Source organism: Argopecten irradians, chromosome 6 (assembly GCF_041381155.1).
Source record: "Argopecten irradians isolate NY chromosome 6, Ai_NY, whole genome shotgun sequence".
Taxonomy (NCBI): domain Eukaryota; kingdom Metazoa; phylum Mollusca; class Bivalvia; order Pectinida; family Pectinidae; genus Argopecten; species Argopecten irradians.
In genome coordinates this window covers 30,009,811-30,145,868 of record NC_091139.1, presented here as the reverse complement: position 1 = coordinate 30,145,868, position 136,058 = coordinate 30,009,811, and the positions used below count along the sequence as shown (strand labels likewise).

The window sequence follows — 136,058 nt, the reverse complement described above, 5'->3', positions numbered from 1 at the left end:
TCAGAATCGATTTTAAGTTGTCCAGCAGAAATCAATTTAGTGAAAATCTTACTTATCTTTTGAGAAACGACTTTTTGTCCCTATTTTCCATGTGTGCAGATATTCACTTTTTGGCGATACTTGGAAGGTCTTTTAATCGCACTTCGCGGTGTTTTATTCCTCGTTTGAATATCAAGCATTCTGGACGCCCTTCGCGGGGTTATGTTTCATGTTAAGGAATTAAAAGACAACATAAAGAGAAGCGCAAATCCAATATCAAAGTAACAAAGAAATTTCTGCACTGTAATATCGATATCATTAGTCCGGGCATAAGAATCTCGAATGATCGGATAATAAAGCAATGTTCCTGGTAATAGTTGCATTAGTGAAAATAGTTACTGATGTCCAGTGAAATGTATATTGTTTAATTTCTCTTTCGTTTGATTCAGTTCTAGAATACTAAGTGTATTTGATACTGTTCCTGTAACTTTCTAGAGGGTCATTCCCACCGTGTAGTAGGAGTGAATGATGAATAACTGCAGTCAACGTCCCTCCATTATATCTGTGAAGTCTCTCAAATCACTGAAATGACGACGGCTTAACATAGTCTTCCCACAGGTAGTCAAGAAAAGGAGATTCACAGCTCATTTCGGTTTAGTTCGACATGCTTCTTTTCTTGATCATCAAAGAAGCGTTTTTCGCTTTGAGTGAAAACTCGTGTAAATATACAGGCAATTTGCATTTCGTCTTATAAATTCCATCTTCCTGTAATGTATAATGAAAAAAGTTGGTCAGGATAAAACTAACATACACGGTCACTTATCATACTAATACCAAGTTTAGTTTTTGGTTGTCCGACAGGGAATAACCGAGATGACTGCGGACACATCCTCCTCATCTCAGCTCCTACGCGAATAAAGCGATATCAGCATCGATATTAATTATAGCAAAAATAGAAAATGTTCCAACGTTGGAAATATTGCGAAGTAAATATATCACCATTAATTACATAAAAACCGAGTAGTTTAGAAATAAACATTTATTTCATAATTAAACCTAACTATAATTTGCAATATCCGATACACCGACCTGCAAGGAAATGTCCTTGGCCTACCTCGCATACACACGAATACTATTCGATCGTGTGGTCTTATATTATCTAGAACTTTTAATGGGGATATTAAAACTAGAATAATATCTAGTTTTCAACGGGTATAACCTTTCGATGAAACCCGTGTAGATACAAGTAGTCATGATACTGCTATGCCGAGACCGTGAAAATGCAATCTTGGGTCCACTCAGCCAAAACACAGGGGCGACTTACAAGCGACAATATATTGTCGGTTAGCTCTTTTAATATGTCCATAATTGGTTATAAATACACATGTATGTGATCATTTTAAACAGAAAACACATATATTTACCTAAGATGCCAATGGATATAATAACAATGTTAGTAACGGTTAGCTTCGTTAACCATAACTATAATTTACTCAGCTAATAGTACCTAAAATAACAGCTTAATAGGTATCTTCATCAAATTCGCAATTGTTTTTCCAGACAGAACAGTAATGATATATATTTTATTAGGGTGTCCAGCAAATTAATTGTATGTATTTTTAATATTTCGTACTTCTTTGGAGAGACCAATCAGTACTTTATATATTGCCCGTTAGCACGCTACCTTACCGACCGATGCAAAAATTCACTATGGAAGGTCTTAATCCCTACGGGTGTTGAATAGTCGGTTTGTTTGAAACAAGTGTGTTCAGGACACCACTTTCGCATTTGCGGAAATCTAATCCAACAAAAGTAGCGAGAAACAGATATCAATAAACCATATATTGTTCAGCACGAATATAGATTAATATCAGGACAATAGATACTCGAACCCCAGAGGGTTACCATACAACGAATATACAAATCACTGAATTTCCATAGACAGTTGCAATAGGAAAAATAATATGCGATTGATAGTAATAAATATATAACGATTCATTAAATATCTAATATACGCACAATTCAAAATTCGACGATTATTATCCAAAAACGCCAAACCTTCCAATGGAACGTCACTCTTTCTTTTTAGTCCTCTATGAGTTCCCGGGTTGACTCGACCTTAGCATATCTGGCGTTTTGAAGGAATATACATTCAATTGTCGGTTTTATGGTTGTCATTTTTTGCACTCATATACAGCATTAACATAGTTTACAAATATAATATTGTATAGATTTCTCTTGAAACATGTCATTATTTGAAAACGTCACTTTGACAAAAAGAAAAAGAAACAGTAGGGCCTTCTATCATAGGCTTACAATGTTACGTAAATCTTACAAGGCATTTTGTGGATACAATACTTCGTTTAGTAGATGAAATTTCATGGAAATATTGCACAAAAAACTTCATTAACATGCCTTCTGAAATCATTATAAGTAATGAATTCTAGAATTGAATATTTTTGAAATTAGTGTGTAAAAAATCCTATTTTTGGCGTGCTTTCATAGCCGTCGAATAATCCGAATTGAAACTGCTTGCGGTACTGATGGTTGCAAGGCACGCTTATCTGGTGCTTTTCGTGTTCACTTTTTTTTCGTTATTCCCAAAAAATTAAAAAATGCGATCTCTTGGATAGGACTTAAAACATTCACAATGAACTGTTCTCATTCCAAAAAGTTTCGGCATAATAGCTTCCATCTTTTGGTTATCGTTTGTGGTTCAAATTCATCAGAATCGGATCGTGTTTTTCGGACACTCGACGTGTTATATAGCCCTTACCAGCAGTTCTGCGTAAATTTTTATCATGCCAAATGAGTTGGAATTTTTATCGATGCATATGTTAGTATGCCTCTCGACTCGAAATATTTCATCTATAAAAGAACTTTATTGTACAATTTCTCAATGCATACAACTCCTGATTTTACATGGATAACGTTATACAATAAAAACGCTATCGTTGTTCACGACTCGTTAATCCACAGCGTAATACTAGCTGGGGACCTGTGATCTAGTCGTCCTCCGCGCGCAATCGAATCTCGTCCTCACTCAGTAGAGTGTCTTCATTCGACTACACATCGGTTTGTTTTTTTTTAATGTTATAGCCGGAAGCGAAGTTGAGTAGGTGGCTTGCTCGTTTCTCTCTGTAATCATGTGTAAACGGATCGGCGGGCCAGTACACATGTGGTGCAAATAGAAGGTTCTACGTAAGTATTTCATTGGGCAGAGTTGTATTTATTTCCATAAATGGATGATAACATGCAAGATCCCCATATAATAGTGTATGTGTTTGTTTTTCGTCCGGCACTTGGCATGGACGATATAATTAGAAATATGTACCTGCTGACGTAGAGTAGGCCAAATCTGGCCTAATCGATGTTCATGTCATATTTTAAGGTAGGTTATCAGCGGGAGCAGAACTTGTGTAATTCCAAGCCAAAAATTTTTTTTAAAAAAAAAAACCATAATACATATAGGCATGTTCTAGCGGACTCAGGCTACACTGGTACAAGTAACACTATTACTACAAAATAATAATTTTGTTATCCGTCTGAGGTTCTACATCGGGATACACGTTCTGTATCTCTACAGTAGGCCAAGGAGACTTAGTATCAATGTATATGCATGTTTGTTATATATTTGGTGTCGGACACGGAAAGAACGAGAATAACACTTGTCTCACTCCGACATTAAAACCATGAAATTTTGAAAATTCCATATAACCTCCTGCAGGGAGAACGCCCCTATGCCTATCGCAGACCCACCATTGTCATTCAATCGTGGTTCTATATACATTACGTATTATTTACACCTTTTTCATCGATAATTTGTTACCAAGATTAAATCAGTATTTTCGGACAGTTATATTTAGATATAAGAATATTTGGAGAAGGAGGCGTGTGTACAAAGAGTAAAAAACTACCAACGAACCCCGTAAATTTAGGTCACTCATCAGCCCAAGCATAGTGCAAACTGCCCCAACTCTCTCAATTTTCATCATGTTAAAATAATTGCAAGGCAGGTACGTCATGTCCAAATAATATAATATGTAAACTATCCGAAGTTAGCTTGGTTAACTTAGACATATAGATTGATACTTATTAACTTAGCATAATATATGAATTGATTATAACAAAAATACTGTAAGAGATATCTTTCATAAATCGAATTGATCTGAAATGCGAACGATTTTTTTAAGAGTTTCCAGCGAAATTAAATGTTGTATAACTAACTGACTTTTGGAGGAAAACGACATTTTGTGTTCCTATTTCCTTGATGCAAATATTCCCATTTGCAGCTTACTAAGAAGATCTTTATCACTTCGGTGTTTATCCCGTTTTGAACAAAAGAGCTTCTGACGCCATTTTTCGCGGGCTAAGTTCATTTTAACGAAATTTTTAAAGTCAACAAATGAAGCGGAACAATATCAAGAAGAACAATTGCAATTTCCGCATTAATATCGACCATTAGTCGGACACAGAACTCAGATGCCGGATTCTATGAATTTTTTCTGTAATAGTTGCAATAAGAAAATATTACCTTGCCTGTGAATTAAATGTCTAATGTCCTTTCGTTTGATTCAATTTCTAAATTTGAAGACTTGATCCGAACATTCCCAGTGACGTCACTTTTAGTTATGCGGAGAATGAAACGGCCAGTCAGTCAAGCCAAAACAGTGACGTCACAATCACCGTTAATGACGTCGAATTACATATTTCCCAACGGGGAGACAAATGTAGTTACACACTCATTCGGTTTAGTGAATGGCATATTTTCTTGTAACATCAAAGAAGCTGTTTAGCTTTGAGTGTAAATCGTGTAATTAAACAGGCAAATTGCTTTCGTTGTGAATACCATTCTTCTGTATATATAAATGAAAAAGTTGTAGGATTTAAACAAAATACACCAGTGCGTAGGTAAGATGAAACGTTTATGGGTGCAAAGGTCTTCAATATTTTTGTAACCAAAATTATTGTAGTTTAGAATGGGCTGAGTATGAGTTTGTTCAATGAACTTTTTGACTGATTTGGCCGAGGGCCCTAAAGCGCGAGATTTTTGGTGTGTTTGGGAGGGCCGGGGCCTCCCCCTGGGAAAATATTACCATTTAGAATAGGCTTATATGATGTTTATGATGAGTTTTGCGCACGCCCAAAGGCGCGTTAATTTGGTGTTACGGGTCACGAGGGGTCTCTCACCGGGCGAAAAAAATACGATTTTAGAATGGCTGAGATAGTTTTTACGATGTATTTTACATGATTATAAAGCGTTCTTGAACATGGTAAATTTTTCGATTTAAAGCTACCTGCATTTAGAAATGATAATTGTGTTCTCGTAATCAAATTTTTTAAAAAAAAATGCCCCCAAAAAAAACCCTACCTCGGATCTGAAGTACAACCGGCTCGCCACACCATCGGCACATTTGTTGTAAAACATAAAAATGAAGTAAATTGTCTCGCTAAGACATAAACAGCATTTGAATCTTTTAAGAGAGATACATTTTTTTTTAAATAGTACATAAATCATCTTGATGGACATTTTGTCTATTTCGTATGTATATGAATTTTCTACGCTATTTTAAGGTTTTGACACATTATGTGCGTGAAACGTTTTAGAAATGCGCCGCGGCGCAGCTCGGAATAAATTTTCTAGAATGAAATACGAAAAAATGTGCACGAGATGGGACCCTTTTTTCTTTTCAAAGAAGCATTTTTTAGGTAAATTTCAGTTGGCCAAAAAATGGTGGGGGGGGGGGGGGGGGGGGGGGGGGGGGGGGGGGGGGGGGGGTGGGGGGGGCGGGGGGGGGGGGGGGGGTGGGGGTGAGGGGGGACTGGGGGCTCTAAGAAGACATGTTTGCCCCCCCCGTCACTGGGAAACGGAGAGGGGGAGCAATTGCCCCTCGCTGTCCCTCGGCTTCCTACGCACCTGTACACAGTCACATATTATACAATACAAGTTTTATTTTGGTCGCTTCGGCTTTTTAAGTGTCGTACAAGGGAAAACCGAGCTGATGTGGGTCTCGGCATAAACTCTTCATCTCATTCTCGCGATAAACGACTGCACGCATCGATATTAATTTTAGCAAAATTAAAATGTCCAACGTTGGAATAATATTGCTGCAAGACATCATTTATTTACCATAAACCAGTAATAAGAATAAACATTTATTTCATCTACACTAAATAATGCAAATCCCATACGCTACGCCTGCATAGCAACCTCGGTGCTTCGATCGGGTTTATATTATTGTAACTTTTATTGGGTATTTAATCTAGATATATCTGTTTTCAACCGTTTAAAATTTCTCATGAACATGTGTAAAACAAGCAGTGTGAAAGTTATTCCGAGACCGTAAAATGCCTTCCTGGTCACCTCAGCCAATACACCTAGGGGCACGAAATTGTAAAATTCGGGTTTGCTTTTTTTTTGTCATTATTGTTATCTTAACACTGTATGTGATATTTAATCGAAAACATATTTTACCTACGATAGCAATTATATTATAATGTAAGTATCGGTTAGCTTGTAATAATTTATAATATTATAAAAAAACAGAACAATAACAATAGGTCGTTTCACCAGAATGGTGCTCATAGCCCTAAAATTATAAGAAAAAAACAGACAAAAAACAATTGGTCTTTTCACACATTGGTGAAAAGGCCCTATTATGGAACAGACCGAAAACTCTCAGTTAAGATGAAAATGATTCATTTCAATTTGATTATGCACAAACAATCAAAAGGATACACTGTAAGACCAAATGATTTATCCTTGATCTATATAACATATTCAACATTTTAGAATGTAGTTAATTGTAACAGTCTATAAAAGTGTGACACAGTTAAGCTTTCAACTATCTAGGCCTTTTGTCTTATTATTTCAACACTAGATTCACTACTGGATATCAAAGTCCATTTTCTGTCTCCCAGTTGATATAAATGTTCAGTCTTTTGTTGTAGGATTAAAAATTTTAAAAACACTTTTTTCTACAAGTTGCTTGCCTCTTTTCATGTTTTTCTTTCACTGTAAAAAATCAAAATGGGAAAATATAACAAAGGGTAATATACAATAATCAATTAAATTTCACAGATGAACAATAATTACCGGTTTACACAAAGGCATGATAAACACATGTACGTACATGCATGCACAACTACAAAAACTGGAAAGTCAGGAAGGGCCCTGATAAATGACTGACTCACAATATTATAAAGATATATCAGACTCTAAACTTAAAGGGACAATTCAGTCTAAGAGAACATTACAATTTGTACATATATCGGAAAAAACCAGTTCTAATGGAAATTAGATCAGTCGGTTTTACTGTGATATGCCAGAAAAGCCCATAGTGGTGAAATGAGTGTGAAAGGTTCTAACTCGCTCGCTGTAGGCCATTACACATTGTGGTTGAAACATCTTGTTAGTGCCGAAACCCTGGTCCCTTGCTCGTTAGTGTAATGCTACTTTGGTCTAGACTGCTCAAATCGCTCTGACAATAGTGTGTTTACCTTATTAGGTGAAATTGTCTTGCCTAAAAAAATCATGTTATCACCTTCTCAGTGGTTATGTAGTTCATTTGTTTGACGTGCGGGCATGATACCGTCTTTTTAACTCTGGAGATTATTAATTCTGCAATATTTATTTTGTCCAGCAACTTTCAATACAAAATGCACGCTTGATTGGTCATGATCAGATTGATGATGGGTTTCTGTTCTCTGTCAGATGAAAACTTGTTAAACAGGTTTTTAAGTAAATTTAAGTATATTACCAGCTCTAGTATAGCCTAGGATACCTCCAGCAGCTCTACTGTAACTGCATACGCAACGCTGACATAATCAACTGGCATCTTTATCAGTGGTTTGGTGGCTCTTGTGGGAAGAAGTGCTGCGGCGTGTCAACTCTCCAAACAGGAACTAATGCAAGGGCGACAACTCTGTCATTTCCAAGATGGACACCCCCAGTGAAGGCATGACTACTGCTAGTGGGTTTCCAGTAAAAACAACACAAGTAAGTATTGCAATAGATAGAATGTTTTATATGTGATATTCATATATTATGGAATAACAAATGTGTAGTGTACAACAGAACTTTTTATATGATATTATAAAAATATATTATTATTACTGTCTTAACATAAGATAAACGTAAGATACATCTGCACAAATTGTAATACATATGGAATAACTTGAATATATTTTTTATGTTATGGAGTAGTATACACACAGAACTTTTTACAAATGTAATATATAAAAAAAAGTATCATATTACTGTATATAAAATGTTAAGTAATGTGATAATTTCTATAACATTATACATTGATATGTTTTATTAAGAGTCAGAGCTTCAAGCACCTTTGAACTTTCAGTTACAATTGTTATTATAATCATAGGCCTACATGTAGCCATTCTAGTGATGATCGATGGTGTCATCTATATTAGATGGTGAAAAGTAGCCCGAGATACTCTGGCCCTCACACCAGACTTAGACATTTGATTTGGATGATGAACTATAGAAATATGCCGCTGAAGTAGCTTAGGCTAAATCAGCTGTCCTAAGTTTTCATGTCTTTAAGAGGTATCATGAGCTTTAAAGGCCCATTACCTTTCCGGAGCAAAATATAAAGGTTTCTTAAAAAAACATTAATAACATAAGAAAATGCATGCCGATGACCTAAAATAAGGTTACGACACCAAACATATGCAAGATTTCCTGTAATATATGAAAACAGTGGAGGGTCAATTCACTGTTTTGCTGTCTGGCGCAGTGATAATCAACTACCGCGCGATATTTAGGACGACGGCGGGAAACATAATACGACCCGCGTTATGAAAATAAACATTTTATTTATTTTAATCAAATCGTTCAGAAGGTGATGATAAATGTAGTATTAACGGTAAGTTAATAATTTTTAAGACTCTACAAAATTATCGATCTTGTTTTACATTCCCATTTTAAAAATTAAAAGCCGTTTCGGAAAGGTAGTAGGCCTTTAAAGGGATATGAACCTTAAATAATTTGTTCTGTATGCTTAGATATGGTTTTCAGATGTTTATTGAATATTTTATTACAATGATTGGTTATCTAAAACGACAGGAAAACGTGGGGAATACCTACCTCAAAAATGATAAAAATATACTGTCATATTCTATTTTTGGAACACAAAAAGAAAGCTGGCCAAAAGCGAGGTTATAACGAACAACAAACTTGCTGACATGACAAGGAATATTAGTTTTCCACATTTTAAGATATTTTCTAATTTACGATGGTTGACAAGTGAAGTTTAAGCCATATTTGTTATAAAACAATTTGTATTTAGCGTAAGAATGATAAGTCAAAAGTCAAACAAGACTTCATTCGACAGGGCACCGCGAACAGAGGTTGCTCCCGTCTCTTGCATTTCAGTGATCCATTGATATTTACCTACTTTCCTAATCGCGCATGTTACTGACTCTTGACGTACACTGTCTATCAGAATTCTTTTGTGTTCGCTTCACCCACGTTTTTGACCCACCATTTTGTTTACATATGCAGTGCATTGTGGCCATGGAGGTCACTAAAGTTCAACACTACTATACTATCATTACAAAATTCGATCGAGCCGGTTCAAAATACAAAAAGATGGAATTTCCATTATAATTATTTTATTTGACACATTTGCACAATAACTGATATAATATATTGCTTATGTATTTTACTCAAATTAACATGGTTTATTTAGGTTCATGTCCCTTTAAAAAAAAATTAATTAAAAAGCCTAATAATATAGGCAGTTTTAGCAGACTAACATTGAATATGGAAGATAGATGTCTGGTTTAGGGCTAGAGCGCACTGCTATATCATCACTACTTACCTTGGTCTTTTCAATAAACGCATGCACATTCTATTGTGTCATTAAAGTATCTTGGGCTTGGTGAAAAGTTATACTGAAAGAATGTGTAAAATCACCAGGTTATTCCAAATATCTTTATTGTATGCGTACATGTAATCCTCCGTCATTACAATCTTGTGAATTACAATCTTGTGAATGTACACATATTTCTATTTTATTGACAGAAAGCTGTGACGGTGAACAACCAGAAGACAGAAATCTTATGTAGCCACTTTGCAGACAAACTTTTTGTGATTGTCACACAATTCAACAAAATGGGAAATTTGGTATGATTTATTATCTTATAATTGTAATGTGTGTGTATATATATATATCAGGCTTGGCCTACTGACTATTCATATGTAACAGGAGAGGAGAAAATGTAGCTGTCAGACCTGGATTTGAACCCGCGACCCTCTGAACACTAGCCGAGTGCTCTACCGACTGAGCTACCTGGTCACTGATGATCGACCCAGTCCAATCCCGCTACACTCCTTCCTCCTTTCTCAAAGTCTTCGCTCTCGAAGACATACGAGACCCTTCCAAACACCACCACTTTGGGTTATTTAGTTGGCCGCCAATTCTGTAACAGGAGAGGAGAAAATGTAGCGGGCCTAGTGGCCAGGCTGGGATTCGAACCTGGGACTCTCCGAACACTAGCCGAGTGCTCTACCGACTGAGCTACCTGATCAACGATGATCGACCCAGTCCAATCCCGCTACATGTATACCCAGCCAGTTGTATTACAGAAATTAATATACACAATATGCATGTATCATTGTAACTTTGTAAAATGCAAAAACCACTTAGTGATGTATGAATTGTAGTCCAAATTAAAAAGGTTTATGACATTGGTTCCTTTTACTCATGTTAAATCTACCTGCCCCCATGACCATTCAACAATACATAACATTTATATATAGTTGGTCATGCAGATAGATAGTCAAAAGATTGCAGACTTATTATAAAAGAATGGGATTCAGGGCTTGTTTTCAACATGATTTGGCACCGAAAATCGGCCCCATTCCCCATGGCAAAACCTCTAAATTTTTTCCAATTAAAGCCTTAAATTTCCCAAAATCAAAATTTCTTGAAAACTATCCAAAAATATTGCATGAGCTTAGTTGGTTAAGACTTTAAATATTTGTGATTTGGCTTCAGAAAAGTACATAAAATACATTGGAAATAAAAAATCTTCTTTGTTATGCTTTATTTCATATTTCATATTTTTTCCCAAATCCTGGTTTTGTCGCACATTTTCCCAAATTCAAAGCCACAGGCCCCATTCCCAAAGCTGTGAGAAAAAGCCCTGCGGATTATGTACATGCATTGTTCATGTACAGAATGTATGAAACTTGTATGTAACAACAGAGACAACCACTCACCATGAATTAATGAAGACCAGGTTTCCAACCGAGAACTGAGAGAGCCTTAAACCGCTAGTCAGACGCTTGATCTACCTAAAGGTCACAAAATTAGTTCAGTTAGAGCCTTGAATGTCGAAACTTGGATATTTATAAAGACATCTGACCACGATAAAATCTTTTCCAGGCTCCATCTATTAGATATTACACAATTATCGACATATTTTCAGGTGGTTACGATGAGTTCTCAACCCGAGTAAGTGATATATCCCGAAGCCGGAGGCCGAGGGTTATATCATTTTCAGTGGTTGATAACTCACCTTATCCACCTTAAAATAGGTAGATAACTGTTTTATTATATGACATTTACAGGATATTAATTCGGTTCTCCAAAAAGACTACAATAAACAGGATGATATTTTTAAATGTTCTTTTTATAAAAGTAGTTTATCCATTACATGTAATATATGGTAAATAACCAAATGTTTCTTGCTAATGTTTTAGACTGGTAGAATTGGAATATTTTATTGCTTCATCAACTGCCCGTCTGGCATTCTTGAACGTTTTACTTAAATTGAAGTTTGCAGTTGATCACCGTTGATCGCAATAAACGTGCTGCCTTCCGCCATATATGTTGCTGACTATAATAATGATGTCACAATAGATTATCCCGTCGTCATTGAATTAGAAAACTTTCATTATGCTATATTTGGGTACGACTCGACATCAAAAGTGATTATCACATCACATCTAAAGGGAGTTTCTCTCAATCTATTTTTGACACAGGTCACTGGACTCGGGAGAGAAATCTGGACTGAGTCAAGTAACCTCACATGCTTTTCGTCGCCTATTTCGGGGATCAAGATTCGCAGTTGATGAATACTTCTGAGAAACGTATCGGTCAATCAAAATACAGCAAAAACACCTGTCATATAATACATATAATGTTTTTTTGTTTTTATCAGATTGAACTGACACGAGATGCTGCTGTAAATGATGCTATCACCCCTTCCAGACCTTCTTATTCCACAAAGGTGCTCATGGGACGAGATGAGGTCGGTTTTTTAAATACACCATCTTTACATATAGATGCTATTTCCACAGCATATTATAAGTATGGATACCACATACTACCAATCTACTGATACTCATTATTGCTAAAATAAACATTATATTTATTTCTACCAAAGTAAATACATACAGGTATGTACTTGCCTTTCAATAGTGAAGGCTCTATCCTTGCAAAATCGCTCTTTCAATGAAACTGCTTTAAGTGGAAAGGCTCGGAGTAATAAAAGAATTGAATTGCTTTAGTACAGTGCTGCTTATCTGTGAAAGCTGGAATAATGACAAAATAACTTAGGCCAAGGGGAGACAACTAGTACAATCCCTAGTCCTAAGAAAATAGATTTTTTTTTCTTTGTTCTAGCCTTTGATGCATGTGCTTGCTAAGAATGTACTTGGTAAGTTGGACATTAAGAAGCCTGTGATGTTGGCCTTGGCTCTGAAGGATGAATCTCCTAAAACTGTGGCCCTTCTTAGTGAGGAAATCAAGGGAATAGTGTAGACACAGAAAATAGACATGTCCTCTACTTACATGTAGGTAAGCTGGTCGACAGTGAAGGCAGACAGAGCTATGTACATCCACCTGTGTCCTGCTGGGAAAACAGGTCAATTTAAAGATTTCTCAACCATCCTGAAACCATCATGTAGTCAAATAGAAGAGATCTGTAGGCTGAAGGATTTGACTCATAAGAATAATGATATGCATGATAGTGACGGTCAAAGTAGAGGTTATCAGATTGAGTGATGAAAGAAATAGTTAAATAAGGGCTGACTAGTCATCATCTGCATGTGCTCAGGCTATGTTTATTGGTGTCTTCTTTCTGCTGGAGACGATTATCCAAGGTTGAATGGAACATTGGATGTTACGTTTCATTCTGTGTACTAGCATCCTTTCTCTGTCTGACACCAGAGCTATGTACTTCCCAATGTCTGGAGGCAGGATAACCTCGGGAAACCAAACTCCCCAAGATGTCCAGCTTCCTGATATGTGACCATGCAGGGATCTAGGACTTTGCTGGACATCATTGGATCGTGATGTCAGGATAACTACACTTCATATTAAACAGCATTGTGATATCTGGATAGCTGATGTAGTATTTTCTACTATTGTTTCATACACTTGAAAGTAATAAAATGCTCATGAAATTTTTTCATATTTGTTTTTTTCTTTTAAAAAAGGCACGAAAAAAAGAAATGCATAATTGTCCATCTTACATGTAGCTTATATGGCTTCCCTTGAGGGAGAATACGTACCTCCTAATCCAAGCACGACAACAAGTGTCACTAGATACTGGCTCTTACATAACAATTTCTTATCCAAGCTATTACCTGTTACGGTATATTGACATTGTACTTGTATCACTTGGAGACTATTAAGTTACTGTGGCCTGAAAGGTTCAGTCACATCTTTTGTTGACTTTAATTTTGAGCTTGACCCTTCTAAAAGAATGTGCAGTTTATTTTAATTGGATCATTGTATTATTTACTCAATGTGAAATGTCACCTTTTCTGTAAGGTTTAGCTCGGACTTTTGAAACATGCATGTATGTATTTTCAGAAACTTGACATAACCCCAAAACCAACTCACTTGACATGAAGAAAGCTTGATCTTGTCGACTTAACCTGAGGTTGACTTGATAAAATAATACATGGAAAATTAAAGTTTAATTTTGGGTAAAATTCAAACCAAACTGCTGATGATCATGTTTTGGATCATAACCTACATTTATCTCATAACTATGCATGTTTCACAAATGAAAAACCATGTGATAAATTCAATAGCAGTTGGTTATCATTTATGTTTACACACTCCAGTGTGTAAACACCTACAGCGCCTCTGATTGGTCAATTCCAAGATCTCTTGATTCCGATTGGCTCTCAACTTCGGGCTACTTTTCATAGCGCATGTTCTTTTAAATAACAATGTATTTACTGTATAACAGGTAGTTGCTTATTCAAAGTATTAAACAATTGCATATTGGCTGTCTGTTTAGGCACTATATTTCATGGCCGGAAAGATATCATACACAATGTATGGTGGTAAGTTTCCCTGAATGAAGACAAGAAAATGGTCACCACAGTATAAATATAGAGTTAAGTTATGGGATAAATAAGTTCCCCAACGCGTGACTGTTGTTTATGATGTTTATCTAAACTCTCGTTAGTTAATTTTTCAATTTTTTAAAAGACACTCGCTAAAGCTCGTGTCTTTTCAAAATTTGAAAATTAACTAACGAGAGTTTGATAAACATGATAAACAACAGTCATGCGTTGGAGAACCTCTATTTATCTATCTAGATCTAATGATATACAAGCGAGAGAAGAAAAAATTACCTTTGCTTTGAATGATACTTGAAATTTACATTTTGACCTGCTGTTATTAAGGTCAAGGTCAAAATATTGACTACATATAGGCACTGAACTCCTGTCTATGACATTGTTGGTATCCTGATACTCCAGCAATCACTGTTGGTATATCAACCCCTAAGATAGCAAAACATAACAAAACGGAAGACTTTGTGTACGACAACAGATGAGAAGGACGTTTGGTTCTTAAATGTACATCTAGTAAAGCATTATTTTCAATATCTTTTGGGGTTATGAAGTCATAGACAAAAAACGGAAGGACATTCTCATAGACACAAAGCGTCCAATTTAATTCAAATAACTCACTCAGGTACTAATAAGGCGTAAATTTCCGTGATTTTACTTACCTTTCCAATATAACAAATTGAGTTGTGGCACAGTGATATCTTATCCAATAATTCAGTTTGGCCATTGACTGCCGCTTTTTTAAATTCCCCGCGAAAACTGTTTTGTATATATGACGCCATAATACTTGACGTACAATTCTATCAGTCTATGGAAAAATAACCTTAAAGATCTAACCAAAAGAAATGAGTGTAACATATGAATTTAATTATTCAAACATCTAGAGTAATGGTAAAATGTGGTTGACTATGTGGCTTTGAATTTTTACGTCAATATCTCTGTCATCTTCAAAGGAAATCTCTGCAGGCCTGTGATTGGTTGGTTTTTTCTCCTTAACTGCCTTCAGTTTTGCTATGAAGGATTCTAGAGTTGTATATTACGACAGTGATAGTAACCTCTGGTATATTGAGGATGTATGGTGGGTGTCACTTATCAGCTTAGGTACATGTAAATCTCAAATGGTTCAAAAGTTGAGTTAGATGTTATTTTTATTTTTTTACCAAGCTTAACCAAAAGGCCTTGATTTTGGTATTTATTGAGGAGGACAAGATCTTTAATTTCATTAAAGGGGTGACATTTCATTTACTTACATTCAAACTTTTTAATGCAGAAAGAACCACAACTCTTTTTACCTTAGTAGATTTCAATAATCAGGAGTTGTCTTTCTTGTATTATTTTTATTGGCTATTTAATTAAAACATTTCGTTGGTGATGTGTTTATAAAATTTTTGCGCGATACTTGATTCTGAATTACAGATATTTCGAGAAAGCAAATTACCGAAAAACACATTTGTTTTGACTTTCATTTTGCTTTCGCCCTATCAATAAACTTTAATATACTTCAGTACCTTTATATTTAGATTGTGTTATTACTACAATGCGTTACGAAATTCATTGTGTGTTTGTATAATGATGTAAAGTTATTCCCTTCAATGATTCAACACTACAAAGAACTGAGCTCGTTTATCTTAGTATAGACCTAAAATAGAAAGTATGGGTATATACAAAAATAATTGTTGTTTACGACGCGCTGGCATGTTTTATGTTCATTCTATTATGTGTGTTACGCTCACGTGCCACTGCAGCTTCTGGTTGCTGTCATTGACTTTCGGGTAAAAATGATTTTGTCATCTGTAACGCTCTGGACGTTTTCTATGGAAAATGCATAACCCAACAACAATTCCTGTTTACAAATTATACACACTATTATAAAAATCAACTTCTAAGGTGATTGTAATGTGCATAAAGTTTAAAAACCACACAAGGCCGATTTCTCAGTCTGTTTGACTATTGAATGTGACACTTACCTATCACGAGTTTTAATCAAGCCCAGGGTATGTCATGTTTTGTACGATCAAATACTTGCACTGAATAATTGAAGAGTTTGCCTCCGTAAATGTATTTCTTCTAATTTCCTTAACAATTCATGCGAAAGATTTTTTTTTTAATTTTCACATTTAACGCGTGGTCTGTCAGCGATATCTTGCGGTTTTATTAATGCACATTCCATTGTTAATGTCTATTGAAGAATTTTATGTGTCCCCTATGGTTTGGCCTGCTACCCCTCCCCCAGTTTCCCCGGGTCCCTAGGGGTTACCTCCAGGGGCGGGGTAGACTGCAGACTAAGCATTATCGCTGGAAACTTGATCCCTCTGTGTCTGTCCGAGCGAACAAATGGTAATAACTTTAATGGGCCCGAAGTAGACTTGTGTTTTAAAGAAACTTTAGAAGGCTACAAAGAATATGGATAGCATTAATATGTAATGACATTATCCTTAGAATTTTCTGCATAGAAATTATTGTTTTATTACATAATTACAGGGATTTTCGCTGTATTTGACTGAAATTCCCGGTGGTAAAACTCATGCACTACTCAGCCGAAATGTGAAGAACTTTCGTGTGATGAATTAACGGTTAATATCATAACAATAGGGTATTGTTATCCGTAACAGTTGACGTGATCTCATTAAGCAATGATTGCTAATTACAGACCCAGTAAACTTGCCGTGATTAATGACAAGATGACATGCTTTCTTACATTAATTATTCCTTACAAACCCACAGTGTCAAATTTTCATTATGAAAAGCTGTAAATAAATTTAGCCTTGGTATACGTGCAGTATTTAGCTCTGATGTGTTGAACATCACCTATCAAATTAACATCGCCTATATCGGTGTCTGGTTGTCCTATCACTCTGACCCACGGCGGTATAGCTATTTAGATATAGCCAACTTTTAATTAACAGAATAAGTACATACGAATGTACATCAAAGGGGCCGAACCCGTTACATTATGCCTGTAGACATACTCATTAAATATTAGAGAATATATCTGCTCAAATAAAGTATAATCGAGAGACATCAGTCGATTTTGGTTTCTTACCAGTGGAACGTGTTAGAACATCGGAATACCAGGTGTGGTAATACTGTACTATACACGATTTCTTGAACACATACAAGTTCTCTCTGTATGAAAGCCGAAGATATCGAGTGTGGCTTACTCTAAGTATATATGGGACTAATGTGTTTGTGATGATCAATACAGTATTGGCTTGTCAGGAAAGTCTTCTTCTTATCGTGAACTTACGTCTGTAATACATGTAATATCAAATCGCCATAGCTCTCTTTGACAGTACTTATAGTTATTTCAAACAATAGTAATGTGGACCTTTTTTGTTGACTTATCATGTCAAGTTTTGAGTGGAAAATCACGAAATATAAACGTGCTTAATTCATGCCGCTTTGAAAAAAATACACAATTTAAAAATCTTATGGCTTATAAATAATTAGTTTGACTAGGTACTGAAATAATTCAATTTGTTTTTAACTTTTCAAGCTCCAACCTTTATAATTCTTCACGTTATTAGTAAAGTTATCATAGCGTAAAGAATCATGACAGTTTCTAATGAAAAATGTCAAAACACTGGCTATAATTCATAAAAGTGTAATGCCAAAGATGAATTTATCTGAATAGGATTCTGATGATTTGACCTTGACCCAAACGTCTTAATTAAAGACCACAAGTATCATAATGCTTGATTGAAGCACAGACACACAAAAGTGTACGTAATGTACTAGCTTTCGAAACGTTACATACACATATAGCAAGTGTAAAAACGAGTCTTGACAAAACCCTTCCAAAACGTAGAACACTTACAGAAGCAGCATAAAGAAGCGACCTTTTGCATGTACATTAACTACTCTCCAATTGGAATTCATGTTTTTAGTTTTACCCATTCTCAAGTGTATAATTCTAACAAATCAATAAGTAGCACGAAATTCTGGTTCCACTAAATTGAATGTGTTTCCATAACCCAGACCTTCACGAAATGTTGTTAAAATCGTTATAGATAATACGTACATCGCATGCCACTGTGTCGGTAACAAGATTTCATTTGCATGGGAAAACAGATTTTGTAGATACAAATGGGAAAATGTGTAAACATTGGTCTAAATTGGACTGATATGATGTTCATTGCAACAGAGAAATTGTGGATTTTCTGGTGAATTGTAAAGTCTGGTGCGTTTGATTGCCGATATACCTACTGGTACTGTCGTTATGGCGACAACCAACTTTCATTTTGAGCTTGAAGCTCTGACCAAATTCAACCAAATGATTGCCTGACGTGTACCGTAATAAATGTGACAAATGTAAATGTATCGTAATCGAAAATCGAAAATCTTTCCACTATACTATTTTCATTATTCTTAAATGATTTAGAAACTTTTTTTAAGTCTATGAAAAGCTTTCCTCTCGCAAAGATAACTGAAGATATACCATCTGAGTTACAGCTTTTTATTGAAATCTTCGTCTTGTTATATGCCGACGATACACTTCTGTTTGCAGAAACTCCCGAAAGACTTCAAAAAGCGTTAGATATTTTCCAACATTATTGTGATATTTGGAAACTGAAGGTAAATGTCGACAAAACTAAAGTTATGGTTTTCTGTAAGCGGAGGTCAACACAAAATCTTGGGTTTTATTTGCGAGAAGCAACACTAAAAATTGTGGATATTTTTTTTTTATATCTTGGTGTAATATTTAATTAAAATGGAAACTTTTTAAAACCATAAGTTCGACTTATGGATCAAGCGCAAAAATCCCTTTTTGCATTATATAACAAAATTCTTAACCAGGCTATTCCAATTGACTTACAATTAAAGATTTTTGATTCGGTAGTTGAGCCAATTCTCTTGTACGGCTCGGAAGTCTGGGGGTTTGAAATCTTAAAGAAACTAGAACAAGTGCATTTGAAATTTTGTAAAAGGATATTGAGAGTGAGATCTAGCATCCCTGATTTCATGGTATATGGAGAACTTGGTCGGTTTCCATTGGAATCAAATAGCAAATTTCGAATGGCTCGTTTTTTGAATAAATTGTTAAGTAATGATGAAAAATTAAGTAGTATTTTAATGAAATTAGCTTTTTGTCTACAAGAAAATGGAAGTCATTCCTTCAAGTGGATTAGCAAAATTAAGAGAATATTTGATGAAACTGGTTTTTCATATATATTTGATAATAAAATTATCATGCCTAAGATGTTTTTCAAACACTATTTAAAACAAAGGCTCCAAGACCAGTTCATCCAAAACTGGTTTTCTGATGCCCACAACTCATCGAGAGGACAATTCTATTTAATATTTAAAACTGAATTTAAATTTGAGAAGTATTTGACAATATTGTCCGAAAATAACAATTTGCAAATAACCAAAATACGTACCTGTAACTTAAAGTTCCCCATTGAAACAGGCAGATGGCGAAATATTCCTTAAGAAGATAGACTTTGTAATATGTGCTTGGAACATGTTGGAAATGAGTTTCATTATTTGTTTTTTTGTAATAATGCTGTTGTCCAAAATTTGCAAAGAAAGTATATTCCAAACTACTTCCGAATTAACCCAAATGATAATAAGATGAAAGGTTTGATATCAGTTTGTAATAAGAGTGTCCTAAATGGACTCTCCCTTTTTCTTAAAAAACTTAAGCCTCTACTAATATCGTAATAATGATGCTACCATAAAATCTAAATATTCTACATTTCTCTTTTTTTTTCTTATTGAACCATGAGTGAAATATTTATACTTTGTGTTTCGTACATGTGAAATATAAAAATGTTGAGATTAAATGCTATATAATAATGTCTTAATGTTATGTACATATACTTGTCCATCCTGTCATGCCTATACATTTGTATTTGTTTTATCCCTCATGTTACACATTATAATGTGTCTGGGTGTAAATAAAATAGTTGAAATCGTTGAAAATCGTTAATGTGAGATGTCTCTCTACACTACATACGTGTACGCTGCGGGTGTACATATTGTGTTGTTTTTCCTGTCTGCACTGTACATGTATATATATGCACTCTACTGATAAACCAATTGGTTTAAAGTGAATAGTCGGGCAAAGAAAACCAGTCTAAATGCGTTCATTGGCCTTCCAAAAGTTCTCACATATTAATACGACGGCCAAGTTCTGCTTACGTTTCCCAGTTCTGACCATTAAAGTAAAGGAAAGTTGAAAGCATTGAAAGCGAGGCTGCGTGTAACTGTAACCACGGACATAGTCAGCCGGGAGGACTTTTTAGGATTCCTATACTTTAAATTAATTTCTTCATACGCAGACAGATTTTGGCGAGAGATTTTATTTTTTGCATTTCATAAGAAATTATACTGGATACATTCACACCATTTTTACCGACTTTAGCCATCCTTGCCCGACTGTTCACTTTAAAGTAATAAAGACCTGAACTGAACTGAACCGTAGGAGACAACGCATACAATATTAATTTGTTTGTTTAGTTGTTTTAATAGATTAGCATTAGTAACTATTGTCCATTTAGTACATCCTCCAATGCATACCATTTTTGTGTATAGTATTTGCCGGCGTGCGCTAGCAATAGTGGAAGCTCTTGCCCATTTCATTGTAATGAGACTGCCGCCAAAGATATCGAACAACACACCCCACTGTGGCACCGTTCACAATGGCTCGTAAATCACTTTGCAAACGATTGACCATTTAAAGATGCTCCACCGCTGACAAATGGTATTTTTTCACTATGAAGAACAGGAGGAGACGATTTAGTATTTTTCCTCAGTTACAAAAGTTACTTACTTTACATCATAACCACCATTGAAAAGTTTCAGCTTCTGATTTTATTTAAAGTTTAAAATATGAAAAATAATTAATTGCATTCCGAAAAAATTCCGTGGCACTTTATCCTATATGGAATGAAGTACTGATCGCGCATGCACCAAAAGCGAAATAAAATATTACATATTACTTTTGTGTTAATTAGTCATATATTTACATGATTAAACACCAATTATTGTTCAAATGATGAATATCATTTATGCTCTGGCGGCGGTGGAGCATCTTTAAAGTTGGTTTTGTCAGAGAGGCCCATGGTAATATATATGTAAGTTTAAATCCTTGCACTTCGGATTTTCAGAGTTTTTTGATCACATTTCATGTTATTTAATTAGCTTGATCATCTCGTGAAATGGATTTATTGAAGTAACCTTCAAGTCACCTACATGGCACTGTGTTAACTGTTGTTATGTATTCTTAATACACAATACCAGCATATAAAGTTAACATGAATATGTTAGATTAACTACATTTCTTTTGTTCTTGCGTTCAGGACAATATAAGCCCTATGAAAGTTTTATTTATTGTTTGGATTCTGTACTGACCTGATCATATCAGAGAAAAAACTGTATTTCAATCAGCAAAACCAACCCTTATTTACAGCACCATAAAGAAGTTAATGTATAAAATATATCCTCTTGCAATAAACCCTTTTTGACTGGGCAGCCATGATGTGTATTTTACGACCAGTAATATATATATAATGTTGGTAGTTTGACCTACAGTTCGATTGGTCTGTCGATAACAATGAGAAGCCGACATTGATATGGAATTGAGGCGTTTATGTCCTGGCCTCAGTGCCAGGGGGATGTTTGGTCTGTCAGACCTGGGGGGTACATAAATCACTTACACAGACTCGGCGTACATATAAAGTACTTGTTTTATATACCCAATTGACTGTTTTGTTATTTGCACAAGCTTGTTTTTATACGGGTTTGCAGTTGACTCTGTTGGCGGCGGACGTCTGTTCACTCTGTTTGTACAATTTGTCATCGTGTTTTGGTTTATGTTGGTACAGACGTTATAAGATGTTGATTTTATTTTGGATTTTATTTCTGACTGGCTTGACTTATTAATCATCTTCCTTTTACTCGCCTCTTTCATCTACTCTTATAGCATTGTTCGTATCTCCTCGGCAGCCAGAGAAAAAATCCTGATGGTTTTAATTTGTTGTTGTAAGCGACGATCTTCGATGCCACCAGCAATGACTTCAGATTTGTTAGCAGCTTTGATGTTATGTCTGTCCATATTAATTTGTGACAATTTGTACCTAATTATGTATCCGAAAGTTGATGTAGGGAAATTGTTCCTAACTTTGTGGGATTGTTTGTTTATTTTTCTTGGCCAGCTCCAGAACGCAAAATCTTAAATGTTTAGATTTCATCATGTGAGTCAAAGGAAATGTTATTTCTATGGTTGTCGAGGCCATTTGATAATTTGTAGCTGATTCTATCTCCAGCTGTTGCTAATAACCAAAGTCTCTGATTGGTTCACTTATATTTGTCAGCATTTGTATAAAGCAAATGCATGACGGTTGGTGATGATGTCATCCAGTTGAGGTTTATTCCAAGTTTCTAATTTCTGATCTACAGGGAGGACGACCTCGCCTGTGTGCAATATGTCGCGTATTGTGGACATGAGTATTTGTGAAGACAAATACACATCTTGTCTATTTATCTTGCAATCTCACTGAAGTTACTGGCAAAGACACAGAACAGCAAACCCCGCTGGTCTTACTATAATAAAGAACAAGGTTGTCTCACTCTCCCAAGCTACAACGTGAACAAAGATTTCGAAAAGCGTCGATGTCTAAACAATCCACCAGCAGATTCTACTCCCTTATATCTATTTATTGTACAAAAGATGCACAAGACACGGACACTTTCATAATTCACCTAAAGGTTTTACCGTCCGTATGTATCTAACTCTCATCCACTTTCTGACAGGTGTTACGACTTTATATACATTGTACATCTATTTCAGTGTTTCAGTGAGATTTTAGAAGGTAAACATTGCTTGATGTATTAACAAAGTCACCGAACTACTTTTCAATATCTTCAACAAGGTAGCAACAATGTCTTTAATCTATCATCTTCAACGCTGTAGTTTCTTGGCTTCAATCGGTCTCAATTGGTTGTATGACCACTGAATATGTCCCAAGTTCAATCCTATGAGATTAAAGAAGGTAAGTAATGCTGAGTGTGATACCAAGAGGGTACTACAGAGTCATTGAAGGATGGTGGGTTGGGTCGTTTGTCATTAGACATTTCAGTAATTATATAGCCAGTAATAGAAACTATTAAACCTAACTTTTTAGAACATCTATCAAGGACCATGTTTTGAGGAACAAACACCAACCAAGTGTTTCGAGAATCAACATCGACTAATTGCAAGAACCAGTAGACAAGCCTTCTACTTCAAACCAGCGATGGAGAGTCACCTTTACCATTTGGGTATTATGGTCACTCTGGAAGGACGAGACAACTGTGTGATACATGTTACAGTTGTTGTGTGTTCAGTTGACATGCACTTTAGATACGGGTATCTATTACTCAATGTCCTCTATAAAGTTGTCACTTACTTTGTGTTTTATACTATACAGGGAACGTTACGTACCCGGGGTCATCAGGGAGCAGGTGATTCATACACCTACACAACAACAACATTGTTGACTCTCTTGGGAGGATTATATAATCACACTACCTTGTGAGATATGCAAATTAGCTATAAATTACAATTTCGAATGCAAAATAAACTAATTTAATACTCTCAAGGTCGCTCTATTGTTCGTGATTCATACATGTAGTTGGAGTTTTGCTCGTTTCCAGACAGTCACCATATCAATGGTTCAAGGCTGGTCATTAGCGTCCACTTATATAAAAAATCTCAAAGATGAGGATTTGATAAGATGAAGATCTTCATCAACGTGCAATGTATTGTCTACGGGAAATAAAATAAGTAATAACCAGACACAGACCTTGAAGTTTTTATCAGTTTCTCAAGAAAAAATGTTTACGCTAGAGCCCTAGTTTGACCAATTTATAGAATCGAACTTATCTTGGAGACAAAATGATACGGCTAGTTTACTTTCGTACATATTTTATATCACGGAGACTGACATCCTTTATAATCCAGGGTTTATTATCACCGTAGTTCATATCCAGGAACAGAGTACGTGATGCTATAACCCCAGGAGTATCGAGGATGAGAGACTGTAGTCCAGACAATGATGCTATATCAGTACCTAAATGTCATCTGACCTTTGTAAATATTGACATGACAGTCTGTGTCAAAACCAGTCGTTACAAGTGTGGCATATTTTGTAAAATAACATCAAATGATATTTATTTACATGGTAAATAATGTTTATATAACTAGTGTCGACCAATTGTTTTACAGAATCAAGTAAATCGTAAGTACATACCTTGTTAATGCCAGGTGTTAACCGACAGTACTAAACACAAGACCGTCAATACGACAAGGTCATACCGTACAGTCAGCCATTTTGCGAGATGTTGTAGACCTCAGATATTTAGATTGAAAGAAGTCTACGTCTAAAATCATTTTACTTAAGATGTGTAATTAAATAATTAAGATGAGCCTGTTGATATAATATATGCTTCAATTTAAGTTTTGTTACCAGTTTTGAAAACCATATGGCATATTATATATAAATGTTCATTTAGTCACAATCTGATTAAAATACAGATCCTTATCACTACGTTTGATAATAGGATCTGAGAAAATCCCATTAGGGGTCATGTCCAGGTGACCTTTGGAAATGGCCAATCAAATTGCTACTTGCAAAATTTTGACAATGAATTTCAGGGACGAAATAGTTTGAAAAAACTGTCAGAATTATTTTGGTTTACGTAGTCATCTCGCCCAAAGACCACAATAAAGCTAATTGTATACATGTATGTATACTGGGACGAAATATCGTTTTAATGGATGTTACAAGGTGTAGAAAATGTATCTGATATGAAGACCACGTGGTATAAAGGTCATCTGGACGTGAACCCCTACTGGATATTGTCAGATCCTTGATCAGATTGATTTAGTCATAGATTCCATCATTGTACTTTTTGTTCACGATATACTCGTGTGTACGTATCTTACGAAATTTACACTTAACTTTATCTAAAATAAACCTATACTTTTTAGTACATATTTTCGTATTGTATATTTCTGTCGTAAGCTGCTGGTTATAGAAGCTTTTCGTGCGTAATGTATGTTTATTGGTAACAGAATTCAGCTTTAAATTCCGTTAGAGGTTACGAATCCATATTAAAAAATGGACTGCTCTTGGATACTTATCCTCAATACTAACGACTTCTCGTTATTGTCTATCTTGCCCGAGGTATTAAGTTGTTTGCTGTTTGATATTAATGTCATACTTTGTTTTAATCGTTGAAATATTAATTACATTATCATATGATAGTATAGAATTCCTTACTTTTCTTGATATCATATCCATCATCAATTTCGAAACCAATATGCGATACCTTCTGAAATGAAAGTTATACAAGTCAATGCGTATTTCTAGCCATTCTGACAACTAGAAATTACATTTAAATGCAACTTTATGAGAATGAAATGTATATTTGTAATTGCGAAATTGAAAGATCTGTCGATTTTAATTACTCTTGAGACCCAAAATGTCTTCTAGACACTGTTTAATACATCGAAGATTTGATACTTGGTTTGGGCGAGCGGTGAAAATAACGCGCAACCCGAAATGTATTTTACCAATGAACAGATCACCTGAACACAGGACCATGTCTTCTTTTGTGTGGTATAAGTAGTCAAACTACGTAATATACAAGTATCTTAGGAAGCTTACATTATACATTATATAAGACTAGACATGCCCCTGTGATTTGATGAAACAAGAAGGGAAAGCGTTTTTAGAAAGTGTTACAAGCATAAGAGCCATCCTTTGGTGTATATTTAAGAAAACACTTAAACAATAATGAGGTTGCATGCTAATGTTTAAGTGGAGCTTGTTTTTTTACAACAACAAAAAACAAGTTTGAATGTTTTCATTCATAAAATCTCAATCCTAATTTCTGTAACATCTTCTAGCAGAGACCTTGGCGGTGAGATTCTAACTAGACTGACTATCATTGCTCAGGAAATCAAGGCCAAGAGCTTACACAGACTTTAATTACCAAAACCCATAATTTTGTGCATTGGTACAATGTACGTGTTGATGCGAGCTCCATGGAGGCTCCGATCCCAACTCCACACCTTTTACGTAGACAGATCTGGCAAATTTCCCGCCTCGTCTGACAGACACTCGCCGCCATAACAAGCATTCATAACACCATTCTCATCGCAAGCAAGATACCACAAAAGAATGTCTGCTGAGAAACACCTCTATCCTGAAGTTTTCATTTGAAGTAGAATAAAGGAATTTTGGGATGGTCACTTTGAAGGTCGTTCACGGTCACCAAAGGCATCCTGACATGTCGCGGTATCAACATTGGGTGAAAGGGCGAGATACCAGTATCAGGAAGGAGCCATTCCTGGGAGGTCTGTGATAGAGAAATACAAGGAGAGAAATGAATAAATAAAACAACGTGATAAAATTACATTACAATATCACATAGTTAACGACCTTCTCACTTACACTAATAAACAACAAAACATATTGTTACGCATAGATCGGACCACACAAACTTATCTAATGGTATTGATAGGGAGTAAGTCGTTATGAGAAGTCTAACATCAAGATTATCTGCGACTAATGAAGACTAAGTCTGTTTGCACTGCCATGTTTTCCTGGCACTGCCGGAGAACATTTGACCCATGATCTCACCTTTGGTGGGAACTCGTTTTAAACAATTAAAATGTACAATGTGGACAAGACCTCGGAAACGGAGTGTCGATAACGTGTAAAAGATCATATTTTCCTGAAGTGAAATTGAATACTACCTCAGGAGATTCTCTCCAGCCTTCCACCAGCGTGTTTGACCTTTTCTTTATCCTCCGTGATTCTGACATTTCAACACAATGACTGCCAACATCTCTGATAATTCGTATATAGTGACCCATCTCTTGTCTATTTGGGATAGTAATGCTTTCTCTTACAGTACTATTGGGAGTTTATCGGGAAATGTTTGTAAGAATTCCTACAATAATGATAGTAATGTTCCACCGTCAGCGCCAGTAGTATATCATTGGTGGCATCAGGTATCATAATGTAACATAGAATATTGAGTTCTGAAGTCGTAACAATTATGGTACAATCAAATCGATTTTGAACAATTCATGCTGTTATGTTAACGTAAAACTATACAGAATGCGACCAGCGCATAATTTTTCAGTACTAGATAGTACACATATGCATTACTAGTATAAATAAGACACAATCTAAACTGAAAGAAAACTAATTTTTGAACAATTTGGTGAAATAATAACGCTTTTATATTTTGTAGTATATTGATCACATACGAATAACAAATTAGTGTGGTCATATTACCAATAGTTTTCTGAGATAGTCACTGTATATGAAGAATTACGGTATTGTTGCTCATTTCTTTCTGTAATCTGGCATTTTGTTTACATCTGATGCCTCCATTACAGTATGCTTTGTTTTTTTAGAAACTTTAAAAATGACAAAAAGAGCTCCATGATTACAAGAAAACACAATACAAACGTACCGCAGCATCCCAAAACATGTTACACGCTCACACACGGAACACCCAGAAGGCTGTCCTTAAGTGACCTTGTCTGTTAATGGGACGTTGAGTCTAATCAACCAAGCAATCTATTTTTGTAAAAAAAATATATCTTGAAAAGCAATTGATGGTGCTATTTCTAAAACTGTGTACTGGTAGCCAGTCAATATGTTAGAGCGAGTGTGCTGGTCTTTGGGTGTCAGGCAATACTGATTGTTATGTGTGTTGCAGCAATTCAGCCGCTGTAACTACATTAAACCTTAGAATCGTAGAAAAATAATTCAATCACGACGTCCACGTATTCACATTGTCGAATTCTCTAAATAACAAAAAATAGTTGAAACTTTGATTATATCCACCTCTATTACACTTAAAGCTAGAGCATTTGTTTTGATTTGGAATTGTTAGTAAAAGTATTCTCGCAGACGACTAGCACAGACGCCTTTTCTGTAGTCAGTTCGCTCCTTTTTACGAGCTTATCGATAATTTAGTACAAACAGGATTAAGGATAAATTGATTGTTGACAGTCTGGAAAAGACTATAAATTTGTACTTAGACATGTATTTCATATGACAATTTTATAACTATATGTTAACTTGCATGGATAATCTTGATGAAGATTATCAAGATCAATCCATTTCGGGTATGAACAGGAGATATGTCCTGAAAATGACGTTCGCTTTTAAATACTTCGCTTTGCATGCGTTTCCTTGCGTTTTAAATTAATAAAAATATAGAATGAATTAAACCATGTCATCCAGAGAAAAACGCTTTGTCCTTTTCATCGACAAAGCTCTCGTGTAAAAACTAGGTCAATTCGAGCTACTAGTATCTTGGAGAAACTAGGTCAATTCGAGCTACTAGTACCTTGGGGAAACTAGGTCAATTCGAGCTACTAGTATCTTGGGGAAACTATGTCAATTCGAGCTACTAGTATCTTGGAAAAAACTAGGTCAATTCGATTTACTAGTATCTTGGAAAAAGTAGGTCAATTCGAGCTTCAAGTATCTTGGAAAAAACTAGGTCAATTCGAGCTTGGGGAAACTAAGTCAATTCGAGCTACTTGTATCTCGCGGAAACTAGGTCAATTCGAGCTACTAGAATACTGCAAAAACTAGGTCAGTTCGAGCTACTAGTATCTTGTCAATTCGAGCTTCTAGTATCATGCAAAAACTAGGTCAATTCGAGCTACTAGTGTCTTTGAAAAAAATACTCATTCGAGTTACAAATGTACTAGTATCTTGGGAAAACTCAGTTAAATCGAGCTACTAGTAATTCGACAATTTTGAGGTCTTTATAACTTTTGCTATAATTATATTCATCTGAAATTTATCGTGCCTCATATTTATTACGAGAAGATGGGGAATAAAAAACAAGCTTTGTCCATTGTAGTTGGAATACCAGGATTTTTTTTTCATGCTTTGTTTCATTATTAGTTCTTATGGTACCTTTAGTACCCTTTACATCTGGAACATTTGGTTTTGTCATTTTTACTATATAATATACCACCTTATAACATGTTATTCGATAAAACAAATGGAGGATTCCCTGGCGGTTTTTTCCTTCAGACCCCCACCGTCCGGTGTGTGATCCTCTTGAAAGAGAAAACACATATGGGTCATCATTTCGTCAAATTATACTCCTTAAGAAACTTCAAAGGAATGAAACCATCGACACTAGTTTCTATTTAACAGCATTAAAATCACTATTAGAAAAAATATATAAGTATATGTACCGGCATGTTTGTCAAGATGTACCCCGTGATATTTGGAGTAAGAGATACTCTGTTTTCTATGTTTGTGAATCACATTAGTAATGTTGTTAACTGTTTAGGCCGGTCTGATGTAACAAGGATACGGCTGTAAAACGGATATGCTTGATACAGGAGTATATTATGGTGATCCTTGCTCGGCAGGCCGCGAAACTGTTAAATCTTCTTACCAGATTTTGCCCTGAGAAAAAAATAATTGAAGACCTCAAACCTAAAACGCGATTTTTACATGTGAAATAAATCCATAAAATAAAAAGTCTACACTTATGAAAAAATAAGTCAACTGCATACCAGTGCTGCCACATGCATTTCGTTTGTCTTGCCCGCACCCCCCCCCCTTTTTTCGCGATTTACAGTCATACTATCTAGGGCTATGATTGAAACTGTATCATGGCGGTTTAATTTTTCACAAAATTCAATAGCTGTTGCAACTCGCACACATGACTTGGTTTTAGCTGACACTAGTTGTGGAGTGTAACCTGTAAAATAAAAATAATGATTCATCATCAGTTCGTCTGCCTCGTCATTGGTTAAAGAGGTGTTTATATAATGTTCAATTCGAAAAATGTGCTATAGCATATGGTGCCTCAAACTAAATGAGAAACTGGAATAGCAATACACATATGACAATTAGGAAAACATATTTAACCATAAGAAATGAAGGACGCCGACAGTTTATCTATGAAGGAAAATTATTTTCTGCGTGAAATATTTGCTTTTTACGTATTTGTTACAGGAACTTGAAATGAAGTCTTACCGGAGTCTGTTTATAAACGGAAATGTACCGGACACAAAACAGACACCTCACAGTTTACATTGCATGTCAAAACATTTCATATCATTTAGATTTCTCGTCAATCTTTACAGGAATTCTGGACTTTGATATTAAAATCTTATTTGTTTTGCGTTGGAATTTACTCTGTTGAATTTACGAAGGTAAAAAATGCATTTTCCCTAATAATTCCGGTAACGACTGATAATGCTTTGCACAATGTCTTCGCGGTTTGATTTGACTATGTTATCTGGAGAATATGACTGTTGAATTAAGATTATGTAACTGCGTCGTGTGAATTGCTGCACTTTCTGGTGACGTGTTTGAATGTTGTTATGCCTTTTCGTGTGCTGTTTCTGGTGCGTCATTTGATGTGTTTGAATGTTGTTATGCCTTTTCGTGTGCTGTTTCTGGTGCTTTATTTGACATGTTTGAATGTTGTTATGCCTTTTGGTGTGCTGTTTCTGGTGCGTCATTTGACATGTTTGAATGTTGTTATGCCTTTTGGTGTGCTGTTTCTGTTGCTTTATTTGACATGTTTGAATGTTGTTATGCCTTTTGGTGTGCTGTTTCTGGTGCTTTATTTGACATGTTTGAATGTTGTTATGCCTTTTGGTGTGCTGTTTCTGGTGCGTTATTTGACATGTTTGAATGTTGTTATGCCTTTTGGTGTGCTGTTTCTGGTGCGTCATTTGACATGTTTGAATGTTGTTATGCCTTTTTGTGAGCTGTTTCTGGTGCGTTATTTGGCATGTTTGAATGTTGTTATGCCTTTTTGTGAGCTGTTTCTGGTGCGTTATTTGGCATGTTTGAATGTTGTTATGCCTTTTTGTGAGCTGTTTCTGGTGCGTTATTTGCCATGTTTGAATGTTGATATGCCTTTTTGTGAGCTGTTTCTGGTGCGTTATTTGCCATGTTTGAATGTTGTTATGCCTTTTTGTGTGCTGTTTCTGGTTTATCATTTGACATGTTTGACTGTTGTTATGCCTTTTAATGTGCTGTTTCTGGTGCGTTATTTGACATGTTTGAATGTTGTTATGCCTTTTGGTGTGCTGTTACTGGTGCGTTATTTGACATGATTGAATGTTGTTATGCCTTTTGGTGTGCTGTTACTGGTGCGTTATTTGACATGATTGAATGTTGTTATGCCTTTTGGTGTGCTGTTTCAAAGTGTTATATATTGTAATATGTCACGTGAAGTTATACCTTGTGATGTGAACGTTGCATAACTATTACGCCTTGCATGGTTCCTTGTCAATATTGATACACTTGTCTAAATCGGATGTCACATGGACCAACATATTTGACCGACATATCCTGATTACTTGATTATACAGGTTTTAATTACTATAAATTTAGAAGTAAAATGTTACAAATTTACGTCGGAATAGTCAGAGATACGGATTACACAAATCCGGCTTTGAGAAGTCATACTATACGCATATTGTATGCAAACTGTTGTAAAAATCGGTCAATGCTTGTTCTACATTATTTTCTCTAAGCCTGTCACTAATCAGTTTTATTCCTATTTTTACCAGTTTTCAGATTACGGATTCAGCTCCCTGTCTCATTAAGCGTCGACATCTTATGTAAGTTATCGCAATATATCTGCACGTGCATCTGCACGTCCACTTGACGAGCGTTGTCACAATAAAGAGAATTCGGCAAAGATTTTTCGGTTTAAAATTGTTTTTTGGCAGACAACATCTTCAGACCTGCTCATTAAGCATTACTTACAGACAGAAAATCATCCGTCTTGAAATCTCTAAATCAAAGTACGATACACCAGAATCTGTATCCTAAACAGTCTGTATCTATACTGTATCTTTACTGTACCGGGCGTGCGCATGCTTTATGTCCCCGACTTTACATCCTATACAGGAAGTTTGTATTTAGTTTCATTCCCTCTTATCTTGGATAGACTTGAGTAATGTATGCACAATTTTCTATCGCTCAGCTTTGTTGTTAGCTGTGTTGATATTAATATATCAAAACATTAGAAACAAATGTCGTGCTCTTTAAACAGCTATACCAAAGAATGGAGAAAATATCTTATCGGAAATCTAATCTTATGCTTAAATATAAATGTGGATCCTTCGTTGGGAGTGGTTTATAATAAAGTACAACCTTTATTCTTAATGTTAATGCCTCAGTTAGAATGAGCGGGGTTCCTAAAAGTACTGATAAAAAAAACAAATTATTTTTCGCGGAAACTTCATTTCGCGTTTTTCTGTTAATCGGTACCTAAAAATTACAATTTAAAGCTTAATGTTTTACTGTATTATGATTAAACCTAATTTACACAACCAATATATCTTAAAAATTATCGTTCGCGACACCATATGAAATAAATTTAAAGTTACACACAAAAAAGCATTGAGGTCATAGATAATGCTTGACAGGGGTATTGTTTTCATTGCTATAGCCTTGGAGATACTTTCGTATCTAAATTCACGTAAATACAAAGTAACATATTCAAAGAAAATCGATTACGTTAAAAGTTTTTTTTTTGTCCCTAAAACACGTTCAAAACTTCAAACCGTATATTTTTGAGCAGCTGTAACAGCTTTAAAACACAAGAGCGATTTAATTAAATTTTGAAAAAGTTATAAGCAATTTTTTTGTCTTCCCTTTCCTTAAATTAGTTTTGATAACTAATCTCTAACATGTTATCCTAATCTGAAGTTGAAACTAATCCAATTTTACACTAACAGCTGTCCGCCTTCATTGTACATAACTATATCAACAGAGATTGCAATTTGTTAGGTCATTATAGTTTACAAAGTGAGATGAAAGAAAAGTCGAATATCTGCATTTATCATTCTCCCAGCATTATACTAGCAAATATGTGCAACTGTCCAATGGTCTGTTTGTATAGTGTATTCAACATAGTTAACTGTGAATCATATCTTTGTAAATTTAAAAAAAAACGGTCTGATTTTGGGATCCTGAATTTTTAAATCATTTGAGATTAAAAAGATTAAAAGATTAATGATTGTTAAGCCATCTTATATTCCAAACGCCATCCTTGATATTTACATATGATAAAATCATCAGACTTCATGTTGAACTTATTCAAGTCATCTACGACAATTGAAATGATCCATGCACATCTAATCTTAATCACTTTTTGTAACTGTATTACACATTATGTAAATAAATTAATAAATAAAAAAACAATGGTGTAAACATGTACTAAAATAAACCTATCGCTAAAATATGCGGTTCACGTTCATTCAGAACTACTGCTCAAACCTTCAGCATATGTTATGAGAAAAAAACACCATGCAATACGATTTCAGTCACGTGACCGATGTTTAGAACCTGCCATTGTTCCCGGAGGTCTATAAACAACATTTTTATCCTGTGTATCTGCTAGGTTTAACACTGTCAGTGTGTATTATAATTCACCTCTTCATCGTATCCTAATCAGCTGACTGGTGGCATTTAAACAATTCCTCAGCACAGGACAGACATTCAACTGCAATAAAAAATTATTTCGGGAAACAACAGACGAACATTTTAACTGTCAGAACTTTTTACATGAACTATATAATACTGGTCTTCCAAGTCAACAAAGACGAGGTAGTTGACAAGGAGAAACATCTTTATCAGTACCCCCAGATGTCCTAACGTCGCCACGTGCCAGTCGACTCCCAGGTCGCGTTCTTTAGGCCTATAGCAGTAATGTTTGGCCTCTTTTTCTAATTCCTCAGGATAATAAATTCATGAATGTGCACGACACTCTTTCTCTAACAGTTATTTATTGTTATGAAAGATTCAGCTGTTTTTCCTTTTGACCATATGTATTCGTACAATGTACATAGCAAATTCGGATTTGCTTTTGCCGCAACTGAAATATGGCCATTCACTTCTGCGAATCAGGGAAGTCCGGACCCATTTCTTCATGTCAAGTTTGTTTAGTGATTATGATTTAGACAAGCGCTGGTTGAAGTATGGCTCCGTCATCATAGGGATGTGTCAAAGGCTTCCTGTCTTTGTTGTTGCCCCCATTCTGTGCTTTCCATACAGTTGTGGTATTGGACTTTGTCGTTGACTGTTTGTACCTAAATCACCAACAACCACAGTTGATTTCGTAAAACAGACAACATTTTTACTGTCAGAAAAGTCTGTAATACTGGTCATATAAGTTAACAAGTACGATGTAGTTGATAAGGAGGAACATCTTTATCAGTAACCCCAGATGTCCTAACGTCGCCACGCGCCAGTCGACTCCTCGATATGCATGCAGCTTTTTCTAATTCCTTAGGACATGAAACACGTTCCCAAAATATATTGTGGAGGGTACGACTGCAATTGTTCTTTATGGTCATATGTTTATATATATGACAAATATATAATTGACCAGGCATCCCACGATTTTTTCTGCAGCTGATATATAGCCATTCACAAGAGAATATCAAGGAAATATACCAAATTCTCCTTGTAAACTATACGTAAAGATTTACTATTGCCGTCGTGTCCTTTTTTATACACTGTATTTCGCTATTGTTGAGGATTTCGCTTGTTCACTAAGCGGTAAGACCTTCAATATTTCTAAATATTTCCACATGCAACTTTGATGCAACTCATTCTATATCCCAGTTACAGTAACTCCCCAAACAAATCTTTTTGTTGACATTTGCCGTTTTCCTTTTGTTGTGATTTTGTCAATTGTTCAGCGTTTGCTATATTTAAATGCATTAGCTACAACTTTGTAGAGAACTAATTTAGCCTTCTTAATTGTGTTTGATTACCGGTACTCTCCCAAATTTTTGTGTAAAGCAATTAGTTCACGGAAGTAAAGGTAGACGACTGGCATATATAGATAAAGCGTTGGAAGACCTTGAACTTATACAACATGTCGGAAACAAGCAACGTCTGCAAGCTTGTAAAATGTCACGAGAGCTTTCAAATGCTGATTTAGAGTTACTGTTACATTTGTATTTTATTGAAAAGATCCATTTTAGGAAAGACAATAATTAAATCTTGTCTTGAGCGACGCACTAGAATCGGTACTCTTTCTGTTTATATACGTGTATTTGGGATATCATCAGCAGAATTTTGGGTTTTTAGAGGTGAACACTTATATTGTCAACAATAGATAATTTGACATTTGACGGACAACGTTTGATAATGATCGATTTCGGCCGGTTTGACCTTCCCTATGAACCTAATATTAAACTAATCACATTTTTAGTAATTGTCAATGAATTTTACATTTTCATTGTATGTACATCTAATTTTAGTTCATACACAATTTCAAATACACTAGTTTGATTTTTATTTGGTTTATAATCAAAGGTCAAGGGGATTTGGTAGCAGTGGAAAATCAACTACTTACAGCCAGTCCCTGGTGGACCGCAATAGCCAAACACCTTTCAAGCGTTTCCAGTGCAGCCTCAATATCGTGAGCAGATGAACAGACATCACCATTCTTTAGTGGTTTGACAACTTTAAACTTTGAGTTGATGTTTTAACAACAATCTGAATGTTAGGAAATTACAGATGAATTTTGTTCATTCTATGCTGTTTGTTACCATTGCGCTGAATGTGGTGATTGCTCCAACTAATCTTTCTATCTGCAGTTACTATTTCTATCAACTGATTTTGCTAGTTAAATTGTCAATGTTTGAAAATTTGTATGTGTCTTGACATGAGAGTTTAAAAGTAGACTATAGACAGGCCAACAGGCAAAAGGTTTTATAAGGATTCTAATTTTAGATTATCTCCCCCTTATTTGACATTTTGACTAGAATCAGGCATGTCTTGTTGAAAAAATGATGAAACCAAATCTTACTGATATTTCAAATATTGTAAAACAATGAGGTAAGTTGAAGTATCCAATCAATGTCCATGGGTCCATTTCTTTGTTAGACTCTTGAATATCAAAATAAACAATGAAATATATTTCCATACTTTATTCTCCAACCAGTTCTCTAGTACAAAGTTGTACATCAACACATTAATGATAAGTAATCAAAACATGCAAAAATCTTAACTTATAGTATAACAGCACCAAGCTAATGATAATAACACAAAAACACAAGAGACGGTAGACTTGCACGTGTTCCTACATTCTGTAAGATAAAATAGTGTCCTGAAATTCTTCTTTCAGCACAAATCATGAAAATTATAAGAGAATTTGGCCAATGGTTTTTGCTGAAATGTACAGTATGAGTTTGCATAAATATCAACATAAATTAAAATGAAACAAACAATTTGAACATTAAAACAGGGTCAAATATTTTGGACTTGTGCAAGTCTATTAATGGAGACAGTGAAAGTAGCACTATATATAGCCGTAGTGTAGAGATCACTGGTGACAACATGATACACTCATATTTGGTCACACTGCACATGTACCACACACATGCATGCACACTCTCCACACACATCATCCACATATTATTAAGATATAATCATATTTTCAAATCAAATTTGGACATTTTATTTTGAAACCTACCTCATCCATGAGAATTACCAGATGACTATTTTTAAAATTTATAATTTAAGAGTTTTAGAGGATAGCCATACATTTACCAGCATGACATTAAGAACCTCAGTTTGCATTCTATGCAGCTTTCAAACACACAAACACTTTCATTCATAAAAAACTAGTGTATCTCTCAAAAACACAAACACTATATCTATAGCTTCCATTCATAAAAAGTAGTGCAACTCTCAAACACACAAACACTTTCATTCATAAAAAGTAGTGCAACTCCCAAACACACAAACACTTTCATACAAATTAGTGCTAACTTGTAGAACACACTAAAATCTAAGTAGCACTTCAATATATGTCATGGTAGGTATTTCTTCACATCAGATTTCTTTGTTTCTACTCTACTCAAATAAACTCTTTTAAGAGAGACAAACAATATCTTATCTAAAACATGTCAATATTTGAATGTTACAAATAGCAGGAACAAAAAAATGAGGTGATTGAATAGCTTTAGTCAATGGCGTGAAACAGACATCAAGTTTTAACTGTAAAAAAAGTTTTAAATAGGGGATGGATCACCAGGCCTAGGCAGTTAGACTATCTGCCCCAGCAATCTGTGTGCAATAAAAATATCAACTTGGCTAAACGTATAGCACATTTTTATCAGCGGCCTTGCTGCAAAAAACTAGATAAAATGTTTGTTTATCTGAAGTCTATATACATCTCCGGAGATAACCCACGAATACCCGATTTAATCTCGGTTCCTCGGGACATGCCAGGGGGCCTCCGTACTCTCTAATTAAAAGCAAATTGAATTTTATGTGTTGATTTTAAAGCCTGATCTAGTGACTTGAACAGATTAATGTTTCTGCTTTTAAACATATCTTTTAGTGATATAATGAAGATAATATCTGTATCCCAAACTCTGAATCTGATCATATTTCTGAGCCGCCTCCTGCCGGGTTTTTCCTCTAATATTCCCAGGCACTGGAGGTTCCTACCAAACATCAGCAGGCCAAGTGTCTTTTAGTGCTACATCCCCCGCCCCCACCACAAACTGGGCTCCTAAAGTGGAAATGGCTGACTGAAAAGTACATTCAGATCCGAAAAAGGCTTCATGACTTGAAATAAATCCACTTCTTAGAAAACATTACATAGGGAATTCATGATTCCTATTCTTAATTTGTGTAGTTCTAAAAATTTTGCTTATTATTTAAAACATCCAATTGTACAAAATGATAAAGAGTTACAATTAAGGATTCTCTATGGCATTGTTGAGGTAAGAAACACAGGGGCATGGATATGTATTTTTCAGTAGGATGGGTAAGTGGAGTGTCCTAGACCACAGGGCCTTGTAGCAATGTTTTATTTTTTGTATTTTACTAAAGCTAGCTCTTTCATCCTATACTATCATTATACATGTATTAACCAGTGGAAGATAATGACCATGTTGAATAGAGACGTCAATTAGCAAACAAGCCATTACAGAAAACAACAAAACTAAGGAAATTGTACATCTGGTAAAGTCGTTGTAACAGACACTGTGAGAGTGAAAAGTTTATCTGAATGTACCTAACAGCTGTCAAATAACCTGGACAAGCATGTGAAATGTTAGAAGTGGAAACTTACCCCGGCTGGGTTAACATTTGCCAGCATCCTATTGACAAATACCCGCTAATTACCATTAAGTCGGGACTGCCCTGGATATTGCTGAATAATTACATCAGCAGTGGTTAGACGTATGGGGGACTTAGTTTTTTATACAGTCTGCAGATGTTCCCTATCGGCTGCCAATTTATGTTAATTACCTTGATCAAATTTACATGCTTTCAAGACATCTTTAGTCAGCACTTTTATCTAATTAGTCGCTCTTTGAAGTTACATACTGTATAAAGCATTTGTCCCTGGAGCTTAGACCTCCCTTACAGTCCAACTTTTGTTTTATCTAGTCACAATGTACTGCTAGAATGGGCGTATCGCAATATTACGTCAAATAGATTAATTGCTATTAACAAATTCATTGCATACTATTTTCATCCGAGATTTTGCCAAATAATATTGTGATGTAATGGTTTGCTCTCCCAAATATATATACATGTTTGTCAATGTAATGTTCAAATGATACATGTACATTGTATTGGTTTGGAAGCCAAAGGTTGCTCATTTTCCATGAAAATATTGTTTTAGATGGGTGATATTTTTAAGACCACAACGCTCAAATGAACCCCAACTTTGTGAAGCTGGGTGGGCCAAGGTTGCTAGCAAATACAAATCACAACCAATCAGACGTTGGCTTTTCTAATTATAGCATTAAATGACAGGAAATCCCTACTCTACCACTGGTCCTGGGACACAAGTACCCCAAAGGGTAAAAAATAATCCCTAGTACTGAATTAGGAAATCCTATACCAGATTTTGGTGTCTATTGAGAAATCAGTGACTCAACAACATATATATATATAGTAAAGGCACATTTGTATATAGATAATATGGTTTAGCTGTTTTTTAGATAGAAAACTGAGAGAATCATGTCTTATCTTGATCAACTTTTTTCTGTACAGAAAGAATGCATATAACCGTAATGTGATGTCAAGGTCATTTGAGCTGTCATTTATAGATACACTTGTCAAGTTTGGTACTGTTACCCTAGCGATATATGTAGATTTTATTCTGATTCAATGTGATGTTTATGTTTAACCTTATAATAGAATTGTCAAGGGGTTACCCCCTCTCCCCCCACCCCCACCCCCTAAAAAGGTTGACCTCCAGAGGTGTTTTCTACTATATCATCCCCTGTGTATGTTGGTAAGAGGAGACACATAGGACCTGATAGATGGGGAACCCGACAGTAGCATACAGCCACGATCATCAAAATGTTCAAAATGGTGACAGGCTTGCTGATTTACATAGAAATCTGCAAAAACTGTAACAAAAACTTATCTCACAATAAAGCTATGCTAAAGTGAGCGATAAGGATCCTGAACAACTCACGTGTCAGAAAAAAGGACTTCATCTCAGAAAAAATGAAGTTATCTCCTAATGAAAAACACATTTCCAGAATGTGAGGCCCTATATGGTCCCTGAATCAATTTTAAGTATGGATGATTGCTGTTTTGGTTTAAACTTCTAGCATGCAAGCTCAGTATCAAAATTTTACAAGTGCTTTCAACGAATCTGTCACAATAGAATTTGAAGAAAATAGATATCTCTTATTTATCATATAGAGAACAAAGTTTTTTATTTTACATTCAGAACCGCTTTGTTATTATTCACTATCCGTATAAATTGGCGCAACAAACTTAATATTTCTTAGATAGGATGAATTACTCTGTAGCCAAGACAACTTTATTCACCCTTGAAATTCTAAATAAACTGTTCAGGTCATAGAATTAGAACAGTTGAATCTGTAAATTCACATAATATGAATGATATGACATATACAATTTTTTAGAAATTAAGGAAGAATTAAAAAAGAATCATTTATGTTTGGATGGGGGAGATGGAATACAAGACAATATATAGAACTAATATCTACTTTTGGGTTTTACACATCAATAACAACTATATGGGGGTAGACATACTGTTACCATGGTTACATAATAACTTATGCTGCCTTTTGTTTAAATAATCAAACCTAGTAATTATATGATCAAAGAATTACAAACATTGCTCAATATATAAGATGTTATCATCGTTAGAGTGAATTTGAGAAGAATGCGATTCACATTTTGTTTTGTATCGAAGGTGAAAGCTTGAATAAAATAATAGTGAAACTATTGCTAGGGTACATTGTATATCCCTTTCTGTATCACAGATATTTACAATATCACCACTGATGTCTTTTGCAGCACTTTAAACTTAACCTTGATCAATTGCCAAGCTAATCATTTGAACACACTTTAAAATCAACAATAGGGCAATTTCTCAATAATAAAATATTTTTTAGCAAATATCATTTTAAACAACTATATAATTCCAGTTTGCCTTTTTACTAATAGCAGATATTTGAGACATGTTTTGTACTCCGACCTCTATTGAACAAAATTATCCATTATCCACAAAATCATTTTTTTCCACTTAAAACTTTTGTGTAACACAATTTTTGCTGTTGTTTTTTTAGATTAAGAGGATTTCAAATGTTTATATTGAGGTTGCGGCTTGTCTGTGATCTTGATAAGAATATTTGAAGATAGAAAGAAAACAAAAACGTTTTGACCCAATATGCTATTAAATCCTCAAGATTTCTTTAAAAGTGTTAAGTATTTACCTGGTAAATTAACCAAATTAACTGCTCTCTTTGTGTTTACACACAAACTGAAAATACAACTTTCGGACAAATTGACCTTCAATCTTTGTCAATGTATCACATAATTAATATCAGTACTAAAGGCCAACACATAGCATGATTGTTGATTAAATTAAGAATGTACTGGCAGTCCTTTTTTGGGTTAGTAAAACCTGAGGTTAACCCATGGAAGTCAATGACTGTATGAACACCATCAAATTCCTCAATGAAGTGTTTCACACTCTCTTCCAATCCAAAGTTAACAGATCATACTTAAATAAATAACATTTTCTCTTCATTTTTGCAAAGTTGTTTGAATGAATCACAAAGTAAATTGGCCTCCCTCACAATGTATTGTTTGAGAAAAAGATCACACTTTTTCCCGAATTTTTTTCTTTTGCAATTCATCATGCATGACTTTGATTGAGCTGTACAGAGTGGGGAATGGAGGCCGATGCATCGGTTTACGACTCCAACACAGGCGCATTAAGTCATACACCTGCTTCGGCGTGTTTTCAGGACACGCCAACATTTTACCGTCCTTTATAAATTTGATGACCTCCTCGTGTGTCATGCCGTAGTATGGCTGGAGGGCAAATGAGAAGATCTCCCAGATGAGAACACCGAATGACCAGACATCAGACTCCGCTGTAAACTTGTTGTAGAGGATAGACTCTAAAGGCATCCACCGAATAGGTATCGCATCATGTTCACTACCCTTATAGTAGTCAATTGTGTGCACACTTCGCGCTAAACCAAAATCAGCGATTTTCACTGTCAAATTTTCCCCTACAAGACAGTTTCTTGTTGCCAAGTCGCGATGAACATATCCCCTCTCAGAGAGGTACACCATGCCAGCTGCGATCTGCATCGATATATACAACTGGTCGACATTGTCAAGAAGAGGCAACTCCTCATAAACGTTCACAGAGGGACGCATCACAATATAGTGCTCCGGGCTGGAACGTCTTAAATACTCATTCAAGTCCCATTTTGTCATGTACTCAAACAAGAGACACATGGGCTTTCCAATTGCACATACTCCCAAAAGTTTCACAATGTTTGGATGTTTAAACTCAGCCATTAAAGAAGCCTCTCGACTAAAATCTTGCAGCAAGTCATCCGAAGCATCATCCTTCAGCATCTTTACAGCAATAATGGTGTCCTCACCATCTTTGGACAGATTTGGGGCTTTCGCTTTAAAAACACGCCCAAAAGCTCCCTGCCCAATGTCTTTGATATATACAATATCATTCCTGGGATATTCCAGTCCCTCGAGCTTTGGACTAAGTTTGAGTGTCTCCGACACTTTATGATAAGAGACATTTGTCGTCAGCTTGTCAATGTCAATGTCAAGGTCGTCCGTAGGGGTGCTGTTGTATTTGACCTGTTGTTTACGCTGACTAACGATCTGGTAACAAAGCACGATGATGAGTCCAATCACAAAAACTCCAACTGATGTTACTATGGTAACTATCAATATGGCCACTAAGGTGAAGCGTGGCTGTTCCTCGGGCTCCCTTTCATCCTGCGGCACAGGGTCAGCTATAAAAGAAAACCAAGATAAATAATCGGTAAAAGGAAATAATTCACTCAAATAAAATTCATTGAGATGAATAATTGATCAAGGTTAAGAAAAATGTTCAAATAATGCACATGATATTGCAAATACCTTATAAATGAATCTCAAAATCATTATTATTATGGTGGTTCTACTGTCATATTTACCACATTTTGGAATATCACACCGTTCCCAGCGCGAGTGTTTCTCCATTGTGTAACACCAAGGGGAGCTCTCCTCTGCCCCTGGGTTACGACAGTAGTTCTCCGAGTTCTGTAGAGTTGGGAATACTGACGGGGGTCGTTGATGGGTATGGGGGAAGTTCGCTGCCCACGCCTGACACGCTTTGCCCGACTTTGTTACATTCAGAGTGCCATTGTACCACTGGCCTCGACCTCTGTAGCATGTGCCTAAAAGAAGAGCAATATGATTTTAAAAAATTGTCTTAAAAATGGAGTTTCTATCATTTCTTTAGGTGTAAAGTTAAACAAGTTGTAGCATTCATAGACTAAGAACTGTAATTTTAAGAACATACATTGACCTGAGGCTAGTGAGGTTAGTTAGAATGGAAAACTAGAAATGGCAAGAGCGTAAAATGGTAACTGAAATGGCACCACTAAACCTCCACCTTTAGGCTGTAGAGACCAACATTTCAGACATTTTGCCAGTCTAAACCTCCACCTTTAGGCTGTAGTGACCAACATTTAAGACATATTGCAGTCTAAACCTCCACCTTTAGACTGTAGTGACCAACATTTAAGACATTTTGCCAGTCTTAAACCTCCACCTTTAGGCTGTAGTGACCAACATTTAAGGCATTTTGCCAGTTTAAACCTCCACCTTTAGGCTGTAGTGACCAACATTTAAGACATTTTGCCAGTCTAAACCTCCACTTTCAGGCTGTAGCAACCAACATTTAAGACATTTTGCCAGTCTTAAACCTCCACTTTTAGGCTGTAGTGACCAACATTGAAGACATTTTGCCAGTTTAAACCTCCACCTTTAGGCTGTAGTGACCAACATTTAAGACATTTTGCCAGTCTAAACCTCCACCTTTAGGCTGTAGCAACCAACATTTAAGACATTTTGCCAGTCTTAAACCACCACCTTTAGGCTGTAGTGACCAACATTTAAGACATTTTGCCAGTCTTAAACCTCCACCTTTAGGCTGTAGTGACCAACATTTAAGACATTTTGCCAGTCTAAACCTCCACCTTTAGGCTGTAGCAACCAACATTTAAGACATTTTGCCAGTCTTAAACCTCCACCTTTAGGCTGTAGTGACCAACATTTAAGACATTTTGCCAGTCTTAAACCTCCACCTTTAGGCTGTAGTGACCAACATTTAAGACATTTTGCCAGTCTAAACCTCCACCTTTAGGCTGTAGTGACCAACATTTAAGACATTTTGCCAGTCTTAAACCTCCACCTTTAGGCTGTAGTGACCAACATTTCAGACATTTTGCCAGTCTAAACCTCCACCTTTAGGCTGTAGTGACCAACATTTAAGACATTTTGCCAGTTTGCCAGTCTTAAATCTCCACCTTTAGGCTGTAGTGACCAACATTTAAGACATTTTGCCAGTCTAAACCTCCACCTTTAGGCTTTAGTGACCAACATTTAGACATTTTGCCATTCTAAACCTCCACCTTTAGACTGTAGCGACCAACATTCAAGACATTTTGCAAGTCCAAACATCCTTCACTGGATTTTAAGTTACATGCTTACAAGGGTTAGGGTTACAAGAAGTAGTTAAAGGTATTGGCTCTAGGTAGGTGGTGATCGTGATTTATTTTTTGGAACTCTGAACTGGTTATAACTGATTTCGAAGATAATTAAAACAAACTTCTATGAATCTATCATCACTATTAGGCCAAAAGGTACAAAATATGTTAGTTTATCCGACTCATATATTCCTATCATTGATAGTGTTTGACTACACACCCCAGCATGAATTTTAAATGGCTTATTATATAACCCAAAACAAAGTCACTGGAACGTTCACCTTCAAACCAAAATGATTTCTATATTCCTTTTAATGTTCTAGTCGAGAATACATTATACTATTACGTACATTTGATAAGATCCAACATGTATTAAAATGCTATTAGTATAGGGAATAGATAACTTTGATGATGGTTTCATTGTTAGGTTCAAACAGCTATAGACCTAATGATCATAACTGTGATTGACATTTTATAATTGCAGTCTATGTCTGTTTTTACCAGTTATTGAGATCAGAAATAAGAAGATGATAATAATGGAGTGTGTTCCCTGCTTCCACTCATAAATCACACAGCCATTCAGTATTTCATAAAACTTAAAAACATGTATTATGCCTAGTAAATGTAGATTTGATTACGGCATGTATGCAACCCGAAGCCTTTGTCAGGAATACAAATGTTGATATATATGCTGCAAGATCTCAAGTGAAATGCATTTCAAATTAATAGAATTTACAACCTGAGAGCCACAGGGTGCCACCCACCCTGAAATATATACCCTCGTCAATTGCAACTATGGCCTCACATGATTTAGATCACATGTAATTGATAAAGGCAACAAAGAGTTCTTTTCAGGTCAAAGTCCTCTTGTTTGCATGAGTTCATATTCTATTATATAAAATCAAATTTAACGTAAGTGTTATCAAACAAATCCAACACACAGTTTTATGATAGCTTTCATTTCTACTTAATTAGCTCAGATCCAACTAATTACATATCCATGGACTCTGAATCCCAAAATTTGTCTTTCTGCAAAAATGGCCAAGCATTTAATGAAATGTATTTCCATTTCATCACTCCAAAGAAAGAATTACATCTAAGGAACTTTCCTTTTTAAGGAATAAATGTATTCTTTGCATTCTGTAATCATCTGTAGCTTATTCTTATGGATCAAACCTTTTAAATATTCTTAGGGTGTGGCCCAATTATGTCACAGAGGAGAAAACTGTACAACTTCTTACTTATCAGAAGACTTAAGATAGGATTGAGCATTCTAAAGGACAAAAATAACATCATGTGAGATACAATTGAAACCTGATACAGTCATAGATGAGTCATTTGTCTATGTCTAATTCACTTCAACATGCAACTGTAACATATATTTCTGACCTACAATTACACAATACTACTGCTGTCTTAATGGGATATACTGTGGCTAAATTGTTAAGTTGCCTGACATTAAGCTTCAAGTCTTCTTGCAAATCTAGGGTTGCGAAATTGCCGTTCTATGTGGTGCAGTGACCAAGTACTTGACCATAGGTCAGAGGTTTTTCTCTGGAAACTTTGACTTTGAAACAATAAAATAATTGACTGGCCCTTAATTGACCGAAACTATTAATAATTACAACTCAATCCACACTTTTTCTCTCTCTCACTATTCTACATCTATTCATCACTATAAATCTGGGTTTTTTTCTCTCCTCTCGGTTGCTGGCTATTCATTCACCCTTGAAGACACATTTAGACTCTTCTAAATCAAATACTAGAACAGTACATTATGAAATATCAGGTGTGAATGAATTAAATGAGCCTGACTGTTAATAAGACATTATTTAACCAAACCAAATGATCTGGGACTAGTAACAATACTTACTTGTAACTTCCTCATCTTTCCTCACAAAAAGTTGTGAGTCGACACATGAAGCGTTGACTCCGATTTTACTCGGAAGATCCTCACATATCGGTAGGGAGTACTGCAGGTTATCTTTGTTCATCACCAGTAACCATTGGTCAAAACACAGCAACTCCTTTACTCCCAAACAGCTCTCCCTGGAAAACAAAATCATAGCATTGGTCACAATATTACAAAGGCAGAATGGAGTCATATTAGAAACATTTGTATGATATAGGTGTCATTTTTAATTTCCTCAATATACATAAAGTTGCATTGGAACAAATCATATAACGATGGAACACTGGTCAACTTGCCTTTTTAACCCAATTTTATAATGTACAGTATTTAACTTAAAGATGCTCCACCGCCGACAGAGCATAAATGATATTCTTCATTTGAACAATAATTGGTGTTTAATCGTGTATGTATATGCCTAATTAAAACAAAAAATAATATAAAATAATTTAATCCATCTTTGGTGCATGCGCAATCAGTACTTCATTCCATATAGGATATAATGCCACGGAATTTTTTCGGGATGCAATTAATTATTTTTCATATTTTTAACTTGAATCAAAATTAGAAGCTCAAACTTTTTAACGGTGGTAATGGTGTAAAGTAAGCAACTTTTATAACTGAAGAAAAATACTAAATCGTCTCCTCCTGTTTTTGATAGTGAAAAAATACCATTTGTCAGCGGTGGAGCATCTTTAAATAGCACTCCACAATCTATATTTCAAAATTATAAAGGTCAAATTTGAAGGTAGCAGTTTGAAATAACATTATATCACAGTAATATGAATTTCATAACAGAGACACTTATTAGCCTCAACAGTGATTTATTTCTTTAATCATTACACCGTGGTAAGTGCTGCAAATGTTTTAATAACATTAACATTCAAATAAGAGTCATAGTACTCTTGTGCTTTAGTATGCAATTTTTTTTTTAATTTAGTAATTGATAAACATTAATCTTGAGTTTCATGATTACTTGATGATTGTAACTGGTTGTTGTGAAGGTAAACATTTAAATGTGAGTTACTTCCCCTTGGCCGACAGGTAAATATCCTTTGTGTGGTCCTAAATGATAAACTATCTAGTCCGATTAAGGCTGTCGGACCAGACATGTTAACAAACACACTGTCACCCTATACCACCGCGACTCAATAGAAATACACATTTCACTATAACCTCAAATGTAATAAGGTTATTTATAGACACAAAGCGAAATAATGCAGTATCTATGACATCACTGGTCATCCGGTATATTCTAGCTAATATTTGTCATCGCCGACATTGTCCCCACATCAAACTTAATCTACCTGTCCAAGTGGAACTGACAGGTAATTGCAGATACACGAACATCTACGGTAAGTGTATATTTCGAAAACAAAACCTGTTAGGTGTAAATAAAGAGCTTTACTTGATACACTGAAGGCATATGTCACATTGTATAACATTCAATCATCTCTATATAAACTGCACTTAAACATCCCAAACAGCACCTTGAAAATGTCCTTGAACTTGAAACTCTAAAAAGTAAACAGTACTCACACTTACTTTTCCCAAATAAATAATGATTTCAAATTTTCGATTAAGAAAATTTCAGTTTCATAACATTAGAATATCCCGCTTCAGCAATGTAAGGAAGGGCAGATAGCCCAATCCAGATTATGGAACAACATGATGAAAATTCAAGGAAATTATAGGTAAGTCAAGGTCAGAGTTTCAAGGTCAATCTTATTCAGAATGTGAACTTATATCAAAGTAACAGCTAAAGGTCAATCTAGGTTAAAGAGCAAAGTTCAGTCTAATTCAGCATGTCAAAGTTCAATCAAGGTTATAGTGTAAAGGTCATTATGATATACTTGAAACAATGCTAGAGTTTAAAGGTCATTCTCGGCAGATAGCTTTCATAGTCTGTCAAGGTCACTTTACAGAATCAAGGTCAGTAAATGTCACTCACAGCTTGATCAGTAAAGGTCAATCGATGTAAGTAAAACAACATGTATGGGAAGAGTGATGGACTTTTGTGTAGCAAGGTCATAGTGTCAAGGTCACTGTGGGTGTAGTTGTTAAACTCGGTGCCAGATTACCAGTGATATATGACACCAAGAGATTACAAGGATTAAACAAACATGGGGTAACAGCAGCACCTGTATGTCAGTGGGCCTATAAAACCTGTTGCCTTATCTATAAACTACTGTACATAATTACAGCTGTCAATGCTTTCAATCAAATCAGGACCCCCACTTTAAACACGTTTAAACAACTCGAAAGGAATTATGATCTTTTTTAATGCAGCTCATTCAAAAATATCTTCTCTTTAACAATCCATAATATCCGTCCGCAGAGAAAATGGTATTATTATGTAATTAATATCCATGATTTAGAAAGAGATCTTAGCCCTACCTAGGTTACCGTGGCACAAATCAAAGAGCTGTCAAAGCCAGTCTGGCTTCTAAACCACTTGTCTGGTGAGCTTGATTTAATCTTTTTAAAACATTTTAAAATAATTAATTACAGTAAAAAAAAAAGGTTTTTTAATCTACTGTACGACCGAAACGGTTATCATACTTCCACCTTTTATTTGCAATACAAATTAAATTTTGAGCAAAAAAGTTTGATGTCTTTAGAAAAGGAAGCAGAAACTTAAGATAATGATATTTAATGTACATGTAAGTATATATATCAGGGTTAAACAGTACTAGATACACTCAATCACCACCTTAGAAGCAGGGTGACGATATTCTACTCAGTAAACATGGACATTCCCTCAATCTTATACAGTGTTGAAAGGTCAATGTCACTGGAAGCATGGAAATATAATTTTAACTAGGCCTAGATATAACTGTAAAACACAAAAGTCCCCCTCCCCCTCTCTAAAATCTGAAGGGAAAGATATGAGTAAGATTTTATATTCAGCTCCCACCCCCCTCAAAAATCATGCTGGGGCATAAATGTTTGCCTTTACTCATATTTTGTTATTTAATATTTCTACATGTGTTTCTTGAAGTATTTGAAACACCACAAAAGAAAGAAGAGAAGGGGAGTGAAAATAAGATGTGAAATAGACACCTCTATACACATTAAATGATCGTAGTAAAGGTATACTGTCAAATATAGAATTTATGATCATGAATCATACACCAATCTAAAATGTAAACTAACTCGGACAAAATGTTGATGATAATTAACATCCATCCTTACAGTCCTAAATCTAGTTCTAACGCAAGTTTGAAAACCTCTGGGACCTCTAACTGTGAATCTACACAAACCAGTCATACCTAAAATCAACATCTGCAATGAAAACCAAAATAATTCTGACATCTTCTAAACAAATATGTGAAACAAGTTTTGCCCTCTTTCAGATAACAGAGTGATTAGGGTAACTTAGCGGTCTTGGTCCAGATGTGGAGGAAGCCAACTCCCAGGCTACTTTACACTCCACTACCAAAGTTTTGCTATTCTATATCAGATATCATGGGAGACTATCACCAGTTTCCGATGTTTATCTAAGGCTATCATCACACAACTATGATTCCTGATAGTAATCTAGGAACCTGGTCATTCCCTCAGGGAGTAAAATACACTTGTATTCCTTCCCCACTTTCTGTCAGACTGGGTGAGAGGTGAGGTCACTCCTTACCTAACAGTCTGGGGAGGAGGTGGTAGGGGGTAGGGAGGTTGAGGGGTAGGGATGCTAAGAGAGTAGAGATGTTGAAGGGGCAGAGATGTTAAAAGGGTGGGATGTTGAGGGGGTAGGGATGCTAAGAGGGTAGGAGTGTTAGGGTGAGGGTAGGTCGAGGATGTGGGGTCTACCCCTAATGAACACGGCTCACCATTAACACCCCTCCCCCTTCCATTTGCCCTAAGTGAATTTGTCAGCCCCTGAGTGATGGAGTTTAATTCACCTCCTTAACAGACCCTGGATGTGACAGTGAAGTCCCCCTCCCACTCTCAGGGGGAGAGGGAGGAGATCTATCCCCCTATCATCCCCTGGGTGTTAAAACCTTACACCTTCCAGCCCTCTCTATCTTATCCTCACACATGGCTGGGCTGGTGCCGACCTGATTTCTCCATATCAACCTATATGTACCAAGATGTGTTTTACAGTTCTGGCTACTGTATCAGGCTACTGTTTTATTACAAAACCAGATAACTCATATCATTTGTATATTTATTCAAATACCTCTGAACATACAAAAGTAATTTCTTGTGAATGAAATCTTTTAAAACAAAATTAAAACATTTCTTATTTAATTACTGGTTTATCGCCTACATTACCTATTTATAAGCTTTGTCTCACCGAATTTAAAAAATTAGTGCTTTGTCTGTGTGCATCTAAAATATTCAGAATGCATCTGTATATTAATATTGATATTGTAGGTATATCATTTTGTTCAAAATTATTCAAAATTATATTCCTCTACGAAAAGATCAAAGAATAAAAAAAAATTGATTAACTGTTTAATGAAACCTATTGGTTTCAAAAACTAATTCCTTTGTTATGTGCACTTAGCTGGGAAACTATCATCAATCTTTGAGAACCTGGTGACATGAGTGACAAGTGAGGTGTATTGACGAGATCGATTCCAGCATGCACCTGTGCAGGTGTGTATTGATGTAAGACACCTGGATTGTTGAAAAACTTAACAGGTCAATCATTTTCAAGTCAACATAATATAAGGAGTCAAACATGCACACACTTTTGGCCAAACATCTGAAGTCCTTATCAGAACAAACATGGAGGATTGGTCAAGTGTTTGCCAGGCACACCTCCTTAGGGGCAGAGTTTTCAGAATCAACCTCTCACCAAAAGTCAATATTTTGCACCCGATAAGGATTACCTGAACTGACATGTCCCTTGTGCTATTATAAAATACCCATAAGAAGTTGTCCCTTGTGTTCTTATAAATAGTCTAAATGGGTCTATTCTTGTTTTGTACAAATAGGTATACTTGTGGTTATAAATTGGCATTTGGCATTTTTTTGATAAGGAAATGACAAAATTTGTCAGGAAATGGGATATTTATTTCAAGTTTATGACTCCACCTTTAGGCCTTAATCTGATATGACTTCAAACTTGCATAAATAGTGATCCCATTGTTGTCGACTTGACAGGCAAATCAATATGATTTATAATCTTGGGAATTATCTTGAAACTCCCAAGATTTAAGCTACTGTCAATGCATATATCTTACTTAGAATAAAGATAAATTATGTGAAGTTTCCGTTTTGTACCAAAAATAACTTTCACATATGTTTTCAAAAGCAAATTAATGACCTTCATATAGGAAGAATTAAGAAAAATGTTTGTCAGTTAATTCAATTAGTTCACAAATACATAAAGAAACGTACCATAAAAAAATCATATAACTGGACCAACATCTACATAGCCTTAATGAAATTAGCCTGCCTCGTCTAGAACCTTCAAAGGGATGGAAAACACTTTTGACTGTGGTCTCACTCTACCAACCCAGGAAATATAAATGTTTTAACATATTAACACTTGTCAACAACTTCAGATATCATTTCAAGAGAAATTCACACCCTAATTAGTTAGCAGAAATATAATTCCATTTGCAAGCTGTCCATCTGCCAACTCGGCTCCCATGTCAACAGAAGCCAATTTCCCGCCATTTCTGTCAACACTGACTGAAGAGAAGCAATCTTATTTACCAGTTCCAAGAAAATGAAGTATGGTGTTGTTTTTTAATTAACTAAAGATTCAACTGGAACAAAAATTTTCTTCATATATATGTATGTCATTCTTCTATGATTCAAATTCTACTTCGAAGTTGTTTTTCCAAATATTGTGTGCCAGTCATTATCAGATGCTAAACTATCCCCCATGCCCCTCTCACTGTTACCCATATCATAACACTACTAGTGAGAGATGCAGACCCAATCTATCTATCACAGACACATGGTTGATTTGTTTTATGTCCTATTAACAGCTTAAGGTCATTTACAGTAGGAAGGTGCCAGGTTTAGGAGGTAAAGCCTGAGTACACACAGAAGAACCATCAACCTAAGGTCTGTAATGCCTCATACCTGACTCATAGAGATTTGAACTCTAGCCACCCAGAGATTGAGGACTTGTGGTAATATAAAATCAAATCAAACTTTATTGACATCTCCATTACAAAACATGTATACGGTATATACCATTTCTGAGAAGCTAACTAAGTCTAACAAAGAATTCTTCAGTTTGATGGAAAAATAAGATTTATTTTACAGCTTTAGAGTGACGATGTGATTACAGACTTAAACCTGCCTGAATTTGTACCAACTATTTCCCCCTATCCTTGACAATGGAATGGCTTTCAATACAGCTGATACAGGTGGTCTCAACACTGCCTCCAGACGAGGTCACATCAGGTCGCAAGAACTTTCCTTTTCAAAGCTGTTCCTCGTTAGTCTGGAGATCTGTATCAACCCCTATCTAAACTTTCATCAATACTTAGTTTAAATCACAACACAGCTCCGCTCAAAATTTCACAAAAATAATGTAATTTTGTGAAGTTTCAAAACTTATCAAATTTCAAACTTCTTCGTCTTAATGTATTTGAAGCTATAAGGAAGGATGCTGCAATAAAAATATATTTATCGAGAGGCCCCTGTCATCAAATTCCATGGTAACACATTTTAAAATTCATGGTTGCTTTTAAGTTTCATTTTCATTGATTCCGAGTCAAAGAGATGTTTTGCAGATAAAACGGGCTATCTGATAGAGACTGTCTAAAACAGCTTGATCACCCTGAATTTCTTTTCCTCTTTTTGTTACGTTCGCCATAAATCACATCAGCGTTCACAGTGAGGCTATCGTGTTGATCTGTGTAGTATCAAGGTTACAATGACCTAATGTATTCAACTCACTACCCTAGTGCGAAACCATGCCACACAAATCTCACAAAAAACATTATTTACATAAAACGCTGACAATAGCCGAGATAAAACGGCAACATCACAAAATTGTAGTATTTCGATATTACACCTTTATTCCGCCTACTGAAGCAGGATAATGATTGCACAATGATGCCATTGTACATAGAGAAACATAACATGTTTTCCGATTTAACATTTTTTAAATGGGACATAAAAACTCGCAAATCGACGGTCCTAAAGGATCAAAATAGGTATAAAATCATATAACATGACAAATGTGAAGAAAATAGCTTTCCTATCCTGTTACAGATATATATACACAAGGACATGTGTAACACCCATAGATGTTTTTATGACCCGATTTTGTAAATAAAAGGAATTGTACGAATAAAGTCGGAAAACACAAAACATTACATTACGATCGTTTGTCGGGACATGTAGGTTCAAGGATGTAAGACAGGGTCAGAGTGAAATGATAAGTTTTCATGTCTAATGTCGCAGAATGTCTGCTTATAGAAAATTAAAGTGTATTGGAGTTTCTTTTGAAATCATAGTCTCCAAACGTTGACAGACAAGCTGTCGAACATTACAATATTTGATTTGTGAGGTTGTTAAGTGATCTTATCTCTGACCTACCAAATCATCCGCTAATTTTTATGAGAACGTCAAATCGCTTAGGGAAAGTTTTCATTCTTGAGAACCTTGTTGTAATTTAGCCTTGAAAGATAAACTTGGTGAGAAAATCACAGGAAACGCCCATTCTTTCTTTGCCGATATTTTCTAAAGCAATTAAACTGTATATCACATTGCATAATACAGCTTGTGTTATCTTGTTTTCTCATGTGTTGTAATCATAATGACATGTGTAACCAAATTAAAACTTCACAGATTTTTTCAGAAAGCAAAAGGAATTCCTTTAAGCAAAGACAGATTTAGTTCAAGTCCTTTGTTTCCTAGGAAAAGTTATCTCCGACTACAAGAAATATCTAAGATAAAATGCCTCCTCCACTAAATGGAATCAGGGTGGAATGGAAGGCCACTCAGGACTCAATGGGATACAGCTGGGTAACGCTTAAATCAACACCAATCCCATTTTGTGGTTGGACCATAAACAAGAGGCCCAAGGGCCTTAACGATCATCTGACTACCTTGGCAAAAATCATATAGGAAATTAATTAGATATAGTGTCATGATAGCCATCTTCTAATTGGGGTCAACCAGAGATGTAACAACACTTTTTCGGGACCATGTCAGGATCATTTCATGCAAGTTTCAGCAAAATCGCACCGGTAGAACTTGAAAAGAAGTTCAAAATATATTTTCAAGATGGTGGCTGTGGCGGCCATCTTAAATTTTAGATTGACCCGAAAAATATCAACACTTTGTCGGGACCATGTCAGGATCATTTCATGTAAGTTTCAGCTGAATCGCACTGGTAGAACTTGAGAAGAAGTTCTAAATGTGAAAAGTGAACACTTGGCAGACGGCAGACGACGACGGACAAAACATGACGACTATAGGCCTTCTGACCCTTCTGGTCAGAAGACCTAAAAATGAACAATTTTTTTTAAAAATATGACAATAAACAACCCTTTACAGCTGAGGTTACTAAAAACAGCTCATTTCAAGCCAGTTTTGGAAAAGAGTAATACAGTTTGGAGGGGTATATTGATAAAACATCCTCTATTGGCAGAACCAGAAAAATACACAGTCATAAGTCATCAGGACAGAAAATACATATCTAAAGATAGTGTCAAACATCCTCAATAGGTAAAGTTTATTGGCAGAACCAGAAAAATACACAGTCATAAGTCATCAGGACAGAAAATACATATCTAAAGATAGTGTCAAACATCCTCAATAGGTAAAGTTTAAACTTAGAAAGCTCTCTCAAAGTCACTATGGGTAAGACTTAGAAAACTCTCTCAGTGTCACTATGGGAAAGACTTAGAAAGCTCTCTCAAAGTCACTATGGGTAAGACTTAGAAAGCTCTCTCACAGTCACTATGGGTAAGACTTAGAAAGCTCTCTCACAGTCACTATGGGTAAGACTTAGAAAGCTATCTCACTATGCCTCTATGTGTAAGCTCTCTCACAGTCACTATGGGTAAGACTTAGAAAGCTCTCTCAAAGTCTCTATGGGTAAGACTTAGAAAGCTCTCTCACAGTCACTATGGGAAAGACTTAGAAAGCTCTCTCAAAGTCACTATGGGTAAGACTTAGAAAGCTCTCTCACAGTCAAAGTCACTATGGGTAAGACTTAGAAAGCTCTCTCACAGTCACTATGGGTAAGACTTAGAAAGCTCTCTCACAGTCACTATGGGAAAGACTTATAAAGCTCTCTCACAGTCACTATGGGTAAGACTTAGAAAGCTCTCTCACAGTCACTATGGGAAAGACTTAGAAAGCTCTCTCAAAGTCACTATGGGTAAGACTTAGAAAGCTCTCTCACAGTCACTATGGGTAAGACTTAGAAAGCTCTCTCACAGTCACTATGGGTAAGACTTAGAAAGATTTTCTCAAAGTCACTATGGGTAAGACTTAGAAAGCTATCTCACTATGCCTCTATGTGTAAGCTCTCTCAAGGTCTCTATGGCTAAGACTTTGAAAGCTTTCTCAAAGTCTCTATAGCTAAGACTTTGAAAGCTCTCTCAACGTCTCTATGAGTAAGATTTAGAAAAGTTCACTAACAGCCTCTATGGGTAAGCTAGGAAAGTTCTCACAGCTTCTGTGGGTATATATGAAAAGAGAAAAAGCTGGTTATTTTCTATGGAAATGAAGTGAGCAATATATAGCTGGGAGATCTAGGGAGTTGTTTCAATGTTTCTAAGAAGTAGAGGTCCAGCATCTTCAGGAAAGTCAGTCGTAGATGTTTCTTTTTGTTCAGAGATAACAAGGAAGTACTTATTTGTGTAAGTCATATCAATATAATGGTTGGAGACATCAGTATCTGGCCATACATCAGTCTATATCGTCTGATGTGTCGAGTAGGCCGACATCTCATCCCTCATCCCACCGTGACATTTATTGTTGTTTAGTTGTAACCAGGCATACATCTCGGTGCATGCCGAAAATGACAAGTTTTGACGTCCAACCAATCACATTGTTTCTTTTACTGTAATCACTTATTATTCATGCGGCATTGTGTCATCACTACTTCTGCTATCAATCTTCATCATACTTCAGTAAAATTCCTAACATGTTTGAAGCATGACTATTAGGTCGGTTATCATTGGAGACTAAAAGAGGTTTTTTTTTTTTTGGTAAACACACAAACAAGAACAATGGTCAAAGCAATGGTAACTGATCAACCATGCCATGTTGTCTTACATGTCCAGGAACCAAATTGTGGAATTTTTACTTACTGCACTTAATTCTGTCTGCATATTACAGAGTTATCTGCCCTTGTGATAATTGGTATCCATAGAGACACCAGCATTTTCTAAGCAAATATAACGTTGTTTTCTCTAGAAAATGTGATATTGTACACTCACAAAAAAGCCAATACCCATTTGCAAGGGGAGATAACTCTGTAATATGAGGAGACATACAGACTTAGACTCTAAATAAAATTTATGAAAATGTCAGCCTTACCTGCAAAGCTGTTTGGGTGTTGGTTCCTTTTCCGTTTCTTCTGCTTCAATACACTCAGGGAAGTGGAACTGACATAGAATTTTCTGTGCCGCTTCGTGACAGCGATTCTCTGTCGAAGGAGCATGGGACGTCGTCAAATCGTGGAGAAGTGCACGAACTCGGTCCTCCATTTCATGGATTGACCTCTTGATATAGACATGGCGAGACCCAAGGACAGACGCACATGTACTGCCATTGTAGGGCAGACATTGGGGAGTTTGTCTGAAACATAGCAGACACAAATTTCTTATGAGTCAAAGTGCATCAATAATTTTTCTTCCAAAAATGTAGAGATTTAAGCAGATCTAAAATGTGTTAATTTTATATACATATATGTATTGAACATATTTGTTAAGGTTTTTACTATCATTGGCTATCAAAGTACTGCTAAATATGTAAATTTTTGAGGACACGTAATATACTTTTCATATTGGATTTTGTTTGGTATAAACTGAAAGTGTTATATTAGTTAGAGGCAATAAATTAAATAATGATATGTGATCGTCTATCGTCTATCCTATTTTCCCCTTTTTTCTATTTTTTAAATGTTTTAATAGATATTGTTGTTGTGAAATATGTACTGTGATGCAGATAAATATACACCTTGATATCAGATGTTGTACCCCATAGGACCAATAGTACTATAAAAGTGCAAACCAGTTAACATAGGAAATTTCCACTTTGAACAATCACTATCATCTTCATAGGAAAAATCTACATAATTGCAGTTTTCAATAAATCTTAAATTGTCATATGTGATATTTACTTAAAATTTTCTGCCGACTTGGTGCAATGCATAAGTAATCGTGGCCACCAAATGTGATAATAATCGCTCATCCTTGATCTTCACTCAATGATAAATGTGAAACATTACAAACAGAGAGGTAATTAATGTTTTTATGTAAGCCACAACAAATGTAGACCTTTAGCGACACGCGAAACCTGTTCTTATATATAATGACGTTTGGCTTGGCTAAATTAACCTATATATTATATTCTACATGAGAAAATGAAATTTACATATGTTGTAACAAGGTCCTATATTTCACTCTTTGTGATAAAAACATTGATCCAGTGAGATAACCTTTGACCTCGGAGTGGTTTAACAGACTCCCTAATGTTATACATCTGTTTTAACACACGTTTACGGTTACCATGGCGATGAACACAAATGGTCTCTATTTCCATTGAAGGATTAAAATTTGACAAAGTTTCATATCTACAGTGATAAATTTAAATCTTTGTGATATGTTATTACATTCTGGTTAGGAACTTTGTCTGGAAAAATGTCGGGGGAACACATGTGTCCTGACGCAATACCATCAAAGTGTAAAGCATACCTCTGTATGGATTTCTTAGCTTTTTTTATTAAACACATCAATATTCTCTCTGACAACCATTTAAACCAAAGAAATTTCACACCAGCTTACCCGGTAGATAGCTGTTTGACTGACTGAAAAACTTAGACCTATATCTAGTAAAAATCTATATCTGATATGCAAAAGTATATGTTTATTCAAACTTGAAACATCTGAGATTACTTCTAGTCTTACTGTACCAACTGTTTCTTTCATCTGGAATTTGACTGTTGTTTAAACTCAGCCATTTATTTTGATAATATTTATTTTCATCTCACTATAAAGATTTTTTAGCATTAAGGAGTTATCTACACAAGGTTTAAGAAAGACTTGTTTATATACAGTGATAGGCACAGTATGACTACCTGGTGCTTTCTGATCCTAACACAAGTCCTCAAACAGTTAGAACCAGGCCAAACCAAACATCAAAGAAAGCCAGATATATTTCTGATAAGTCTGTAGGATATTTCTTGTCAGAAATCAAATAAGTAACCACTTGAAAGCAAATACAAAGCTAGTACAATCGATAATCCTAGAGTACAATTCCTTGTAATGTGATTTTGTTACTTTTGATATCTACAAAAAATAAAGGGTCACCCTCCTTAACCCAGTTGTGAGGTGTCTACATAGCTATCAAAGGGATTACAATGACAAATATCAGTTTTGACCTAAATATTTCACGGGCAAATAAGGGGATGGTCATATCAAGAGTTCTCTCCCCTTTGTTGGAACTTTCCGTATGTGAAGGTTCGATCAATAGCCATAGTAGCAATGAGATACAATTGTGAAAAATTTCCATTTCCTAAAACTTGTCTATCTTTGTAAAAGATAAATGTTTCAAATAAATTTCGGTCTCAAATTGAAAATCTTTAACAAAAAATAATTAATATCTAGAAATTTTGTTGTCAGATTCAAAACTGAGTTGTGCTTTATATTTTAATGAAGTGTATACATGTAGGTAGTGCATAGTTTTCAGTTATGATAGAGAGCAGCCAATTATCTAACCAAACGTATACATTTGGTATTCATGTACACACTCAAATCTTAACACATTTGTAATCACCAGTACATATTATTAAATGCAAATTTCCACAGTTTGTCTTTGAAGTTAAATTCTGGATTGACAAGTCAATAATTTTTTTTTCTTCTGTATCCCAGAGGAGGTTCATAAAATTTAGTATGGACCACATTGTTGATCTAATGGAAATTCATTGTGAATCGCTAAATTGAAGACCGAATGACCACCGTTACAATGTTAACGATTATGTTTAGTGGTTTAGCATTACAAAGTTAAAAGTTAATGGACAAATTTATGCATTGAATGATATTGGCTAACAGCAGTTTCATTGACATATAATTATGTAAATGCAAAAGCATTGTTAAAATCTAATGAATTAGAAGTATAATAGGTCCTAAAAGTTGATTGTTCATGATAACCCCCAGGGTCTACGAAAACTACCCACTCAAAGGTGACACAGCAACTCGACCTTACAGAAAGTCAATATTTACACATGCATTAAAATGTATCTTGAATGTCAGCCATAAGAGAATGGCAATGATTTCAGTAAAGCATACTTAAATAACGGTATAATTACTACATTGAGACCCGGCCAATTACAAAGTGTGTCTCCGAAAGTACCGGGTGACTCAGCACTTTACCGTGGCTAACCCAACTTCCTTAAGTCAAAACATTACCTCCCACAAACTTTGTAAGAAAACATCAACTTATAATCACATCCATTGTACCAGACAGAGAATATACATATGTGATGGCATATGTATACAGTTATTCAAACCCTCAGGGATGGTTGGAAGTTTGAAAACGACCAGTACAGGGTATTTATACTGATATGTCATCCTTAATGGGTCAGCAAGGATATTTATGAGACTTGAAGTACCATTGGTCACTGGATATGGTCAATGGTTCTTTGTTCTGTATTGAAAGGTCAGTTTTGTGATATAAACAGGAAGTCCGAAAATATGACTGGTCATTTACATAGAATGCAATAATTTGCAGAGCACAACTACTTATCAACAGGTTCTAAAATTAGATGGACCACCCCTCCCTTGATACATGAGTACATGATAGAAAATGGATACAAATGTAATATTATACAGTTGTTGACTGGGGTTGAGGGCAACAGATGATTTGTAGGACCCACAGACATACTATTGCCCAAGGCCTCGGGCAACAGTTTGTTTGAGGGTCCAACAAATCATCTGTTGACCGAAAACCCAGTCGATAACTGTTTTGTTATACCCCATTAACTCAAAACAATGCATTGATGTCACGAATTGTAGGTGTGATGTCACTCCGGTCCAACAGCACTTTTTAACAGTTACCGCTCGACAGAACAGTTCATTTATTGGCATTTTTGTCAATAGATTTTATATAGAAACGATTGTATAGGGGTACATTTATAACAATAACTGTTGTCCTATTTACCAACAGAAACTAGCTTTACAGTTTTGACTACTATATTTGATATCCAAATTGTAAAAGGATCCAAACTAGGAGGAGATAATCTGGTATTTAGTTTAGCTAACAAAAATCTCAGCACAAGAAATCTGAACGAAAACCAAAGTTGGTGATTATCTAGAAATGAATGTATATGATACTATAATACTTCATCAAAAATAACATGTCAAGAGAATATATAGGTACACAGTCATCTGACCTAAACTTCGATTAACTGAGCTACAAAAACAATTTTAAGTCCCCTGCGGCAGTTAACGTTCAATAACCATACCAAACTTAAGCCATGTCAACTAATGGGATTACAAAAGACGAAAAAAAAATCAGACAGTTTGGGTAAATGCATGTTACCTGCGTCATTAGATAATGATCCTTCTCTTACAAAACAACATAAAAACAATAGGCTTTTACGTAAGTGTCTGTCATTTTGGTTTTTAGCTTTGTACGTATAAACCTATTGGTACATTTAAACCTATATTACTACACATTGACCCATTTGTTTTGCCTTTAGCATTCTAGGCAGTATTTCTTATTGTGATTGCTGTTTAGTCAACAAACCTGTAATTACATTACATGTTACTTCTGTCTAATAAAACAATTGTCTTGGAAAAACCACAAACAAAAAGTAAATAGTTGGAAAAATGATAAAGATAGATGTATATGCATTAGTTTAATGGCGCTGTGGTAGAATGGTCAAACAAAAAGGAGTCTGTTGCTTATTGGGCATGTCTGGTGTGTATATTGATGAAACTTTAACACAGGGAGCAACACGCAGTTCCAAGACACGACAGAATGGCACAAAACATATGTCTGTCCTCTAATTCTACACAATTTGTACAATGGTGCGATAAAATGTCTGTTTTCTTTTAATGTGTGTATGCAGCAAATTCAAATGGATGCATGTAGATGTTTGTGATGTTCAAGGTCAAGGTTATCCACATGCATGTAGAGTTTTGGGATGCTCAAGGTCATTGCAAGGTCATTTGTAGTCAGTATCATACGCATAGTAGAGCATGCTATTTATCAATAAATTGTCAGGAAAATGATAACTCATTGCCAAAGAAATTCCCAAATGACTTTAATTTTTTTTTATTATAAAAAAAACCCCATGTTTGTATGAAATGAAATGCAGTGTAACCACATCAAAGAAATTGAACAATTTTTTTCATTTCGTCAAAGAAAACAAGTCTTAAGAAAACATAACCAATTCATTTCAGCACTGGTGTACAATTAATGTTAACTGATACCGAATACCAGACAAACAACACTTCAAACTTTTACACCAAGGACTTAGCCTAAGTAACCATTATACTGTGGTCCACTTGGAGTGGAAGCAGACGACAGAGGAGACTTTTTATCTCACCAAGCATTACTAGTGTTACCATGCCTATCACAAGTGCAACCAGCACAACATCACATCACAAGATAAATATAGTGTTTTGTAACTCTGGAAATCAAGCCATGTTTCTGCTGCAATCCTTATTTATTGTTCAAACCCCCTCTTCTTTTATTGTTCAAACCCCCTCTTCTTCCCCATTTTCCTCCTTCACCTCCTTCCTCCTCTCTTTCCACCTGCCCTTCATTCTGCTCCTCCCCTCTCCCTCCCTATTTTCCTGCTTCCCTTCCCATTCACTCTCCTCCCCTTTTCTCCATCCCTCTCCCCCATAACCCCTCTCCTACCCTTCTCTTCATCCCTCTCCCCCATAACCCCTCTCATCCCCTTCTCTCCATCCCTCTTCCCCATAATCCCTCCCCATCGCCCCTCTCTTCCCATCCCCTCTGCCCCCATAACCCTCCCCTCCCCACTGCACCATACAAAAACTATGACAATCCGACAGTAAACAAAATGACATGCTTTGAGGTATAATATGCATATACCTCCATCTGCCAATATTTTACAACTTGAGATGTGCCAAGGCATGATTTCCCAGCTCACATCCTGTTCTGTGTCCTAAAACATGCTTGGATGCATTCCGGAACACATATAATTCCTAAATCTCTTTACACTAGTGACGCCATCAAGTGACATTTAATTTTTACACAGTTATCAAACGAATGTTGTGACATGCAGCGTGATAGGCATTCTTATCACATCAGTTCACTAATAGTTTAATATTTTGATTGAAGCAGATCCGGAACTTTCTAGTCTGTTGCTGTTGTTTTGATAAAACGTTCTGACATTATCTGTAATTACAGGATATATTAGTCATAACTTTAGTGATGTGTCATATTTTTTGTCAATAAATATGTAAAACCAATATTTTATTTTAAATGATATTATTTAAGATTATTGGCAGATACTTGATGTAAATCAGTTATTTATATTTAAATGCCTGATTTAATGTGGTTAAATATATTCATAAATTTGCATCAAATTAAAAAATATAGAAATATATCTTTTGAAAAAAAATTTAATTCAAAACAAATCTAGAACTTAAACAGTTATGCTAATATTGGAAAAGGAAATGGAAGAGTAAACAAGTTCACTAAAACAGATAATTTGAATGATAGCCACCTAATGCTATTATCATTAACATCTATCAACTTCTGGTATAAAATAAACATTCAGACTGTCTAAATGTTTTTAAGTATATTTTGGAGTTTGCTCTGATCCTAAAACATCAGCCTTGTCTTTTTGTATAAATAACCATCCCTGACGGAGACTAGGGCTCCTATATCCCTATACCTCACACCTGTTAACAACCATTCTTAGTCTGGGGTTGTGATCTGTTTTATTTTAGTTTGTTGTAACTGGTAGCCAAATGTTTCCAATCAGTCTGTAACTGTTTCCCCCTTGTCTGCAATAAGTGTACATGCCGTGCACCTCTGCAGGCATGTCAGATAATCATCCCCCACCCCCACCCTCATCCCCCACCCCCTTCCTTCCCTAATACCTCCTCCCCCATATTACCTACAGGTGTTATCTACAAAGCAGACATGTACATTTGAAGTGAGATGATGTATATACTTAATTTTAATTAAGTGACCCTTGTCTTCAAGAAAATGATATGTTTTGGAGAGATGGTACAAATGTTGTTTGTGTAAGGTATATATTCCAGATAAGTGCTGCAGTTTTTAACATTCCTTTTGCATACCATTCTAATTTTGGGAACAGAAGTCTGAGGATGGCAGACACAATATGTCAACTAGGTCATCAAGGAAGTGATCATGTGATGCAGAAGGTGATCATGTGATAGAGAAGGTGATCATGTGACAGGAAAAGTTAATCATGTGATGGCGATAGTGATCATGTGACAGGAAAAGTTGATAATTTGATAGAGAGAGTGATCATGTGATAGGAAAAATTTATCATGTGGTAGAAAAGGTGATCATGTGACAGAAAAGTTTGATCATGTGACAAATAAGGTGATTAAATGACGGATGGAGACAATCATGAGATGGAGGAGGTGTAATCATGTGATAAGACACTAGCCATGTGATGAAGAAAAGAGTAAATCATGAGATCAATAAGGAAATTTATGTATTCAATCTATTCTGTCTGCATTTGATATACCAACCATCTTCAAAGGAAAGTGGTAAACACTTTAGATATAAAAATGTGTCCATTACAGTTTAAAGATGATTATTAAGATAAAAATGAAAATCCAAAAGAAAGCTAGAACTGTGATCATTCACATTACAGGGTGCTGTTACAACAACACTAAATCAAATACCCAGAGAAAGTGCAGGGCATACACAATGTTCTTCAATGGCCTACAACTAATCATCGTGTAATCTGTTCATCTTTTAGTGTCATGCTGTGGAATCATTACCAGTTACATCATACTTAATTGTGTATGCTATAAGAATGGATGCTCTGGTGATGACGCTCTGTCACATATCAATGATATTCAGGCCTACGTAATACCTCAGGTATCCCTGGTTCTACTGAAGGTCCTCCAGTACAATCTTATACACTACATTACATGACTTATCAATGGGCTCTCTAACTATCTGCCAAATTGAGATGCATTGCTTCGTAAGAACATTGTCAATCTGCCACATTACGATGCATCATGTACACACATATGTTTTCATAGTCAGCTCATTTGATTTTAAAATATCTATTTTGCATATCTTATAGCCACAACCGGAACTAAGTAAATAGAGTAGCCAATGCAAGCTGCCATCTTTTCTAAAACCAGATAAATGAAATGATTCATCAAATTAAATCAGTCATTAGAAAAAATAATATTCAATGAATTTTTATAATATTGCCAAGACAAAACAAAAAAATAGTTTATTCATTAAGGTTATTCCCAAAAACTATTGCAAAAAAATTCTTCACTCAATTTACTACTTGATTATTTCCCCTTTCCCACTCTCTAGAACCCAAACCCCCTTAATGAGAGAACCAGCACCCTGACTACTTGAGCCCATTTCCATTAGGGGCTAGCCATGTTTTTTTTAGATGTCAAACATGACAAAAAACAAGAATCATAGACACCTTTAGTTTCCCAAGGAGACTGAACCAAAGGGCCAAACAGCCATGACTTTTCCCACGAATGTTCTCGCATGGTGGCTGGGATGTACAGTATGTATGTAAGGCGGGGAGATACATATCTTAGGTCTCGGTACACAGCCCCCCGCCTGATGGCCATCAAATAAAAAAAAAACACATTAAATGTAATTATGAAATTCCAGTTTTTTTTAATCCTGAATTCCACTTCAATTTCTACGTATTGTGTAGCAGCTGAATACCAAGTTAACAAGTTAATAATTGGTTTAAACTACGCAGTTCATCATTTAACAAGAAATAAATGTTATTGAGACATTAACAATGCTATCTGTATGTCGCTGTACTGGTCTGAGTGTTGGTTGTTAATTTGCGTTTAAAACCAAGTCAATACACCGGAGCTGGTTTTATCGATCTGTACCAAGATTTCTCCAAGATTTAATGCATTAGAGTACATATCTAGGTATAATTTTCATCTGATAAATCTAACATCCCTGCTAGTTTTGCTTCTGATACTGTCGTAACGTCACCTCATTACAACACGAAACACTTTCCATAACATTTTAAGATGACATCATAAAAATTTCAAAGAAATTATGAGATGAAATCTAATTTTCCAAAGTTACAATTATTATCAATCGTGAAGTATTCACAGTGGTTTGTCGCTGAAGACAAATTACCCATAAATCATGTAGATTTGAATACCAAAAGTACAGATCTATAAATTTAACTAATGTGATGTGTAAAGAAAAATGTACAGATGGTGGGGTTATGTAGTAAACTAGGAAAGTGGTTTTAGTGTTCACAGGGTTATGAACGCAAAGTGAATAGAACATGATGTTTACAGACCCATGAACATAAAATTGTCCTGAAAATGATGGTTACAAGTCTATGAAAGTGCTAAGTTTGTGTTGGGTTAGATCCCATAAATAAAATATGTTCAAAAACTAGATAGTGTTAAAAGACAATGAATGTGAATAAAAAGTACTGAAAAAGGAAAAGCAAAAGTTCAAGGCTTGTGAATGTGTCATATTTTCAAAGGGTATATTTAAGTTTCATATCTGGCTTATATTGGCATAATTAAGGTATAAAGCATCTGTGAGTATTTCATATAAGTATGAGGCATAATATTCCATATTAGCATGAAGGTACCAGTTTTGGATCAGAGTTAGGTCAAATTGATATCCGCTAGAGAACAAGTTCAACACATGTATAAGTATCATAATTGAACCACCGCACAAAATTATCAATCCTATCCTATTTGACGCTTATATCTATCAGAGATGTATCAATATTTAAACTGATACAGATGTAGCATCTCCACAAACTATTACTCAATTTCAGTTCAACATCAGGGAAATCATTATGTAGTTTCTCAGTTTAAAAAAAAATGGAGAGCCATACCCTTAATCAAAGGGCAAAAAACTCTTCAATCAAACACTTTAATCTGCTAAAACAGATGTATAAGGAATTAATTTTCGGATATTATTCAATAATTTTTATATGAACTGTTTTATCTGCTCTGCATTATTGGACAGTCTGGCTTATTATCTAAGAAGATAAAAAGATTATCCTGTTTCTAGACAAGTGTAATTTCAAAAGCAACAGTATTTAACAGTATCTACCGACAAAATTATAATTAATAGATTTTCTATTGCTACAAGACAAAGATGTTTTTAAATCATAATTAATGTTTCAAATATCTTCTCAATATGTTGATTGAAGCCATTTGCCTACCATCAGGATTTGAATTTTTAGAGAAATACAGATAGCAAATTTATGTTTCTAAATTCAACTATCAATTTCAAATCAGTGCTGGTATTATCATTTTTATACCAAAACCATCTTGACAGCTTTATGTTGGGACTGTTATAAAGCAGAGATAGAAAGCATTGATTCCAAACATCAAATGTCACAGCTGTCAGTTCATTAAATGATGGTGTCCTATACTTACCTTATTTATGATATGGAATAGTCTAGATCAAAGTATAGGAAGATCCTATGTAAAATATTAGGGTATAAAATTAAATAAAATGTAACTCACCCTTGTGGTGGCTTGGCTGTTCCTGCTTGGACGTCTACTGAAGAAAAAGATAATAATTCCAGAATTAGCACCATCCAAACCACAAAATTTGTCTTTAAAAGTCTAAATAAAATGTTCATTGTCAGGAGATGATGACCATGTTTCACCTCCATGACGAATCACAAAATACAACAACACTTTCAATCAATTTTTCTCTTGTAATGATTAACACACAGGGTAATGATGTCTCTATGGGGCTGTATCTGTCCCTCCTGGGCTGTAACGTCCCTCTGACACCCCTTACATCAGCTGCAAGAGATTAGTCCGTGTGTGTGTCTGCAAGGAAACGCTTTTATAACCTTAGGAACAAGTGTTTTAGAAGTTAAGTGGTGCCAGCCCTTCCTAGTTAGCACACAGGTTGTCCATTGATGCTGTCTGCTTTTATTTTACTCCCAGATTCACATGGATGCCATCACAATTGGCTCTTAAAATTCAAATCCCCGATTTTCTGCAAGACTTATGATGTAAGTCCTCTAACCAGAGACATATTCCTTTGAAAATTTCTGTGAAAACACTTTCACCCAGCTGAGCTCTTTGTACAACCCGAAAATAAATCGTACAATAAAGACAAGTTATATCATCACCAATCCTGTAGCCTCACTTTGGTAAATTGTCCTTAGAAATTTAGGAACAAATTGAAGTGAGAATTTGAAGCTTGGTTCAATATTTATACAGAATTAGGAAAAATTTGATTTTCATGGAGAAACTCCTTACAGGTTGTTGACAGAGTAAATCCTGTGTGTACATACAAGAGTTAGAGATATACAGCTGTCTGCTGCCTCTATCTACTACAGTACCAGCAGGATGGCTGTCTCAGAGCAAATGAGAACCTCTGTCGTGAAAAAATACTCTCCGCAGCTGTCACGCTATACACACTGAACTCACTATTTGTTTTATCTTAATTGAGAAGTGGTATTTAAATCCAAAACTTTTTTACTACAAGTCTCAGAGAAGTGTCTCTCCAGTACGGCCTGCCCTCGGATGTTGCTAGGAGATGTTATATATTTGTGGTGGTGTTGCCTATACACTTTATCTGCTGTTCTCAGCCAGTCATTAGTATCCTGCTAATCTCCCAAAAGTTTCATCAAAAATTTGATATCTGACCCATATCTCTATATCCTAGGCTGAGTAAACGATGGGGGCTACACTTAGCCTCAAAGACTCTGAAGCAAAATAAACATCGCACATGTCATCAGTATCTATGTGGGCTGCTGAGGCAATACTGATAATATCAGCTTCATCTATCCCGGAGATTTCAGAGTAACTTCCACTACAAAATATCTCCTATGGATTCAAGCACTCGCACAGCAGGGCATCAAAAAACTATATCCTACACAAATATCTATGTATTTCTATTCAAACCCACCTCAATGTGATTCATGCTAAAATACATGTGGGAAATACCAAACAGGTTATCACTGTAATCAGTAAATATCCATCCCAATATTCGGAGAGGAAATAACGGCTGATAAAACAGTAAATAACTGTATCCAGTGCCTGTCTTCTCAATGGAGTTCCTTATGGTACTGGTTCTGTGTTTATCAATACCTCGAGAATTGTGTCTTATCTGATATACTTGAGGCAAATGTAACCGTTTTTAACTCCACAACAAGATTGATACAAGGAATACTTTGTTCAAGTGTATAATTTAAAACCTTTATATGATAAAACTCCAATCGGTCACTTTTATCTATATAGTATAAGTCTTTTTAGGAAGGTTTCTTGGCACATTGACCCTTGTCAGAAATATTAGTCCCAATGTATAAAACAATCTAAACAAACTCAGTAACAAAATTCTGTGTTTCCATAGTAACCAATTCTGTATCTCACTAGTAAATCAATTACATCTCCTATAAGGCAATTACATCTCCTATAAGGCGATGTTTTATATATCTTCTTTGTGACAAAGTTCTGAATCTCCTTACAAAAATTCTGAATCTCCCTAGTAACCAATTCAATCTTCTCAGTGACAGTTCTGTATCTCTAAGAAAGAATCTCCAAAGTTAAAGAGTTCAACATAATGATAAAATTAGACTAATACAAAATAATTCCTATATAAGTTTAAGGTTCTCTGCTTTCATATATCCAGTCTAATAAAGTCCATGAGTAAGTTCCATCAAGAGAGAATCAAACGCGAAGCAGGTGTCAAATTGTATTCCGCATGTACAACTCTTCAAAAATCATCCACGTCTTATGCAGTTATGCAGCTGTCCACAACATTCAACATAAATCCACTAATTTAGGTACACCTAATTACGTTATCACATGGTAGAAACTAAAGCCTTTTATCCCAGGCAGGATTACATTTCACAAGATCACGACCTATCCGGGTAATTATCCAAGGAAAAAACTCAATTTATCTCTTCTTATTTCACGCAATCCACACAACACCCAAAATGGCTTCACTTTTGGCAGCATGAACATACATGTAGCTGTTCAGTTGAAATAAATCCTCGTTTGAGTCATATGTTATTTATTTATACACAACAATGTCCTAGGGATATGTTTTTATATATAGTTAAAATGAAATGTTTAAATGTCCACATGTACTTGACCGTTGGTCAAACTGGCGGAAAAGCAGGGGCCAGAGGGGACCTTATGGCACAGTGGTCTAATAATACACAGAGTCAAGGATCATAGAGTATTTATATTATTAAGATATTGTAGGATCAGTATTGATATTGAATGATCTTATCAGTATGACTTATTCAGTATAATCATTCTCTATGCACAGTTGGGTGAGGATTGGGCTGAGTTTTATGGGTCCCGTACCAGAGCCTCCAGCTGTTTTCTGCAGTGTTGTGTCGTATGTTTGTCAAAGTTCTATATTGACTGTAGGGATAGCAATTTAAACTGTTATCTCAACATAGGAACTAGTTTTTAATCAAATATTGGAACCATTTGCTATATTACACCAAGTTTAATGTATTTGTGCTAAAGGAAGGATTACTGTATAAAATTCTGATATGGATTTCAATCAAAATGTCAAAAGAACTTCAGTAGGACACACAATGACAGATAACAAACCATATGTATTAACATGGTTACAGGTACAATTGCATTAGCTATAACTATCAATCCCCACAATGACCTTCTTTCTTTGAATTATCTTAATTGTATACCGGTACAATAATCTCCTATGAATTCCTATTATCTCCCCTTAATTATACTTATCTCCCCTTGAATTTATATTTATGATTATATATGTAAATCAGGAATTGTGATTATCTCCCCTGAATTCTGACACCTTTGTTTGCTGATGATTTCTCTGCATAATAATCCTGCCTACCTCCAATACTGTCTACACTTTTTTTGCTCAAATGTTTTGTTAAATTAGAATAAGGTCTGAATGTTTGAATCCCAATTTGGCCTGGAAGGTTTTTTGTTTCATAAGTCATGGCTTGATCATATCATTTTTATTTGTATCTATAATGTAGCTACAAAAATTGATGATCAATATTTGCAATTTGAATATCTTCAGGTCAGGATCATACTGCGTTAGGACAGAGTTAGGAAATCATGTACAAGAACTGGATAAAAATGAATGGTAATGACTAAAGAATAAATATTTTGGAGTTTTGATATTAAAAATGTCAGGCAGATTTCTATGATTTACTGTAAAAAAAAGTCATTCAACTGCATCTGAATTTGTAGAGCATCTATCAAGGGCATCTGTCTAAAATTTGGGGGATCAGGGAAGCCTAGTCTGGCAGCAGGCTCTATATTGCAAATAGATATTAGTTACTGATTTATCGCCTACATAACTCCATCTATTACTAGGCCATATTAATGTCTTTACTATTGTAGAACTGTTACTGACTATTGCCCCAGTACATCGTATCATGACCGAGTGATGTTGACAATACAAACAGGTATCGGAGCATTCCTTGGCCAGTTAGGTGTGACTACATTATACAGAAATTAAACAGTCAGCCTCGAGGCTCCCTTATCCACTGTTTAATGGCCAGTCAAATGGCATTCAATCATCAACATATGCTATTTTAAATACCTCAAATTCTTGTGATATTTGCATTATTTACTTTTTATACAATCCTTTTTACACATCAATTTTTTACTGGTGATAATAGTCTGGAGGAGTATACATAAAAATAAATTCTTGTTATCTTTTAAAATTCCTTGCCATAAGAATTTGTGAGTTTATATGTTCCACAATGACAGTGATAACAATATAATTTACATGTATGCTATATATAAATACTGATGATTGACATGCCTTATATGCTGGGAAAGCGACCCAGTCGTGACCTTTCTTAACAACATACCTGTCCCCCACGTAAATCCAGGTAACACGAGCAGACGACACTTATACATGTCACACATGTAATGTATTACCTAAACAACAAAGCCGTTTTATCAGAAATATTTGGATAACAATACAAACAATTTTTTTTTATTAAAATTATTTCCTGTTTCTCTATATATTAATATGGTATTACCTAGTTTTCTGAAATGCTGACTTTCAGCATGTAACGTAAATTATATATCAATCATCCTGGAGAAACTCTGACAAGTCTCCAAGAATGTCATTTATATTGTAGATTCTCTGAAGTAAGACAGGGAGTCAAAACTGTCACTCTCATACGAGACAAAAGATCAGAGGCGACCATGTTTTTATTACAAATGTCCCCCTAAACAACCTATCCATCTCTTTCGTCCACAGAAACACATTGTATGTCTCCAGACTTCACTAATTAACAGGATGTTATTAGCATCCTATTTAGAGGTAAGGTCATTTAAGGACGGTCACCCAGGTATGCAATGTTTTGGGAGGCTGCGGTATGCTGCTGTTTTGGGAGGCTGCGGTATGCTGCTGCGATATTCTGATGATTTGGGAGGCTGTGGTATCCTAATGTTTTGGGAGGTTGCGGTATCCTCATTTTTTTGGAGGCTGCAGTATGCTGCTGTTTTGGGGGCTGCAGTATGCTGCTGTTTTGGGGGCTGCGGTATGCTGCTGTTTTGTCTCCTTGTAAAACCTATTTCACACTGCTATCTGACTGCAGCACACTGGCAAAAACACCAAACAGCACACCTTATCTGGTCACATTACCTGATATACTAACGACAGGTAAACAAATCGTCCCACTTCGTTTAAGTTGAGCGCTAAGCAGGATCTAGGTATAGACAACAGCTGGTCTGACCAGGGGGGAGAACCCATGACTAGAGAAGAAAGAATGCATGGAATGCCACATACTCCCCCCACCCCAAATATCATGGTGAAGTTATTTGATCATATGTATTAAAAACATTCAATATCTATGTCATTAATTTTACTATTTCTTTAATCAATACCAAACTCACCTGTATTGACAGGAATTGGAACAACTCTCGCCTCACGATGGATTGGGAACGGTCGTCCCTTCGGAGTGTTCACTGCTGTACAGTTGTAGATGGCCTCCTCTGTGACGTTCCCGATCCAGAGTCGAGACAACTCAGTCTCGGTCCCGGTAAATTCCACCGAAGCCCTTGCCTTGTAGGTGATTTCCATCCCGATTGGATATGGCTTATGTAACTGAAATAACCAAAAGTTTGTTCATATTTAAATAAAATAGATGCAGTCCAGCATCATTAACACTCTGGTTGGACCAACAAAATACTTCAAATTAATTGGGCCTTTGGGTAAAAGGAGGTTGATTAAGAGGTTCTATTGTAAAGTAATGAGATAACAAGAGGTTTATTGACATCTTTGATAATTAAAATAAAACAATACAAAAGGAAAATAAAAGTGTACTAAAATTTTCAAGAATATCCTGCTTCATTTTAAAATTACATGGGATGCTATGGGACAGGAAGGGAGAGACATAGGCGTACTATGCATATATGATGCCCTCTCCTCAATGCCTGTGGTATAATAGGTATCATCTCATAAATCATTGAGAAAATTCATGATCAATGTCAAATTAATCAATCATCACAAATTACAGTGGAAAAATACTGAAATAAAATCTAATTAAAGAAGTCTGACATTCCAATGGTGTGATTAAGTCGTCTTAAGTACATGTGCACCTGATGCACAGCTCCAGATAAAAGGATAATGTTTACAACACACACATCAGATAGCACCTATTTATTAACACTTCAAAGGCCAGTGGGCTTTTTATAACAAGGGGGATAACTCTTACTCAATGTGGGTGGCTTAGAAGTCTCTATCAAGATTTAAAATTCAGCCAGGAATTTCAAGACAAAAAGTGCAGACACTTATTTTTTTCTTATTCATGATCGTTGCAAGGAACTTGTGGATTAGATAAAATAATATGGAGTGATTTAGTACCCAGATGCCATTCTTGAACCACTTGATGGTAGGTTTAGGTACTCCGGTTACAATGCAGGTCAGTTCTACAGCTACACCAAACTTCACATGACGATCATGTGGTCCCTTCTCAATGAACCGGGCAGGAACTGTAAATAGAACATCAGATTTACAGGTTACAATAGACATGATAACAATTAATTAAAAGGTACAGTCAGATTATGGTCATATCAAAAGGTAAATCATAATCACATGAAAAGGTAAAATTACAGGTACAGTCGGTTCAAAAAAGCAAATCAAAGGTATGGTCACACCAAAAGGTAAAATTTTAGGTATGGTCATATCAACAGCTAAAATGACAGGTATGGTCACATCAAAAGGTAAAATCTCAGGTATGGTCACATCAAAAGGTAAAATCTCAGGTATAATAAGTTACAAGATAAAAATATCATAGGTGTGGTCATCATATGAAAATAAAAGGAAAAAAGTAAAGCATAAAGCGTGTTATAAAGCTTATTAATATTGACTTTTGTAGCTTCAGGTGTAAAATTTGTCACATCACAGTCTCATTTTCTACAGGTAGGTATTGTTTCCTGGACAGCTGCTGTAGATGGATGGCTGAAACATCTGTACAGGACTATAGTACCACACCCACTTCTGGGGGGACATGTCTGTTACCTGTCATAGTCTAATCATACCTGACAAATATCCAGGAAATACAGGTAAGGATCACTGTATGATAACAGTATAGTTATATAGGTATAGCTCAATAATGCAGGATCTTAATATTTCTGGTAACTTCAGTTGTCTGATTTGTCGACGCACTTTCACCTATTTCAAACTTTAAATTAATCTATTTGTCTGTTATATTCCGATGTAGCTAGGGTTTTATTATAAGTTGATTAGTTTAATGTCCTACAACAGCCAGGCTCATTTAAGGATGTGCTAGGATTGGTGGAGGAAAGCTGGAGTAACTGGAGAAAACTCGGAGAAAGGTGTTGCAGGTTCTACTATTGAATGGAAACCAAAGTGCCTTGAGAAAAATCACCAACCTGCAATAAGTAACTAAGACTGCAATGGTACAAGCTAGACCCCTTCACCACTGAGACCTGATTATGTTTTTTGATATTTCAGAGGAAATTTCAAGTGGTAAATAAAGATCACAGAAAAAAATTGATATGAACTGAAAGCTACAGTTGTGTATGTATCCCTATCACATCTATATACAGGTGTCCATTTTACAGGTAGAACTAGATAAGTATGATAGCCTACACGATTACCTGTCATTTTACAGATAGAGAACATGACCCTATCAGCAGTATCCCTTGGTGGTATCAAAGGAGAAACAATTTACTTGTGTACAATTTTAGGCTTTGATCCAGAGATACACTGCATAAATAAACATGAATCTTCCTTATTGACAGACTTATTTCTATGATCATATGAAGACAACTGCTACTTCTAGGGTTGCTAACTACTAATGAATTCCCCCTCTTCATATGTGTATCTTGTCTAGTACATAACTCCTATAAAATCATCTTCATTTGTATGTTATCTCCCTTTATAAATTAATTATATCCCCTTGTATACTACATTTATATATCATTTCCACCTGTCCATTACATTCCTTTGTATATTACTCCTCTTTGAACTATTATATTTAATTAGATTATCTCCCCTTGTATAATTGATCTGTATAGAATTCCTTTATTATCAATACTCTTATTGCTTCATCTATGAATCTATCTATGATCTTTTCATCTAAATATCTTTAAAAGTATTTATCATATATTTGAATCCAACTTTTTCCACAAGGAAATAAAACGTATATTATATACTACTTGAGATTATTTTAAAACAATAATTTTTGCAACAATATGCCAGACTTGTTTTGATGAATCAGTAAAGCCTCTGGGATAAAACACTCCTTTTATCTACATAATATGTGAGATAGGAGTACCTGTGTTTACCTGGGTATCAGACACATAAACAACGACAACACAAACATCACCCACTAAGGTTGCACTCTTTTAATATATCATTCATTTACATATTTTTAATGTATCTTTAATTTGCATGCTTTTAACTAATGAATAAATTTAAACATGGAATGTTATTTTAACTTTGACAAAATTTTGTTTTCTGTGTTAGTCAATTTGTAAATATGTAACATGATTAGCAGTCACATTTTATTATTATTTTTTGTGTGTAGTTTTTTTCTTTAATTTATAACAACCAGGAAACAAACAACGATTTTTGGTCAATATTTTTGTCCTTAAATAGATAATTCTGCATCATCTTGGTACATGTACATCTAAATACCATCGCATACAAACCATATCTCTAGCTAACAAATATCAAACAGTAAAATCAAATAATTTCTGCCCCTGGTATCTCATATTGATAGATATAGGACATCAGTTGTATCTTGATAAGTTCTCGACCTGCTCAAACTGTCTGCTGGATTCTGTTTACTTACACATGTATACGGTCATTACGTCGGTCAATAATCATATCTGTTCCCTGATATTTCCATTTAAATTGAAATTTTTTCCAGACTATCAGCATGCAGAATATCGTGGCTACATTCATAATATAAGAAATTCAAGAGTTAGAAATATCTGTAAGACATAAAGCCTCAATAGGAAATGTAATGAGACTGTGATCCGTCGAGATTTCAGGGCATAAAATGAGCAGAAGACCATGAGTAGAAAACAAAGACTGATCAGATCAAGTCTAAAGGTAAGACGTCCACCATAATCCTATAATTGCCACTTGACTGTCTTCCAACAATTTTATCTAGACCCATGCATGGTATTGATAAATTCCTTAGTATTATCACTTTTATTATACAACAAATAATCAACTCCTTGAAAATAAATGAATGACGTCATTTGTCAATTAGGATTCAGAATTCTATTAAGAAGAGAATCGGATATTAGATAGCGTTAGAATAGAACATGTGTAAACACAGGAGTTTGTTTGGTATTTAATACCAAGGCTATTGTCTGATCGGTGGCATTTTGTTGCCTATAACATAATCAGCATGACTTTTGTCAGCTTTTCTATGATGCATTTTGTACACGATAATCATAAAGATCCCAATGAATGATGAATGGCAATAACAGTTGATATTGTCTCTCCAAAATCGTTATTTAACGTCATATTAAGGGTAGTATTGTTCATCAATTTTAAACTAATTAAATCTTAATCCAAATCTCTACAAGTAAATTGTCTAATTTGAATTAGAATTAACAAAATCATACCCCATGTCGTGTATAATACTTCAATATATTATCAATATTCATTTGATGTAATATTTGATTTGATTTTTATAGATGATTTATTTCACTTTTTTAGAATGTATCTATATGGTACATAAACATTAAAATGATATATAAGTTTGAATCCAGAGACAAAAGGCCAAAAGGTCCTGTAGGATACAAGTGTTTAAGTTTCTCGTGTTTTCTGTCACTCATCGTGAATATATTAATATCTACTTAACAATATCTTAATGAACACGATCCTAATGCTATGACACAAATATATCATTTTGGCCTACTTTTGAGCGTAAATCATAATTTTATAAGTCTATACCTCATTGTTTTCTTTAAATTATTTATCAATTAGACATACATGGCCATGAAAACAGATAAAGCTAAATTTCGTTCCTACCTGTCATTAATCAAGTGCTTGATTATGAAATGAAGTAAATCAGAAGATGTTACTAATCCCTCTTCATGATATAATTTTATCATGAGGTTTACAAAATATTACTTGTGGGGGAAAATTTTAGCAAGAGCGAACTTCATGTAATTAGCGTAAATTTCCCCTGTTCACAGTATACTATCGAAGAGCTTGACGAAGAATTGAACCTTGGTCTACAGCATAACCAACAGTTCTACAAATTGAACGAAGAAGCGTAGATTTTGTATGCTACATGTATAAACCACACCAACTCGCTCCTTTTACTCAACAACTTACCGTCCACCTGGAGAAAGGCCTTCCGAGAGATCCTGTATTGGCCCGTCTCATCGCTAACATTACAGTAATAGGACCCAGTATCCTCCACATGGGTATCAATGAAGATCAAACGACCGTTCTTCTTAATCTTGTAATTAATGTTGATGTTGTTGCTGTTGTTTTTGGGGTGAGGACGCATACGTTTCCCATTGTGGTACCATACCGTCTTGATATCCCCAACACCCTGTGCATCGCAGTGTAGCGTGGCACGATGGCGTTCCTCAACTGTGATGTTACTAGGATGACGGGAGATTTCTAAAGCTGGAAAACACACAAAAAATAGAACCTTTTATAAATGATATCCAACATCAAAATGATTCAAGTGTATAAACATAACGTATTTATTTCGTAAGAAAAAATTTGGTTAGTACTGCCAAACTCAAATAAATAGCTTTCAATGACAACCAAAGTTAGTATTTTTGGTGATTGAATGTGTTTGGATGTATATTGCTGCTAGAACAACCGATTCCTACTTTATAGTGCATACTACTAGATGACACAACCAAATATAATCTAAGTTACAAGGAAGTCACAGCCTGAAGTATTCACATGCACGTGAATTAATTGATCTACATAAACAGGAAAAGGAATATATAATGGGATGTTGCATGATTCCTTTTAGGGGTATTGTTTTCTCTCAAGATAATACATTATAGGAAGTGGGTAGATATCACAGGACAGACTGGCAGAAGTCAGTAGTTAGCCTCTGTAGGATTGTGTCAACATAGCCCAATGTTTTAGCTCTAGGTGACAACACTATTACTCCATTTCGTACTTCTCTGTTGTCATCGGGGGTCGTTTTACATCAATACTGTCCTCATTTTGTCAATCTCAGATACCAAATAAACACATTACAATGTAGGTATCTAACAACTACAACACTACAATGCAGAGTCTCTCTCTAACAACTACAACACTACAATGTAGGTATCTAACAACATACAACACTACAATGTAGGTATCTAACAACTACAACACTACAATGTAGGTATCTAACAACTACAACACTACAATGTAGGTATCTAACAACTACAACACTACAATGTAGGTATCTAACAACTACAACACTACAATGTAGGTATCTAACAACTACAACACTACAATGTAGGTATCTAACACTACACATTAGGTATTAACAACTACAACACTACAATGTAGGTATCTAACAACTACAACACTACAATGTAGTATCTAACAACTACAACAACAATTAGGTATCTAACAACTACAACATACAATGTAGGTATCTAACAACTACAACACTACAATGTAGGTATCTAACAACTACAACATACAATGTAGGTATCTAACAACTACAACACAAGTAGGTATCTAACAACATACAATGTAGGTATCTAACAACTACAACACTACAATGTAGGTATCTAACAACTACAACACTACAATGTAGGTATCTAACAACTACAACACTACAATGTGGTATCTAACAACTACAACACTACAATGTAGGTATCAAAACTACAACACTACAATGTAGGTATCTAACAACTACAACATACAATGTAGGTATCTAACAACTACAACACTACAATGTAGGTATCTAACAACTACAACACTACAATGTAGGTATCTAACAACTACAACACTACAATGTAGGTATCTAACAACTACAACACTACAATGTAGGTATCTAACAACTACAACACTACAATGTAGGTATCTAACAACTACAACACTACAATGTAGGTATCTAACAACTACAACACTACAATGTAGGTATCTAAAACTACAACATACAATGTAGGTATCTAACAACTACAACACTACAATGTAGGTATTTTTGCACAAATTGGCCGGTGTCATGCATAAAATGTACCCCCTATAAAAAGTTATCTTGATACTTTTTATACATGGTTAAACATTTTAAGCATGACACATTTTCCAGTCATTTGTGCAACGGCATAAAACTTATCTTATAACAGGACCACCTCAATTTACCTCAATATATATTTTTCATTTAAGCATTTTCCTCATTGAACGCATTTATCTTATCAATTTACTCAATATTATTGATTCGAAATTTTTCACGCTCTGCTTTCATTACATCAAAATAGATTTATTTTAAGTAAAAGCCCATCATGCAGTTTCCTTTGTTTTAAACCCTTCTCTACAATAGTAGACTTAGTGCTCTGATCAGTTTGTTTCATTTTCTGTCTCAGCTTAAATTTCCTAATATCCTATTAACAAAGAGGGTCATTTAAGGATATTTGCAGGTTTTGAAAGCCATGGAAACCAGAGTCCACAGAGGAAATCCACCAATCTACAGTCAGGGTGTCACAACATGGTTTTTGAAATGGTCATTCTGATGTGAAGGCTTAAGCCTTTTTTGTTTATTTACTTGTTTTTTCATTTATTTTGATAAATTATTATTTTTTATGCATCAAATATTAGGAACGATCAAAATGATTGTACAACATGTTTTTACACCTTACCATTGTAATTTGAAATGTATGAAATTCTTGCATATTTCACTATCAAGACTACCATATGTGTGTAACCTGCTTGCTGGACGATTCAAATATAAAAATTTTAAGAATGTGTGTGTGCAGACTGCATGAAAGTACAATCATCAAAATCTTAATCTAACTTTTGCCATAAATTTCCCCGTCATAAATAGAAGTTATCATAACTAAGTCATAGTTGGTAATCAAAGGAATCTATGAAAGCATTAAAATCATCATTACCTCGAGTTTCTCTGATGTCACGGTCAATAAACTGTAAAATGTTCCGACTACATTAATCACCAACTGATTCAAAGTAACTTTCTAGTTAATACATTCAGTTATATCTTGAATGAAATGTTTACTTTCATCATCTATCATACTGAAAATATACCCACGCAAATATGCATCACTTTTTTTTGTGTATTTTGCACAATTTTTAAACTTTTCAATGTACTGTCTTGCATATATATGTGTATTTAAGAAACACTATCAAAATAGTAATCATCTCATATCAGATTCAAAGAGAGCATTTTCCTAATTTTCTTTTACATTATAATATTCTAGTGCAATTTTCATATGTTATTATCTCTGAATACAATACTTCTTTGAGTAAAGTAATCAAGCATTTATAGGAATGTTTGCCATTTGAAATTGTCACCTCCGTCATTTTGGGACTCCCCTTAGTATTGTGTTTTTCCACAAAATGATTATGTCCCTTGCATGTCCTCTCTTATGACCTCAGGTGGTAGAGGAAATCCTGAGTACTTTGAGAAAAACTACAAGACCTCCTGGCAAACTGCCCAGCTGGATTTTAGTTCAGTCTCATGATCCAGTATTTGGTCTAGTGAGCATTGTCAAGACACTTTAACCCCTCGGTCAAAACACTCTCACAAGTATATAAATAAACATCAGACGAGATCACAAACTTTACACAACAACATCGTAACCTTCCATAAAAGTAAAGCTTCGTCAGTTACTCTGGCTTTTTGTTTACATACTTGACTTTTGAAGTTCGCTTTTCTTTTAAATGGGAGCTAATGTGAAAAGATATTTAAACAGGTCAGGGCAAATTATATAGTGCTTACAGGGTCAGACAAGGAGAAAGACCTGCAAGTGTTTTTTTGTAGTTTGTGCAATTAATTTCCCAATGTCACAGGTAGAATATAATACGTACAGATATCAATCCTGTAATTGTCTAAAAGAAGAAATCACAAAGAAATCTAAATCACCTATAAAACTTGTAAATATGTTTAACTTACAATAAAAAGAACCTGTGACAACCTACTAACGTATGTATATATTTATAAATACAGCTAAAAGGAAGATAGATCACAGTTCAGATGTCACTGACCGGTATATGTGTAAACTAACCTGTCCAAATATCATGGGATACCTACTTTAGATTGTTTGACAGAACATACAGAAATTCTATCCTCTGTTACTCCTGTCACCAACCTGCTGACAAGGACCAAGATTTATACCCAAAACACAACCATATACGGGTTTACAGATCCGGTCTAAACGACGTAGGTAAAGTACAATTTACTGTCGATTAGTCCCACCTTCTGTTGATTATGACGTCACAAAAATCAAATCAAAATATGAAGTCACAATCAACGGAAAGTGGAACTAATCTGCGGTAAATCGGTAAATTGTACTTTACTCAAATTATTTTGGGAATTCAAAACCTCCATATTATAATGGTGTAGACTTAAGGAGGTGTCAGGCTTAGAAGGTAGAGAAAAGCTGGAGTACCTGGAGAAAACTCAGCAACTTACAGTCAGTACCTGACAACTGTCCCAGTACATTGAATTCAAATTTGAAACCAAGAGGTAGAGGGCTTAATGGTAATTAATATGTGAGAACACCTTTGAAACACGACCATGGTATGGTGATATAAAACTTTTAACTTCTTAATCAATAACATGTAAACAAGAACATGAAATGTTTACACACCCTTTAACTTTAAAATTCTAATATATAACTGTTAAAACAAGATACCATCTTCAGTGTCAAGTAATGAAACAGCTCAATTTTTCCTATATATGGAACCGTCCCTATTCAATTGATCCTACCGTTCTAACTTATTGCATCAAGAACAAAAACTTGTTTCATTCTGCTAAAGATTGATTACAGTTTTGAACCAGAGCATGTAAAACAATTCCGAGATAGACTGCAGATTTGCATGTTGAACAATAGTGTTATTGTAGGTAATGTATAGTATAAACTTGGTTTACTGCACACATAGCATTACATAATTATTCGTAATGTTACTGTGTGCTGCATTTGAATTAAAGGAATTATATACAAAGGAAATTATTATGAGAAAAAGTGCTTGCCAAGCAAAATTAAGTCATTAACATGCTTATTTTATTAGGGCCATGTGGCTAAGTGATCAAGGTGTCCCACATTCTACTATTTATCCTAAAATTTGACCAGTAGTTCATTTCAAACAATTGTAGACAGACTGATCTCAGGTGAATGTTTTATTCCAGGTACTCAGGCTTCTTTCCACCTCCTAAAACTGCCTTTTTCTTATGATCTCGCTGGCCATACTATTTCACGCCAACAAGGTTAAATCACTTTGTTCTGGTTTTCCCTTGGGAACTCAGGACTTTCCTCCATTATCAAAACTAAAGGCATGTCTTTAATGACTCTACCATATTTGACCCAGTTGATGTACCTGTTCCTAATCTATATATAATTGCACCCTTTCCCACGTTTCGAGGCCCAATGTCTGTCACTCACCTAAAATACAGATCTTTATAAAAGATGCTCCACCGCTGACAGAGTATAAACGATGCTCATCATTTGAACAATAATTGGTGTTTAACTATATATGTCTAAGATAAATAATTTATTTTTATTTTGGTGCATGCACAATCAGTACTTCATTCCATACAGGACATATATAGCACCACAGAATTTTTTCGGGATGCAATTAGTTATTTTCAATAGTTTATCTTGAAGTAAAACAAGACACTCAAACTTTTCCATGGTGGTAATGGTGTAAAGTAAGCAACTTTTGTAACTGGAGAAAAATACTGAATCGTTTGCTCTTGTTTTTGATAGAGAAAAAATATCATTTGTCAGCGGTAGAGCATCTTTAAAGTTAATTGAAAATACGAATACTTTATCATTTCATTATATTTTTTATTTCGGATATTAATTTTCGGTTTTTGAAAGGTCTGAATTCGGTTTTATAAAGTGGCCCCTATAACTTTCTCGATTCCTATAAGTACCCTACAAACTAAACTAAGCAAATGATGAACTTTATTGCAGAGAAGGTCAATAACGAAAAATTATTTTTTTGATATCTGATACGATCAGATGAGTGCATACATATAACATAGCTTCATACGATTTACTCTGTGACAAAATTGATTGATTGGCCTTTATAACGTGATGGGAGACAGGATGCGCGATCCGTCATATTATACATGGTAAATACAACAACTAGGTCAGGCCCAGGTATAAACACAGGTAGATGATCCGATGATTGAATTATCTTTTACCTGCGTAATATCTCAGGTGTTTTACAAGATGTTCTCGGAAGATCAGAGAGAAAATTTATAACGACGTAATATGGAGCTGTCATAACCACTCAACGTTTACACCTGCACAGACATATAAGGAAGTGTCTCAACACTCCGGCAGGATGTGGTAACACTTGGTATATAAACAACATATAACTTATTGTCCCCCTATAAACTCTTCATCAAACACATACCACATTCTTTTCCCTCAAAATCTGCCATCTTGAAAATTTAACTCATCATAAAACATATTTATCAACATTTTATTTCATCTTTTACATTTTGATTGCTGAATGCCCCTCACTGACTGTTTTAATGACGTTTTTATTACACCTTAGCTTTTAATAAAACATTTTTAAAGTGATGATGATAACTCATCACTAAGCAAGAGTAGTAGATTGTTCAAGCCATGTTGAAGGGTCACTAAACATCACTACCAGGACAAACCTAGGTCAGGTGTCTTTGGTGTACAACATGTCGTGTAGGTCAGGTGTCTTTGGTGTATTAGTGTTTTTATTTGTTGATTTATTTGTGGTCTCTACATCTAATGTTACAGTGATAGATATCTAATATTAGTCTCACTAAAAACACATACTACAAGTATCAAAATTTCATTTGGTGACCTGTATATATAGCTAGCTAATAGTAATGTGAGTATGCGACATCATACAGTCAAACCTGTCTATAAAGACCACCCAAGGGACAGTTAAACCTGTTTATAAAGACCACCCAAGGGACAGTCAAACCTGTCTATAAAGACCACCCAAGGGATAGTTAAACCTGTCTATAAAGACCACCTAAGGAACAATCAAGCCTGTCTTTGTAGACCACCCAAGGGACAGTTAAACCTGTCTGGAAAGACCACCCCGGGGACCCAAGGGACAGTTAAACCTGTTTATAAAGACCACCCAAAGGATAGTTAAACCTGTCTATAAAGACCACCCAAGGGACAATCAAACCTGTCTTTGAAGACCACCAGGGGACAGTTAAACCTGTCTATGAAAACCACCCAGAGGAGAGAAAAACCTGTTTATATAGACCACCAGGGGATAGTCAAACCTGTCTATGAAGACCACCCAATGGATAGTTAAACCTGTTTATAAAGACCACCCAATGGATAGTTAAACCTGTTTATAAAGACCACCCAAAGGATAGTTAAACCTTTTTATAAAGACCACCCAATGGACAGTTAAAACCTGTCTATAAAGACCACCCAGAGGAGAGTTAAACCTGTTTATATAGACCACCCAATGGTAGTTAAACCTGTTTATATAGACCACCCAATGGACAGTCAAACCTGTCTATAAAGACCACCCTTGGCATAGTTAAACCTGTTTATATAGACCACCCAATGGACAGTTAAACCTGTCTATAAAGACCACCCAGAGGAGAGTTAAACCTGTTTATAAAGACCACCCAAAGGATAGTTAAACCTTTTTATAAAGACCACCCAAGGGACAATCAAACCTGTCTTTGAAGACCACCAGAGGAGAGTTAAACCTGTTTATATAGACCACCCAATGGATAGTTAAACCTGTTTATATAGACCACCCAAGGGACAGTTAAACCTGTTTATAAAGACCACCCATGGCATAGTTAAAGATATAATGATCTTTATAACCATATGGTCTTTATACATAGGTTAAACTGTACTGAAATGGAATATTTGGGACCCAAAAGTGACCTTTTAAGCATACAGAGGTGGTCACTATATAGGTGTTGGGTTTTTTTTACTCCACAAGATGTGTCAAAGGATTTTCAACAATTCAGGAACAAGTGTCCAAATCAGAGGAGGAGCTATGGGAAGAACCAGAACTATCGTGGTGATATTTCTCCCAGTGAAGGGGGATATTTTACCCCATGTCAAATACATACTGCTGTAACTTTTTCTTCTTTTACTTTTATAATGATCAGAGGAAAGCATTGATATTGTGAATTCAACAGATTTATGGTTCATGTAATGTGGATAAACAGATATATATATAAGCTTGAAGACATTTAAAAGTGAACGTAATTCAGTCCATAATAAACTCTTTCTACAAAGAAATGTTTATGAAATATTGACATACGTCCGACCATGAGAACATTTCTGAAACCTTTGATATATTCAGCTTGTTAATGCACTTCATTTTTGGTCGAAGGGTTTATTATAGTTGAATGGTCCTCACTTGATTACAGAATTAAGCAAGCCATTAATAAATGCGGTCAGTTTTTTTCCTAGATCTGTTAACCTAGGACAGAATGAAGTGAATAGTGAAAGGCTATATCAGACAGGAGAAAGTGTATTGATGAGTTCAATGGACGTCTGCCCTCATGGTGACATTTTAAGACCACCCCTGAGTCCCAACTTGTATTCTACCAACTTGTGTTTGGATTTATATTACAAGTATAAATTTTACAGGTTTTGAGAAACAACAATATTTTATACAGGTATAGCACTATAAAAAGGGCAACAGTTCCACTATACAAGAAGACACAACATATACTGCAGTCTCCCAAAACACGCACCTCGCACAACATACACGCAAGCACTGCATACATGGGAGGCCGTCCTTACATGATCATAGCTGTTAATAGGACGTTAATTAATCAAACAAACAAACAAACAAAGTTATAAGGTATCCTACAACCTTCTACCCTTAATTTTTCACCTCAAAAGTTTTAATTTGATATCTAAGTGTTTTTTCTCTTTTTTAAACATAGTAATGCATCTTTTAACTTAACAAATACATTTTGTTTATCTACTTATTCAGTAAAGGAGACAAATCATGCAAAAATATATATAACACCATCACGGCTGAGTATGAAACCAAGAAATATACACCCGTGGTAAAATATTCAAGGTTATGAAATTTTTACTAGGTGCGAAATCAACAACAATCAAATGATATCAACAAATGAAATAAACTACATGAATTCGTTCCTGTAATATCTTTCTGTAACAATTGAACACCGTTGTCTATTGAGGTAATATAAAGTAAGTAAGTACCCCCCTAATATGTGTGTGTGGGCTAGTGTGTGGGCCATTGACCACGAGTTGTGGTATAGTCCCCTCACTCCTGAATAACATACCCGCCATACTTTCACTCACACCGACCCATTATTCTCCGGTATTGTGTATTTCTGTAACAATCACCGGCCCCCACCAGATACTGGAATCTTCATAGTGTCACTTTGTGCAGTGACAAAAAGTTCAAAAGACAACAACAATGATGAAAATATTTGTCGCAGCTGGTTAACCTTGGCGGTACAGGAACAGGTTATTGGGTATAAATTTGGGCCAGAACGCAAACATCGGGAGCTTTTAATTATCAATCAGATAATAAATAAAAGATTTCTTTCATCGGCAATTCAACCCAGTAATTTCAGCTAATGAATATGTAAGAAAATTCAATCTTAGAAGAAGGTTTGAACTGGATATTTGATAATTGTTTCTTATAGTTCTGGGGATAAAATCAGACAAAAGTTGACTAAGTTGTAACATTTATCTGTCGACTTTATGGCCCTTAGGACAAACTATTGTTTGTAAGGAGACTCCGATCAGCTATTAGATCAGTATATCGAACACTGTTCAAGTACTGTTAAAGCACCAAATAGCATACCAAAAATTCCTCGCCCATTGTTTCTTAGGCTATCTGCTTTACATACACGATCACCCGTACTGAAAGGCTTTGTTTCAGTGGCACCCAATTACAACTACGAGTGTGTAATTACGCCGAAACATACACAGCCGCAATTATATTTCTAAATCTGGATAAGAACCGTTGGTATTTTATTATGTCAACTGCTGGAAGGAATCCAAGCTTTTTGACAGATGTATTTTTTACTACAGTTCCTTCTGTATGTACACTAAGAGATTTGTACTGAAATAAAAAAGGACATTGTGTATATTTCTTTATACATTACCCAATAACTAACAAAAGACCTAGTACTCTAATCTGACGCGACGCTCTGTATAAGAAAGTGTATCGATTGGCCGTCACAATCAACAATCTATATTTACGGGCTTGTCGCCACAAGTAGGTACAATGATAAAATTGAACAACTTTAAAGCAAATTCAATTGTGTAAGATTCTATGTAATCACATCGACTGCCAAGTGAAGGTTTTAAATCAGTGTCCCGGGAAGAGCGATGGTACCATTATTTTATTTTTGAGTAGGTTACAGAGTTTGGGTGAGATAAAACGCTGATGAAGTTTTCCACTTTCTCACTGCGCTGATTATGCTGTGTACCTCGAACACTTGAACTTTTTCGATTTATAAATCACTTTAAAAAGACTTTGTTCCCACAACTGGCCGTGGTCTGAAGCAGTTCCGTTTTATATCTACTGTATATTAAATTTGTTTGTCTATTTCCTTGACAACCCATTTCGGCTGACAGTAGTTGCTGGGTTACATGTCTAGAAACGATACTTTACGAAGTGACGGTCCCTTTTATGTCGGTGAGAAATTGCTACATATATCAGAACTTTCCTACCTGTATTAACATGTACATAGAGGACTCCTTTGGCCCGTCTTTGTACTCACATCAAACAATACTGCACTGCACTGGTGCATAGTGTAAAGCCAATCTCTGGCCTACTGTGCAAGTGTTTCTCCTTCAGTACAGCGAGTTTGTGGTCCAGGCCTAGTGGTTAAAGTGTCTTATACAACCAACTCTTAACCCCAGCATCACAATTTCAGAGCAATTCTTGGCAGAGTGTTTAAGGTGTCTGACATACTGTCATTTGCCCTCCAACTCTGCAATAGCTAAATGGTTTAAAAAGTGTCTTACATTCCATCCCTTGCTTTCTAAATGCTTCCATTGGCTTTAAGACTTATTTGTTGAGCCTATAGAGATATTGACTTGATTATTTTTCCCCCTATGAACTCTTTTAACTCCAGATCACCCCAAGTCAACCTAGCTTACTTTCCTTTAAATAGCCATGCCTTTTTGATGAAGGTAGAAACAAACAAGTTAAAACCATTCAACTTTGCAGCACTTAATTGTAAAATTATCTGGGATTAAATAATTTCAATACATTAAAATTCCAATTACTAGACTTAAATAAGTTATAAGACATTGATATAACTAGACTTTAATCATTTATAAGACAATGATATCACTAGACTATAAACATTTCTGATTATGTACTGCTTATCACAAGGTGATCGACACTGGTCAATCACTGCAGATGATATCTAGTCAGCTGTTTAGAGATGGTCAGTCTGGTCAGCTGTGCAGAGATGGTCAGTCTGGTCAGCTGTGTAGAGATGCCCAGTCTGTCCTCTGATGGACATCAGTCTGATCTTGTACAAACATTTATATTATGAGCTAGAGAAGTGATAGACATTCTACAACAGTGATGATATACCCATTGCTCACTTAAACTAACATTTAGGTTTTTTAAGTTAAGGTTAAGGATACGGTCTGGTATGCTAATCCAACATTTATAGACTGGACATGTTGATAAAGTGATGACCAGTACATATATATATAGCTGTGATAACTCATGTTTGGGATATCAAAGGTTTGACTGCCAGAAGGAGCTGTCAGTCTATCACTGACCACCAGGGGGTGCTGTCAGTAGTCTGTCAGGGGCTGACCAGTTGCAGCTGCTGAGAAAGAAGAAGATGATGCTGAAATCAGGTTTTTGATTGGCTGCAGGTGATGAGGATCAGAGATAGGGCATGAGATCTTAAGTCGGATTGGCTGCAGATGCTGGAAGTGAAATAGAGGCTGAATCCTGTCAGAATCTGACATAGAGAGACTGAAGAATCATGTCATGGTGATCTACTGGTGATGAGCTGTACTCATAAACATGACAGATCTGTGTTTATGTACACACAAACACTTATCATTTTGTAACATTTTCTGACTGGTTTTGTTTGTATATTTAGTATGACCCTAGCTAATTGTTAATTTGAAACAGCTTCAAATCCAAGCAAAACATCACCACAAAAAAATTCACATTGATTTTATTAAAGGCCTTGTTTTGTCTTACTGAACGTCAGTCAGGCACAAAATCACCCTCATCAGGCGTCATAATTCGGATCATTAAATCATGTATGGTATCTGGAGCTCATAACACGGCCACACAGCGTGATAGCCTCAACACTTAATAATCTGAGTTATTAGAAGTCTCTAATAGAATCAGGCTGTGAAATTACAATGGCCTTACACCACCATCATTGACCATGCTCTCTAGAAAATGCAATGATTCTATATGTACCTCCCTTTATCTCAATCAGAGCCGATTTTCATTAGATTTCTTATGAACTATACAGTTGCATTCTATAACAATATGTTAGAGAAAAAGAGGTTAAATTTTGTTATTTGATTAACCTAACCTAAACAAAAACTAAAACATATGTACTATATTATCTCTCCCTTACTTTAAAACTCAGACATTTACTAGATTATCTCCCCCTATTTTGAAACTAAAAATCATACTAGATTATCTCCCCCTACTTTGAAACTCAAAGAACTGCCATAGAGAACAAAACCATGAAGCCCAATATTAATGAGTATATTCCATTGATATCACATTAATACGTCTCTGGGATCTCCCAATTAAGTCTGATCTTCAGGTTCAGACTATGGGGGAAAACAATTTAGGATAATCTAATAAATAGAAGAAATTTTGCTTTTATATGTGAGGGGATGGTAATGATTTCAAATACTTTAATAATTTTTACTACAGCCATGTTTGTGTTGATATTATTGTCAACCACTGGTAGATTTCTACAAAATTATAAACATATTTACAAGTACGTATAAAAACAAATTTCCCTAAATAATTTTTGTGTGTGAAATGATTAAGTAATTAAAATTAATCGAAAAGAACAAATTAATTGGATCTTATTCCATTTTTTAGAAATTTCAGAAAGAAAAAAACGTATACGGGTACATAGCCTTTGTTTTATTTTGGTAATGGCAAAATAATTCAGACTTAAAACGTCCCGATTGAGTATATTTGAGTAACAATAAAAACATATACAGCCACAACTAATATCCTTTATATATGTATTCACACATCTGTCAAATATGTACTTCAGTGGTCAGATCAAATATACTTTTGAATATATTATTCAACATATTTAAAGAAAAAGAAATCTAATTGGCCTATAAACCTACATACATGGTTTTTCAATATGTTTTTCAACACTGAGTTTAATGATCTTTTATTGAGAACACGATCAAATGAAAAGATTTTCTCAATTCTGTCATTCATTGACAAATGAAGTTTTGGAGAGCGGACAGACCCACAATGCCCTCCTCACAATACGAGACAATACTCCCTTTGTATACTCTTTAATTCCGTCATGATATCAAACACTGACGAGGTGTTAAGGGGTTATTTCCATCAAAAACTCACTAATCACGAGGACATGTGAAGGATCTACTTCTGTCAGTTTTAGAGAGAATGACAAACTCCGAAATAAAACAACTTCTTTAATTTACATTTCACATCTACAAATTTGAAGAACACTTCATTCGCCGATAAGTACTCTGTACCTAGCTTTTAAGTTTACTTTTTTTTCTACCTGTACAAAAACTCCGTTTTACCTAGGTAGGGAAACACCCATATTGCCTACTGCTTTCGTTTATGGGGTGTAGACAAAATATAGGTAGGAATAAAACTTATGTGTGCCAGTCTGCATGTCAAGTAGACCCGATTGAATCGTGGACAATGGTCGATATTGGTGAGGGTACAACCTGACGAAACCCATCATACAATAACAAACACATACCGGGGATATAAAACATGGACCACCCACTTTATATTTACCTATATGTTTTGATCAAAGCTAAAAGCAGATTAAACAGTGCCTTGCTCCACTGTTGTTGATGCTTCTGTTACCACTATACAAGTGTGTAGAATTATATATATCTTGTACAATACAGGAAGTGAAACAAGGAAAACACTCACAATTTATATTAAGCCTCACATACATATGTCTAAGGTTTAATTGTGGGCACAAATTCAATATGATTCCAACAGAAGAATAAAATATTTCAACGACAAAATTGATAACGCTTTCTGAACTTCTGAAATCCAAGAACTTTATTGAGGGTATGCTATAATTATTGACACATTTAAAATGGCTGTCAGAATACCGATAAACTACATTCCAGTTTAATCACTATTATATAAAGTAATTAGATTTATAAAAATTTATGCATATGGCTTGAATAAATAGGAAGGAAAGAAGATGAACCTAAGCTATATGGGGAACTTACGTATTGTTTTATCTAAATTACCCTGTATTACCCAAATAGAGAATTACTCGATCGGTCTGCTAAACTCCTTTACCATCAAAACAATACAGTCAAACCTGTCTATAAAGACCACCAAAGGGACAGAGAGAAAATGTTCTTTATAGACAGGTGGTCTTTATACACAGGTTGCATTGTGTACAAAATGCTCATTTGAGGCTCTCGAAAAGTGGCCTTATGAAACAGATGGTCTTTATACAGAGATGGTCACTAAGGCAGGTCTTAGGGTATATAATTTTAAAGTTTTCTCTGTATAAAAAAATACATTAATGTAGCTCAGAAAAATAAAAAAAATTAAAATGGTACATGATCAGGAAATAAAGAGAAAAAGGTAAGAGCTATTTTCTATATAAATACCTACAGGTATGAAAGTTATCTGGGACAAGTGTAATTAGCTGAAAATGTCCGTAAACATGTACACCCGACACTCTGGGAGACCCTGACATAACACCAGGATTAAAACATAAAAACCCATCGGGTTATTGGGTGTAAAGGTAGATCTACAAAAAACATATGACCTCATCTTGTTTGTCATCGACCATGAGGTTATAATGATCCCGTAATGCCTACCGAGTTAGAATCATAGAATGCTTTGCTCACTGCTGTGACATAGACTCACTATTCAATATGTAGATAATCATCACATCACAGCTAAGCTTTTTCCAACCTCAAAAAAAAGTTCCGCTCCCCATTTCATACATGTCATCCCGAGCGTGGCAAATCAGTCGTTGGTCAATACACCTACGAATATTTCCAACTGCGTCATATAAAATATCAACACAAATTCATGAACAATGAGAAATTGATGTTGGTATATAAATTTAGGCCTATCAGAGCTATTTTATAGCCTTCTTCCTCTTTGTTGGATTTTTCCTCTGTACAAAACTAAGCTATGGTACATCTAATGATTTAAACTCCAAAAGAATTTGCATAAATCTTAAGATGGTAGATATCTATCAGATGGGTCAACTACTGGTCGGAGATCCTTTCAACATTAATCCGTTTCTGCTGTTACGAAAACAAAAGACCCTCTCAGTGACCATGAGAAGGGATTTAAAGAGATGTTTTTGATGAGAGCCATAGCTGTTGCGCCTCCTTGACAAAAAATTTATCTGTAATCTGAATATAAACCTCCTTTGGGTATACAATCGTCTCAAACATAGCAGGATTGTTTAGAAGATTTGATACAAAGCTAACCAATCGTGTCTGTAACCTCCCCTCAACTTAACAACAATAAAATTAAAATCCTCTAATTTTCACATACATGTACAGTTGTATATGAATTCTATATTCTACATGTTTGTTTTGTCTTTATATGGCAATGACTGTAAAATTTACTTAATCATGAATTAAATGATACAAAATGAGGTCCTTGACCAGGCCCTGTCTAACATGAACCGTGAGAAAAAAAACATCCACCATTTTATGGAGTACGGTGTATGCAGGTTAACTGTCAATGTTAAACATGTACAATCACATTTTCACACCAATTGTAAAAACATTGATAACATATCTCTGAGAAAATCCATATAAGATTTGTTTCCCAAACATAAACTTCATAAAAACATCGACTGACAATAGCTAGTACACATGGCATTGGTGTGAAAAGATTGGAAAATTTTATAGATTTGTAGTAAAACTTCAGATGTTATTGTCAAGGAATTTGTCAACTGTTAAATGATGCAAAGCAACCTAATCGGCCTTCCACTTAAACTGGTGTCCTGTTTGTTTTTGTATAGAAATACAAACACAAACTGAAGTGTATAGATGTATGTCTCGTGAGCGGTATGTATAATGTCCATTTGATAATGACCATTGCACACCCTGTTAAATTGACACTGTCATTTTCTAATAACATACCAGGAACATGATGGATAAGATAACCTTTGGAGAATTCTCAGGCACTTTCTTCCCCATTACCTTACCGATTCATGCTAAATATTCAAATGAATGGTGCACCGATAGCAATTTGTGCAGACTTCGTTGTGAATTCTACAGCTACAAATCAATTTTAATACAACTTCCACAAGTAATAACTTAAAATTTGTTTGTGAAAAATATTGCTTTTTAATCAATTTAAAAAATAAAGGTCTGATGACATCACCTTGAATGACACATTTGAACATTTTTTTTATTTCAAACTTTTATAACTTATATACCAATCAGATATTGTTTATTACTTATACATGTATATGATACAATTCTCTTCAACTTGCAAGGGAGATAAGCTCAATTTAACAACTATTTTTTTTATTTTTGTAATATGAGAACTTAATTGGAACCTTGTTAACATACAGGAAACTTTTGAAAAAAAGTTGTTTTGCATTATGGCATCTTTATCGAACAATCTTTAATTAAATTAACTAATTAATTAGTAAAATGTAAATTCATATTATGTCATCCAAACAAAATTTGAATACATGTATATTAAAAAGAAATTTTAATTAAATCTTAATTGAGAAAATTAATGATTTTGTTGTATTAATTCGAGTGATTAAACCATCAACACTTCCAATTAAAATATCAACAGTTTTGTAACCAAGAGAAAAAAAGTAAAATTTCTAATAACAGAAATGGAAGATCCAAACTCTTACCAATCAAGGCAAATCAAGGATGAGTATGTCAAACAACTAACTTTTGAGAGAAAATTTCCAGCTTGTGTCATAACATCTTTTTAACATTTTCTTTTTAATTTTAGTTTTCATCTCCAACAGATCAGCTTTTATGACTAAATGGAGAGTTTTACAGATTGAAATCTTCAGTCTGAACAATAGCACATACATTATGACCATAGAGCAGATACTTTTCTCCATTGTTTTGGAATCCTATCGATGGCTTTGTTCTACTGATGATGGAACATTGCCAACATATACACAAGGTCTAGTAATTAGTGTAATTAATCTATTATTAAACCCCATCATCACCTAGGTCTCCTAATTAGCCCTGTAACCTCATCAACCTAACCCTAACACTGATAATTGATGAGCTCATTAAGACAGTGATGAGAGCCTAAATATCTGTAGAGTGTGTATGATATGGTACTGTCCAATGCTCTTCACAACAATGAAAAGATGTGATAGAGCTCATATCATAGTCAAACAAAATTTTCTTTTCAAAGTTTCATAGTTTTATATTATTTTTAATAAACCACCAAAAAGTCCTGCAACTTTTAAATACTGGACTTATTGACTATGAAAAAATGACTAAGTAGCATGGTAAATGAAAACCAACTTTCCAGTAGAAAACCCATCAACCAACAGCTACCATACAAGTACCTATAAGATAAAGGGCTATTTTGAAAATGTCAGACAACTTAACAACATTCACATTACGGTCTATATAAAGGCAGATGCGACAATTTTTTAATTTTGTTTGCAACTATTGTCCTGACCTTTGTTAAGAAAAAATAACATTTATTTTTGACCACGACGCTATAATGTAATCAGGTGACATGTTTGACAATATTTATTGTCGTTAAAGTTTGCGGTGCATCGTAACAAACATAGCTGATTATGCTGCAACATGGATCGCTAATTAGCATTCATAGTGATACAGGAGATGTACTTTGTACTTAATGTCACAACATGGATTAAAGGTCCTAAAATCATGTTACAAGTACAATACCTTGTATTTCAGTACCAAGTGGTTTTCACAGCACTTTTTTTTCACCACAAGGTACTGGCACAATCTGGCCCCAATTTCTACGGTCGATTTCTTTTTAAAGGATAAAACTGAAATTTTGACTGAACTTATATCATTTTTTGTTTCAAGAAATTAAGACTTGATCTGCTAAATACCTTGTATTGTATTGTTAGCAGATCAATATGTCACCAACAATATTCAGCAGGAAGCTCTTTGATGTAATTTTTTATAGTATATTACAGATTATATAGAATTTTCCTTTGATTTTTTTTAGTATTCCTTTGTACAAGGCTTTAGAGCATTAGACTGAAAGTGATACCAACTTGAAATTGCCTATCCATGCCCTTGATGAGAGAGCACACTACCACTTTTGTGTTGTAAATGCAGCTCATACAACCACAAATATTTCTGTCCAAACTAATGCATTGATTTGAAAAACTCTTGCCGCACCTCAAAAATATTTTTACATATTAAATACCAGGTCAGTTGTAACATTTGATATTCTTCATGGACTATATTACTTTTTAATTTCATTGAAAACTCGACAGATACATGAAATCGGAGATGCTACAACAATGAGAACGACTGACCCGTCCTTGTGTTGGAGGGGGCCTATTATCTCAAGAAATCGTATATAAATATACACTGGTAAGTCATCTATCATAGCGCCAGGCATCCACCATTGGCATGACAGAATTCAAACTTAAAACAGTTTGATGTGGTCTTCAATGTCAAACGAAAGCTTGTAAATCTACAGATCTGTCATCTTGTATCAAACATCTTAAGGAATTGACACCCAAAATGTATGAATCATAGCCGGGTTGTCAGTAACATCCAGGTAACTTTTATTGTTCATTCCTTTCCTTACCTGCCTATATCATTCTTTATGTGTACTAATGTACCAGAAAGCTGTGGTAGCAGGTTAAAGGTCATCACCAGAAATATCTTCTCAACTTTCAAAGTCACATTTTACAGAAATCAAGGAAAATATGGAAAGTGAAATAATTACCCAAGTCGACGATAAAACATTGAAACATGAACATTTTCATTTTCCAGTGTCTGGCTTTAATGGAAGAAAAACTGGAGTACCAGTAATAAAATAACAGACCTACCATGCAACCAGTACCCATGGAGGTAAAGCTTTTATGATCCAGAGATGAATTGCAGATCAGTATATATGGTAACCATTTAGCCATTGAAAATCTCCAATAATTTACAAATAGCATTGATATTTTATTGATGTGCCTCAACATTTAATCGGACCTAGGAGTTAATCGGACCTAGGAGTTATAATTTTGTTTATTTAACTTTCTTTAAATTAAATCTCCTGAAATGGATGAGGCCTGAGTTCTGAGTAAAAATTAACCTTACTAATGGCAATTTCAGCTCTTTTTAACAATGACATATTCACAACATGTTCCAAGTTAATTTTGTACCACAACATGTATCCACTTGACGAAACATAAAATCTCCTCACATGTCTGACCTCCCAGCTAAGACAATAAATAGGACTTTATGTAAATGACTATAAATTTCTGTCACATCATTGTGTGATGTCGATTTGTGACGGTGAATACCAAACAGTGGCTATGATACGGTAGGCAACAAAAAGTGTCGGATAGTTAAACAGGCTCGGAATATTCAGATGTACCACAACAGACATGAAAAAAACACAAAAGGTCACCATTCACTTGCATCCCCGTTTTTTGTGTGCTCCAGATACATACCTGCAGACTAGCTAAGGAATGCATAGGGATGTCCCCCTCCCTGTTGAGGGGATCGTCTGTAGCACAATCCTCTGAATTCTCTTTGATAACACTTTAAAACCTTAAATTATTTGTGTAATTCATTTGAATATAAATGCTGGCCAGGCCACTGTAGGCAGGGGATCATTATAGGTTGTGTTTGGGAGAGACAAGGACTTGTTTTCATCTGTAAAGTTATCCCTGCATCAGAAGAAAGCCTGTGATGAATTTACTCGATTTCCTTTAGAAGTGTTTTTTCTACCTGTGGTGTAACACAAGAGTGATCTAACTCTCCTAATGCCTGTCTTTGTATGTGGATGTCCCTTCCTCTATAACTCTCCTAATGTCTGTCTTTGTATGTGGATGTCCCTTCCTCTATAACTCTCCTTATGTCTGTCTTTGTATGTGGATGTCCCTTCCTCTATAACTCTCCTAATATACTCCCTAATGTCTGTCTTGTATGTGGGTGCCCCTTCCTCTATAACTCTCCTAATGTCTGTCTTTGTATGTGGATGTCCCTTCCTCTATAACTCTCCTAATGTCTGTCTTTGTATGTGGATGTCCCTTCCTCTATAACTCTCCTAATGTCTGTCTTTGTATGTGGATGTCCCTTCCTCTATAACTCTCCTAATGTCTGTCTTTGTATGTGGATGTCCCTTCCTCTATAACTCTCCTAATGTCTGTCTTTGTATGTGGATGTCCCTTCCTCTATAACTCTCCTAATGTCTGTCTTTGTATGTGGATGTCCCTTCCTCTATAACTCTCCTAATGTCTGTCTTTGTATGTGGATGTCCCTTCCTCTATAACTCTCCTAATGTCTGTCTTTGTATGTGGATGTCCCTTCCTCTATAACTCTCCTAATGTCTGTCTTTGTATGTGGATGTCCCTTCCTCTATAACTCTCCTAATGTCTGTCTTTGTATGTGGATGTCCCTTCCTCTATAACTCTCCTAATGTCTGTCTTTGTATGTGGATGTCCCTTCCTCTATAACTCTCCTAATGTCTGTCTTTGTATGTGGATGTCCCTTCCTCTATAACTCTCCTAATGTCTGTCTTTGTATGTGGATGTCCCTTCCTCTATAACTCTCCTAATGTCTGTCTTTGTATGTGAGCGTCCCTTCCTCTATAACTCTCCTAATGTCTTTGTATGTGAGCGTCCCTTCCTCTATAACTCTCCTAATGTCTGTCTTTGTATGTGAGTGTCCCTTCCTCTATAACTCTCCTAATGTCTGTCTTTGTATGAGGTAGTCCGTTCCCTTTCTTCCAAAATGCATATATACTGTATGTTCCAATCTGTACTCTTAGCTGTATGTCCCAACCCATAGAAGTACAATATGTATGTCCCTACTTTTTGTTATAACATATGTCCCACAAGTATGTCCATAGCTCATATGTCCCTACTGGTATGTCCCTTCAGCATATCCTTGCGACCTGTATGTTCCACCAGTATGTCCCAACCTATCTTATATGTCCCATCTGTATGTCCCTACCTGTATGTCCCACATGCCCATCCCTACCTGTATGTCCCACAAGTTTGTACCTACCTGTATGTCCTTCCTGTATGTCTCTACTTTATATGTCCCACAACTATATCCCTACTTAACCTACCTGTATGTCCCTTATAAAACATCCTACATTATCCAATCCCTACCTGTATTTCCCACAAGTTTGTCCCAACCTGTATGTCCCACAAGTCCGTCCCTACCTGTTTGTCACATGAGCCCGTCCTTACTTGAATGTCCCTTATATAACACCCTACATTATCATGTCCCTACCTGTTTGTCCCAAAAACCCGTCCCTACCTGTATGTCCCTTATATAACACTTTACATTATCCTGATAATTCCTGTAAATGAAGTACTACGTCCACAGTGTACTGATCTGGTGATTTGTACTACCTCCACAGTATACTGATCTGGTGATTTGTACTACATCCACAGTATACTGATCTGGTGATTTGTACTTCGTCCACAGTATACTGATCTGGTGATTTGTACTACGTCCACAGTATACTGATCTGGTGATTTGTACTACGTCCACAGTATACTGATCTGGTGATTTGTACTATGTCCACAGTATACTGATCTGGTGATTTGTACTATGTCCACAGTATACTGATCTGGTTATTTGTACTACGTCCACAGTATACTGATCTGGTGATTTGTACTATGTCCACAGTATACTGATCTGGTGATTTGTACTATGTCCACAGTATACTGATCTGGTGATTTGTACTATGTCCACAGTATACTGATCTGGTGATTTGTACTATGTCCACAGTATACTGATCTGGTGATTTGTACTATGTCCACAGTATACTGATCTGGTGATTTGTACTATGTCCACAGTATACTGATCTGGTGATTTGTACTATGTCCACAGTATACTGATCTGGTGATATGTACTATGTCCACAGTATACTGATCTGGTTATTTGTACTATGTCCACAGTATACTGATCTGGTGATTTGTACTATGTCCACAGTATACTGATCTGGTGATTTGTACTATGTCCACAGTATACTGATCTGGTGATTTGTACTATGTCCACAGTATACTGATCTGGTGATATGTACTATGTCCACAGTATACTGATCTGGTGATTTGTACTATGTCCACAGTATACTGATCTGGTGATATGTACTATGTCCACAGTATACTGATCTGGTGATTTGTACTATGTCCACAGTATACTGATCTGGTTATTTGTACTATGTCCACAGTGTACTGATCTGATGATTTGTACTTAGTCCACAGTATACTGATCTGGTAATTTAAAGGAATTTCAGGACGATGTAATGATCTTCAGCAGTAGATGATATAGGCCCATTCTTGCCGGGATATCCCTGAACACTAATAAGGTAAAGTATTACCTGTGTTATACCAACCCTTTATTTAGGATCAGACAGAAAAGCCCCACTCAAAGGAACCCCATGAAGACATGTTTAATGAGTTCTGAACCTGATCTCTACAACTTGAGTGCTGGATCGCTCCTCTAATGGTTTACATAAACACAACACAGACCCAAAAATCTATCACCAACTATCACCCTTTTCAGCACAAAAATGCAACAAAAAAATTCAGACAATTTCATAAATTTGGAAACAAATGTTAAGATTCTTCATCTAACATGAATTAAAGTTTACAAATGAAGAATGTCAGGGTAACATGTAAATTGACTTTCAAAAGGAGACATATAACTTAAAGGCACAGGTAAACAAGGTTAAATTACAGGTAAAAAAAATAGTAGTTTTAATTAATCACCATGATATAAAGATAAATCGAACTAGATTTAGATAATAGCACAATAAAATGAAACTAATACGAGAAAAAAATGAATATTGATAAATTACATGTGATTTTTAATGAACATTCTTTACATTTCAGTACCAGGTTGAGATGCCATCCCATTTTTAATAGCTCGTCCACACATCAGTGAGTAATTGGCTTGATAGACATATATATACAGGTAACTAAAATACTTATGTATACCATGTATGTAACATAAGCTATTTTTAGGTCATAGGGGTTATTTAGACTTGCTCAAGGTCATAAGATTCTGATATATTGTAAGATCAAATGGCATGCAATTCATCTTCTTTACTTGAACATTTATAGTTTAATTGTATTTCATGAAATATATTCTATAGCTTTAATTTCCTTTTTTCGCCAACGCTAATTGCTTTTTAAGTAAACAAACTTGTTATATGATACATACGTAGTACTGCATTTATTTGTACACAATATTTTAAATCATTACCTCATCTGTACTTTTAATGCAAGTACATGGAAACTGAGATCATGGGAGCATACACATTATATCTTTATGATGAGTATAACTAGCAAAATGGCAAAGGTATGAAACTGATAAAAAATCAATATCTTGATAGTATTGTCAGCAGATCCTAATAAATTATATCTTTTTATCCACAACATACCATTTGAAAATTATCAATATATTTTATTAATTATTAACTAATTAAGGAACATAGTAAAGAGAATAGAAATAGCTGCAATACATAAATGCCAACTGTCTCGGTCCGAATCAGATGTGATGGATACCAATTGACATAGATTACACTTAAACTCATTCACCCCTGTAGACAAATTTGAACGCTTCTAAAACTTAACCTGGAACAGTTCATTATAGAATTAGAGGGGTGAATGAATTAAAAGAATATAAATTTTCCAAAAATAATTGTAGCTCTCTAACTTTGGAGGTACAAAATATCACAAAGTGCTGGGGGTCTCCATTTTTGAGTCTGTATGTGATCAAATCTTTAGAGCACTCAATGGGTATCATGATAGCAGGGTTATTTATTTCTTGTTGATAGATAAAGGTACAGTATAATATAAATGACCAGGCCTGATACCCCCTGTCCTGTCAAGATAGGTACAGTTGTATAACATTTGGCACTTTGCCTTGTCTATCTGCTTGGTATAGATAGATTATCAATTCCATCATTAATTAATTAGATCTGCCAACCTCAAAGGTGCATAATTCCAATCTATCTAATTCCTTGTGGCTATTTTTTTTTTTATCGAAATTACAGGTTTAGAATTATAATGATCTAAATTACTGTACATATATATATCATTTAATTAAGTGGCATGCAAGGTGGTCTAATAGACGTTTATAATTAGGTTTGTGTGTCAAATACTTAGCTGGAAATATGTACCTCCTTTATATAGATATTATTGAAATAATTAAATAGTTAATCTAAGTCGGTTACATTAATGCAATGTGACCTAATATCAAGTGATCTTAAGGGCAAATGGAAGAGGATTGTAATTAAAATAGATAATTACAAGTAAGGCAGAAGATTATTAATTTCTATGTGTAATATTATATCCTTGCATGAAAATCTTACTAATAACATCTATGTAGGTTAAAACACATTGCCAGGTATAAATCACCAGATGTTTCAAATGAAATAATACATGAATATCAATAAAACATATACCGCCATCTTACAATAGAAATTTGAAGTCATTTTATATTTATCAAAATACGGCTCATATTATATAAGTTAACATCATTTGATACTAGTAATGAACTGATCATCTGAACATCATATGCTATATCTTATATGTGTGCAATTTGTACCACATATAAGTGTAGTATGCAAACATTTAAATCTAATATGCATTTTAATTAATTAGATATTCATAAAGTCTTGTCTGAGACAATGTTATATTCAGGATCATTACAACAACCATATATAAATTTCAAACCACAAATCTTTAAAACATTACTATATGAACTTACTCCATGTTTTTTGCATGCCGACAGAAATAAATGACAATATATGTATTGTTACAGACTGTATGTATGTATGTATGTATGTATGTATGTATGTATGTATGTATGTTAAATATATGATTTGGAGATTATGTAGAATAGTTTGACTCCTGCGAGTTAAGGTAAAAAGGAGGCACATACCATCATATACAGGTGTGAAAATGAAGGATCGTATTTCATTTTACCTGTAGAAAGGTCTAAATCATGTTAATTCTTTATTACTCTTTATAGTCTGCACTATGGCATTGTCATTTTCAATGGAATGAGAGTGTGGTATGATCGTATTTTTAAGTCCATCTAATTACCATATATTACATTGTGCAGATGTAGGTGCACTTTAACTTATAATGCAGACCTTATGTAATGGGAGATACTACCAAAATCAGATATACGGCCCAAAATATGACTTTACTTTCTTTTTTTCTGACTAGTACGTGTAAACAATATCATATTCAACTTTAAATATTTCATTTTTTCCGTTTTCATAAATTCCAAAATTCTTTAACAACGTTTCAACAAAAGCATTGTAAGCTTATTGTCAGTAACAAAATCTACAGAAATAAGGCCCAGTGTCGAGAGAGCCTAAATCACTCCTACATCTATGGGGAATTTATGTGATTAAGAATTTGAAGGTTTTTTTTATTAGTGTGAGTAAGGGTCACAGTCATTTATAGCATTTTACTTTTGCCCATCTTCAAAACAAGCTACAAACTCAATTATAACAGTTATTCAGAAGAAACATTTCCTATATCGATATTTCCCCCTGTGACCCTAAGTATAGATCAATGCCGTTTATTTGCACTAACTGAATTGGTAGCATTAAACATGTTAAACTATCAGAGGGGGAAAGAAATGACCTCTACATTGGTATCAGGCAATTATAGTAAATTGTGTGCATGAAATGATGATAAACTTTCATGATGCTGCACCATTAAATAACAGTTATGCAGTTGCCCTTTGGGCAGATGAGTTAAAAATCAAAATATATTACTATAACATGGTCCACAGTTAAAAATATGGTATTGTTGAATTTGCATTTATAAACACCGAGTTGGACCCAATAAGCTCCCATGTCCCTTCTCCTAAACCCTTAATTTTTCTCCACATTTCTAAGATATTGAACAACAAACCCATGATTCTACTTTCTTATAATACAAAAAAGGTGCCATAAATACAGGTCATTCATTCACTATTGATTCTTAAAACCTGGGTACATTCAAATGGTTCAAATTATGTTTGTAACACAGTTGCTTCCAGTTTTTAATGGCAGCTTTAAATTTGAATCAATATTCTTAGGGAGTAATATCCTAATAAACGCTCCCCTAATTTGCTTTACTTGAATTTTCAGCATGATGGGTGTTTATTGATTCAAATATGGTATCTCTAACATTACCAAAGTTCCCCAACCCCCTCCCTCCCTTTTTCACTACATTGTCAACTGCAGACCCCTTCTTCTCACCTCAACTGTTTACCTTCCCCAACACCAACCACATGACCAGTATGACAGTAGTACATATACCTCTCCACATCCAAGTGTAACAGTGTGTGTGTGAACGGGAAATATATAAACACATAGGTCATGATTCCAAAGGAATTCCAGTGAACAGACAAGAAAAGAAATCTAGTTTGATGGATGACACGTGATTTTGTTTTTTTATCTCCCATCCCTCGGTCTTCCCTGTGAGTAACAGTAGAGCTAATACAGGTTATAGACTATTATATATACCACAGTCAAATAACTTGATTGTTATCGTCGGGAATACAATTTAATGTTGGTGTCTTGTTAAATATTGAAGGAAATAACAATTAGATGTTTGTTTATAATTAATTTATTAACTTAGATTAATCATTTATTAGTAATTAATTACCCTGTGTATTACTTTTATTTTTAATATGAAATGTAAAATCTATAAATAATGATTACTATTCCTTCAGATGTTCAAAAATTATTTATTTGTAAGAAAAAATATCAACATTTCTTCCAATTGCTTATTTTCACTACAAGTATGAAGGAGGTCTTTAGGTACAGTTTTGAAATATACCTAGGGAGTTACAAAATAAATAAAAAGCTAATAACTATGATGTAAATGCTATAGGAGCTGCAAATAGATACAAAACAGACTATGACCAAGAAGTAACATAGATCAACAGGAACAATTTTATAATTCAAATTACATGTATTTCAATTAGCACAATGGGATATAGAATAATGGAATGTGTCATTCACAGGGCAAAACTTGACATTTTTTCTCATGTTTTTAAATATTTTAATTCTTAAACATGTTTGACATTTTAAGAATTACTCACAAAGCTTTGAATTCCACCCTATACTCTATTTCCTGGTTTTGACCCCTTTATTTCCCATACATCCCTTCCCATGGCCCCTATATCTACCCCTAATCTCAACATCTACTCCTGAACCACTGCAGTCCAAGGTTCTTGCCCATACAGATTGAGGGACCTTGTTGAGGCAGTTTGGTTTATCTTCTCATCACCTCTTTAAACCAACACAAAAATAGCTTGAGATTTGATCTCTTAGAACCAATGGTGACCTTAATAATTACTAAAATCAATCAATCTATATGCCGTTATAAGGATCTGGCTATTAAACTGTGGCCATTATCACAAGATATGCCAATTAAGAACTGGGTCCCTTTAAAGCAAAATAGTTTTTATTTATATACCAGTTTAGTCCATAGTACTCGATCAGTCTATAAGATCATAGTATTATCTCACTTCTACAAAACACACCAAATGTTTGGGGATTTCTTCTTTGCACAAAATAGTCCAAAATGCAGAAAATCTCAGTCCTTGCTGCAACATTATCTTCAAAGCTGTTTTGCATTATCTACAGGGTATATTAAAAACACTTCCTATATTTATACATGCATGTTCTCTTTTACATTCTCCTACTAATTCTGTTAAAGAAATTTTGAGTTCTTCTTCATAATTTACTTGTTATGATAAATCCTTTGACATGATTAACCAAAAATCTTGCAAAAAAAAAAAGAAAGAAAAAGCAAAAAAACGGCACACAAGTTGACAAATGAGGAAAATCAATTTCATAAAATGAGAAATACTGAAATTGTGTATAAATAAAGTTATTAATTTTAAATAACAAGTTTCTTGAAGGTTTTTTTCATTGACTTTCTGATGGCCCGTCATGAGTGGTCTAGTGCTCGTTGGAGGAGCGACGCAACACTAATTGATTGATTGATGAAGTTAGATAAAAAATTATCATAAAATGTTCTTTAAGAGTAAAAAAGATAAAAGTCTGTTTTCTATAAAAACTGAAATTTATTTTTATATTGATTCCTGTGGCCTCGCATTTGGCCCTACGCTGAGCATCTATAGAACAGAGGTGATGAGAAATGTGTTATCGGCAATTGTTAACATGGTGTAGGTATTGTAAACGTAGAGTTTATATCATGGGTCTATCACGACACCTGATCTCCCACATGGTTATTGTGTATTCCCACTATGATGTAATCAAACTGCTAGATTAATCGGCCAATTTGTCCTTGGATCAAAGCAGAATATCACACCTTTTCACCAAATTTTTGTGTGAAAAACCTGGTCTAGTTACAATGAATGTATAACATGGTATTGTTAAGATGTGTTGATATGTTGTTCCTAATCACGCTTTATATAAGGTGTTCTAAAACCTACAAGTCTTATAACACTTATGATTTATATCTCAACATTCTTTGGCAGTTCAATGTAAATACAAGGCCAAATCTAGCTCATTCTCACACTGAAATAACTACAGGTAACAATTGGTTATAATTCAATCCAGCACAAATATAGATTCTTATTCTGTATTTTTTTTTATTTTATTCTATAAATATGAATTAATTTCATATTCATTTCTCTTCATAGATACATATATCTTGGATTCATTTTGGGTTTTTTCACACCAAATTCCAAATAGTCTGATTTTTACCATGTTTGAGATGAAAACATATAATTGCATAATATAAACTTGAAATGATTTTTCAAGTGTATTTATAAACAGCATCTATTCCTTTCTTTTTATTTCTCTAATTTGAAATTGATTTGTTTGATAATAGAGCCAATTAAAAGCATTTACTGTAATTCATATATGCAAAGTAATAATTTACAATGCAAGAAACACCAATTTTCAACATGAAGGTATATATATAGTAACTGTCAGTCGTCATTGAATAATTGAATTTGAAATATTTCGAAAAATAAATAGGATTTTGATCAGAGTTATTGGATAATCCTTAAGTTATTTCTATATTATAAAAGCCATCTATTGTGTAGATATAGGGAACCTTATCGCAAGTTCAACCCCCGAACAGGTAAATTATGAGATTAATACACTAATATTGACTTTTCCAACTTTGAGTGTTGAATGGAGGGAGTAAATCTCCACAAAGAAATTCGCTGGGAAATCGTCATTTAGATCAACTCTAGTGTAAATACCTTTATCTTAAGTAAGGACTTGAGTCATCATTTTGGTGAAATTTTCTTACAACACTTCTCAATGTTTCACCTGTATGCTATAGGTTAGATACGATGGACTTACAAGTCTTGTTTTGATAAAATCACCGGTTCGTAAATCTGTACAATTATTATTTTAAGAAATGTGAACTATTGACTTTGGGTTAGCAGATAAGCTCGGTGTATAACTACTACGATAAACATTTTAAATGTATCTTGTGTACATACTAAACACAGATTACAATATAACAATTATACAATTTAATCGGCCGGCGTTGAAACCATAAGTAAACTTATGACAACTTACCTTGGCTCGGGGCAAGGCTCCACACCAAGAATACCAATAGATATTTAATCCAGTTCATATTGCAATAGATGTCTATTTCACATTGTTCTCTTATACCTAGATATATAATACAACATTTTGTAGTAAAAGTATCCTCTGAAATTTGGACAGCCGAACTGTCACTGTCGACCAGTCACATGTTATAGACTACTGTACGTGTTAAGATCAGCTTTAACCTTATACAGGTACACACATATATATATATTACCTGTAATCAATTTACAGGTAAAAACTCCATCGGATACAAAATCCACAAACACACGTCTTTGCCGAGTACCTTACAATCACTTAATATACGTCGGTGGTGTGTTGTTATTTGGCCTACACCCCGCCAAATACACGGGAACATACACACATAACCTATAGGCGCTCTCTCATACAGAAATCACGTCCTGCGCACTGTCACCGCAAGCTCAGACTTGTCTGCGCATAACAAAAGCACATGGCTACATGCTTCGGCTGATTCGACTGTCAAACAGCACACGGGAGTACCATATCCAACCAGAAGGCTTTGTGATACTCATATATCAAACGCGTTGACAATTTCCTATTTCCATCAATTCTTCTTTTCCCTATATATGTATATATATATTTGATTGACAGATGGGCTTCCGAATATGCAAATACGTGTATTCGGTAGTGAACAAGAGCCCTTTTATCTGGTATTGACTTAGATTAAGGTAGGAAAAGAGGCGTGGCTTCAAACTTCTCTGATACGCTACCTGAAGGACTATGTGACTCTTACCTTTGATGTTTGAAAGGTTGATGATAAGTGAGCTCATCTTAATATTTAATACCAAGATGTGTCCTTAGAAGTGCCGAGGCCGAAGGTCATGATACGGTACGCCGACAAATTAAACTTTGTCTTATGAAGTGAAACTAAAGGTACGCGTACATCTCGTTATAATTTATCGACACAAATTGTTAACCTACATGGTCCGTCGGTTCTGACTATCTTACAAAATACTACTGTGTTCTTTAACATCATTTATCTTTTAAAACGTGGAACCATGTTTAACCATTAATGGACAGTTAGCGTTGTATACCCCGTGACAGTGTCATTCCCTATCAATGTTTTGCTGAAAAATGGTTTCAACAGTTGAGGCCATTAAAAGACAATTCCCCATACATGCTTCTACATCCACGAAATTGGATAGGACATGATAAAAGTGTTGCACGGTTCTGCTTTAATACATCCTTTTACCATTTTTACTACAGTAGAAATATCAGCGATAATTGAATTTGCTACACTAAGAGATTTGGAGCGAAATAGGAAGATTTAAGGTGTGAATGCTGCAGAATTTGGTGCGAGGATATGTATAGATCTGTATGTTGAAGTTATTTTTTTGTATTTCACTCTTACTACGTACTTCAATAACAAATTCTGCGCGATATCTTTTACTAATCTTAATACATGTTTCATTGCCCTCATTCCCCGCTCTGCTTGCATTTATTTGTATGATCATGATATATCTTTTGGAGTCACGAAGGCGTTAACAACATAAGTACATATATATATCTATGACAATTTGGCCATATCTACAATACTCTAAAATATTCATTTGCGAATTATATCTAAATTCCTTCGTAATGATACACGATAATGCGTCTCAGCGATGGAGTTTGGCCGCCGTCTGTCTCTGACACTGATTTCCCACAGGACAACACCCGCGTTGCAATACGATTTGTCAGCTAGTCGACACTTTGGGATGTGATTGTCAAGTAATGGCGAGTGGTCACATAAAGTTGCCGAGTACAGAACGTGTCATCAAACGAACACATCGTAAGCACATCCTAACCAAGACCATTTGCTGAAATGTTCACGACCTCTAACCACAAGTCTGCTCCTCATCTCTCACGGACGTTCTTAGCTATATGTTCCCTAGACGTCTGGTCCCATCAGATGAAGAGCAGACGTTACACAAGACCGTCGGGTTCTGACCATAGTGAATGATGGCTATTGCAAAGAGTCTTAAGAGAAAAGACAACAATCGTTAATCAGCTCTGTCTGCGTTCAGTTTTAAACAATTAAAGAACTCGATGGGATTTTATTCGTAATCATTTGTTAAAACAATCTTTCATGTCTGCAGTTAGCAACATTGGGCCAGATCAACCCTTTGTCACCAGGCTTTGTCTGGAGGGCTTTGTCAAAACTAGCTCGTTCTTAGCAAGTCCAATTCTTGATTTCGGAATAAATATGGTTTGGTAATTAGCGTCGACTGATTCCGTCAAACTCCATTTGGTCGTGTAAGAAAGTATCATTGAGTGTTCGTTTTTACTCGGATTTCACATACTTTAACAAGGTAGTATCGTCGACGAGGCAGAAATTGCTTACTCTTCAGAAACACATGTTCAGCATCCTTCGATACTCCATGGATTCCGATCACTCACGATCTATACACGTAAGTGATCGGAACCCCTGGAGTATCGAGGATGATGGTTCAGTCAAATGATGTGGTTATTATTAAATTTAATTATCAAATTTTAGTCTCATTTTCTTGGTTTGGTTTGGATTTTATTATTACACGCCATATCTGCTCTGAACGGAGCACAAACACATGTATGCATATAAATGGTATAAATATATCCACAAGTACCCTATAACACTGTTTAGGTAATTATTTAAGGATATCACATTTCAAACGGTAACAGAAATTCTTTTTCGCTTCTAAGACAGGAACACCTTGACCTATTTAATGAAACCGCTCTGGTAGCTTAATAGTGAAGACGAGATTCCTTGTTAAGGCTATGTAGATACTATCAAATTAATATCTTGATATCGATATTCAATTTCATTGAAAGGAATAAATCGAAATTAAAACTCTGTATTTCTATACATGTATTGAATCAATGATTTCTTAAGAAAATTAATTTATATAAAGATGGTGCCGTAATTTCGTTAAGTTGACTTGACTCCGGACTATATTTATCACCACGGCTACTTCTGTATGTGTATTCGAGCGAGAATAGGGCGTGTTCGCCACCCAAGGACGCCGGGTAGTCGCTACTTAGCCCAGATCGCCGGTGCAGATAGCCCAAACATCAAACGAGCGAGCCACTTGTTGCACCTGAATCATTATGTGTGCCAATGTGACCATTCTTTGCCGGCACCAGTCACCAATAAGTAGCGAAATATATTAAAACTCTTAGGTTACCTTTCACATGACATTTAATTATCACCCGGACTAACGGATCTGTTGATTATTGAATAGTCCGCGCCCTTTAACCCCTACAGGTACCGTTATACCAAGTCGTTTACCTCTGATCGGAGGACTGGACACATTTTCACGCCAATTAAACCTATCTTTTAGATACACTAGATAATCCCAAGATCGAACAGGTGATATTGGCGACGAAAGGGAGATAACCCAGAACAAACGTAACATTTACCTGGTACAGAACTCATCAGTCGCGAGGTTCAAAAGCACGAAAATGTCAAAATCAGACTAGCGCGATGATCTTAGATTAATTGACGAAGGTGGTAATTAACCACCACATTGTCTGAGCAGGCCAACCATATAAACTGTGTACTGTTTGAAGGTGTTGTTGTATTATCAGGGATAAGTAAGTCAACTAAAGTGCAATCCAACTGGAATATCATCCCACAGAAGTCGTTTATCACTGTGCACACACTGGTGACCGAAATATATATTACAGTCACCAGTGTGTGCACAGTGATTCATAAAAGACATTGTATACGTAAATACGACATTGGATAGTCACTGACGCTCACATTGTTTGTTAATTCATTCACATTTGAAGATATATTAAGACTCTTCTAAATCAAAGACAATGGCAATCCGTTATGGAATTTCAGGGGGGGGATGACTTATAAATGCAGAACTACTAGCACCCCTCGAGCACAGGTATTATACATGTAGACTGTAGCTTATCTGGTGTTTTAGTACCCTTTGTGGTCAAAGACTAGTAATGCCCCTATCCTTACTAAAACACTCTCACCTAAAATAATGTCTTTGTTAAGCCATTCTCAAACGAAATTATATTTCATCACAAAGTATATTGGAAACTCGACAGAACATACATAATTGTTAGATGATGGACCAGAAAACAACGTTCTTTCCATAAACACTTCTTTTTATAACTAGCAGTAACCTCTTATTTCGCTGTTTTATGTTCGAAGAACCACGTGTTTATGGGGTAAGTGCCAAAATGAGTAAGTGCGCTGTCCATCGTCCATAAAACAACTTGACCGTTATGGCCGGAGCAGACGTCCCGCGTTCACATTATCTTCGTACATCTCCAGTGTGATATGGATGATGGACTCCTTCTATCATACACAGTGGTTCCAGGCTGGACCCGTGACCGAACATGACCCTTGTGCAAATTAAGCATGCAGCCTGAAATGTCGAAGATGGTGTTTTGACGAGGGATATGTCCAAATCCTGCAGTGCTCGTTACAGGGCGTGATCTATGGGCAGGAATTATATAGTTCCGCAGAAAGGCCGAGCTTCCAGCTAACATTTCGTTAGATCAGGGGAGTCGATTTTGGTACATGCCGTTACAGGATGAGGAAAGATGAATTATTAAAAATGCAACATAAAAAGCAAAAGGTCATCGCGCCAAAGTTAGATCAGCCTTCCTTTCAATCAATCCAGTGGTAGCCAGCGCATGACAAGAAATAGAAATGTACAGCATTCTGTATTTTATGTCACATGACTACATAATCTTACGGTGGCTGGGAGCGGACATGAAATAAATAAAATTATTGCGTGGGTACGAAATATTATTGCGTGCGAACGCAATAATATTTCGTTCGAACGCAATATTTCGTTCGCACGCAAAAATATTTCGTTCCCACGCAATAATATTTCGTTCGAACGCAATAATATTTCGTTCCCACGCAATAATATTTCGTTCGAACGCAATAATATTTCGTTCCCACGCAATAGTTTTTCGTTCCCACGCAATAATATTTCGTTCGAACGCAATAATATTTCGTTCCCACGCAATAATTTTATTTAATTTCATGTCCGCTCCAAGCCACCGCATGATCTTGTTATAGGTTTTATCTTTTAAAGTTTACGTCCTATCAATAGCCATGTACCAAATGCAAATTTTCGAAGATTGAGGAAACCAGAGTACCAAGAAAGCGGTATATGACAACTTACCAAAGTTGAACTGGCAGCCCAGAGGATACTTGACAGGGTTATCCCGCGGTTGCTAGGGAAAAGATAACTCTGTTTTACCGGGGTAGGGAAAAGACAGCTCACATGCGCTAGACAGTGACGTCATCAATACATGCGGCGACCTTTTTTTACACACATCGACATTTTTAACTGAATTTTCGCCATTTCTCGTTAAAGTATGGGAAAAAAATCAAACATGGGCTTGTCAGGTGGACAGGGATATCTCAACCCTCGTGAAAGAATTTGACCATCAACCCTCGTCAAAAGCCAGAATCTTTCACTCGGGTTGAGATATCCCGATCCACCTGACAGACCTATGTAAGATTCTGTTAGACCCTAACCACAGGTGTTCGTTTCTAATATAAGTATAATACTGGGTCAAGGTCTATAACTCGGCCGGCCATATAACACTACCCAATTTCAGAAAAAGTATGATTATTAACCAACCGTATAGGATATAATAATAGGAATACTCTCAATCGACAGCCAGATAATTTATCTTTATTTTGGTATATGATACAATTTATTACATACTTTGTTTACACCAATCTATATATGAAGTAATATAATATTTTCAACTATTACACCGACCGTTCAATAAAACCTTGTTATATTGCACGGTTCGAAGTTATATTGCACGCTCCCATGGAACGTTATATTGCACGGTTCGAGATGTTATATTGCACGGCTTTAGGAACACCTCGCTGTTATTGTCTAGTTTTGTAGAAAACCTCCGAGGAATCGCGCGTAACAATGAGTTACTTTTTTATGACGTCACAAAGGTTCACGTTCAATTTCGCGCTAGCTTTATAGATATCGAAACAAGCACGTCATGTAGACGTTTATCGAGTAGAGGACGGACACGGCGAATGTATTAGATCAAAAGGCTGCATGCAGGTCTAATATTGTTAAAAAAGACAATAAGACATCCAAACCGGAGTTACAACGTGACGTACGTGGTTTATATGTCAATCTTCAATAGGATTTGAAGCTTTTCCGTACGGTACGGTGCTGATGATTTTGTTAAGTGATTGTCGTATTCATTTTATAATAATATTCAACTGAAAAACTGGTGATTATGTAATAAAACAAATATTTCATGGGTTACTGTGCTCTAGTTCATAATATTTACCCCTCGGTGATGGTAATCAACAAATATTATATTGCACTCGGCCTTCGGCCTCGTGCAATATAACATTTGTTGATTACCACCACCTCGGGTTAAATATTATGAACTAGAGCTCAGTAGGCCATGAAATATTTGTATAATATATCATGCCGTATAAATGTCACTAGGTATCCAAAAACATCGGAAAACAGCCAGATTTCAACTGGTCGGACACTGTGGTGTCCTCCGATGAACACGCCAGGGCTCTAATGGGTAGCTCAAAAACCACTGCATGTCAACACTTCAGCGTCATAAGAATGAAAGTTTGGTAGAAAACAGTAGACCCAGTATTATACTTATACTTATATTAGAAACGAACACCTGTGCCCTAACCACGCGACTACAGACAGTGAAAATCTGTATTTTAATCAGATTGCCTTGAATCCATCATGCAATATAAAGTAAAAATAAATAACATTTCCTGTTATTAAACAACCTTATATCATAAGCTTACGATAAGACAGAAAATCCATTATTCTCTATCATCATTCGTACATAACACATAAAATACAGAGGGTTACCCCACCCCTTCGAATTCTATAGAAAATCTCGCGATCTGAAGTAGGAAGTAACATGCAGTAAGGAGTATGTGTAATGCTGATGCAGCAAGCTGTTGTCATTTATCATGGCGTTGGTTACTGATGTACCTCGCGACCCTGCGGGAGATACTCCCACTGTTACACGACATGCATGTTTTACGACACTCTGTCTGTCCTGATCGCCTCCGAGAGACCGATGTTTGGGATAAGAGGCAACATCTGGTGCTCAGGGGAGACAAGAGAGTTATCAGATAATGCTTCTCACACACGTGCATTTACAGAAGTACACGTGATAACGTACTGATTCACGTGCATTGTTACTGTGATCCCCACATAGCAAACAGTACAATCAATCGGGCATTCTGTTATTTCGAAGCTGAAGGAATCTTTTAAAACTTTGCATGCATATAGCTCATGCTATAGAGCTAGATGGTAGTCAATCTTACATTTCTGAAGTCAAAGTCTTTTCACTTCCGGTTGCATGTCTTCATTTGGAAAGCCTAAGTTTCCTTGCAATGGTTACATTACAGATTCGTTACAGTCTTATCACAGTGAAATGTCCTTCTTGGCTCTAATACACAACAAGACAGCAAATCAATTTTTACTGGCAGGTTTATAGCATATCATCAAGCTGAAAATCGTCTCTAATTTAACGTCTAGACATTAATCTCCATATCAGCTTGTATCAAACGGTAAATATATTTCATTGAGTCATCAAATATTTGATAAAAAGTTTCGATTTTCAATATCATCATCCATACAGACTAACCCTTCAGTGATATATGTCTATGATACACTCATAGCGCAACTGACTGAAGTACAGTAGATCGAATGGCAGAGGTCCAGCAATGACAACCGTAATAGGTATTAATGTTTTCAGCAGATATTATAACACACAGAGCGCTGGAGGTCTGAACACAAGCGAACCGTCATTTCAGACTTGACATCAGACGTCAAATAAATAACCTGTCCCGCTAATTGATTTTATAGGCCATTGTTTATGTAATATGCTCGCGAACTTTCGGGAAATTCAATATATTCTTCGCGCCGCGTCCCATGAAAACCCAGCAACTGGGGCGTGAGATCGCCGGTCGGCGTGGTATTGTGTCCTAGAGTGTTGTGTATCGCCCTTCGATCTGTGGTCACATTCCAAGGTAGTGTTGGACCGGCTCTAATGGGACATTACAGTATCTATTCATTTATCTAACGGCAAAACGTTTGTTTTAATTTGTAAATACTTTTGTATTTCGAACAGTTTTGCTATTGTTCTCCAAAAATGTGCAAAAACATATCTATTCATTTATCTAACGACAAAACGTTTGTTTTATTTGTAAGTTATCTTTACAGTTTTGCTTTAAATGTGTTTGTGCACAGAAAATGCAAAACCGTATCTATTCATTTATCTAACTGTAAAACTATTGTTTTATTTTTGAGTGACTTGTAAGGGAACCTCTGCACTTCCGTTATAGTCTTTAGTCCACAAAACATAAAAAGATAATATTAGTAATAGCAATGTTTAAACAGTTATTGAATATTGTATCTAGAACATATTAAACACTTCCGTGTATAGGGTAATGTGTTCAATTGCAAATAAGTATATCATGAAAACTGTATGTGATTAAAACTTAAAGTTCAGATACTATATCTAGAACATATTGTAGATTCTCGTGACAATAAAATTATGTGCAATGTGTTTGCGTATGATTGAAACTATGTTCAAAATTCAAAGTTAAATATATAAATTTCAGACACCGTAACATAACCTTTTCCTATTGTCTGCATCATAGCAAGGTTGCACAATTGTAAGATCTAAAACGATATTCGTTTACGGATTTTAATAACTGGTTCGTAGAATTACATTTGTATGTTGTAATGTACTTGTAAAATAAGTCGAAGCATAGAAAGTTCGAAGATGAAAGGAGTTGAAGTATCACGAGATGCAGAAATGAAAACGAGATAACATTCAAAATTAAAAAATGAAACGAGCTGAAGTTAAACAAATAGTAAATGTGAAATGAGTTGAAGCACAACAAGCAAAGTTCAAAGATCACACGAGTTGTAGCATGACAAAGTTCAAAGGTAACACGTGTTGCTTCATGACAAAGTTCAAAGGTAACACGGGTTGCTTTATGACAAAGTTCAAAGGTAATTCATGTTGCTTCATGACAAAGTTCAAAGGTAACACGGGTTACTTTATGACAAAGTTCAAAGGTAATTCATGTTTCTTCATGACAAAGTTCAAAGGTAATACAGGTTGCTTCATGACAACGTTCAAAGGTAATACAGGTTGCTTTATGACAAAGTTCAAAGGTAATACAGGTTGCTTCATGACAAAGTTCAAAGGTAATTCATGTTGCTTCACGACAAAGTTCAAAGATGATACATGTTGCTTCACGACAAAGTTCAAATGTAACACATGTTGCAGCATGACAAAATTCAAAGGTAACACGGGTTGCTTTATGACAAAGTTCAAAGGTAACACGTGTTGCTTCATGACAAAGTTCAAGGGTAATACAGGTTGCTTCATGACAAAGTCCAAAGGTAATACAGGTTGCTTCATCACAAAGTTCAAAGGTAATTCATGTTGCTTCACGACAAAGTTCAAAGATGATACATGTTGCTTCACGACAAAGTTCAAATGTAACACATGTTGCAGCATGACAAAATTCAAAGGTAACACGGGTTGCTTTATGACAAAGTTCAAAGGTAATATGACAAAGTCATAATTCATGTTTCTTCATGACAAAGTTCAAAGGTAATACAGGTTGCTTCATGACAAAGTTCAAAGGTAATACAGGTTGCTTCATGACAAAGTTCAAGGGTAACACGTGTTGCTTCATGACAAAGTTCAAGGGTAATACAGGTTGCTTCATGACAAAGTTCAAAGATAATACATGTTGCTTCATGACAAAGTTCAAAGGTAACACGTGTTGTGGCATAACAAAGTTCAAAGGTAACACGGGTTGCTTTATGACAAAGTTCAAAGATAATACAGGTTGCTTCATGGCAAAGTTCAAAGGTAACACGGGTTGCAGCATGACAAAGTTCAAAGGTAACACGTGTTGCAGCATGACAAAGTTCAAAGGTAATACAAGTTGCTTCATTGCAAAGTTCAAAGGTAACGCGGGTTGCAGCATGACACAGTTCAAATGTAATACAGGTTGCTTCATGACAAAGTTCAAAGGTAATACAGGTTGCTTCATGACAAAGTTCAAAGGTAATACAGGTTGCTTCATGACAAAGTTCAAAGGTAATACAGGTTGCTTCATGACAAAGTTCAAAGGTAATTCATGTTGCTTCATGACACGACAAAGTTCAAAGATGATACATGTTGCTTCACGACAAAGTTCAAATGTAACACATGTTGCAGCATGACAAAGTTCAAAGGTAACACGGGTTTCAGCATGACACAGTTCAAAGGTAACACGGGTTATAGCATGACACAGTTCAAATGTAATACATGTTGCTTCATGACAAAGTTCAAATAACACGGGTTGCAGCATGACACAGTTCAAAGGTAACACGTGTTGCAGCATGACACAGTTCAAATTTAATACAGGTTGCTTCATAGCAAAGTTCAAAGGTATTACATGTTGTTCATGACAAAATTCAAGGGTTACACGTTTTGCAGCATGACAAAGTTCAAGGTTAACACGTTTTGCAGCATGACAAAGGTATATAACACGGGTTGCAGCATGACAAAGGTATATAACACGGGTTGCAGCATGACAAAGGTATATAACACGTTTTGCAGCATGACAAAAGTATATAACACGGGTTGTAGCATGACAAAGGTATATAACACGTTTTGCAGCATGACAAAGGTATATAACACGTTTTGCAGCATGACAAAGGTATATAACACGGGTTGTAGCATGACAAAGGTATATAACACGGGTTGTAGCATGACAAAGGTATATAACACGGGTTGTAGCATGACAAAGGTATATAACACGGGTTGTAGCATGACAAAGGTATATAACACGGGTTGCAGCATGACAAAGGTATATAACACGTTTTGCAGCATGACAAAGGTATATAAAACGGGTTGTAGCATGACAAAGGTATATAACACGGGTTTCAGCATGACAAAGGTATATAACACGTTTTGCAGCATGACAAGGTATATAACACGGGTTGTAGCATGACAAAGTTCAAAGGTTAAAAAGGGAACTGCACGGTTGGGATGTAGACTATAGACTTGTTTAACTCTCCTGTTAATGCATTGATATTGCGTCATCAATAAAATGTGATGCCGATAGAATGTCATCTTCTGTTTACAAACAGTGTGGATTTCTAACTTCATAGCGACAACATTTTCAAAAACGTTCGTGTAATAGTTGTACTGCGTGAAGCATGCGTTAACATATTTAATTTAAAATCCAGTGTTTGGTATGTATACGAGCCCAAGTATTCATCATAGACAATTAGTAAATTCCTGTCCATTGTTGTGGTTATCGAGACCACAAATCGAGCCCAGGATCAGAGAAAAATCTTAATGAGATCCTCCACAAAGTTCGTCATTGTCCTACGATTGTTATTTAACAGATTCCCACCCGGTTGTCTAACGCTGGTAAACAAGCCGGATAGACGTCCCACACAATGACCACCTTGTGTATGATGACGACTAATGAAGGACCGCCCACTGTCCAGTAGTGGCGATGACCACCCCTGGTCCCCACTGGAGTACGTCTCTCTGAACTCAAGCTATTTGTCCTCCACTAACCCCACAGTATCAAACCTTATACTACTTTTGGCTATACAGTCTCATTGTATTTTTCCCTGTATGAATATTTACTACTATTTGGATTGATCAGCGACAAAGGTCATTAAGAAAAACATTTGTAAAAAAGAAGTCACAAAAAGAGCCTTGGGTCAAACGTGTTCAAAGAGTATATCGTATGGAATGCTTCAGAAGCATTACGCGGTGTCACTTTCAAATATTGCTACCAATATTCGAAAGAGGCTTCTGAAAAAGGAAGAGTGCAAAGGTTAACTACTAGGGTCCGAGTTCGCAACCAGCTCGGAAAGTTTTAAGGTATTGACCATATTCGATGTTTTTTCTCCGGATTCTCCAGCCTCCGCCACCTTCAAGCGGACCATCTTCAAAGGACCATGGCTGGTTGTTGATAGGACTTTAATAAAACACAGTGGGATTATAACATTCATTGAAATGTTTAAGATAGTTTTACTAAAAATCTTTGTTTATCGTTATTGATGACGTGAGGATAGGATTAATGCAGTACGGCCATTTAATGGAGCTGCCATTATATGTATTCGCATGACATCTGCACTGAGTAAACCTCTTTGGCTCGATGGCATTTAACCAAAATTAAAGAAGCCAGATTAAATTTAATGAAAATAAAGTATCAATACTATGAGTATATATTTGATATATTTTCGTCTAGTTTGGAATCCGCGCTCTATTTATGATATAACAACACGTCTTTGTAAGTTTGATTGCTCTCAAAGTGAACTTTGGAGAGACCTAACTATCTAACATTTAGACAAATAAACATCTGAAGCCAATAACTCGCGGTGTTATACCTTCTTTGGTATTTCATCGGTGTTTAAACCGAAGACTTTCTCGGAAATTCTAACAAAAGCAGTAAATATGCCCTCATCAGTGTTCCGCGGGGCCAATTACATCACTCTGAAATCCTCTAAAAAGACTGTCGGGGATTTGATCGTCTTAATGAATAACATATATCAGTGGTCGGGGTAGTTCCCTTATTCCTTCCTCAGTCAATGACCTGACAGCTTGAAACTGGCCCTGCAAAGATTTAAGCTCGCTCTCGCATGAAGACATATTAGGCTCTTCTAAATCAAAGATTAGACCAGTCCATTGCGAACTTTTAGGGATGGATGAGTTAAAAGCTTTCCTTTTGATAGGAGTGAGCTCCCATGGTGCTGTGCTCGTTTTCCTGTCCAGCTATCTAGGCGTCGGGCCATAGTGTCAGCACTGTCTGTAGAATAACAGAGATTCAGATGCTGATTTAATTTGTTTATTTATGATCAATTTAACGAGGGACAAAAGGATGCCCCCTAAAAACAATGATGGGAAATAAATCGAAGTTAGCTGTGTGAGCCAACCTTGTACAAGTTCAAAGTGCATGCTGCTGCACGTGCTTAGCATGGTGAATCACGTGAAGTGACCACTGTGTGACGAGCGTGGACTTGATTGACCGCAGTGGATTTTCTACTTTCCGTTTGGCTTCGCTTCGAATTTATGAGCATCTCGGAGAAATGTCCTTTAATCTTCGGATCACAGGATAATTACCGAAGATTGCTGGAAATTTCTCCGAGATGATTTGTCCAATATACTCAGTGTCATCCAGAACTCCTCGTAGAATCTTAATATATAATTTGAACGTGTATTTCAGCATAAATCTTCAATGACTTCAGGACGATGAACTCAATATGCCACCTTCACAACATTAAACTAGACAAGGGAGTGCAGGTTGCACTTTTCTGTTGTTTATGTCTGAATAAGGGACGTTTTGACACGGAGTCGGCGGCGCCATAGTGCTGTTTGATGGCCCTTGTTTAACTCTTACCATTGTTTTAACGTGTCATAATATTACAGGAATTTTAACGGGTTAGGGTCAAAATGGAGCGAAAACATGCCACACCATTGTTTTGTAGATCATTTTGTTTTGAATGAGGATTCATACCATACATCAAAACCTTTAGAAGACAAATAAAAGCATAATGTCAAGTGTAACTGTACTAAAGCAATCAAATACTTAAACTATACTCTCTGTATCTCTGTTCCATGCTGAGCACGATAATACGTATAAAGTAAAAGCGAAATGAATACAGTGCGTTTCGGATAGATATAATGCTTCATCTTCTTTCTAATGTGACTTCAATACAACTGAACAGACTCAAAATCGTAAGCGTATAAATAATACTCTGATAAACTACAAATGCACTACGAACATTTCGCTGCTTAACGCAGGGCTACTACCACGGGGACATGTGAAAATTAGAAAACAGACTACGTGATTTAGATAACGTTTTCAGACGTTTTAGTCCATTGGAATACAACTTTGCTTAAGGCTTGCGTTATATGCTATATAGAATGTACAGGTACACACTCATGGAATTTTAATATAGGCCCCTAAAATGTCTAAAATATTCAATGGACACTAAATGTCAAAATATTTGTAGATTATCTAATTAAAGGTCCATTACCTTTCCGGAGCAAAATATAAAGGTTTCTTAAAAAAAAAAAGATAACATCAGAAAATGCATACCGATGACCTAAAATAAGGGTACGACACCAAACATATGCAAGATTTCCTGCGTAATATATGAAAACAGTGGAGAGTCAATTCGCTGTTTTGCCGTCTGGCGCAATGATAATCAACTACCGCGCGGTATTTAGGACGACGGCGGGAAACATAATACGACCCGCGTTATGAAAATAAACATTTTATCCATTTTAATCAAATCGTTCAGAAGGTGATGATAAATGTAGTATTAACGGTAAGGTGATAATTTTTAAGACTCTACAAAATTATCGATCTTGTTTTACATTCCCATTTTAAAAATTAAAAGCCGTTTCGGAGAGGTAGTGGGCCTTTAATTCACAAGTCCCTGTGGCTATTGACCAAAGTTGTGTTTGTTATAATGTGTTCCTGATATTGTTTGTATGATAATTCAGTATACCTGTCAATATATGATACGTGGTCAAGGTGTTGGTTCGGACAGTTACGACAGTAATAAACACGTGCCGGACATTGAGGACAGTCCTTGGCGGTCAAGCTGTACAGGTGCACATTTTTGGCGGAAAATAAATCCAGAAATCTGCAAGTTATCAAAACATTGTTACTGAAGCGAATATGTAGCGAACAAATAATTGGAGTCGGCAGGAATGAAATTTGATTTTAATGTTAGCATCATACGAATAAAATTCTTATCAATCTATGTAATCTGTATGGGTTAGAAAGAATTACCGTATTCAAATAAAGAAGGAATTTTAAGGCAGAGGTCCGGATCGGTTAGGGTTTAGTTGCCATATCGTTGCTCAAAACGACGGAAGGTTGGTTTCTGATAAATGTTGAAGTGAATGCAGGGTAAGAATATATTACCCTGATATAACTTCCCTTCGTTCCACTCTGCCGTTGCTGACGGACTGACGGACTAACGGTGTGAAACGAAGGGAATTAACTCTGATAAATCATTATTGTAGCTTAATGTCGATAATATTGTTCAAATATTTTGTTTATAGGAAACGCAGGAGGCGAAAGAAGCAAAATAGGGGCAATTTTCTCTCGTTCTTTCATTTATTTCATTCACCTTTAGATATTGAAGAGTGATCGGTAAGAAATATTTTCATGATTATTGAGTTGTTTCGTAACGTAGATATATCTTCACTTGAGAACTGAAACAGAGTTGATGCGTTTAGCTGATGTCATGAGTTTATGTGGTAAGACGTCTTTTGCTACAGACCTCAAGATCACAGGTCTAAATCCAGTCCTTAGTTCAGACTTAACTAATAACAAATAACGTTGTAAAAATCACTTCAGTTTTGATTGGCTAAGTAAAAACCGAAGGCTAAGACTCCTAAGGTCTGACCATCCAAGAGGAGACAACTCTACATAAAATGTCGTAACTGTTAACATTGGGAAATCAATACCGGCTTATACTAACCCGTATTTTTCATAGTTTGATTCGTGTGTTATTTTTCAATTTTTGTTTCCAAAGGCGAAAAGTATCAAAATTAACACAAATGAAAAACGTTTGTTTTCTTTGTTTCCAAAATCTGTAGATATTGATCATTATTTTCAAGGATGAACATTTCATCTTACAATACACATGTAAACCATCTATTAACCTGTTTTCGGTTTTTGATAGACACGGCAGGTGAATCAGAGTTTATGCTATACTTAATTACCACGATTTATATAAATTGTACGACGTAGTAAAATTTCACCGCAGTCTGCTTGGCACCACGAGTTCGTTTACCTCTAATTGATTATAATTATTCATATCAATAGTAGAGTCTTACTTAAGTCGGTGTCGGGTCAAACGGCCCATCAAACCGTTTTAGATATCTAGATAATCTCAATTGTGATACAACAAATACCTATAAACTTATAATTGAGTTTGTGTGGGCCACTTAAAGTTATAAAACTACATGGAAATGACTTTGCATTTCTATTTATTGAATGCTGTCGATTAACTTGGACTTAAATTGGGTTGTTTGCAACAGATTGTGGGTATTTTACGGGAACGTATATATATATCGTATAATCGATATAGACCAATATCGCACAAACTGATCAGCGATCTAATTACAGGTATATCATATAGGTATGAATCTAATTACAGGTAAATCCTACAGGTATAAATCACATATATATCGACATCTATCTATAATTTACTGTTAAAGTACAATTCACAATATCATGTGAGGATATAACTACTATATCGCCACATTTGTTAGTGTTGCATTGAGGGTTCGTGTACTATACGAGTTTATATCATAACGATACACATAACATAGTTTTGTTTTTGTGAGATAAAATAATAAAAGACTCATGTAGAAGATTCTAAATGTATAAAGGAATTAGTACCAGTCTGCGTGTAGAACATTTTACACGTTTTGGAGGTTATTGGGTACAATAAAATTGATACCTTCAAAAAAGTGTCAGCGTTTTATGGACCAAAAAAGACAATGTAGATTCATACGTTCAATGTCTCTAAAATACTGAACTTCATTAAATCAGTTACGAAATTAGTTATGCACAATACGAATATAGTGATGATTGGACAAAACCTCTCTGATAGGAATACATTTTTCATATTCTGGTTTCTATATTTATATATATATATATTTGTGACATTATAATCCTCTCTATCCCTTTACGATTTAAATGTAAGGGATCAATGCTGTCGCCTTGACCCATACCTTAACTTTGTGAAAATGAAATGACAGAACATTATCTTATGCATGTTTTAGGGTGCTGTAAGTCATAAAGTGTATCTCATGGCCAACCATATTTCATCTGGACAAGAATTGATAAAAAGATAAAAAAAATCAACATTTGCTTTTGATGGAGTTATCAAAGGAATCTAGCTATTTCATTCAATTTACATTTAGATCGCTTTCTATGTAATTGCCACATCGCGATTTTACATCTATTTGTATGAACAATAAGGTATGATGCATCGGATCGTGCATGTCATACATATTGTAAATTACACATCCTTACTTGTGCCACGCTGCCGGCGGTCCATTATCTCCTGTGCCATAACCATTAATGCTTTTGTACTTTTACTGATCCATTTATCGTCTAGACAGAGACTATATGTCATGTACATTATGTATATATTTTACGTGAAAAATTGTCTTGTATTCATCTGTAACTATTCGACCTTAGCTGCCGCTCTAATTATCTCTTCCGTAATTAGAATGAAGCCAAAAAAATATGTTTGTTTGTTCCGGAACCGGAGTCTGAGGTCAAAATCCCGACTTTTTAATATTCTTTCGTAAAAAAACTGGGAAAAAAATTGGGTCGGGGGTAAAAAATTAGGGTCCGTCGGGTAACCCTACACAGACATTCTATTTTTGGCCTGATATAATTGAAATCGATTTTGTTGAACCTCAGACCCATTGACCCATAAAACCAATAAAATGAATTGTTTTATATAACATTGTATATCGGCTGGACTAGCTACCAGTCCCTAGAATAGTAAAAACATCACTAAAATTCGGATTGATGTAATATATTTTATGTCTCATGAGACAAATCTGGTCAAACTAGGGGGAGATAATCTAGTATATTAGGAGTCTTGGGCCAGTTTATGATCAAACGACCGAGCAAATTCATTGGTACGTCTGACTGATATCATCTGTGTGTGTGTTGGGTGTCTTTTGTGACTGAAATTTTAATTACTTGCTTATTACAAATTTGTGAGCGAGTTACAATCAACACATATCTGACCTGTTCGCAGTTGCGAGTCTTTAGACTACACAATAATTCATCTTTGCTTGTTACGAGCATTTTCATTGGCTTAAAAATTTACTTTATCAGTCCATAAAGGAAAAAATGGCCTCGCCGTTTGTATCGTTGCTTCTGAATGGCCTTTAGTAAATTGAATACTTAACTTATAAGGATGATAACTTGAATATAATTTTTACAAAATATGTATATGTGAATACCACCCTGAGATATAACACAGAACATAGTACCTTCCTGTAGTTAAACATCTGCAGGTTCGCGGTATTTATTGCCAAAAGTAAAGCTTGTTGTGTGCATCGAGTACACTACAAATACGAGAATTTCTGTGGTTTATTCATTCAGGTGGGTTATATATCCATAACACATAAAAAATATATTCAAGTTCTTCATCCTTAAATACGTCACAATTTTCATCTGTCTGGAAACGAAGTCATGATCGGAACTAATCGAGAAAGAAAGGCCACAAAAGCCAGAGAGTCTTTAATGTTGACTTTTAAACAATAAAAATGAATGAAAAAAGAATAAGAACCACCCACCATAAGAAAGTTACCAACAATGCCTGCGTTCATCAGCAAAATACTGCACTTTCCATAACTTAAATAAGAAAACTTGAATTTTATTTTCGCGAGTTAGAAATTTCTTAGAATACAAATTGATCGAAATTGATGTAATAGTGTATTTTATCACATAGCTAGTAGTTTCCACAGCCAAATTTGTAGATGTTTGGGACTGACTACGTGTATAGTGTGTTATAGAAAAATTTTAGGTAATAGAGATCATAGTGGATAAATGGAGGATGTCCATTTTCTGTCTTGATTAGATTATAATAGATATTTTTGAGCTTTGTTTGGGGATTGACTCGCCATCCACCTAATATATGTAATACTCATAAATTGTGCAACTAATACTTGTTAAACTATATGTGTAGATATATATTAAAATATATATATTTATATCAATATTAGTGTGTATTATTATTATATTTCTATTTTAGTGTATCAAGTCTAAAAACAAAGCACACGTGAAGATGATTTTCATGGAACACTCGTTTTCCCATGTCTATGAAAGTACTTTGAGAGTCATCCACCGTTTGTTTGTTTTTTACAATGAGTCTTAAAAACACGCTATCAATAATTAAGCTGAAATCTTTATTACTATAATTTAAGGATATATTTGGAATGTGTATCTGATCTGGCATTCAGTTATATAACTCTTAGATATATTGTTATGCTACAATATCCTTTTCTAATTGGGGTAGTAATCAAAACTTAGTGAATCAGAGTGTACCCGTTTAACATCTTTAAACTTTGAGTGGGCAGATTGACTCATACATGCCTCGCTGAAAACATTATCTGATGCAAGTCAGGTGAGCACTGGGTCCTTAAATGGCCCATTCAGGTAGAAAATTGTGGTGTTGACAATTCTATTACAGGAAAAAATCGGACAGATGCATTTCTCTGATATGGTGAACAAAGTTTCAAAACGAATTCACAAAATGTGTCTTGTTACTTCGTGTTACAACAGTGAACTTTCCCTTGTTAGATTGCCATTTACCTGCTTTCCGAGCAATTATGTATCGTTGAAAAACACACTTTATCCACAAACGTAACCACAGGGACCTGGCACGCAAAATTTTAACAAAAAATTTACATATATATATTATAGTATAATATATATATATATAGTCTACACATCAGTATCTACACATGGACATGAAAGTTGGAACGTGCGGAGGCGATAATGCGCAGGTGGAAAGCACGACAAGATTACCTTGCTAATGCAATATACTCGTAGAGTGACAGGATTATTATATGTCGTACTGTCGTGTAACTTTGTCGCATTGGCGGGGTATTCTGTCGTTCCACGTATTGTCGTTCTTCGCATTGTCCTTTTGGTGTCCATCCCAATGCGACCACACTGTCGCCCCCGCGACATAACGGAATCAGCCATCATCCGTGTGTGGTATTTCGATGACATATTTGGCATTGTAACGACGTCGACAGATCTATCGAATAATACGCATGCATAAACAGTAATGCTTTGACAGGGCTCTAGAACTTGGTTACGATTTTCATCGGTTGTTACCAGACGGGAAATAATTTGTGACGTCATAATACTCTATAAACAATTACGTGACGTCAGGAAATAAAGGCATGGCATTATGATTCCAGGACGTCATCACAAAATGGCTAACTCTGTTTTCGCAGCGTATTTTGTATTTGTAAGATTTGTATAGAAATTATATTAATCTTGATGTTAATTCTATATTTATTCCATGAGTTTTATGAAAGCCGTCTTTCAAGGCTCGCAAAAAAAAAAACAGGAAAAAAACCTCTTCTACAAAATCGAACGGCTTTAAAAAACGTTGGGGCGAGTTTCTTAAAATCTCGTATAAAAAGAAGACTCATTTAAGACCGTACACGTTAATATATTGATTGTTGCAGACGAGATCGATGATTCTATTACCAAACGTCATCCGACTAATTACAGTTTCGCTGTCTAGTATGAAAAGGTGCTCTTAAAAACCCAATTGTTCCACCAAAACTAACAAAATTAACGTCAGTTTGTCTGAAAATTAGAGCATCGAACCATGTCATTTTGATCAGAAAATATGCAGTTGAATTGATAACCGAGATCAGCTTGACAACGTAAATCGTGGAGAACCATACGAGTTAATAGAGAAAATTGTTAATTACTGCAACGGCCCTGTCGAGGAGGGAACTGTGAATGGTTAAATGGCGGTGACTATAACATCCTTATCGGATGGAATGATGAGATCATACACACAGGGGCACGAGAATTAGTTACAGTTTAAATCAATTTTGATCCCTGAGAGTACGCCCTGCAGGTAGGACGTTAGAATTGTATCTGCTGCTATTGCATGATCGTAAAAGGCGACTAAGCCACAGGTATTCGTTTCTTATATAAGTATAAGTATAGTACTTTATTTTTGTTTGGGTGGTCTGTCTACAGCTGCATTTGAAGTTATAGACCTTGACCCAGTATAATACTTATACTTATATAAGAAACTAACACCTGTGACTAAACTTAGGATCATATCTTTTCTCTTCTCCCTAACTGACTTTATTCTTCCTAACGTCTCCCTTGACACCGCCTCACTTTTGGCCTTTTGTAGAGTGCTCGCCCCTGTGATGTAGGGTCTTAGTTCTATCCCCTGGTCCGAGACACACCAAAGTCTATAAAAGTGGTAGTTTCTGTTCCTGAAGCGCTCAGCATACAGGGAGTGGGACAATTGGTTCGCCCGTTGTCAGTATAATGTGACAGAGTGGGTGTGTTGCTTGGTATCTTCGACGACATGCTTCAGTGATATTTAGTACTATAAAAAGGGCAACCGTTCCACTAAACAAGAAAACACAACATGAACATACCACAGTCTCCCAAAACACGCACCCCGCACTTCATACACGCTCTTTACATGACCATAGCTGTTAACAGGACGTTAATTGATTAAACAAACTAACTCTCCGGAGTATCCACAGACCATTTCTGACGTTTTAGGGGCGAGGATAAAAAAATCAGTAAAATTATATTCTACATAGTACAGGTATTACATAGACTATGCATTTTTTATCTAGATTCCTAAAACGTCAGAAATGGCCTATGGGCAATCTGGTTGTTCCAAATTGATGTAAACTGTAACTAATTCTCAGATCCCTGTGATAACACACAGAGAGACTCCATCGTTGCACCATCTCCTCTCTATACAAGAATTAGATATTTTTTCTCTTTCCTAATAAAATATTTACGCATAGAAATGAACTATTTCATCTCTACTTTAATCAGAGCTAATTAAGGTCTATCGTCCTTCGTCGATACATTAAAACACATGTCGGTTAAATGGAGTATTGAATTTAAATCACCCGGAATCCTATTCTCCTCTTCCAATTACAAATGTACATGTATTTTATGGTTTTCAATTAAGAGAAATGTGCCTGGCATGTTGACAGTTAAGTTGTGCCGGACACGCAGAAGGACTAGAGGTACTTCAGTCCGACATACTATCCGGTTGTCTGTGGTACCATTTCAGTTTTCAGAATTCTGACATGGGTCTCGATTTTTAACAACCAAGCCGCTTTGTATTAAAATAAAATGAGAATAATCTGAGAAGTCAATATAGTTTGTGGTTGCTGGCATCATTTCTATGTAACACAAATTACAGAGTAAGCACAACGAAAAGGCAACAGAACGAACACAATTAGACGTAAAATCACACACATAAGGAGATTTCAGAAAAGATGGCGATGACGTCACACAAAGGTACATCCGGGCGCTCAAAGGTACAACTCTGTATATCTGTACACATTAAAGATGCTCCACCGCCGACAAAGCATAAATGATATTCATCATTTGAACAATAATTGGTGTTTAATCGTGTATATTTATGCCTAATCGACACAAAAAATAACATAAAATAATTTGTTTCGCCTTTGGCGCACGCGCAATCATTACTTCATCTATATAAGATATAGTGCCATGGAATTTTTTCGGGATGCAATTAATTATTTTTCATATTTTTAACTTGAAGTAAAATTAGAAGCTCAAACTTTTCAATGGTGGTAATGGTGTAAAATAAGTAACTTTTGTACCCGAAGAAAAATACAAAATCGTCTGCTCTTGTTTTTGATAGTGAAAAAATACCATTTGTAAGCGGTGGAGCATCTTTAACATGGTGGGAACACAGCCGCTTCGATGTTTGTTTACACTTTATTGTAATAAATAATACGACCATCCGAGAATTGTTGCTTTATCTTAATTTCAAAAGGTGTAAATAAAAATATGTAACAATAATATATAGATATAAACATATGGTATTCACATATTTTACGATGCTTATACTCCATTTTCGACCGCCACGAGGAAAAACACGGTCGCCATTATGTGTAAACATTGACAGAATATTGCAAATATCAGCTTGAAATTACAAATTAAATTCCAAGTTCCGCAAATATAGTACTGAAATTTTAATAAGCGATTACTGTTTTCTTAGTCTTACTTTGTAAAACACCTTAAGATGTGTGATTATCACCAAATTAAAGTATGCTTTCGTAGATCACCCAAAGCGCACGGCAGCCATTACGTACAGTACTGCCGAGATCTCGAATTTTGCCCTTTTTTAGAGTCACAAAATTACGTATTCTAGATAATTTATTCGTCAGAAATTTTGGATTTTAGCTCATGACATACAAATGAGTCAGTTTATAGTTACTTTTTATCGTATTTTTAAACAAAACTTTTAGCATTTTAGGATTTTCGAAGCCGTGCGCAATATGTGTCCTGGTCGGCATTTAGAGTATTACGATCTGTATTCATAAATCTAAATGTAGTCTATCTAACATGCATTCAAATTATATTAAAGTAATATCACTTCAATTTGAGACTTCACTAGCAGCCCATGGAATAAAAGCGACTGACATTAAAAAATAAACTCTACAGCATTAAAACTGAACGATTTCACCATTTTAATTTTCGAGATATCGGAAGCCATACGTTTACGTAAACATGTACATTGCGTAGATCTGCATATAAGTGTAACACAGTGGTTTATAGCATTCCTTTAAAGCAAGATATACATGGAAAAGAACGAAATATATATCTTTTACAAGTACTTATTGAGATATGTGTTGGTAATTACGTATTTATATTATTAAATTCCCAACTATGGGCTGTGGCCTGAGGTGATCTACCAGCGAAGGCTCCATGCACGAGCGGCCGTGGTCTGGCAATGTGGTTCACATTTCGTTATATTTAATAGTATTGTGAACAAGTTTTTCATGTATAACAGAAACGTTACACAATAAAATCAATTATCTATTCATAACTTTTTCACAACAAGGACTTCTACCTGTGAACAAAAAACGGGTACTGTGACGGCCCGACACCGCTTGGCAAGCTGGCTTCAACACTCTATCTACACAAATATATTCAGCAATAAACAATTGTAAATACAAAAATATAAATGTCTGTAACCTCTGAAACAATTTTAAAATCGGAATTTGCAAGTATGAATGTGTATACTTTTGTCAAAGTATCGATTGTGTAGCAGCGATGTACGTATCTGTTATTGTTTTTATTAGTCGCCATACTGTGTTTGTACCTTTGAGGACCCGGATGTAAACTTTCTGTGACGTCACGCCATCTTTTCTGAAATCTCCTATACAAACATCAGTTGTTACTATAACGACCAGAATTCGGCCAAAATTGGGAGGCCAAAATGACCACGTTGTCACCTCTGTAACCTTGTATGCTCATCAGTGTCTCTGAAAATTGTTACATTCGTTTGATATAGCTTTAACCTGATATGTGGCTTTCAAATGCATAATGTCGCTAATATGTATATTTTTCTTCTCCTATTTTTATCGCAATGATATCGAGATAACCAAAAGGACATGCGCACTTGACATTTATATATAGAATCCTGTGATGCTGGATTCCGCGATCACGTGATGGTACATAAGGTAATATTATACATAAATATTTTTTGTACCGTAGATAATTTGATATACGTCTCGGTACGAAGCAATAACTCATGATGTTAAGAATGGCTAAACTTTGCATTTGTATGGGTCATAGAAACATTATCTTTCGATAGAATGTATATCGTATTTATATGCATCCCATATATCACAAATATAGAAACTTTCTATCTGAATTATCTAATAACATTAATACGATTCACTGACGATAATGGATGTGAATACATCAGCGAACACTGAGCGAAAATCATCTAGATATCAAAACATTTTACTGACATTATCATAATAAAGTGCACTTAAGTAAAATGGGGATCTGTCAAAACTTTTAAGAATTTATCTATATCATTGTGAAAATTGAACCCTAATATGAATTTCCTAACACATGTACACGTTCCGGCTTCATGATATCATTTATCGGCATTACCGAAAAGGAATTTGTCAACAAAAACCTGGGGACAGATGAATCACCGGCAACTAAGGAAATATAGTCCCATCTCAATTACATATAATTAAGGGAGGGGCACAGAGACCTGGGAATCATCTATATTACTACACCAAGTCTAGGCTGCATTTATTGGCTCATAATGCAGATCACGATTATCATTAGAGTAATGGGAGTCGCTGTGGCAAAATGTAAATATAGTAATATGTAGATTATTCTGATCTATCAGATCCCTTCTTTTTATTTTACTTCGCCAGTATGGTCATTCTGATCTCTCAAATTACTTCCCTTCTTATTAGAGTTACTTCCCTTCGTTTCACTCCATCGGTAATGACGAAGTGAAGTAGCTATGGGAAGGGTTTTGGTATACATTTTGTTGTATTTTGTGTAAAATACATAAAACTGTACGAACTGTATATATCATTCACGAGTCCCTGAATGTAATGGGAAACACCGATAACTCTAAATTCAAGTACATATTTACTGGATAACCTAAATTCCCGGGTCCCTGAGAGGGAAACCACCGATAACTTTTAAGTATTTAGAGGAGTAATATATTCCCCATGTCACTGTGGTGGACACCAGTGTATCAGACAATCATGCGATGCAGCAGTTCATCTCCCGCCAATTTAAATCACAGTCATCGTCTGCTCACACAGACACAACGCCCAGATGTGTACAAAATTATGCATCAATTATGATAAAATACCACATAATTAAAGAATTATCTGTTTTAATTACGGAAGTATACATATTAAGTTATAGACTATTTACATCAAACCGAAACTGTAAAACAAACATACAACTTTACAACCGGAGCGACTAAGGGGAGATAAATCCCATCATGTATTATGTGTAATGCCCGGTGTTGTTCAGGTTGGTTCGGAGTTTTGATAATTTTCGCAGTGCATCTGTTAAAATCTTCGCGCGAAGATATTTTTGCGGGGATTTGCGAAATAAGCGAAAAATTCCTAACTGCGAATAGTTCTACTTTTACAGATAATAACATCAAATAGCATCAAAATATTTTTGTACGATATATAAGGCATACAATCATACAACAACTTCGCTAGCCAATGGTACAGTAGTATACGATACCGAACTGTGCCCAAATTGGCTAGCGAAGTTGCTCATACCAAATTTACAAATTTAACAAATCAATGGTTTTCCATACAGTTTATATACAATGTTCAGCAAGAACTCAGTTTTTTCATCAGATTATCATCATATCAGACAATTCGTTTACTAAGCGTTGTGGTTTCATTCGTACGAGGGACCATGTGCAAGACGCTCTCTCTTACGTCTTACGATCTAGTGATTTGGTATTGGACATTGAGCATCAAATGTCGATGGGATGGCAGAATAATTTGGACAAGGCTATCAGTTATTTTTCACCCAATACCACTACAATGGTCTTTTGCTGCTTGACACAAAGAATATGATCGTTTTAATATTGAAGGAGAAATACATTCATTTTGGAAAGGATTTATATAGGCTTTGTTTGTTATCTAATCCAATTGTTAACACATTGTACTTTATTATATTTATGATCTGTATTATAATTTTGTTTATATTTATTGTATTATCAATAAAATATTTTGAAATGAAATACTTTCTAAATATCAGCACCAATTGGATAAAATCAAGGATGTATAAGTCACATCTACGTCCTTGGAGAAAATAGAAGACAATAAGCTGACCCTTTCTGTTTTGGAAAAGTCGATTTTAATCCTTCATTTGTGTTCACATCTATTCCATAAAACACAGTTTGCAGATAGGCGATACTCTGTAATCAGATTCAAAGATTTGACAAGTTATTATAAGAAGGAAATACGCCAGGTTCAACTTATTTGTATACATTAACTGATGCATGATCATCCCACACAAACTCGATTGTGTAATATATATGACAATTTGTGACACTGAAAATGCTATCACTGCCGAATTGAAAGCGATTTCATATCAAATTTATAGTTGTTTAAATTAGCTACTTATGGATGAGAGGTGTCAAAGTGGCGCCTAGGTGTCTTACATCAAGGTGTTCTGATGACGGGGCCGACATGTCAGTAACTTGTGAATATGTGTTTTGTTGCATTCGTCCGAGTCCGCGATAAAAAGATGTCTGTTTCCTTCTATTGTCTTCTCAATATACAATTAACTTATCAAAGTATAAAAACAAAAGCAGCACTTGATTTACACACATTTCGAAGATAAATACAAATACAGGGACCTGGCACGATTTTTTTTAACTAACAGTATACATATATATATATTATAGTATCAAGGGTGTAAACTCGGCGGTCGAGAAAAACGCATTTATTTTTTTTTAAACCGTGATTATTATAATAAATGGGTTCTATACAACATTGACGTATTTCTTACCTCAAAGAGAAATAATTTATCTTTCCATAGAGTGCTTGATGAACAAAACTGGTCAAGTATTGACGAAGTTATGGCTTGAAGAATCGGGAAATTACCCTTGATACTATAAAATATATACGCTGGGGCGTAGGAAGCGGGCGGTCAGGGCCCCCGTTCCCCAGGACGGGGTAGGGGGGGGGGGCAAACATGTCTTTTTGCCCCCCCCTCCCCCCTTACTTTACACCATTACCGCCGTTGAAAAGTTTGAGCTTCAAATTTTTCTTCAAGTTAAAAATATAAAAAATAATTAATTGCATCCCGAAAAAAATCCGTGGCACTATATCCAATATGGAATGATGTACTGATTGCGCATGACCCAAACAAATTATTTTATATTGTTTTTTGTGTTAATTAGACTTATGTATACACGATTAAACACTAATTATTGTTTAAATGATGAATATCATTTATGCTCTGTCGGCGCGGTGGAGCATCTTTAATAGTGAAAATTCAATACACACGAACTAGACTAAAAATTTCCATCAAGGGATTATACTGTTTCAAACAAAGCTTCTTAAAAGATTAATTTGTTTAAATGTCTTAGCAAAACAATCAATTCATTATTAATTTGAGTTACACAACATTGTGCCGATGGTGTGAATCCGATAAGTTCGGATCGAGCAGGACTGTATATAATGGTATGACGAAACTCACAATTATCATTTTTAAATGCATGTAACTTTAAATCGAAATATTACCGTGTTAATAACGCTTTGAAATCATCAAAATACATTGTAAAACAGCCATTCCAAATCGTATTTTCAACAGGTGTTGTTTTAGGAAACAATAGGAAGGCAATTATATACTGTTTCATGTAAGCTGTCTTTATTTTCACGTGTAAAGTCACCTGAGATTTACCTGTATTTCAATCAGTATTATAGGTAACATTGGTGGATTTTGGAAAATAATTCCTTCAATATATTCCGTACAATATACAATGTAAACTATTAATTAAAGATAATCGGTGCTTTAATATACATAAAATCATAAACATTGCAAATGCTAAGAATTAATAAGGAGCTACATGCGGATTATTAAGAACAATGCATTTTGAGTTCCAGGTGAAATATTTTTTTACAAAAACCATATCTCAATTTTATCAGAAAAACAGGTTTCTTGATCAATGTATATTCTAATGTAATAATATTCTGTATTGACATAGGAGTTCTTCAGGGCTATATTCTTAGCCAACTTTCATTTCTTGTGACTGTGCATAGTTGATATCTTTTATCGCATAGACATACACCTGTAAGTATTTGGTTTGAAAATGAGTGGAGAAAAACAATATCATAAAAGTTTAAATTAATTTTGTTGGAAATTTTGACCTGTTTATTATAGTTTCAGTTGGTAATCTATTGAAGCCGACACAAACACACATATATGATGTTTTATAAACATTGGTAATAATATATCATTGGTTTTTAATGCTCTGTATGTATTTTAGATACAAAATATTTTTAGAAGTAACTTAATAATGTAAAAATACTAAATGAAATGAAATTGAAGACTGTTACTTAGGGTCTTTACCATATTCATTTTAATACACATTATAGATGTTAATATAATGTTGCAATACTGGCAAAATTATTTCAAGTCGAAATGTTAGGTACATTTAGGTCTTGTAATTCTCAAAATGTTGCAAACTTTTAGTGCTCAG

The 136,058-nt window shown here is 35.3% G+C and overlaps 2 protein-coding genes and 1 long non-coding RNA gene across 4 annotated transcripts; 1 reads left to right on the top strand and 2 right to left on the bottom strand.

The window, feature by feature from the left end:
• Positions 1–7,828: 7,828 nt before the first annotated feature.
• On the bottom strand, positions 7,829–11,380 carry LOC138325589 (uncharacterized). The gene is made up of 3 exons (XR_011208803.1): positions 11,225–11,380; positions 9,822–10,422; positions 7,829–7,946 (listed from the first exon to the last, which is right to left on the bottom strand). It is a non-coding gene; the product is annotated as an uncharacterized lncRNA (long non-coding RNA).
• LOC138325588 (proteasome assembly chaperone 3-like) lies at positions 7,843–13,417 on the top strand. Its single transcript, XM_069271357.1, has 4 exons — positions 7,843–7,978; positions 10,025–10,126; positions 12,169–12,258; positions 12,633–13,417. The coding sequence occupies exons 1-4, from the start codon at positions 7,919–7,921 to the stop codon at positions 12,768–12,770; spliced, it is 390 nt and encodes a 129-aa protein (XP_069127458.1). The 5' UTR covers positions 7,843–7,918; the 3' UTR covers positions 12,771–13,417.
• Positions 13,418–36,263: 22,846 nt separating this feature from the next.
• On the bottom strand, positions 36,264–107,724 carry LOC138325585 (muscle, skeletal receptor tyrosine protein kinase-like). 2 transcript variants are annotated; one of them, XM_069271354.1, is made up of 9 exons: positions 107,179–107,724; positions 77,419–77,718; positions 73,456–73,583; positions 72,486–72,696; positions 67,128–67,161; positions 56,755–57,015; positions 46,249–46,424; positions 42,819–43,061; positions 36,264–42,635 (listed from the first exon to the last, which is right to left on the bottom strand). In XM_069271354.1, the coding sequence occupies exons 1-9, from the start codon at positions 107,234–107,236 to the stop codon at positions 41,461–41,463; spliced, it is 2,586 nt and encodes an 861-aa protein (XP_069127455.1). In that variant the 5' UTR covers positions 107,237–107,724; the 3' UTR covers positions 36,264–41,460. The 2 variants fall into 2 exon arrangements, with proteins under 2 accessions (XP_069127455.1, XP_069127454.1); XM_069271353.1 differs by having other exon boundaries at positions 67,128–67,164; positions 107,179–107,722.
• Between the last annotated feature and the right edge of the window lie 28,334 nt (positions 107,725–136,058).

Coding starts and splice junctions, on each gene's coding strand:
- LOC138325588 (XM_069271357.1), top strand. CDS start 7,919: ATGGACACCCCCAGTGAAGGCATGACTACTGCTAGTGGGTTTCCAGTA. Junction 7,979..10,024: donor TTCCAGTAAAAACAACACAA/GTAAGTATTGCA, acceptor TTTTATTGACAG/AAAGCTGTGACGGTGAACAA. Junction 12,259..12,632: donor TGCTCATGGGACGAGATGAG/GTCGGTTTTTTA, acceptor TCTTTGTTCTAG/CCTTTGATGCATGTGCTTGC.
- LOC138325585 (XM_069271353.1), bottom strand. CDS start 107,236: ATGAACTGGATTAAATATCTATTGGTATTCTTGGTGTGGAGCCTTGCC. Junction 72,697..73,455: donor GGTTCAAGAATGGCATCTGG/GTACTAAATCAC, acceptor TGGTTATTTCAG/TTACATAAGCCATATCCAAT. Junction 46,425..56,754: donor ACACCCAAACAGCTTTGCAG/GTAAGGCTGACA, acceptor TTTGTTTTCCAG/GGAGAGCTGTTTGGGAGTAA.